This window comes from Acartia tonsa, chromosome 2 (genome assembly GCF_053477335.1).
Source record: "Acartia tonsa isolate MP-2025a chromosome 2, ASM5347733v1, whole genome shotgun sequence".
Taxonomy (NCBI): Eukaryota; Metazoa; Arthropoda; class Copepoda; order Calanoida; family Acartiidae; genus Acartia; species Acartia tonsa.
In genome coordinates this window covers 40,391,326-40,513,221 of record NC_137261.1, presented here as the reverse complement: position 1 = coordinate 40,513,221, position 121,896 = coordinate 40,391,326, and the positions used below count along the sequence as shown (strand labels likewise).

At 32.6% G+C, this 121,896-nt stretch overlaps 8 protein-coding genes and 1 long non-coding RNA gene across 9 annotated transcripts; 6 read left to right on the top strand and 3 right to left on the bottom strand.

Moving 5' to 3' along the window:
- The first annotated feature begins 4,170 nt into the window (after nucleotides 1-4,170).
- Nucleotides 4,171-14,325, top strand: LOC145312555 (uncharacterized). Its single transcript, XM_080151810.1, has 7 exons — nucleotides 4,171-4,182; nucleotides 4,986-5,044; nucleotides 6,393-6,471; nucleotides 6,867-6,904; nucleotides 7,156-7,212; nucleotides 12,904-12,949; nucleotides 14,248-14,325. Exons 1-7 carry the CDS (start codon nucleotides 4,171-4,173, stop codon nucleotides 14,323-14,325), a joined length of 369 nt encoding a protein of 122 aa, XP_080007936.1.
- A 196-nt stretch (nucleotides 14,326-14,521) lies between these two features.
- On the top strand, nucleotides 14,522-23,208 carry LOC145312554 (uncharacterized). Its single transcript, XM_080151809.1, has 8 exons — nucleotides 14,522-14,552; nucleotides 14,652-14,929; nucleotides 15,293-15,350; nucleotides 16,769-16,814; nucleotides 17,403-17,436; nucleotides 18,028-18,132; nucleotides 20,795-20,894; nucleotides 23,156-23,208. The coding sequence occupies exons 1-8, from the start codon at nucleotides 14,522-14,524 to the stop codon at nucleotides 23,206-23,208; spliced, it is 705 nt and encodes a 234-aa protein (XP_080007935.1).
- A 784-nt stretch (nucleotides 23,209-23,992) lies between these two features.
- Nucleotides 23,993-25,416, top strand: LOC145312801 (uncharacterized). The gene is made up of 3 exons (XR_013877127.1): nucleotides 23,993-24,120; nucleotides 24,722-24,893; nucleotides 25,363-25,416. It is a non-coding gene; the product is annotated as an uncharacterized LOC145312801 (long non-coding RNA).
- Nucleotides 25,417-27,046: 1,630 nt separating this feature from the next.
- LOC145311848 (uncharacterized) lies at nucleotides 27,047-33,687 on the top strand. Its single transcript, XM_080150849.1, has 6 exons — nucleotides 27,047-27,134; nucleotides 28,530-28,568; nucleotides 30,491-30,533; nucleotides 30,820-31,002; nucleotides 31,877-32,232; nucleotides 32,982-33,687. The coding sequence occupies exons 1-6, from the start codon at nucleotides 27,052-27,054 to the stop codon at nucleotides 33,154-33,156; spliced, it is 879 nt and encodes a 292-aa protein (XP_080006975.1). The 5' UTR covers nucleotides 27,047-27,051; the 3' UTR covers nucleotides 33,157-33,687.
- A 2,130-nt stretch (nucleotides 33,688-35,817) lies between these two features.
- On the bottom strand, nucleotides 35,818-42,493 carry LOC145312800 (uncharacterized). The gene is made up of 5 exons (XM_080152036.1): nucleotides 42,395-42,493; nucleotides 38,870-38,972; nucleotides 37,781-37,862; nucleotides 36,718-36,805; nucleotides 35,818-36,059 (listed from the first exon to the last, which is right to left on the bottom strand). Exons 1-5 carry the CDS (start codon nucleotides 42,475-42,477, stop codon nucleotides 36,053-36,055), a joined length of 363 nt encoding a protein of 120 aa, XP_080008162.1. The 5' UTR covers nucleotides 42,478-42,493; the 3' UTR covers nucleotides 35,818-36,052.
- A 7,234-nt stretch (nucleotides 42,494-49,727) lies between these two features.
- On the top strand, nucleotides 49,728-55,397 carry LOC145311847 (UPF0462 protein C4orf33 homolog). The gene is made up of 8 exons (XM_080150848.1): nucleotides 49,728-49,957; nucleotides 50,610-50,680; nucleotides 51,155-51,257; nucleotides 52,146-52,255; nucleotides 53,207-53,283; nucleotides 53,628-53,697; nucleotides 54,326-54,427; nucleotides 54,912-55,397. The coding sequence occupies exons 1-8, from the start codon at nucleotides 49,832-49,834 to the stop codon at nucleotides 54,973-54,975; spliced, it is 723 nt and encodes a 240-aa protein (XP_080006974.1). The 5' UTR covers nucleotides 49,728-49,831; the 3' UTR covers nucleotides 54,976-55,397.
- On the bottom strand, nucleotides 55,282-63,475 carry LOC145311846 (uncharacterized). Its single transcript, XM_080150847.1, has 12 exons — nucleotides 63,358-63,475; nucleotides 62,815-62,927; nucleotides 62,361-62,445; nucleotides 61,568-61,671; nucleotides 61,104-61,157; nucleotides 58,955-59,042; nucleotides 58,364-58,435; nucleotides 57,860-57,937; nucleotides 57,212-57,285; nucleotides 56,842-56,872; nucleotides 55,993-56,097; nucleotides 55,282-55,663 (listed from the first exon to the last, which is right to left on the bottom strand). Exons 2-12 carry the CDS (start codon nucleotides 62,925-62,927, stop codon nucleotides 55,616-55,618), a joined length of 852 nt encoding a protein of 283 aa, XP_080006973.1. The 5' UTR covers nucleotides 63,358-63,475; the 3' UTR covers nucleotides 55,282-55,615.
- A 1,634-nt stretch (nucleotides 63,476-65,109) lies between these two features.
- Nucleotides 65,110-98,939, bottom strand: LOC145311845 (dimethylglycine dehydrogenase, mitochondrial-like). Its single transcript, XM_080150846.1, has 29 exons — nucleotides 98,811-98,939; nucleotides 98,066-98,190; nucleotides 79,433-79,522; nucleotides 78,369-78,526; nucleotides 77,743-77,815; nucleotides 77,014-77,110; nucleotides 76,567-76,671; nucleotides 76,208-76,290; nucleotides 75,997-76,081; nucleotides 74,991-75,079; nucleotides 74,551-74,608; nucleotides 73,904-73,974; nucleotides 73,265-73,362; nucleotides 72,475-72,608; nucleotides 71,992-72,155; nucleotides 71,641-71,711; nucleotides 70,999-71,084; nucleotides 70,821-70,882; nucleotides 70,301-70,423; nucleotides 69,755-69,812; nucleotides 69,382-69,498; nucleotides 68,905-68,986; nucleotides 68,443-68,577; nucleotides 67,878-67,963; nucleotides 67,372-67,431; nucleotides 67,028-67,112; nucleotides 66,781-66,872; nucleotides 65,789-65,837; nucleotides 65,110-65,503 (listed from the first exon to the last, which is right to left on the bottom strand). Exons 2-29 carry the CDS (start codon nucleotides 98,176-98,178, stop codon nucleotides 65,430-65,432), a joined length of 2,598 nt encoding a protein of 865 aa, XP_080006972.1. The 5' UTR covers nucleotides 98,179-98,190; nucleotides 98,811-98,939; the 3' UTR covers nucleotides 65,110-65,429.
- Nucleotides 98,940-100,326: 1,387 nt separating this feature from the next.
- Nucleotides 100,327-108,995, top strand: LOC145311844 (betaine--homocysteine S-methyltransferase 1-like). Its single transcript, XM_080150845.1, has 14 exons — nucleotides 100,327-100,462; nucleotides 101,058-101,141; nucleotides 103,085-103,146; nucleotides 103,260-103,379; nucleotides 103,515-103,689; nucleotides 104,053-104,112; nucleotides 104,513-104,586; nucleotides 104,886-104,960; nucleotides 106,267-106,349; nucleotides 106,693-106,756; nucleotides 107,133-107,307; nucleotides 107,692-107,789; nucleotides 108,072-108,240; nucleotides 108,689-108,995. The coding sequence occupies exons 1-13, from the start codon at nucleotides 100,448-100,450 to the stop codon at nucleotides 108,175-108,177; spliced, it is 1,191 nt and encodes a 396-aa protein (XP_080006971.1). The 5' UTR covers nucleotides 100,327-100,447; the 3' UTR covers nucleotides 108,178-108,240; nucleotides 108,689-108,995.
- Nucleotides 108,996-121,896: the final 12,901 nt, after the last annotated feature.

Here is a 121,896-nt window from a genome sequence, read left to right as displayed (position 1 = left end):
ATAATTGTAAAACTTTAAGGACTAGTGTAATAAACATTGGTATCTCTCACTCTGGGAACAGCTAGTCACTTGAAGCTACTCTTTAATTTGAAATGTCCGTTTCAAAACATGATTTTCTCATAGAATACAAATTTTTAAAGGAGCATTTAGTATGTTATCCAATAAGACCTTGGTTTATCAGTAATGCTCTGATGAGAATTTCCATAAGAAAATTTATTTTAATTAGCTGCTATACTTTTTTTTACATCTATTTTAATGTCAGAGGTAAAGACTGAATAGTCTGTATTACTTTTTAGCACTTTTAAAAAATAATTTTTTAATAGTTTTTTATCAAATGCTTTTTTTATGTCAACACTGAAAAAATAGATTCTATTTTTGGTTTTTTCCCCTGTTAAATGAAAAGATGGATGCAAAAAGTCCTTATAAACTGCTATTTATTTTCGATGAACAACATTTTAGAGCTTTGAAATTTTGATTTTAACCCTTTGGAGATGGTAATATTTTTATTTTACCCATATTGAACAAAATAAAAAATCGGCTATTATGGGTTAGTTTTTAAATTTTTTTTGTTGATAAGATTAAGTAACAACAATGATTCTGTATATACACAAAAGGATTTTTTCTTCAGTTGAAAATAGAAGTAGAAATTAACTAAAAACTGTTGAATTTTCCTCTAAAATTTTCACAGAAAATGGTACCTCCTGCAAAAACGGCTGCATTTTAGATTTTATTGAAAAGTGAAATGAAGTTACCTAACCTAGGGTAATGAAATGCACTATGTCCCAATTCAGGTTCTGGCACAAAAGTCAAATCACCTTCGATGGCATTGTGATACGTTTCAAAGCTTAGCTTTTAACTAAGGATGTTGTCATCCTTGTTTACTTTTGATTCAATAATTTTTAGCAAACTTTTTGAATTAGTGAGAAGTTACTCTATAAATAATCAATTTAGATCGTGAATTGATAGGGTTTATATGAAATTAAATTTCGGAGAATTCCCTCAAAGTACGTATTCGAGCATAGAACCCCCCCCCCCCCCCCACACACACACACTTTTAATTTTTAAATAAAATGGAATTAACGAAGGGGGTTGGAGATTTTCGTGTGTTAGTGTTTTACCTTATATTAGGGCGACACAGGTATAGAACACACCGCACGGGTTACAAGAAAATTAACCCTTCCCCTTTATTTTTAATTTCTTTAAAACATGGTTTAGTGCTTGGTAGGCTATTTGAGGGAAATTATTTAAATTTGATAATTTACAGATATACATTAGTGAAATATATGGGGAAAAAATGTTGTAAAAATAAAAAAATGTAGCTGGAAAAAATTAATGGATAACTCAAATAATGCATCCAAGGACCTACGCACTTTATCTGGTAAGTTTTTTTTTTCAAGGAGTCAGTTAGATAAACAGGTAAATATGTTTCTAAATAAAATGTTCAAACTCCTAATTTATTTTTAAATGATACTGATCTTTGATAAATTAAGACTTTTATTTTCTTGTACTGACCAGTGACCAGTAAAGTTGACAAAGATACGTCATTAATAGATTTTGTTTTACTAATTAAAAAATATTGTTTTCTCTATTAAAACCGACTTAATTAAAACACCTGACAAAAATACTCAACAGCGTGAAAAATTATATTTTTATTGATGTAATTAACAATATAAATCATGTCAAAAAGTATAATTATACAATATATATACTTAATAAAAATTATATGTATGACTAAATTCACATATAGAAAACCACAAGAAAAAATGATGCAAATATTTGTTTCTTTGAATTGTATTATTTAAAGTATTAATAACAAAATTAAATTTAATATATTTTCATTTGATAAATCAAGCATGTACTACAAATGACTAAAAAGTAACTATTCTGTTTCTTTATTTTATTGTATACTAGCGGCTACGCCCCTAGAGGCCTCTAGGGGCACTTGAGAAGAGGAGATTGGAATTTAATAACCCAATTTCTTATTTTAGATTTTAAAAGAAAAAGTTTTAAAAAAAATAGTTATAAACCTTCCTGGGACCTATGAGAAGCTACCCTGTTAAGGAGAACCCGATCGGTTAAGTGGTTAGCGAGATCCTTCGGTACAAACACACAGACATACATCTTGTTACTTTATTATAAGGATTTACAAAATTACAATTTATGTAAAATTTATCTGAGGAATCAAGCCAACAGAAGTCTTTAGTTTTAAATAAACTTTAAAATAATAAAATTAGTAAATAGGATTTTTTACCTCCTAAAAAATTGTTGCATCTTTTTTTAAGGATGAAAATACGTAGAGGGGAGTTGTATCTTTACATAGATTTTATAATTGCATGGCAAGGAGTAAGCTAATGATTTGGATTAAGTAGGATGACAACATTTTAATACGCGCCATTTGTTTATCCCTAAAATTCTAAGAGATTTTAGCTCCATTGTGTTATCCCTATATCCGTGAGTAAAAACTCAGAGACACGAAATATCAATTTATTATAACAAGAGAGAATGTTTTATCATAAATGTAATACACTCAGCTCAAAGGATTTTAAAAGATTATTTTTCTCAGAATTCTAACTAATAGTGATGAAACAAGGATAAATATATTTGATAGTAGCACAGATACAACAATCTAACAACCTATAAAGGCCAACAAAAGTAAAAATAACAAAATTTAAAGGCCAAATTAAATCTTTGAAAGAAGGTTTTTAAATATAAGAAAAATGATAATAAACAAGTTACTTTTTTATGATTTACTTTTCAGTAAACACATACCATGGTTAAGGAAAAGTTGCGCTTCTTACAAAAATATCTATATCAAAAATGCAAGATTAATTAAGTAGGCTAATATTTTTTGGAAAGAAATATCTGAAAGGTATTTAACTAAGAATTAATTTTAGAAACTCCTGTCCTAAATTTTAAATCCTGTCATAGACAAGAGACTTACTATAACAACGATGGCGTATGGATATTTTTATATAGAGAAGCTGCGCTTCTAAAAGAATTTTAATTTTTTTTTTAACAACAAGAGGCTGCATTTCTAGCATCTAGAGGCTATTTACTAAAATGTGTAATTTGGGCAAAAAAAATAGCCTTAAACCATCCCAAGGCCTAATCGGTACAATCATTTACGAGATCTCTCGAAAACGGGAAGAAAGTAGCTAAAAAATCAGCATGTGACGTCATAAAAAATGAGGGAGATGAGAGGAGAAGTGGGAAAGAAAACGCCTAAAAAAGAGATGGATAATCCCTCATTTTTATGACGTCAAATGCTGATTTTTTTAGCGACTTTCTCCGCGGACATCCTTCGGTTTATATAAACTAACACACACTTTGTAGGATTGCAAATTTTGATATGTTTCACTATTTAAACACACTATATAATTAACACTTTAACAAACCTTAAAACTATTAATTTTATTAATATGACATTTTAAGGTGAACTGTAATGTATTTTCTAACATATTAAAACAAAATAGGCGTTGAGGATTTATGTATTTTATAAGCTTTTTTTCATAAATAATTCAGGTACGTTTTAGAAAAAAAAAGAACGATAACGTCCATTAGTATAGCACATAGAGAAATAGACAGACAGACACACTTTTTGAGAAGATTCGCTATCTAAAATTAGTTTCTTAAAATCTTATAATACAAACACACAAAAATTACATCTATATACCCCGACTTGATCTCTCATGCTTGTTAAAAAATATAGAGTATTATAAATCTTAAAATCTCACGTATTAAATGAATAAAAGAAATAAATCTAATAAACCTTGTAATTGAGTTTAAAATAATGAATGAATCTATAAACCATAGGTTATTAGATACACCAGTTGAAAATTACATTATTGCAATTTATTGTACATTTACAAGGTTAGGGAAATTCCATGGTAACTTGCAAAGGATACAAGAACGAAAACGTCTAAAACATGCAAAGATTTATGAGAAAAGAAAACATGTTCATCGTTATTATTTTTAGATGATTTTTGACTCAGTTACCTAATATAAATAATTGTAAATACTCACAACTAATAATATTCATCCTTGTTATTTTTAGGTGATTTTTGTGACTCAGTTACCTAATATAAATAATTGTAAAATACTCACAACTAATCCAGGAACAAAATCAAATCCATGATAAACAAGAATAATTTGTCCATAAGTAACGCAACAATGGCTGTTACAGTAAAAAAATTGTAATTGAAAAGATAAGAGAGTATTCATTTTAAAGGGACATTAAAGACCAGTGCAGTGATCTGAGGGGTTAAGACAATCACCAATAAATTGATGTACATCCCCAATGATGATACACAAAATTCTGTAGTTTACAATTATTGGTTAAAACGTTTAAATTAATGAGCCCATATATTGTCAACAGGAAGCTTTAATATTGTAGCATATAATAATCTTCATTGAATTATTATTTGTTTTAATACCTTCAAACAGATCATATCTTTTATGAAAAAATAAATTTGATTTTGAAATAACAGAAGAAATAACTGAGAGTTCCAATGCAGTTGAAGATATAGTAGATTTTGACGAGTCAGAAAGCCAGGTAAGATGACCCCCAAAAAATTCTTAATCACATTTAGAACATTCAGACAAAGATCGTTCAATTAAAAGGTTAGTCGTATACTTAAAGGTTTCTACTGTTTCCCAGGCTTCACAATTGTGCATGTTATGTATAAATACTCCGCCATTTTTTTCTATCCCAGGGAGGCCCTAACCCTGTGGGGCCTGCATCTCCCGTACCCTCTGAGGTGCTGTCCAGAAGCCAATATAACCCAGCCTAAACTGAACTAAGCTAATAAACAAGAAAAACGGACCCCCCCCCCTTGTTTTCAATTTGTTTCAAAATAAGTTTTAACTAAAATTGTGCATTATACTGTAATATAAATAATCTTTGAGTGTGATATCATATAAAGTTTAATGTGTTATTCAATTAACTTTTGTACATATGTGTAAATTAAAATAATCATAATTTTCAGACATTTTGGACTGAAGAAAGATCAAAATTATCAGAATCTAAATCAACAAAACTAAATAGGTAGAGTATTTCGTTCCTTTATTTCATTGGCGCTGCCGCTAGTGTCGACTTCTAATATTATTGACATGACAAAATTCTAATGGAATTAATTGATTGTAGAATGTAGATTAATTCTAAATAAATGATAAAAAAAGTTTACTATACTGTATGTGTTGAAAGCTTTATAATGTATTTGTAATTAATTTTGGATTTTCTCGGTCACTCGGCCAGGGATAAGCAGATCTTAAGTATATTGCTACTTCTGTCGTTAGATGAAAAAGTGATTTTTTAGGGGGGGGGTTGCAAATCTTTTAAAGGCTATGTTTCTTTGGAAAATGGATGCATTCTCTTCTCTATCTAGGCTTAAAACTTTTCTCTACGGGAGATCTATGCGAATTGCGAGATATTTCGCTACAAACGCATTTTAAATTTTCAAAAAACATTTCCTTATTTTAATTGATTTTAGTTTAAAAATGTATACTTCTGTAAAAATTTTTATTCTTTACTTACTTTTCTAAAGTCCCGTATAAAATAAATTTTTAGCCAAATAAACTATTCTTTAATCCTTGGGCCATTGCATTCATACAAGAAAACCTTTTTTTGCTGATTGTAAGAAAAATGTATTTTTTAGCCAAATAGGCACCAAAAATGTACACAATTTAGAAATATTGGGAACTAAATAAATATTACTACAATAACAATGCTCATACGACCATTTGACGTATTGAATTTAGGCTATTTATATCCTATTAAGTTTTTTGTTTGTTTTATTACTATTATGAATTCTACAAGCGTAGTATCTCTATAACTGAGTCCTTATATGTGAGTGCGTCTATAATAAGCTTGGTCATACTGCTAGATAACATCCCTTTCTCTTTCTTCAATAATAAAAGCGAAATTATCTTCCATTTAATGTATATTAGTTTATTTTTTTCTTTAATTGATATTGTTATCCTTGTTTATAAAAGTGTGGTGGCTACATATGTAATCCAAAAATACCAAATTTGAAATTTGTATTTTTACATTCTCCGATTCAAAATGTTTATTTTTGAATTAAAAGAAAGGTAATGATAATCAAATAAAAAAAAATTCATTCAAATCATTTTATTATTCTTTTATATAAGTAACAAGATGTCTATTTGTCTGTCTGTAGGTTAAGATCTCGCTAACCATTCTCCTTTACAGTAAAGCTTCTTATAAATTTAAATGAAGGGTTATTTTGGGGGTGGTTCCCTCCATCCTTCCAAGAGGAATCGCCCCTTGAAAACATTTTGCATCAAACTATTTTTTTTACTTTTTATTTCTTATAACTATCGACTTGACTCTCACCTCTCTCTCTTTCTTTGTGTTTAACCGTCTATTACTTTAGGGCAGACTATAATCCTTATGAAGATTACTATTATTACTATGATTACTACCTAGATGATAAAGACAGATTCAAACGAAAGGTAATATAATTTGACAACTAAATAAATAAGTTTTTTTCAAGCGTCGGTCCGTCCATAATTCACTTTGTCTGTCCGTCCGTCAGTCCGTAACGCTATGGAGAAAATGTGATTTTCTCGGGTACTATCTAACATAAACAATAATATACAGTTGATTTTAATACGGATTTTTTTTTGTAGAGATTCGCCTTTTCAAAGAGCATCCAGTATACAATTTACTTGGTCCGTCGATTCATGTTCAATGAAAAAGGCTCATACAAATGAAAATAAATATGATGACTGTCTATCAGACAACTATACTTGACTGATTTTATGTCACTTTAGAAATTCAAAAAAAAGGCCTAAAAGTATTAAACTAAAAATTAATCAATTTTGTAAGAAAAAAAATGTAATTTCAGGATCAAATTAGCGCTGGCCATTTTAACACTTATTCAAGGTAAAATATTTTGATATGCTTATTAGGTTAGTATAACATAATCTTCATTACTTTTGAAGGTAGCAATCCTTGTTTTATCATTAATTTCAAGGACGTCAATTCCTTTATTGATTTTACCAAATCTCAATAGTAGTAGGGGTAATTAAATTTTGAGAGTTAAATGGGTTGGGGGGGGGGGGGGGGGGAATCCTTCGCACTCCCACCAAAAAAAAGTGTATTTCAGTCTTACTTTTGCTTTTTTCTACTTTTAGTGCTCCAAGTGAGAATATTTTTGAGAAAGTAATTTCAACAGTTTCAAATGCTGTCGGGTAAGCTTCTTTTTAGTTCCACAACAATTAGAGAATTTTAACTAAGGTTTAAACCCAGACAGAGAGAGGGATGCAATAGGTTGTCACCTTGGTTAACCCCAAATTTTTATAATAACGTTTTCTTATTCGTTGGCTTAGCAACTTTGGAGACTTTAAAACGACTTAAAACTGTTAAAACGCTCCAACCAATAATTTTATTCTACAGGGTAATTTTGTGTGTCATCATTGGGAATCTAGATCAATTTATCGGCCATTGTTTTAGATCTCTGGTTTAAAACTTTAGCTGTATTATCTAAGCTAAAATGAAGTCTTAAATAACTTTAACTTTCAAGGCATTATGTTATACAACTGAGATATTTTACTTAAGGCACTTTACCATCTTTACTTTACCTAAAACTTAATCTTTTTCATTTTCACAATACAATCCTCAGAGCGAAATTTTTACTTGAAATAAACTATTTTAAATAAATAAATTTAAATTATTTATAAAACAAATGTAATAGATAGATTGAGAGAATCTAAGATGTAAACTTGTAAAGAGCATCTTATTATTTATCAATATTTAACAAGATGAATGAATTCTTGATGCAAATATGATCTTTAAAAAGATTTAAACTGATTAAATTTCATATAAAAAATTAATTAATTTTATTTAATCATATTTTAAATAAATGTTTCAATAAATTTCATGTTTATGAGAATAAGAAAAGAATTAAAAAGCAAAATATTGATTAAGCAAATGGACTTTACACCTCTAACCAAAAAAAAGGAGTAACAGAAACCAAGGAGTTTAAGAATACGTACGCAAGGTGAAAAAAGGGCAGGGGTACAAATTTACTAAAATAATGCTTAAAAAGTTGATTTATCTTTGTTTTGTCCATTTTATTAGATTATTTTTTTTAAAACTCGAGAAAAAAAAGAAATTTTGAATTTACGTATCATAAAAATATTTCTTTTGGTACATTCATTCAAGGTTTTAATCGCCTTAGAAAAAAAACCGCAATCATAAAACATACAACCAACCATTTATATTTTGTGTATCTTTTTTGTCCCTCAATCCGTGTGATTGTAAGAGAAAATACGTTCACAAATTTGTATTTTATATCATTCATGATTTGAAAATTATTTTAACAAGAAATTTTGGTTCAGGATATACTCACGGATCTTAAGGGATAAGATAATGGACGATAAATTGATATCTTTCCACAAAGATTATTGGTTGAAAAGTTTAAAAACTTCTAATTTGGAACCAACCCAAAACAATTCTGTACATTTACCTAAGATTCTCGTCCAGATAAAAATGTCAGAAAACTATGATTACCAAACTAATATATATTCCAATGTCCCCTCCCCTCCCTCCCTGGAATATACTAAAATATCGATTGAGTATAGATTAATTCTATATTGTGTTGGATATGTTGAAACCGGTTTGTGGCCATTTCCCTCTTCCTCTTTATGGCCTGAAAATGGGGAACACTTTCGCTTTCATGAAAAATCTTAAAAATGGTTTCAATAAGTGGGCTCGTATTAACCCCTTAGCTGACGATAACGTGAACAGTCTTAAATAATTTATTTTAAAAATGTTTTTTTTTATTTTCATTTGGGGTTTATGGTTTTTAGTGTCGTTTTTTACGATTGTAATAAGTTTTTTTGTATTCATGTGATATTAATGAAATTTCATACATAGACTACCAACTACTTTAACTAGCTATGTTTAAAATTTCATTGATCTACATTGAAAGGCCAACGAGTTAACGACACTCAAAGACAATCAACATTTTTTATTTATTAGTATAAAAAAAGACTTTTTTAAATGTAGTACCTACGGACAAAGATTGCATAATTAAAGGGATTTAAACGTAAAAATCGATCATGAAGCATGAAAAAACTGCGATTGTCATTTGTCTAAAGAATCTACACAAAAAATTTCAGACTCCTATCTTTATTTTAAGTGTGTTTTTTTTGTACGAAAAAATAACGTTAATTTTGTGAAAGGAAAAAAATAATTGATCCGAAATTTAAACGAAAAACCTACGGACAAAGATTACATAACTATAGGGGTTTTAACGAAAAAATCGGGCACAAAGCATAATAGAACTGCGATTCTTATTTGCCTAAGGAATCTACAAAAAAAAATTCAGACTCCTTTCTTTATTTTTAGTGGGTTTTTTTTGCACGAAAAGTTAATATAAATTTTGTTACAGGAAAAAAGTAATTGATCCGAAATTTAAACCTAGTAAATGAAAGCTAGCATAAATCCTGCCATGTGGGTCTGCCCCCAAACCCTTACCCCTTACCAATAAATAAGGTCCATATTAGCAACCTAACTCTACAACATGTTCTACCTTGTAAATATTTCCATGAATGAGGGATCTTTTATTTTTTCAGTACAGCTTTGCAACCGATAAATATCCGCTAGATTAAAATCAGTTCTCAGCCATACTGAAAAGCATCATATTACAGGCAATTTTCTCTCTATTAATACACCTATAATAAATAAGGCAAACAATATTAAATCAGGACTAATTGGTACCCAAACTTTTATAACCATTAGTAAAAATTGGTTTGTAAATTACATTTGGTACCCAAAGTTTTATAACCATTTGTAAACATTGGACTGTAAATTACACTCTGTACCCAAAGTTTCATAACCTTTAGTAAACATTGGACTGTAAATTACATTTGGTACCCAAAGTTTTATAAACTTATATGGCTATATCCGCTAGATTATAATTGGTTCTCTGCCATACTGAAATGCATCATATTACAGACAATTTGGCACAAATATTGTAAGTAATTTAATGGCTTTAGAAGCGTTTTCACATTGTTTTTATGTTAAAAATCGTCCAATTTATCAATACTTTTCAACAAATATTATTAGTAATTTAATGGCTATAGAATAACGTCTTTTAATCCTTTTTTACATGGTCTTTACGTTAAAACCGTCCAATTTAACGATACTTTTTATAAAAATATTTTTAGTAATTTAATAACTATAGTATAACGGTTTTTTAAAATAGTTTTTTACATCATGTTTACGTTAAAACCGTCTAATTTAACAATACTTTTTAACAAATATTGTTAGCAATATAATGGCTATAGAATAACCATTATTTTATTCAATTTTTTACGTTGTTTTTACGTTACAAACCATCCAATTTAACGATACTTTTTAACAAATATTGTTAGTAATTTAATGGCTATAGAATAACGTTTTTCACTTCGTTTTTAAGTTTTTAACTCTTGCATTTCTATTTTAATATCTGCGGACAACTGTCTATAATACGATTTGATAAATATTCCAGTAAGGCTTCCAAACCGATTTATATCCGCTGGATAAGAAACTGTTCTAAGCCATATTAAAAAAAGTCATTTATAGCATTGTATTACAGACATTTTCCCACAATTACTAAAATAAAAATCCTAAAGAATAATGTCAGTTTTTTTAGCACAGGCCTTCGGCCATTTGGAGCCCACAAAACTGGTTTTAATTGTATAATTTTCCATTTTAATATCCGTGGACAGCTGTCTATAATACAATGCAATAAATAACTATTCCAGTATGACTTCCAAACCAATTTATTTCCGCTGGATAAGAACCAGTTTCTAAGCCATACTGAAATATCATGTTTAGCTTTGTATTAAATTTAAATTTCCACATTTTCCCACGATTACTAAAATAAAAATCATAAATAATAATGTCAGTTTTTTTATCACAGGCCTTTATTACAAAATTGGTTTTAATCTTATAATTTTCCATTTTAATATCCGCAGACAGCTGTCTATAATACAATGCAATAAATAACTATTCCAGTATGGCTTTAAACTGATTTATATCCGATGGATTAGAACTGGCTCTAAGCAATACTGAAAAATCATGTTTAGCTTCGTATTACAGTCAAATTTCCACGATTATTAAAATAAATCATAAAATTAATGTTAATTTTTTTTACCACGGGCCTTAGGCACATCAGGGCCTACAAAACTGGTTTTATTTGTATATTTTTTCATTATAAATAACTGTGGAAAGCTGTCTATAATACAATGCAATAAATATATATTCCAGTATAGCTTTAAACCGATTTATATCAGATGGATTAGAACTGGCTCTAAGCAATACTGAAAAATCATGTTTAGCTTCGTTTTACAGTCAAATTTCCAATTATTAAAATAGAAATCATAAAATAATGTTTAATTTTTTAGCATGGGTCTTAGGCACCTCAGGGCAAACAAAACTGGTTTTATTTGTATATTTTTTTATTCTAAATAACTGCGGAAAGCTGTCTATAATACCTATAAATACCTATTCCAGTATGGCTTCCAAATCGATTTATATCCGCTGGATTAGAACCGGCTCTATGCAAAACTGAAAAATAATGTTTAGCTTGGTATTACAGTCAAATTTCCACAATTATTAAAATAAAAATCATAAAATTAATGTTAAATTTTTTACCATGGGCCTTAGGCACCTCAGGGCCCACAAAACTGGTTTTATTTGTATATTTTTTCATTCTAAATTACCGCGGAAAGCTGTCTATAATACAATGTGATAAATACCTATTCCAGTATGGCTTCCAAACCGATTTATATCCGCTGGATTAGAACCGGCTCTATGCAATACTGAAAAATAATGTTTAGCTTGGTATAACAATCAAATTTCCACAATTATTAAAATAAAAATCATAAAATTAATGCTAATTTTTTTACCATGGGCCTTAGGCACCTCAGGGCCCACAAAACTGGTTTTATTTGTATATGTTTTCATTCTAAATAACCGTGGAAAGCTGTCTATAATATGATGCGATAAATTGATTAATTTAAGCATGTTAGAATTGTCCTATAATTTTCAAACTATGGATTTCCAGCCAAAAAATTGTTGATCAACAGTGCAGTTACTCTTTAATTTATTTGCCTTGTGGCTTTTCTTGGATGTAATTAAATATATAGGTTTACAATTCAAATATTATGCTTATTTTATTCTAAAATCTTTTTATCATTTTTAGTCTTTTAAAATCGCTAGGATTTGTAGTTGCACTTAAAAAAAGAGCGAATAATGAGATTTTCCTTTTATTATTGTTATTATCATAAACCGGTTAGAAGATATATTTTTCATGTCAGATATACTTTATCTACAACCAAAATATCAAGGTTGGGGCATCCGTTGCATAATTATTTCAACGCAAGATTGAAAAGATTGAAACAAAATAGTGTTTTAAAAGTTTTAATTGGTCCCTGTCTTGAGCAAGTTCCATTCATAGTTGCCCGCAAAACTTTCTCCTCCTAAGTTTTACTCCCCCCGCCCCAAATAAAACAGCTTGGACGTCCTTGTTTCGGTTTGTTTTTTTAGCCGTCTAATATTAATTAGTGAAATAATTGTAAATTAAAATATAATGAACGAATGATTAATCTTTTTTCCAATACCTATTATGTATTATTTAAAAATAATGGATGAATGCAAATAACAAACCTATGTTTTTTATTAAATCCAGTAATTATTAGGGATATAACAATGGACATTAAATTGTACTTTCATAATTAACTCGGATCATTTTATTATTTTAGTTCAGTAAAATGTGATTTTGCAAGTTTTTTATAGATTATTTTTTATTAAATTAAAAACTTTACTTTAAAATCTTTACTAGATTAAAGAATAATGAACAAATTCAATATAAACAAATATTTTATTTTTAGTTCTCTAACCTCACTGTTTGGTTTTATTGATACCTCTAGGGTCCAGGTATAAAATATTTTCAATCAAAGCAACTCTATAATTCTATTGTATTTTCATGTAAGGGAAATTGTAGGTACGAAGCCTTTCTACAATTACGTCCGTTTGTCCATGCAACGGTTTGATCTTATTGTTTATTTAGGCATGTTAGAATTATCATATTGATTTTAAATTTTACATAATGATTTCTGTAATAGTTAGTTAGGATCTTTATTTTCGTTACTAGAAATTCCGTACGTTTATTTAAAACATGCTGATTTCTATAACACTTTTGATAAAAAATGTCATGTTATATTTATCTTGTCCGATTTTGGTATTAATGAATCCTAGAACAACAAGGTACAGTATTTTAACCGAAGCATCCCTATAATTAAGTCATAAACAGTATAAAGTATTCAATTAATTTTGAAACTAATTTATTTACAATTTTTTAGACTTCTAATATTCTGCTTATTTTGTTCTGGCACTCTACAGTACATGTTCGTTTGTCCTACCTTGTGAATTTAGAGCTACGCTTTAATGGATGTTGTCATCCTTGTTTAATTAACGGAAATCCATTTTTTTAAATTACATATTATTGGACATAATCGTTCTCTAATCATAAAAGTGTACAATTATATTTCATTAAAAAGTTATTTTAAGATCGAAAAAAAGTTAAATTAAATACTTGTAAACATCTAAAAGCTATTTTAATAATAATATTTTTTTTAGATTTTACAGAAAAATAATTTAACAAGAAAAATATTTGAAAGATTTTAAAATGTGTAGGTGGATTCAAATCTTGTTAATATAACAATTTATAATATTTAGATTTCAAACTAAAAGTTAAATATGTTATCTAATCTAATGTTTTATAAATGTAATATTTACATCTATTCTGTTATAATCTGTGTTGAGCGTAGGCAATTTAAATCTGTGCTATTTAAAAACAATATTTAATATTTAAAATATTAGCTAAGATATTTATAAAGCGTTTTTATTAAATGATTAAAATAGATTTGGCTTTAAAATAACTTGAGAGTCGTTTGTATTAAAATCTGATTATAAAAAATGATTTCATCAAAGTTAAAAATATTTTACAAAGAATTAAGGACTTTTTGGCAACGATTATAGTTGCTACACTTTCTAAATTGTATCTAACATCTACAGGAATTACCATGCAAAGTTTAAAATTGATATTTATTGAAAAGCTTCGCTTTTAAAAACAGTACTAATCTCATTTAAAGGCGTTTAGGAAAAGAGATTTTTGAGTTATGAAAAAAAGGCATGATGCCAAGTTACATTGCATTAAATTGTTTTTGTTTCAGATTGGTCCGTTTGTCCTTGGGCCTCTTGTTGATGAAGAACCTTCAGGAAACTTTTATGTTTATTATATTGAGTATTAAAGTACAACCTTATGCTGTAATTGATATCAACAAAAATATAAATAGGATTTACAAAAGGTCTAATTCTTCTTATTTTTCGCCTTAAAAAAAGTAAATATTCTGTAAATTGTGCTATGCATCCCTATTTTACATATCTTTACACTCCCTGTTTGAGTGTGTTGCCAAAATGTTTAACTTTTGCCCCCTTTTTAACAAAATGTCAAAAAAATACCAAAAGCACAAAAAAGGCAATACAAATCGTTCTAGCAAGTTTCAAAATCTGTTGCTTCAGACATAAAACTGACAACTTTAGATAAAAATGCAAACATAAATTTTGATATGTTCAGGAGGATCAGAATACCAATCTCCAGGTCCAAGTTACTCTGCTCCCTCTGGTGCCAGCTACAGCCCACCGGCAGCTTCCAGACCTTCATACAGCGCTCCTGCTAGACCTTCATACGGCGCCCCTGCAAGGCCTTCATATAGCGCTCCTGCAAAGCCTACATACAATTCACCTACTAAACCAACCTACAATTCCCCTAAAAGACCTAATAACGATGTCCCCAGTCCGTCTGATTTTTATAATGGATTATACAGCCAGACTGCTTCCACTTCAAATGTCCCAGTAAGTTTTCTTATTTTAAGAAAACAGTGATCTTAAAAGGGATAAAAGCAACTGGACGATGACACCCCCTGACTAGATTAAAATAGATTGCTTTGTATAACCCAATCAGAATCTAAAAACACCACCAAAGGATTTAAACTAATAAATAAGATAACGTTTTTAGTACACTTTGGGGTTCAGTATCATTTACAGTCCAATGTCCCTCCTATTTCTAATATAAACCGATATTCTAAACCTTATTTAGAAGGTTATTATTATCAACCGGAAGTTTTTGGGATGATACAACTACTTACAAAACTAAACAGAGGGATTTGTCTCTATTTAAATCCCCCCTCTCGTTTATAATTATATAATTTTGTTAAGGTATACGTACCTGAAGCCTACGCTGAACTTAGAGAAAAACATCAAAGATTCAAAAAACGTAAGTTCTTTGTAACTAATATCAAAACTATTCAATGATGTTATAAAGTAAGTTTTCCCTTAATCAATTAAGTATGCTGCTTAAAAAGGCCTTTCAACTTACAGGAAATACACCTCTCATAAAAAAAAAACATAAGTACTCGTTCCAAGTTTTGTCTTCTAGGGTAATAAGTTTTATGAGAGATACAAAAATGATTCTTAAGTATTTAATTTGTGTTTCGGCGAATTTCTTTCATTTGAACTAAAGGGGACGAACCAGAGCAAGTGATTCTAAGCATCTTCCAGCATTGACCCATAGTATTTTTTTAGTGAATATACTAGGTTTATGTTTAATATTTGCTTTATCGACTAAAAAGTTAGGTTTCACCATGGTTTTATATGGTAAAAACTTTTAAATGTAAAGCAATTTTTAAAGCAATAATTAAATGCTTTGTTTAGTTCAAAGGACAAAATAAAATAACACTGCAGAAAAGCATCAAATGATGTAAATTGCATAAGTACATTAATTAAACTGTTGACAAGTAACCAACCCTTTTTCTAAATATACATTTTTAATCACAATGATATAATTTTGTGTCAAAGCTTTTAAACAACAGTTTGAACTAATCAAAGCATTCAATGATATTGCACCAAACAATGCTTAACATTTCAAAGTTTTTTTCATATAAAACCATGGTGAAACCTAACTTTTTTGTCATTAAAGCAAATATTAAACATAAACCTAGTAGGTATATTTACCAAAAAAATACTATGAGTCAATGCTGGAAGATGCTTAGAATCACTTGCTCTTGTTCGTGGATACCTAAGTTTTAATAAATGACCATTCTTTAACTTTGACCTTTCAAACAAAGACCTAATTATCTAAAAATAATTACTATAATTTATTTATTCATATATTTAATAACGCTAATCCTTTTAAAAACTTTTTTTCCAGTTGATTAATTTTATAAAAAACTGACGTTAACTTGAAGTCTCCTAATTTGTTAAGAGCATTAATCATAGATAAAAATATACATTATATAAAAGTAATTTGATAAAGGCTGTCTCAGATGTATTTCGTTTGTAAAAAGGTTATATCAAACATATTTGGTTATTAAAATACAGATATTTGTATGCTTTATTCCACTGTTTTGGAATAAAAAAGCATGTCTCAAAGCATCAGAGTTGTCCCTAATCTCTATTGAATTTGCCTAATTAAAAAGAGGTGTTTATAAAATAGCATGGATTCATCCCAAGGCCTATATGAAGCTTCCCTTAAAAAGTTATTCCTAACAGACCAGTCATTTTCAATTTTTTTGCTTTAAATCAACAAATATCCTGCCTCTCTTGAAACACTTAATATTTTTGTAGATATTATAATTATTTGGACACCTTGTATTTTCTCTGTATTTCTCAAGTGTAAAAGTTTTTAATTTACAGAGATGAGAGAGAAATCAAAAAAGAAGACACAATCAGAGAGACCGAGGTTAAATTAGTTTTTAAATCAAAGCTCCTCTATAATGTTTAGCAGTCTATCCGTTTTGTACTTTCCATTGGCTGTGCTTCTATCTAGCATCAAAGTATTCGAGGGGATATAACAGAAAATTATCCTAAATGTTTCCCAAATCTTTAATTAAATGATAAAGTAGCCTAAAACCTAAGTGAAGCTCCCAAACTTTATATAACTCAACCAGTTAGCAATATCTTAACTGACAAACAAAGAAACTGAAAAAAGGGTGTTTTTAAATATCAATAGGAATTGGATAAATTTAAGTCTTTTTTTAGTAATTTTAAAATAGTCTTGCTCTAGCGCAGGTTACATTGGGTACTGGGAAGCCTCTGCCTGGTTAGGTAGGGCCAAATAGGGTTAGAGTCCCCGGCAGTGGTTAAGAATGGAAAAGAAACTACACACAACGTCTCTTAAAAAAAAAAATAGGCAGGGAGTTTCTACTTAAAATTTGAACACCCTAGCGTTACAAATGGTCAGTCAGACAGATACCAAACTTTTAGAGTAGCTATGATTAAAAGTATGATACATATATTATCTTAATGTAACATTATGTTCATTGTTTAGAACTGGAAGCGAACTAGAACGTAATTCTAACAAGGTAATGTTTCATTTAGCGATACATGATTCAAGTATCTGGTACAATTACAAATATAAATCTTTTTTAGAGAGAGCAAAAATATTTTTGAAATATTTGTGGATTAAGTTATTTTTTGAAAAAGTGACTTTAATTGCAGCTAGATTAACTATTGCACTTTTTAATGACAGCGGTTTTGCAGCTAGCTGCAATCAAAGTTGTTTTGCGTATACATAGTAATTTGAACTAAAATTAAACATTTTTCAAAATTTATCAAATCGTAATTTTTTACTAAAAATTCAGTTAACTTCTGATACTTTAAAATATGATCAAAAAAGTTGAGATAAAAACTTTCAAACCCCTGACTTAAAATAACACATACATATATGTTACCATAAAATTCCATGAAAATAAATAATTGTAGAAACATGATATTTTGTTCATAGACAAGAACAGTTTAATTGAGTATTTATAATTTTTTCCTTAAATAAAGTTAATTATTAAAAAAGATTTACCGTTTCTTAAGGAATTTTTTTAATTGTTATGCCTTTTTGTTTGGATGTTTGAGTGTCTGGCTATTTAAAATTATTTCGTTGAAATATACTTGACGTTTAGGGGTCGTTTGATGATTTGTCAAGTGACTTCTGGGAAGATAAAGTTGTAACGACCAAACGGCCGTATGATTACAGGGATAGATGGAATAAACTAAACTATTCACAGGTGATAACATTATTAGCAGCGCAAGCTACACTAGAACAAGGGTTAGTCCGTCGGTCCAAATGACAGAGTAAGTCCATAAAAATAGATTTTCTCAGAGGTTATAAAAGATAGAGGTCTAAGAACAAGTTTGACCATTTAATAAAATTGACAGTAGGACTACTCGTTATTCTTAACGAATTTTTCCATATTTTGTGTTTTTTTTTAATTTCTAAGATAGCTACCAAATCTTTTTGGTCTATTACTCTAAGTAACAGGCATATTTTACCACAAAATGACGTCAGCTTCTTTTTTGGCTGCTTTGTGCTTTTATCTCTACGTTATGTCATTATGTAGTATTTTTTAGCTTTTTATATAAATTAAACTGCTAAGATACTAAGATAGACTTTGTTTTCCTTTACAAAATGGGAAGTAGCTATTGAAATAAACAGATTAATAAACTGTAAGATATACACGCGAGCATGAAACTTTTTCAATAGAGGAAAATAAACTTTTTATCTTCTTTTTCTTTGATTCTATAGAAAGGATAACTTAAATAATTGATATATTTCTAAAACTTTATTAGACACTAGCGGTTGCGCCCATAGCATTAAGTCAGAGAGAGAAGGTGGTAAAATAATCTTACTTAACCCCTTACAGTCGGGCCCCTTGCCGCACCTTAATCGGTCGGGGGGGGGGGGGGGGGGGGGGGGCGTTCAACGCCCCCCCTTATTATCTTAGTTCCTATTAGAGCTAGAGGGCTAAATTTTTTTGTGCGAGTCCATGGTTTGAAAATGAATTTCCAACCTTTTATAAGTCTAAGTCAATTTTCGCTTCCTTCACACTTTTATTTAACAACCTTTGTTTTTAGGTCTTTTTTTACTTAAAAATTTCAAACGGCTGTAACTTTCTTATTTTTGAAGCTAGAAGAAAATTTTTTTTCCAGAAAATGTTTATTTTTATGTAAATTTTACATTATAAATATCAAATATAAGTTTCAGCGGCCGCAGCTGTACTTGGCAGCTGCCAGCCGCCGCAGTCGGCGGTCGGCGGGAAAACGGCGGCGGATCTTCATGAAATTTTAATACGCTATGTAGGCATGTAAGAAAAGCTTAAGTTTAAAATTTGAAGTCTTTAAGTCAAAAATTACGGCCACAGGAGCCTTTTAAAGATTTCAGGAGACCTGGAGGATCAGGACCTGCAGGATCATACCTGGAACCTGAAAGTGACTTGAACACCTGTATTTTATATAAGGATGTACTACTAGAGGACTTTTAGTATTTTGGTATGATAAAATGCTTTGTTTTAGTCAAAAAAATATTTTTGCTCTTTACCTGGATGACCCTGCCAGGTTTGCTGGCATCCTGTGCCCGCCAGGATGGAGATATTCAAAAAAATTCCAACTCTCAGTTATGTGTCATACCCATACTTAAAAAGTCAAGCAGTTTGGGCTCTTTATCTTTCACACACAGAAAATGAGATAGAAAAAACCGGATGGGGGGGCGTTCAACGCCCCCCCCCCCCCGACCGTTAAGGGTTAAATATTCACAAGATTTATTTTTTAAATAGAATATCCAACAATAGAAATATAAGAATAGAAGCATATTCTGAACCCTTTTTTCGTCAAATCTAAGAAGGAACATTTATAGAAGACAAAAGTATTGTTTACTTTTGACTCAAGCTGATGTGGATTCTTAAAAAATGATAGACTCGCTACTCGTTAGTGAGGCAAAATTATTTTTTGTGAAAAATCATCCAAAAGCACATTAAAAATCTTCAAAAATTAAACAAAATCATATGTTGATAACCCTTTTAAAGTTTCATTTAATTTTTGTATATTTTTTTATTCGTTTTTGGAGGATTTTTCACAAAAATAATTTTGCCTCATCAGCGAGTAGCCAGCCTAATTTTTTTTTAAAGAATCCACCTCTGTTTGAAGCTTTCAAATTTAAGACAAAATTTTTGGGCAATTAATTCTGATTCCGCAAAGCTTTCTACTAGGAAAATATACTGTTTACAGCTGACTTTTATCTATGTATGAAATGAAAAAAAACTTGCGTTCGTAACAAAATGTGTACACAATTTCAACCAATGAAATTAAATGTATGTACCGATGCGATTCTCCTATTGGCTCAATCAGACATAACCTCTCTTTCTTAGTACCTTTATATATTTATCCAACATCCATCTAAGGACTTGAGAAGCTGCCCTAACATAGAGAACTAATTGGGTCTAGTGGATAGCAAGATTCCACGGTCAAACAAACAAAAACCTTACCACTTTATATTCTTTACTTGCGGTTACGCCCCTAGAGGCCTCTAGTAGCACTTTAATTTTTTTTTTTTTTTTTATTTCAATTATTTAATTTGAGAAATAATTGTCTATGTTTCGTTCAAGTCTCTATGCAAAAAAAATTGTGATTTCTCTTGGGAGGGTGGTGGTACCCTCACTCAAAATAGTTATAAACCTTCCCGGAACCTATGGGAAGCTACCTTGTTAAGGAGAACTCGATCAGTTCAGTGGTTAGCGAGATCCTTTGGTACAGACATACAAACACACAGACACACAGAAAGTTTTTTGGAAACCGATATTGCTTCAGCCGTTTGTGAGCTATTAAGTGACACAAATACAAATAGACAGATATTTTTTTTGTTTACTAATCAGAACAAAAAATTATCTTTTTCAGGAATTTCAAGACAGAAATTTTGACTATGAAGAAGAGTTTGGGACTAAAACAAGTTCAAGATATCACAAAGCATTCCCATTACATAGAAAGCGTCCAAGAGGTTGGTATTTTTAGTTGCGATACTACTCTATAGGTATTGCGTGAGTTGGTCTATTTGTAGATCTATCAGTATTACACTTGTCATAAGGAGAAAGCCGATCTTTTATATGAAGATTATCTAAAGTTGGTTCAACCATTATAAGAGCCTCACATGGCAGGTACCCCTTAGGTATAGAGAATCCCAGCTAGGCTGAGGTTAGAAATGTATTTCTAAAAAATAATAAATAACGTGGGGAGGGGGCGGTGGTCCAATAACTTATTTTAGTATAAGCACCAGTAAAGCCATCAAAAAAAGAAAAAGGAATACATTGGGTTTGTAATTGCTTTTGACTAATATGTCCTTGTTTGTAGTCCACACATTAACAGACGGAAAAAAAACAGATAATTTGGCATTTTCGTGGAAAACTGACCTTTAATTGTGTAAATTGTAAGTACAAAAAAAGGTTTTACATAAAAATCTAGATTCTGTTGTTTTTCATTTTTATTTTCATTTTTATGTGCATTTTCGTTTTGGTGTAATTGTTGATTAGTTGAAATTTAGGGCATTGTAATGTAAAATATCTAAAAATATTATCTCTATTTATAAGATGTAAACAGTTTTCTAATAATCGGGGCTCAGCAATCGCACGTCAGCCGCGTGTAAGCCTTATTGAAATCGTCATATTATAATTTTAAAATACAGGGGGATGTCTAAACTAAACCTGTTCATAAACAGACAATCCTTCTTTTTGGAAATTTCATTTTTTTAAACCCAAGCTGATTTAAATTTGAGGCTTATGCGTGGCTGAGGCGCGACTGCTGAACCCTAATACTAATCTTTGAAGCAGACCTAGTGATGAATTATAATAACATTCATTTATAGTTTTCCTCATTAATTATAAAAAATAATTGCAATTAATTATTAAATGTCAAATACGAAATAATTATTTCACGTAAACAAACTTTCATTTCTGACGCTTTTATCATCATGAATAAATTCATTAATCGTGAAAAGAATTAAAGAAACAAGAATAGTTATTTTTCGCATCGTTTATAGAAAACTTTCAGCAGATATTAACATGAAAAAATATAAGATTAAAACCAGTTTTGTTAGCACCGAGTGGCCGAAAGCACTTGCTAACAAAACTGTTATTATTTATTTTATTTTTTTTAATATTCGTGGTAAATTGTCTTTGATACGATGCTACACATGGTATTTCTAAAAATAACACAGTAACAATGAGGTAGAGGAAGAAAAAAAATACAGAAATAATAATGAGATCTTATAAATTTTTAACCAATAGTACTTTATTGGCCGTCCATAGAAAAAAATACCATAATAAAAAAAAAGATTTTGTAAATGAAAAAAAAAATAATTATATTATATTAACTATACATGGTTCATGGAAATACCTTAATAAATCTTAAGGAAAAACAGTTTCATAAGAATAGGATTATTATTGTGATAATTTATTGCTTTCCATTCAAAAGAAATATTATATTTTTTATATCAAAATTAAATCTAAAAGAAAAAAAGTGCTTATCTTTTTATTCTACTGTTCGATTTTATCACTCCTTATATAATACTAGCGGCTTTGCTCCTAGCCTCTAGGGGCTTTGCCCCAAGAGGTTTGATCAAACCAATTTTTCGTATTTTAGGTTTAAAGGAAAATTTTTTAAAAAAATTTTGGGGGGGGGAAGAATTTTTTTTTTTTTGGGGGGGGAGGGGAGTAGTCGTCCCCACTATTTTAATTTTAGTTTGTTTTTTTCTTGGGGGGGGGGTATTTTTCATTTTTTTTTTGGGGGGGGGTATTTTTCATTTATTGGGGGGTTGGGGGTGTCCCACCCCCCAAGAAAATAGTTATAAACCTTCCCGGGACCTATGAGAAGCTACCCTGTAAAGGAGAACCTGATCGGTTCAGCGGTTAGCGAGATCCTTCGCTACAAACAAACGGACAAACAGACAAACAAACAGACAGACAAACAGACAGACATCGTTTTACTTTGTATTATAGAAAGAACTTGCTTAGTTCCCATATGAACCTTCCACTCAAGGGGAACCCAAATGTGTGTATTGATTAGCTAGATCTTATAATAGCGTCGTTGTCCCTAGAGGCATCTGGACCTATAAGATGCTTCAATGTAAAGAAAAACCATATCTGTGCAATAGTTTTCGAGATTCTTTGCTACAACTAGACAAATAAACATCATGTTACTTTTACATAAAAATGTGAGTTACTAAAAGTTAAAACCTATGTTAAGGTAAATATTATTATAATCCAGATGAAAATTGGCAAAAGAGGAACAGAGACAGATGGTTTCAAGATCAGGAATAACAATTTTCTCGTATTCATTCGAATCCGGTGGCTAGGAACCGGTTCTCATCAATACGAAAAAACTATGTCTAGCATCGTATTATATACAGCTTTCTACGAATATAGAAATGTACAATCATAAGATTAAAACCAGTTTTTTTAGCCCGTGCCTTCGGCACCTCGGGGCTAGGAAAACTGATTTTAATCTTATAATTGTACATTCTATATCCACGGAAAGCCGTTTATAATACGATGAAAGAAATAATTATTATAAACTTTAATGTGTATGTATAAAGCCCTGATTCTCTGAAGTTAGGATTCAGATGCACACGGAGATTGGACGTGAAAATCCTTTGGAAAATCTTAGATTGGTAAGCTTCGCGCACAGCTGAGTGTATTCTATGCTACATAACAAGTTGACCCCCAGTTTTCTATCAACTTATTAAACTTTAATGCAATGGTCTCAAAGCGAGGCACAATAAATCATGGATGATAATACGGACAAATGATTTAAAGAGCAGGTGTTAAGCGGTCAAACTTCAAGAAGATATTTTTTCCTTGGCGTTACGGACGGACAGAGAGGTAAAGTGAATCATAGAGTAGCTTCGATTCTAAAATAAAACAGCAAATCAAGCCCAATTAACATGACAAATAAAATCTAGTTTATAAGTGGATACAACAACTAAAAAGACAGATCGAAATATATAAAGAAAGATATCCTTCAGTGTCAATAAAACTAACATATCAATAGATTATAAGAATCATCACTCCCCCCCCCCCCTCTAAATTTTAAATTTAAATTGTTATAAAAGCAGGATAAAAAGGAGCGAATCAGATATGAACTTGATCAGATTCAAAAGTTGAAGGATGAAACATCAAACCAGAATTCTATCAGATTTATTGATGAATTGACTGCACCTAATGAAAATTCAGGTAGTTTTAAGATACCCTTTTTGTTTGTTTAGGGACATTTTTATAGGATAGGATTTGCTTCACGCTCAAAAAATGAGATGCAACTCGTTAACCTTAGTTTTTTTTATCATTCTCTACAGCTCTTACCATATATGTTCTTTTTATAATTGACACAAAATGTATTCATTAATAGCTCAATGACATAAACATATAAAAATAATTAGAAATATACCGCATTTCGGATCTAGTGCAGTTCACGGTAAAATGTTCCTAGCAACGATTATCTTAAAAAAATATGAACTACATTTGTCATGACCGAACACCGTTTAAGGCCTATAAATTTTCTGGAATAGACAAGATCCAATGAAACACAGGGAAATCTCTGAAGAAAACTAAAAATAAGTCTTTTTAGCGCATTTATGTGGATTGTGAGATTATCATGCTTTATTGAGAAATGACTACTCTAGATTACTTGAAGGCATTCTTTTGTCGATTAAAATTTTTTGGCCCTTATCGGCCTTTTTAGTTAATAGATTACTGAAGGAACATTTCACCGTAAACTGCAGCAGATCCAATACCTAGCTAACCTGTATGTGGTTCAACTTAATATTATTCAATTAAGGTCCAATTCACACAACAACAATCAGATCTACAACAACTTCAATTACCACAACAACAACAACGACAACTACTACTACTACTACTACAACCACATATGCAACAACAACCAGAAAACAAAGACGTAGACAACCACCCCCTAGACCCACAAATTTACCTAGACTAAATAATCAAAGGTAAATTATTGTGTAACAATAGAGCATCCGCTAGTTGTCGGGGAGGTTTTGGGATCGCGCCTCGGCTCATCACCACGTCAAAACTAAAGACGTTAAACTCATTACCATGCACAGTTAGGATATCACGACAAAGTTCGTGCGATCAAAGAGCGGTTTGTTTGTTAAGTTTTATCTTACTAATACCCTGGGAGTTTAAGCGCGTTACACAACATTTCACACGCAATTCAAGGTGGCGTTGGTAAGACTTGTTCCCGAAGCTTTACTAAGTAATCAGGTCATTGGTATAGGGACGGCTGATATATTAAACTTCTCAGATTACTCTAGTAAAATCCTGCTGTTTGAAGCTGGTAAATGTTTGGGGGATGGAAATTTTGTAGAGTCAATTGGTTATTAAAATAACCAATGTCAAAAGCTTCAGATTTAAGAAATTGGAATAACAAAATCATTGAGAATTTTTACACTGTTTTAGACTACCCTCAAGTACTGCTTGGCAAATAGCAACACCAACCAAACAACCAGGGATAATTTTTTGCATATTTTTTTTGCGTATCAAACAGTACGTGAAATATGTTTTAAAGGGGGGAGGCGAAAGTGACACTTTTTGAAACCAAAACTAAAAGTCAACAAAGGAGCTCAACTAAAAAAAGAGTTACAGGTCTGAGATTTTGCATGGCAGTTGCTTTATAGGGGTACAATATGGAACTGTGAAGAAACGGCGGCGCAACCGCCGAAAACCGCCGTTTCTCGCCGATTTTTTTTGCCTTTTCTCGGCGATTTCCGGCTGTTGCGCCGCCGTTTCTTCACAGTTCCATATTGTACCCCTATAAAGCAACTGCCATGCAAAATCTCAGACCTGTAACTCTTTTTTTAGTTGAGTTCCTTTGACTTTTAGTTTTGGTTTCAAAAAGTGTCACTTTCGCCCCCCCCCCCCCCCCCCCCTTTAAAACCTTAGCTTGGTTATTGCGTTTAGTCGAGCTTTTAATCCGCAACTGAAGTCAAATTTGTTCAGTCTATCAAAACGTTAATTCATACAACCACCAAACTAAATACACGCGATCCCAAGCCCTTTATTTATGTATTGTGGTTCGATGTATAATTTTTATATCAAACCGTAAAACATCAATTATTTTTTTAAAAAGAACTAATTAACCTTTAAATTCTTAAATTTCACGGGAAAATTATATACATGTATTTTGTATCTAATCAACTTTCGTAGACAAATTTTTACCGAATTTATAGTTGATGTCTTACTTGCAAGGCTTCGACAATCTTTACGAACCTTTTGACGTTACCAGAAAGTCCGTACGTCTATTTAAAACATGTTGCTTTTTAACCTTTTTAACAATATTTTTATGTGATATAATTATCCTGTTCATCTGATTTTTGGAATACGGTACAATGTTAAATCTCTATAATCCAGTCCTAAAATGTAAGTATGACCTAAAGATTATCCTGTATTTTGCAGTTTTGCAACTAATTTACTTACAGTTTTGTTTAGACTTGTACATTTATATTATGTCTTTTTTTATTTATGACACTCTCTATGTGGTCGTTTGTCCTATCGTTTCTGAGCTTCGTTTTTATGGATGTTGTCATCCTTGTTTTTTTTTCAAAATTTCATTGATTTATTATTTTTTTATTCATTGTTTTACATAAGATTATATAGGATTAAAAGACTTAGTTTAAACATGAATTATCTCATGTTTGTCAGATTTATTTTATATTGCAACAAGAATGACAACCTCCATCAAAGCGAATCTCTAATTTAAATGATTCGAACACAAAATCTTGTTTAGTGTCAAAGCTTAAAAAGCAGAATATTAATTTAAATGTACACACTTAAATTTTTAGGACTCGATTATAAAGATGCTTCGCTTAAAATATTGTACCTTGTTGTCCTAGAATCATTGTTTCTAAAATCAGATGAAAAGTATAATATACCATATACAAAAACAATTTAACTGTTATAGAGTTGTCACGATTTTGAAATCATACTTAACTGTTACAGGAATCATCAACTAAAGTTTTAAATCGATAGGACAATTGTGAATGCTTAAATTAACGAAAAGAACCAACTGTTACATATGGACATACATGCCCTAATAAATTTATATAAAAGCTTTGCTTATGAAAATATGTTAAATTATGTTGAACAGGGATGCGGAGCTACTCTGTAACTCCCGCCAGTGGTGGTTTTGTTTCAACTACAATGCGATCTGTAATGCTTCCACCTCCTGAAAGGTAATTACGTAATTTTGGCAGGTATTGCTTAATTAATAAATATTCTCTATAATATATTTTTGTGTATGTCTGTGTACCCATTGTGAAATCTTAAATACAGTTAAAGATTAAAGCTTCATATAGGTCCTAGTCATATTCTTTGCTATTTTCCATAAGACTTTGTTTTGTAGTAAATTTGGGGATAGCTCTTTGAGACAAAAAATTAGAGGATATTTCCTATACTTACGTTATAAAACTCAGCTACTCTACAATAAGGATATGTCAGAACAACCGTCCAATTGAAAAAGCTTTGTAAAGTTACATCAACAAAAATTTAATTTCTTTTAGACATACTAGCGGCTTCGCCCCTAGCCTCTAGGGGCTTTGCCCAAAGAAATAATAAAAAAATAAAAATAAAGTACTACTAGTGCTGCTCATAGTCTAATGTGTTCTCAAGAAAATTACTACTGGTGCTGATCATAGTCTAATGTGTTCTCAAGAAAATTACTACTGGTGCTGATCATAGTCTAATGTGTTCTCAAGAAAAAAATTTTATTTGGGGGGGGGGGAATTTTCATTTTTTGGGGGGTGGGAGTGTCCCACCCCCCAAGAAAATAGCTTAAAACCCCCACAGGACCAATAGGTATATACCCTGAAGAGTAGAATCCGATCGGTTCAGTGGTTACTGAGATCTTAAGCTTCAGACGGACGGACGGACGGACAGATAGACATCAAGCTACTTTGTATTACTGATTTAGGGTTCAATTAAATGTTGTTAGCTTGTTATTGCTGCGCAATTTATAAATATAATTGTACTAAAATAGAATTATATAACCTCAAGGTTATTAAGAAATTTAATATACACTCAACAATTATTAAATCTAATTAATTCAACTTAACAAATGCATAAATTCTAATATTGCTTTTCGTTTGCAAATTTTCTCTCAATATTTAAGAGACAAAAATCTTTTTGAATAACACATTTTGTGTAAAAAGTTTTGTTTTGTTTCATTATTTTTTCAAGAGGTTAGCAACGAGTCTTTCTAATATTTAGGGATAGGGTAAACGGCAATTAACCTCCCCCCCCCCCCCCAATAGTAACCTGCAGTTTGTATATTTTAGACGGAAAAGAATTTCCAGTATGGCTTAAAACAGAATAATATCCGCTAGATCAGAACCATACTGAAAAATCATGTAAAGCATCAGATTACAGACAATTTTCCGCGAATTTAAAAAAAAATAATAAAGTAATACCAGTTGTTTCGCCCGGGCTTTTGGTCCCTCAGGGCATTCAAAACTTTTTTAGAATTTTAATATCCGCGGAAAGCTGACTATAATGCGATCCCTGTTACCTAGTATTTTCTTTGTATTGTTTTGTTAAATATTTTACTCAAGTCAAGAGTGCTTTTATTTTAGAGAATATTTCGATGGATTTCAACCTTCTCCCAAGGAAAGGTAATAATTTTTTTATTTATATCTTTTTAATTTGAAAAAGATTAACTATACATTTTTATAATACTTGCTATGGAAAATAAAAAAAGCATTTTAAAAATAATAATCCTTAATTAAAAGTTCTAAATCTAAATTGTATAATGATCATGTATAAATGGGGTGCTGCCACTTTTACCACTAGCAAAAGTACAGCCACTGTGTTTTTGACAAATATTGGGTGTGTTTTTGTCAATTTCGTTTTTAGCTGTATTTTTGGCAATATTTTTTTATCCACTGTCAAAATTACACCTTTCCGCTGTCATAAACACAGTTTTACTGTCAAGTTCACATCCATGAAATTCAAGTATGCTGTCAAAATCACAGTTTTGATGACAAAAATACACCTACTTTTAAATTAATATTAATTATAAATATTTTGACCAAGTTGTTAAAACTTATAACTATTAATAATAGTTAAATCAATCTACTAATTGTTTAGAACAAAGCCATGTTTAAATGAAAGATTAAATAGGTGAACAACACAATCTATAATACTTGGCATAATTTCTTTTAAAAGTTTATTAAAAATATTGTCAGGTCCACAACTTAGTTTAGGTTTTAGTTAATTGAGAGTAGAAAAAATTATTTGAGGGGTGATTTTTTGAAAGACAAAATTTTCATTGACTGGAACCCCAAGGTAGTCATTAAAATCATTTTTGCAAAATGGAATTTCATCTGCTAGACTGGGACCAACATTAATAAAAAAATTGTTAAAATCTTCACAAATATCTTGAAAGTTTTCATAAGATCTGTTATCATCAGTAAAAAGATTTGGGATAAAATGCGTTGTTTTATTCTTGTTTGATTAATTGTAGACCAAGTTTTTTTCATGTTAGACGAAAATTCATTGAATTTAGAAAAATAGTACTCTTTTTTGGCTTTCCTAACTGCAGATTTATAGATATTATTTGCAATGACAAATTTTCTATTGCTATCAACGGTTTTATCTTTAAATTTTTGTCTTAATAACATTTCTTTTTTCTTTCTTAGGTTTAGTAAAGCTGGTGACATCCAGGGATTTTGGGGGATAACTCTTTTGTTGGGTTTTAAAGTTTTAAAAGAGAAAATTTTTCAAAGATTTCATTGATAACATTAGAAAAGTTTTCAAACGCACTCTCTGGATTACTTGAAATTAATTCTATATCATCATCAAAGCCCTAAAATAACAGATAAGTTTAAAACAATTTTATAAGTTATACTACTTAACCTTAAAATAGTAAACTTGTTTTAATCTTTAAATTTAGATTCTATTTAATTCTTTTTTTTTTACATATTTTTAAAATATAAGATTCCACTTTCTCTTCTCTTGGTGAAGATATCTTCAACGCTAATACGATTTTTGAAATTTAAGATTCCACTTTTGCCTCTCTTGGTGAAGATATCTTCAACAAGAGAGACAAAAGTGGAATCTTATATTTCAAAAATCGTATCGGCGTTGAAGATATCTTCACCAAGAGAGGGGAAAGTGGAAGGGTAGATTACAGTTTTAAAGGGTCCAAACCATAATCATAGATTATATTTCTGCTTCTATAAAAATGGATTCAACTCCCTAACTGTTTAATATTATGGATAAATAAGTAGGTATAAATTTAATAGATGTATATTTGTCAATATGTAGGTGTATAATTGACAAATTATAAATTTAATAGATGTATTTTTGTCAATATGTAGGTGTATAATTGACAGCAAAACTGTGAATATGCCAGTGCAATAACTGTATTTTTGTCATACCCCTTAAAAACGCAGGTGTGAATTTGACAGTAAAACTGTGTTTATGACAGCAAATCACTGTGTTTATGACAGTTATATCACTGTATTTTTGCTAGTGGTAAATCTGCCATGTACCCGTATAAATATTACTATTTAAATGAAAATAACAATTTTAGAGTATCATTTGATGACCATCCACCATATTCCAGTTTTAGTCAGGTGATTTTTTATCTTAATTATAATTTCATTCAGTCAAAATGGAAATTTAGTGTCCGATTTTAAACTATACATATTTTGTACACTTGTAGCACTCAGGTTGGGTCGCACCATTCGCTCATAGCCTGAAACCTTTAAAAGACCAACTATCTGAAAATTCGGAACGATCGGTCCATCCGTTTACGATATCATTCTAGAAAAAAACACAATTTTAATTATTGTCTAATTTTAATATTTTTTTCCAGAAGCCTATTTATTATAATTTTTAATGGACCAAAATCTGTTTCAGGCATCCAAGGGCTATAACCAGGTCTACTCTGAAAGTTCACCGAACCATCAATACAGCCAAAATACTGCCAACAGACTAGTGTATAACCAGCAAAATTATTATAACCCAGCAACTGTAAATAATGAAGTATCTCCCTATGGATCTGCAGATCAGTACCAGGACATGTATTCCTCACAAAGCCAGGTAAATAAAATATTCTAGCCGTTAATGATGTTTTAGAGGGCAGACTTATTTAGAAAAATAGATATTATTTTACTTTATAAACAAAGAATTAGCGGCTGGTCACATAGTGGCCCCAAGGCTATTGGGCCATTTTAAAAAAAGGGGGAGGGTGGAGTTTGATTAACAACCTTTGATTTTAGTCTCAAAATGAAAAACTCATGATCTATAAAAAGCTTTACCACGATTGATAGCCATACTGCTCAGAGGTCAAGATGATCTTTTGGCAGAATCAAAATACTCAGACAGACAGGCAATCGTTGCATATCTGTTATGTATGATTTATATCTTAAGGAAATTCAGCCTAACAATCTCTTTATGACAAGTCTTGATCTTCTTTTTGTTGCTACGCTCCTTTCTCATATTATTTTACTTGTTTAGCACAAACAAATGAATGAATAGAAATATAAAATGAAAATGAATAAAGAGTAAAGAAACTAAGAAGAATAAAGATTTTCCAATTACGTGTGTTGAATTAAACTCTCATCTTACCAAATTAATTTTCTTTGTTTTTAACAAGGTTTTATGTGTCTTATAATTATTTTCTTTAACAGCAAGGCTAATCTTAAACTATGTCTCGATGTCTGACCACTAACACAGCTTTTCTTTACTAAAAATCAAAAGGAATCCTTGTGGAAGTTCTCGACGTCTCAGATTTATATTTTTTATATTAAACATATGTTCAGCGTGCATAAAGAATAAAATCAAACTTTATTTTTACAACGAAAGGTACTCTAATTTTGTTATGTTTTCATCTTCTGACAAAACATTAAAAATAATTTGATTATTTTCTTTTCCAAGATATAAGTAATCTTTGATAAATTTATTATTTGTCAAGGTTCAGAAATCTCAGTATGACAGCAAGATGATCATTGGAGTTGACAAGTTCGAATCTCAGTACAGCATACCACATTTAGACGTTCAGCACGTACCGGCGTTTGATGCATATAACCCCGCCTACCAAGCGCCTAATCCTGTGTACCAAGCGCCCAATCCCGTGTACAAAGCGCCTAATCCTGTGTACCAAACGCCAAATCCAGTTTATCAAGCGTCTAGCCAAATTTACCAAGCGCCTAATCCCATTTACCAAGCGCCTAATCCTGTGTACCAAGCGCCAAGCCCTGTAAATGAAGCACAACTAAATTCTATATATAATAGCGAGGCCCATCGGAAAATTCCAGCAACTTGGAATAAGTAAGTATCTATACTATTTATCATTTTTATTTGCTGGTCGTTTTGATTTTTTCGTTCTAAATTTGCTTCACCGGAAAGCTTTGAATTGTTTTTTTTTGTTCAATTGTTCTTTCAATAAGAAAAAATGCTTCAAAAATTGTAAATATTCCCTGCATGACTTTAGGCTTTTATACACATTTTGACGTTGATTAGCTCTGACCAATAAAAAAATGGATTTAGCCAATAAAGAACTAGAGTTATATAGTTATGCACCTATCAAGCTTGTATATCTTAAACTTTTTAACCACTCGCTTTGGCTATTAGCTTTGAAATGTATGTAATTTAAACTTTAAGACATTTTTTAAAAATTGGAATTGAAAAAAAATATTTAATGTATACTTTCCTTTTATCTATTTCATGAATAATTGAATTCTGTTTGAAAATATAGTTTTCTAAATGTCATTAAAATTCATATTTTGTCAGCCATTCACAAATATTTGAAAACAATTTTTAAATATTTTATCTCGAAAAGTTTAAAATAATTCTAGTACGAACTAGATAATAATACGTTTAGAAAAGGCTCCCTATTTTTCACAAAGCGGGTATTGGTCTGTCGACCTTCCGTATTTTCCATATAAGATCATAAAAACACAAAGAACTAAACGATTTCGTCACCTAATCCATTGATTGCACGAACGCTATCCTAAATTCTGATCGTTTTAGAAATATAGTATGCAAAATAAAATTCAAGTATTTATAAAAATGTTAAGGCCCCCCTATGCGCGTCCAGAATTCTACCTGGGAGCTGCTGGCAGTGAGCAGGAATATGGAGAATCCCAGCTGTCCAACCATATAGCAGCAGTTACTGTGACTCCCTATGATCAGATGATGTATAAACCTCAATCCCCTTTTAAAACATTGCAGGAGTTGACTTTTAAAGTGTAGCATAAATGTGTTTAAAATAAACATATAACGTAATCAACGATGGAGGGGATATTAGACTATAAAATAAACTGGTTAGGTAAAGATTATGCTACAGCCTCGTAGGCTTAAAACTGTGTATATTACTTGTTATTTTTGTTTTGTTATAATGTGAACTTTTTGATTTTATTTTGTTAACAGCGCAGCTGCTTTATCAATAGGAAATGCACGTCCGTCACTTTGTCTGTATGTAAAAAAAAATATTTCATATTATGTTTTGTTCATCAAACCCCATTATTATTCTATTTTATTAACTTTGAAGTGAAACATACCAATTACTTTCTATAAGTTCTTAAATATTTTTTTTTATAGAATTTTTACTTTTGTAAATATCAATATAATGTTTTATTTCACATTAGTTTTTGCTGCACTTTTTCCTTGTTAACACACACTTAAGAAGTGTTTTTGTTATTGTTGTGAATAATCATGTTACCGTAATTTTGTACCTTTTATAAAGTATTTGTAAAATTCACTAAATAAAGTTTAGAAAAGATATTTTATTTATTAACGCTGTTAAGGGTGCAAAATAAGCCATTCCCCTGATATTCTATAACCTCTATTGTCTGTTCGTCTATATTTTTTACTTGGCTGCTATTAAAGAAAGATGGTTGATTTGTTTGTATGTGCATCTGAGTTTTTTCTATTATAACATTAATAACCTTAGTTTATATTTTAATTAACAGTTTCTTCTTTTAAATTTTTATTGTAATAAAAATACAATATCTATAAACATAATACATAGTACATGAATACTTGAGGACCCACGAAATTTGCTATGTGTTGATGGCAATATGTTAGATCATTATTTTATATTCTATCCAATCTATAAACTTTTAAGGATACTTAATGAAATAATGTCTTAGAAATTAGATCAAAATATTTTAGGTTTTTATAATCCGCAACGAGAAAAGCCGTGGGTCCTCTAATAAATTTCAGCGCCAAATATAAATCTATTCAAATATTTAAATAAGTTTGTACCAACAACATTTGAATAAAATTTGGTTCAGAAGAAATATTTAACTTTACATGTAAATTTTTATTTGAATAGATTTAATTTCTAAAAAGGTCATTAGCCTTTATTGGAAAAAAATCAATAATAACCTTACAGTTTTTATATGTTCAAATAAGTTTTTTGGTAAACTTTGGCTTAATCAAATTTCAAAATGAATAGAATTATCTGGAAGTTCTAAATAGAATTTTTAATTGTAGATATTTATTAATGTAAAATAAGCCTAAGTTAATAATCAGGCGAATAAGCATATTTAGGTTAAATTACAAAATCACGTTTAAAACAGAATGCAATGATTTTACTATTATGCTTTTAAGTAGGAAAAAAAACGATAATGTACAATAGTTGAAAATCTATAAGTAATGGAAAGTAGTCATCGTCAAACTCAAAGGAAATACAAATCAACAAGTTACCAAGTCATAAATAAAAGAATATTTTATCATTAAGAAATATATTTTACTTCTCTATAAAGACAATAAAAATTGGAATGTTTTGCTCCAATGAAATATAAATAAAATAAAATATAAATTTTATTTATTGTGTATTCTAAAATAAAAAATGCATAAATTTCATTTGATGGTAAAAAGGGACTCCCTAGCTTCAGTTGCATTCAGCCGCTAGGCTGCATTTAGTCGCGCGGCTTATATAAAAAGTCTTATCCGCGCAACAAGCGTGGCTGCCGAGAGCAAATTGAAAATATGAGAGAAAAATTTTATTTTATATTGCATATTCATATTTTTATGCTAAACAAATTATGATCTGATTTTAAAAGAATACTTTTTAGATTTATTGTTTCATACAATTCTTATATATAAATCCTTATAAATTTCTTAGATTAGACAGGGAGTTAGGGTTTCCTAAGACTTACATATTATTATTTCTTTATTTCTATGTAAGGCTCTGGGAACCCTAACTCCTGGACCAGGAAATTTTATAGTGTTTGTCCCATAGATAATGAGATCTTGAAAAGGTCCTATGACAAACGCAGGAGTCCCAAACGCAGGAGTGGACACTTAACCTAACCTAACCTATTTTAGACCTTCTTATATGTTTTTGTAATGCCTAACCCCTACGGAGGGCTTATTTGTACCTTGATATCTTAACCTAACCTAATCTGTAAAGAAATACTTAATTAAATTAATATTTTAACACTCCTGCGTTTGTCCTGGAACCCTTAAAAATAAATTGAACTTATCCACTGTTTTAAGTATATTCCGCACTTTAAATGTTTAAATTGCATTAATATTTAATTAAGTACTTTGGTAAAAAAGATTATTGTAAATTTTGAAGAAGAAAAATTAAAAAAGAACCAACAGGAAATTTCATCCTTAAGCCCTTGAAGACATTCCCTGCTTTGGGTCGACCAAGTTGACCCCACCTAAATTTTGGTTTGTGGAAAACGTTAATTTGGGGTTGCAATTTTGTAAGTTTACAAGAAAAATATAGGTAGACTTATTTACATTATATGTACACTAGCGGCTTCGCCCCTAGCCTCTAAGGGCTTTGCCTCAAGAGGTATAATTACATCTTCTATTACCTACCCAGCTAAAAAAATGCGAATGGATCGCAAAATTGATAAAAATTTATAAAAATTCGTAAAAAAAATTGGGGGTGGGATTTTTTTTGTTTTTGGGGATTTTGGGGGGTGTCCCCTTACCCCTCCCCAGAAAATAGCCTAAAACCACCACACGACCAGTAGGTATATTTCCTGAAGAGTAGAATCCGATCTGTTCAGTGACAGACGGACGGACGGACAGACATCATTTTACTTTGTATTATAGATATTTTATTTTACAAATATATTGGCACATGAAGAGATCACTCATTAGGCTCCAGTTCTTGATTTTATTTTCAACGCCTAAAATAAGGATACGTCTTTAAAACTGCATAACTTCGATGCAACACTTTTAATAAATACTAAAGGATTTGCATCATATTAGACCATAGAGTTATCTTCAAACAAAGAAATGGGGGGGATTTTTCTTTTTAGAGAGTGTGGGTGTATCTGCAGGACCGGTATCTATCTATAATACAAAGTATTTTCTAAAGAGGCTAATCGGTTCAGCCGTTATCATAATCTTAAACTTCAAACTGGGAGGCCTGTAAAATACAATGGTCCCCATATTTAAAAAACACGTTCACGGCTATAATAAAACTTTGGAAACTTGCATTAATTAAATCTTGATTTGTTGTTACAAACTAGCAGTGCTCAAACTTCCCCACCGATAATCTTTATCTACTAATGATTTAATTTCGTTTGATTTTTTGGAATTTATAGTCCATTCCTTTTTGTACAAAATAATTTATTAGTTTCTTTTGTTTAATATAAAAACTAAAACAAACAAGGATGGCAACATCCATTAGTAGCGAAGCCATAAAAAATTATCGGGAATAAGTATTGTTGAGGATTAGAAATAATATATTTTCCTCAAAGCGTTACGGAATCACTAACTGACGGACGGACTAAAAGACAAAGTGAATTATAGAGTAGATTGTCTACTAATAAAATGGCTTACCCATTACACCAAGCAAATATTAGACCATAAACTCTAAACACAACATTTCTAGCTCTCTTCTTCCATCTCACTTGTGCAGGCTCTTGTCCTTGTTATTTATAGATAGATAGATAGATAGATAGATAGATAGATAGATAGATAGACAGATAGATAGATAGATAGATAGATAGATAGATAGATAGATAGATAGATAGATAGATAGATAGATAGATAGATAGATAGATAGATAGATAGATAGATAGATAGATAGATAGATAGATAGATAGATAGATAGATAGATAGATAGATAGATAGATAGATAGATAGATAGATAGATAGATAGATAGATAGATAGATAGATAGATAGATAGATAGATAGATAGATAGATAGATAGATAGATAGATAGATAGATAGATAGATAGATAGATAGATAGATAGATAGATAGATAGATAGATAGATAGATAGATAGATAGATAGATAGATAGATAGATAGATAGATAGATAGATAGATAGATAGATAGATAGATAGATAGATAGATAGATAGATAGATAGATAGATAGATAGATAGATAGATAGATAGATAGATAGATAGATAGATAGATAGATAGATAGATAGATAGATAGATATATAGATAGATAGATAGATAGATAGATAGATAGATGGATAGATAGATAGATAGATAGATAGATAGATAGATTGATAGATAGATAGATTGATAGATAGATAGATATATAGATAGATAGATTTGTTAACGTGAATGTGCTCATCCGCTTGTAGTCGGGAAGGTGATAGTTTCCAATCTCGGTTAAAAGACGTTAAAAATAGTTCCTAATGTTGCTATATCAGGTGCGCGGCATAAATAGATACAGAAGGAAGAGTGTCTTGTCCCAAAATAGGCAAAATTCTCTGGTAGTACTTTCAGACAAAGATCAAGCAATCAAAGGTTTAGTTGTCTGAATGGTGTTTGATCGTATAATCAAGCACATCATCAAGCAAGATTTGGATTAGAGATACTCCAAAATAAGATTTCGATGTGATTAGTTTGTTTTAATCAGATTACTATTTAAAATTTTTACTTACTTTTTTCTTTGAGCGTAACAAGGTTGATATTTTCTTTATCCATTCTTCTAGCGGCTTCTACTTTTGCTTTCTCTATGATTTCCTAAAATATAAATGTTGTTTTTTATCAAGCTATAATGTACAAATAGAGGCGTGCAAAGGGTTTTGTTAGGTGGCGGTATCATTTGAGGAGGGTGAAAAAAGACAATCCTCCTAATTTCAGTTTGAATTGGGATTGAACTGTTGACATTGACACCCCCCTTGCACAGGTTTATGTTTTCAATATTTACCTTAAGAGCATTATAGAGCACAGAAACTAAACTTCTTGTTTTTGAAATAAATTTGAAATAAATTGAAAATATGCGAGGGGTAATTTTTCGTTTATTATTTAGGTCATGTTAGATTAGGTTCTATTAAGTGTTGGGTAGCCCCGCAAATTAGGGAACAACAGGCATAGGCGTCCAAGGGGGGGGGTAATGGGGCGATTACCCCCCCCCAAACGAATTTGGGGGTGCCGTAGGCACCCCCAAAATTTTTTTCATTTTACTCCCCCCATTTAAAATTTACCCCTACCCTGGGGGTGCCGTAGGCACCCCCAACCATTTAGGAGGGGGTATTTACCCCCCCCAAACAATTTTGGGGGGGTAAATACCCCCCCCAAAATAGAAAATCTCTAACAAAAAAAATTTTTGCGCGCTTTGCGCGCATTTTTAATACTAAATTTTTGATAAAATTTAAATTACCACCCCCAAAAATTTTACCCCGGGGGTAAATTTTGGGGGGGTAAACAAATTTTACCCCTGCCAACAGATTTCAGGGGGGGTAATTACCCCCCCCCAAGCAAATTTTACCCCCGGGGTAAAAATTTTGGGGGGGGTAAAAAAAATTTGCGGCGCGCTTCGCGCGCCATTTTACCCCCCCCCAAAAACGAATTACCCCCCCCTTAAAAAAATTTTACCCCCCCCAAAATAAAAAGCTTGGACGCCCCTGACAACAGGTATAGGCACAGAGCGAAAAAATATTAACTGCCTAATTTCAATTTATTCAAAACTAAAAAGTTCCAGTGCTCTACAGGCTTTTTGAAGGAAAGCAACCAGTATTAATTTCTACCTGTACAAATTTAGAAGCATTTTCCACGACTTCTTGGTCGACCTCGTTCTTGTTGTTATTCTGTTTTACTTTCATGAGATGCACACTGCTGGAACTGGGACGTCTAAAATATAACAATGACATTTTTTTTTATATCAGTTTGTTTTTGTATCACGACTAAGGTGATAGGTTTGAATCTCGACTCGACACTGGATAATAACTTTTGACATTGAATATAGTTCCGACTGTCAGGCGCAAGACATAAATAGTTAGAACAGGGGATATGCCTTTGCCCAAAACAGGCGTATTTCATTACCTTAAAGGACTTAAAGATAAAGTTCGTGCAATCAAATGTTTGGTTGTCTGAAGGACGTTTGACCACATAACCATACACACCACTAAGCAAGGTTAACTATACAAATAATAAAAATTAATTAAACGCTATAAAAGATGTATAAGTACTAGCTGTCAATTAAGCTATAAAAATTGGAAAGAATTTTAATGAATATAATAGATTTGAAATCTGCATAAAATTTTAAGGATTTTTTTTATAAAATTCGTTTTTTATATAATTCATTATTTAAAAGCGCAAATCCAATTTAAGTTAATAAATTTTGACCAATAGGATAGGTGGATTGGAAACTACCTGCGCTCTAATTGGTTGAATGATGTACGTCACTTGAGCTTCTCCAATCAGGGCGAAGATAGTTTTCAATCCACCAACCACAAATGTCAAAATTATTTAACTTAATTTGTATTTGCGCTTATAGATAAAGAATTATACAAAAAACGAATTTTATAAAAATTCCTTAAAATTTTATGCAGATTTCAAATCTATTATATTCATTAAAATTCTTTCCAATTTTTATAGCTTACTGTCAATACATTCAACATGTAATATAAAAATTACAAAAATATTTATAATTGAAATATATTTTTCTTAGAAGCAATACTGCAAAACACAACACATGAGTCTTGAATTGAATTTAAAAATTGTGATATAAGTATAGCACTTGACTTTTGGCCATTAGCTTTTCCCTACGTATCTGTTTGTCTAAGGTTTCCAGTAAAAAATTATCAATCCAAACTGTGTATAAAAGACCCAGTAAAGAATTTATAAATTTTGTCCTTATGGTGTGTTAGTCCTCATCGGGCCCCCTTCTTTTTGTTTTGATTCAATTCAAGACTGATGTTACAAGTTTTCCTTATTTGTTTGTTTTCAATTTTAAATTTAATTTAAGTTGTATTTTTAACTGTAGTTAATAACAGTACATTAAATACATTTAAAATTAAGAAAACATAATAAAAATGTATAACTTTAAGATTTCATTTGTCTGTCAGTACGGAAGGAAATATTATTATCTCGAGTGCTTTCTAGGATGAAATGCGCCAGTTTTTAGAGAAGATACACTTTCCCATTGAGCATCTGTTCTATAACTTACTTGGTCCGTCGGTCTATAAGTCATTTTTCTTTCTCTTTCTTCCTCACTTTTTATACCATCTAAACACTGCTCTATAATAACAAATTCATTTTTTGGTGATTCTTTACTTATGGATTTTTTTTATAAATTTCATTCAGTGCATATCTTTTGATGGTTAAATATCATTAAAACATCAATAAATATCCATTGAAATATAAAATTTAAATTTATGCAAAAAGTTAAAAATAGATATTGAATAAATATTCATAGAAATGTTTATTTAATATTAAGAGTAAACAATATTTGAATACGTAGTGTTTATTTTTACTTTTTTAAAGGCGACGCTTTTTATAATTAGGGTCGGTCCGTACGTCCGTCCTGAACGGACAGCTGTTATTTTTTTATTTGATTTGATTATCCGATTGATCTGATTTTTGGAATACTGATTCCTAGGGGAAAAAAGTACAATATCATAAGCGAAACATCTCTATAATTAAGTCCTAAAAATGTAAGTATGTCCAAAAACATTATCTTGTATTTAAAAATTGTTCAACAAATTTGCTAACAATTTTGTTTCGACTTTTATACATTTATATTCTGATTATTCAGTTCTAACACTCTACATGTATTAATGTTCGCTTGTCCTTCTGTTTCAGAACTTCGCCCTTATAAATGTTGTCATCCTTGTTCAATATCGTTTGGCGAACTCCATTAATCTAAGTTAAATCTAAGAAAAAAGTTTTATAGAAGTTTTTTACAAATTTACTTTTTATTGATGAATTGACATGGTGGTATCGCAAATGGTAGCGTGCCTCCTTTCTAAGTCATAATAGAGATATTAAAAAATGAACCTACTGTTGCTATGTCTGTTATGTGACACTAAAAAAAGAACAGTAAATGCCTTAATAAAGAAAAATGGCTCTCCCTCAGTCAAAGGAAGTGCAGTGAAACGGTTGGTTTTCTGTTGGATGTCACCAGGTATTACTCTTTTGAAATCAAGTAGCATTATCAAAAAAAATCTTCAAAGGATTCTTCTTTGTATAAAATGAATTTTTAGAGGCAGCAAGCCGTTTCGAAGATTTCAACGAAAAAAAGTTTTAATCAATCATTTGCTAAATTATATATTTAAATGAAGATATCTTATTTTCTAAAATTTTTAAAATATAGGAAAATAAAACATGAAAGGAAATAAATTTGATTTTGTTTGTTTGTTTATGCTAATCCTCTAGATTTATTTCACCAAAAAAAAAAGAAATTTATTTTGCGGGATAAAAACTCTTTTACCATTTTAATAAAACTGTCTTTCTGTTACTTTCTTATGTTTGATTATTAAACCCACGTCATTAGAGTGTATAATATATGACAATCTAAGTGGTGTCGAGTTCTAGTCTTGACTATACTGCCTTATACTAAAGATGTAAAAAAAGGTTGATTGTTTGAAACATGACATTAATAATAAGTGTGGTTGGATGCCTTTCCCAATAAACAGAAGCAACTCAAAACCGTGCACAGTTCCCACTTACTGACAAAGGGCATGCAATCAAAGTATAAGTTAATTGTTTTACTTTCTCCTATTATGTCCGATATTTAACATAGGTATTTTAATAATATCTGAGAAAGCTTCGCTGCTATTGGAAGTAATTATTCTATTTTAACTACAAAGTAACAGGCTGTGTGTGTGTTGTGTAGTTGAATTCTCAGCCGATATGATTCTCCTTTAGAGCGAAGCTTCAAAACTATTTATGGAGAGGATTCTTTACCCTTCCAAGAGAAATCGCCCTCCACAAAATTTCACCTCCCCCTCCAAAAAAATGTACTTCTTCTTTTTAAGGATTAAATCAAAATAAAGGGTCAACAATATCACATACCTCCAGCCCCTCTTTAGAGAAGTAATAGGAGTAATAAAAGGATCCAGGATACCTTTATTTTGGGCAAAGTAGATAGATCCTTAGTGATCTATTCATGGTTACCTGGGCAGAACTGATTAGGATTTAGGTTGTTTATTGTTATAGTAATTTGAATTGTGTTTTTATATTTTTTTTGATTTTATGACTTTGTTTAATTTTTATGCCCAAATAAATATGTTTTACTAGCTAGTGAACGAATAAACTAATAATAATCCTACCTAGAGTCTGTATATGTTCTTAGTTTGTCAAGAGCTTCCATAGATCTTTGTTTTACTATTTTCTCAACATTATTTGAACTCATTATTTTTACAAGCCTGAAAAAAAAGTATACTGTTAAATAAAACTATGTATGACAGTCGTAAGGTTAATATAGGTGCACCTATAGGGAGTTAGGTATATCTTCATATCAATCTTGAATTGAACAATATTGGAAAACTTTTAAATCTTAAAAGACATTAATTTAATCTTAATACTATAGCGACTTCAAAATCTTAACCTACACAACGACAGACAAACACACAAACAAACTGATTTACATAACCGTTTTTAAATTGAAGGCGACTTTTAAAAACTAAATTTAACTAGCTTATTGTTTACCTAATAGAAAATAAATAAGTATAAGCACGTCATCATAATTTTTTTATAGAAAACTAAAAATATTTTGATTTGATCATCAATTCGTAATTTATATTAAGGATGAATTATACATAGGATTCAATTCACTTTAATATTAGATGACATAACAATTTTCAATAATCGTAAAATTAGAGTATCCATTTCATCATATGATTTAATTTTCTTTTCTCGTATTCATTCGAATCCGGTGGATAGGAACCGGTTCTCATCCATACGAAAAAACTATGTCTAGCATCGTATTATATCCAGCTTTCTACGAATATAGAAATGTACAATCATAAGATTAAAACCAGTTTTTTTAGCCGGTGCCTACGGCACCTCGGGGCTAAAAAAACTAGTTTTAATCTCATAATTGTACTTTCTATATCCGCTGAAAGCCGTTTATAATACGATGCGAGAAATAACTATTTCATAATAATTTAGCTTACAAGTAACCAAGGGCAGGGAAAGGGCACCAGAAGAAAATTTTCTATGATTAATTGTAATCTTTTCTTCAATAATAGATATAAAAGAAAGCTCGAGTGCAAGAGTTTTTTTTATAACAGTGATGATAGTTTTCTCAAATTGTCCTGTAGATCACAGAGCTCCCCCCTCACACCCTTATCTTTAAACAAATTGAAAATAAAGAGGTGGGTATTTTGTTGTTGTTTTTTAGGTTAAGTCAAGGTTAGGTTTGGTTATATTAAGTACTGAGTAGCCCATCATAGAAAGGGAACGCAGCAACCTCCCTTATCTTAAATGTATTCTAAATACAGGCACTTACATGAAAAGAACCAAATGATTATTAAAAGTAGATTTTACATTTCAGTCACTATAAATAGTTTTCAATAAGCAAGACGTCTTTGTAAAAATGAGTTTAATCTATGGCCGTACAATTATTCAAATCCACCTCCCCCCCCCCCCCCCCCATCCCAATTACCAGAACTATAACCTGCCCCCATGAATGTCCAAGATTTTTAGTTAATGAGATATGAAAATAGTTTTTTCTTCATATTTAATATCCCTTTCCTCGGTTGATCTAAAGAATCAATAATTATGTAATCCATGACAGATATTCAGAATCATATATGGGAAACATATCTTTATTGAAAACAAGGATTATTATTTCCAAAAGCAGCACAGCACTTACAACAAATTTACACAACAACACACAATTAAACAAAAATTTAAAAATCTGTTTTTGACAATTCACTTTTTAGAATGCTTAAATAGATTAATAGTGTTATAATATTTAAGCGAATTTTATGCCAATTCTAAACAATATGCCATTATAAATCTTTGTTTTAACTTTTTAACTTCTAAAATCCGTCCAAAAACAAAGATTATTTTCTTAATATCCTTTACTTTAAAACAAGACAATAAATACAATATATTAAACCTAGCGTTGTATATCAAATTTGTGCAAAGAGCTTTGCTCCCCTTGTATTGAATATTTCTTGTTCTTATTTGATATTTCTGTTTATACTTTCATAATACATAAAATATAATAAAACCATGATAAGATTTATTACAATATTTTGTACGCTACACTGTAAAGACAAGGATGACAAGCGAAGCTTAACAAATCAGAAAGCTGGATAAACGAATATTAAACAAGGATGACAACATCCATAAAAGGAAAGCTCTAAAATCAGCCGGAAAGACAAATGAACAATAACTCTTGTTGATTGTGAGAACTATAAAGCAGAACATTTGTTTGTAAGTCTAAATAATATCATACATAAATATGTCAAAAAATTGCGTAAATATAGAATAATGTATATTGACATACTTTATGCTTTTTGCTTTGCTTATAATATTGAACCTTGCTGTCCGAAAATCAGGTGATTACTATAATTCTATCATACAAAAAAATGTTGTCAAAAAGTTTAAAATCTGCATGTTTTACGTTTGGACTTTCTGGTAACAGTTCTAGAGCTGCTTTGCTTCCTAAATCGTACCTAACTGTTATAGGAATCATCATGCAAAGTCTGAAATCGATAAGATAATTATAACATATAATATTTGAAGTACCCAAATGATGTACATAAAATGTAATATATATTTAGCTTAAAATAAATGAAATAAGAAAAATAATTAATAAAATACCATAGAAAACTAATCAAATTTATGATTAAAATTTTAAAAATTCTTAACAATATTTCATATTAATTGTTCATTCACTGTAATGAAAATTATAATGTACTTCGCAGGCAAGTGAAGAAGCCTCAGTAGGTAAATATTTTAAAAACTTTTAAAAAAATTAAATCGAATCTGTGGGTTTCAGAGTATATGATCATTTTTCAAAAGATTCAAAAAGAACATTACATGGGGATGAAGGTAAGTTATAAAATATTCATATATGCTCTTTTATTGGGACAGTCTTCTTTTTAACATGACTCATATTTTCTCATAGGTCATACAGCCGGACTGACGGACAGACAAAAGAGTGAAAAATAGCCTCGCTACAAGTAATAAATTAATAATAACATAGTACACATAAATACTTTTACAACAGATGTTTATACCTTATTATGGATAATGTTTACAATGTAGTGGTAATATTGTAAAAATAACAAGGATCATTACATCCAGTAGTAGCATAGTTGTTTCAAATACAAAGTAAGAAAAAAAGAGTAAGTGAAAGAAAAAAATAGAGAACCTGTAAAGTAGTAATTATGTCCGATAATATATCGCTAACCATTGAATTAATTAAATACTTCTTTACAGAATTTTTTAAAGTTGTAAGTTAAATAGTCAGAAATGTATTATGAATACAAACATAAGTTATTGAAGAAAAATATAAAAAACAATGATGACTATATCCATAAGTAGCGAAACACAAAAATAACCATTGATGAACTAACAGAAATATTGAGTTCATGAAAGAGAAAGAGAGAATATGCAACAAATACTAAAAAGATATAGCGATATTGACTAACATTCTGACAGACTCAGATGATTGAGTAACTTCGCAACAAATAATCTAAATAAAAGTTTTGATAAAGTGTGTAATGAAATTATGTTAATGCTTTGATAGGAAAATACATTATATGCATCTTAAATAATAATAAATCTAAGTAAACTTTCACTGATAACTAAAGGATAATATTATCAAACTCTGTGATGTACCGACTGTTTAGATGAGTCTTTGAGATGCATACAACTGTATAATCGACTCTTTAACAACCAACTTTTTAGTTGACTCTGAGAGGTGCAACCAACTCTTTAGTCGACTCTGAGAGGTAAATCAACGGTTTTGTTGTCTCTGAGAGATACAACCAACTAATTAATTGACTCTGAGAGGTGAAACAAACCAACTTTTTAGTTGACTCTGAGAGATGTAACCAACTGTTTAATTGACTCTGAGAGGTACAACCAACTGTTGAAAGGTGACTTCTCCGACAATATAACACCTGCCTCTTAAATCCTTCTCTCTTGCCTTCACTTTCTCAATTCTCCTACACTCTCACCTGCTATCTCCCATTTATCCTACTCCCTCCTCTGCCAACCCCCCTTCCTGCTCTATCCCATTTCCCTTTTTGTTCCTTATACCTGTACGATCTCACTTACCCTTCCCTTTTTCAGACTCTCTTTCCATCCAGTTGAAACCCCTCTACCCTTTTTATTACCATCCCTCCCTTGGGAGTTTAGTGTGTGAGATTTGTGTCCCATGTAATTATGTATCTATCTATCCTTCTCTCAATTCAAATTTTCACATATCTAAATCTCGCCATCTTTATCAATCTACAAGTTTATCTCACTACCACTTGCTTTTTCTCTTTTTCTATTTTCGTATCTATCTCTCTAATACCAACCCTCTTTTCAATACATATTAATCTCACCCCCCCCCCCTCTTTCTCTGCTCTTTGGTAAATCTTCAATTCCGCTATATTTCCGTTTAGCTGTTTAGTAGCCAGGGATCGAAAAAGACAATGACCGATAAATTAATGTACATCCCCAACGATAATACACAAAATTTCCCCTTATATAGATTACAATATTAGTTGTTAAAACGTTTAAACACTTAAGTTAAAAAACCAACCAATCAAAATTCACTATAGTCTCCAAAATTGTTAATAACGAATAAGAAAATGGTATCATAAAACTTTGGAGACTAGTGTAATAAACAGCCCATTGTCCCTTCTACCATTGGGTCACTGGCACATCATCAATAAACATCTTTTTGGTGAAATTTCAAATTGCTTACACCTCCTATGCTGCCTCGTATGCCATTGTGATGTTTGTATGATGCGTCTGTTTTGGGCCAAAGCATTCTCCTTTATGTCGTGTACCTGACATAAAAGCAGTAGGAACCATTTTAACGTCTTTAGTTATGACGCGGCGTTGGACCGACATTCGAACCTTCCTGACAATGAGCGCATGCACTAGTCCCCAAAGTTTTATAATAACGTTTTCTTATTCGTTGGCGTAACAACTTTGGGGACTTTTATTGAAATTAAGTTGAGTGTAAAAACGTTTCAACCACTAATTGTAATTTATAGAAGTTGGAATTTTGTATATATATTGGAGATACAAATAAATTTATGGGCCATTGTCTTGTCACTTAAAAACCCTGATACAATGCGGCAGTGAATACTACCTCTCTCTCCTCTGTCTTCATGCTGTGTCAAATATATTTCTCTCTGAAGAAAAATAATAAAACTAAAAAGCTACAAAACAAAACTCTCTTGATTTACTGAAACTCAATAAGGTTTCTCAAAACTTCTTTATTATTTTCTAGAGCTTAGCTCTCATATAGATTATTTCAAATGATTGTCTGTACGTCCATTTCATTGATATTTTTTAAAACTAATGATATTCATTTTTAGATTTATGCTTTTCATGCAAAGAAAAACAATAAAAATATTAAATAATGTTGAATTATTTAAGCTCTTGTTAGAATTGAGATTTAGGCCAGAGGACAAAAGCAAACCTAGCAGGGCCAGGCACAGATAAATATTTTTGACTTTAACAAAGCATTCTAAGTCTATGATACTGAAAAATTCACTTCTAGTAAATAGTAAAGCGTTCAATCAAGCCAACTCCAGGTTACAGGTATGATCCTGCAGTCGTGATTCTATCTTCTCCAGGAAACTGAGAATGGTCTCTTTTTTTGAAAAGCATTTCCTAATTTAAATTTATTGACACCTACACTATATGATGTAAAGGATTAATTTTTATGAAACAAAATTTAAGATATTTCAGTGAGAGCAAAATTATATAATGTTGCTTAATAATGCCGTCATAAATAAATCTTATATTTTAGTGGATTATCATTGACACAAGTTTGTCAACATTCATGTTAAAATGTCCCTGTGTATTTTAAGTCTTCGCTGTTTTATTGGAGCGCTTTTACCGGTTCAACTGCTATGCGAATTTAAGCTGTGCAACCAGCCTTTTGTCAGTGAACAAACTTTAGATTTATACCTTCCTTCTATTTTCTGTCTTGATAAATAAAACCTAAATATCTATACTTCATAATGAGTTTCCTAATTTCTTATTTTATATAAAAAAAAATAAAATTTTTATAAAAAAAATGCAAAGGTTTAAACAATGAATATTTAAATGATAAATAAAGATTTTTTTAAAGAAAAAAATCCTTCAACTTGATATAACAAGGATGACAACATCCATAAAAGCGAAGCACTGAAACGGGAGGACAAACGGACATTAACACTTGTATAGTGTTAGAACTTAATTATCATAATATAAATTTATAAGAGTCAAAGCAAAATTGTAAGTAAATTTGTTGTAAAACTACTTGATACAGGACAATTTTTATGGACATACTTACATTTTTAGGGCTTGATTATAGAGTTGCTTCGCTTATTTCATTATACTTTGTTGTCCCAGGAATCAATATACCAAAAATCAGATCAATCCGATGATTTGATCACATAAAAATTTGTTGTTAAAAAAGTAAAAAAATCAACATGTTTAAAATGGACGTACGGACATTTTGGTAATGATTATAGAGTTGCTACGCTTTCTAAATCGTACCTAACTACTAAAGGAATCACCATGCAAAATTTGAAATCGATAGGACAATTCTAACATGCCTAAATTAACGGAAAAAGCTATCCGTTACGGACGTACGGACGGACGGACGGACGGACGTACGGACGTACGGACGGACCGACCCTAATTATAGAAAAGCTTCGCTTTTAAAAAGGCCGAGTGAACCCCCCTATAAAGAAACCAGAATTACGAGAATTTTAAGAAAGTTTTTGCATCAGTATTTATCCAAGAAAGCTAAAAAATTCTAAATAGAATAATGTAATGTTTAATGCTCATGATCGTTTCAGAGATCTTAAGGGATAAGATAATATACGATAATTCCAAAATTACAATTTCAATAAACAAAATTACTCCTATTGTAGATCAAAATTATTTGTGGGAAAGTTTGTACACGTCTTAGGACAAACTAAGTACTAGAACTAAATACAAATGTATAAGTCAAAACAAAGATTAACATAAATTTGTTACAAAATTGCGTAAATAAAGGATACTGTTTAAGGTCATACTTTCATTTTAGGACTTGATTATAGAGATGCTTCAAAAAATCAGAACAATAGGATAATTATATCACATAAAAATATGTTGCAAAGAAAGTTAACAATAAACATGTTTTAAATGGACATGACAATTTAATTGCAAAGTTCTAATCAAAGAAAAGCTTCGCTTATAACAATCTTGACGTTTTGGAAGGGTTACTTAATGACCAATATAATTACATTTTAGTAATTTGATTAAGAAAAGAAAGTTTACGTTTTAAATTTTGGTGGTTTAGATGACCACCAAATTATTTATAGTCTACCAAAAATCAGGGAGGGAGGAGACATTTGGGGACTTTTATTACATTTTGATTTTAATAAGTTGAGTGTTCAAATACTCCAACCTCTCATTGTAATCTACAAAAGGGGTAATATTGTGTATCATCATTGAGGACACACATCAACTTATCGGCCATTGTCTTATCCCTTTAGATCCCTGACCAAAAATGGTTCAGTTAAAAAGTTGCTTGACCTAACAGTCTTATGTTAGCTAGCAAGTGTGTTGTGTATGATATGGGAGTAAATATGTTTTCCAAACAGCTGATTATAATATATACTTTACTAGTATATAGTTCTCTCTCTCAAGCTATGGATATCAAAACTAAGCAGGTTAAATAATAGTTATTTATCGCATCGTATTATAGGCAGATTTCAGTGGACATTGTTATGAAAAATTATAAAATTAAAACCAGTTTTTTTGTGAAAAATTTTCTGTACCAAGATGGATTTTCAGTGTAAATGAGAACCGGTTCAAATCCAGCGGATATTAAACGGTTTCGAACCATACTGGAAAGTTATTTATATTTACTTGGTTAGAAAGGAAAGCTCTATTATATCCATTATTTGTGAATCATGTTTTGAACATTATATTTAGTTGCTTTGTTTTATCTTTTAGATAAATGTAGGTAAATAGTTTATTTTTATGTTGAAACAAGAATTTTTAGGGCTTGGCAGCCGCGCTTCTGCCACCTGTAAGCCTCATTGAAATTAACCCTTTACAAGGTCTAAACCTGGTCCAAATATGGCAATTCCTCTTTTCAAAAAGCATCCAAACAGGTTTGAATTTGAGGCTTAGTCGCGGCTGGCGCGCGGCTGCCGAGCCCTGAGAATTATACTATCAAAAAAGCGAAGGTCAAAAAACCAGACATAGTCCAATGTGAAAAATGACACTTATAGAATTTTTTTTTCTTACAGACTTGCTTTAAATGTAAAAAGCTTTAATTAAAAAATTAACTTATGGTTATAATATTTATTGTTTTAGTTTACTGTCGGCCTTTCATGGGATGGTAAAGAAAAAGTAGAAAATCCTGCCATCATAACATTGAAAGCTAGGTAAAATACTCTAATCTATTACAGTTATTTATCTCATATATTATAGACAGCTTTCCGTAGATATGAAAATGAAAAATTATAAGATTAAAACTAGTTATGGTAGCCTCGAGGGGTCGAAATCCAAGGCTAACTAAACTTTATTTTAGCTAGTCTTGATTTTATGATTTTTATTTTAATATTCGTGGAAAATTGTCTGTAATACGATGCAAAGCATGATTCTTCAGTATGACTAAGAACCGGTTCTGATCCAGCTGATATTAATCGGTTTCGAAGTTAAACTGGGAAAAAATATTATTTCTTTAAAGATCTCCAGCACTGGATTGTGTTCTTATAAGAAACTTTATATATGTATGTCTAGTGTTTGTTTTAGGCTATTTTCCACTAGCTTAGATGCTAGAGTTATGGCTAATTATAAACATTATAGATCCAATTGAAATTAGCCTGTAGCAATTTAACAAATTTTCTAATTTCTAGTGAAACAGACTTGGAAATTGAAGTATCGGCTCCTTTTTATGATGATCCTGCTCCACCGAATTGGGAACCTGGTGTGGCTTACTTTAAACTCTGGGATTATGAGGTAATTTTGTATGTCTTTATTTGAGAAGCTGCTTTATATTTATCTTTGCCTGTACCTCCGTCAGTCTTTCCGTAGAACTATGGTCAAAATGTGAGTTTTTTAAAAGCGAAGCTTTTCTATAATTAGGGCCGGTCCGTCCGTCCGTCACGGATAGCTTTTTTCGTTAATTTAGGCATGTTAGAATTGTCCTATCGATTTCAAACTTTGCATGATGATTCCTGTAGAAGTTAGGTACGAGTTAGAAAGCGTATCAACTCTATTATCATTAACAGAATGTCCGTACGTTCATTTTAAACATGTTGATTTTTTTACACTTTTAACAACAAATTTGTATGTGACCTAATTATCCGATTGATCTAATTTTTGGTATACTGATTCCTGGAACAACAAAGTACAATATTATAAGCGAAGCAACTCTATAATCAAGTCCTAAAAATGTAAGTATGTCCATAAACATTATCCTGTATCAAGCAGTTTTTCAACAAATTTACTTACAATTTTGCTTTGACTCTTATACATTTACATTCTTATTTTTCAGTTCTGACATTATACAAGTGTTAATGTCCGTTTGTCCTACCGTTTCAGAGCTTCGCTTTTATGGATGTTGTCATCCTTGTGTATATATATGTAGACTGCGAATATTTTTATTAATGAAGATATTTTTTACCAAAGACTGAGAATCTATACAACTTACTAGTATTTTGGTCTGTCGGTCGGCTACAGTTTTTTTTTATATTTTTAAGATTCCCCGATTTTCTATGCTTTAACATTTCCTTTTTTCGTTTTTCCTATATATTTAATCTATTAAAATCTTTGTACGTTTATCCATTCACGATTTTATTTGTTCTTCAGATACTTACTTGTCATCCTTGTTCTTATTTTAATTAGGTGGTTGAAGCTTTCTTTCTAAACGATGCTGATGATTATTTGGAGCTCGAGTTTGGTCCCCATGGTCAACATCTTATGCTAATTCTCAATGGAAATAGAAATGCTATCAAGTATATTTTTTACGTGGAGATACTCTATAAACATTAGACTATAAAAGTTGGAAAGATTTTTAATCAATATAATAGATTTGAAATCTGCATAAAAGTTTAAGGATTTTTTATACAATTCGTTTTTTATATAATTCTTTATTTAAAGGCGCAAATACGATTTAAGTTAATAAATTTTTACCAATAGGATAGCTGGATTGGAAACTACCTACGCTCTAATTGGTTGAATGATGTACGTCACTTAAGCTTCTCCAATCAGAGCGCAGATAGTTTTCAATCCACCAATCACAGATCTCAAAATTATTTAACTTAATTTGTATTTGCGCCTTTAAATAAAGAATTATATAAAAAACTAATTTTATAAAAAATCCTTAAAATTTTATGCAGATTTCAAATCTATTATATTGATTAGAAATCTTTCCAACTTTTATAGTCTAATAAACATAGCATGTCTGTATTTTTGGTCAACGTTCATAATATTTTGCTTTGAAAGGCTGTCACATATTTTTGTATCGATTTTGTTTACAATAATCTCATTTTAGTAGCAAAGCTACTCTATAAACCACTTTTTTGTCCACTAGTCAGTTCGAAACAAAGGAAATGTTATTTTCTCAGATGCTATTTAATTAAGATAGACTGCTAATTATCCTAGTAAAGTAACCTCTCGGTCCGTCAATCTGTCGGTCATACTACAAAAAGCACATGAATATGAATGTATTTAAAGGGTTCTGTGATCTTTAGATTTTCTTTATAAAATAATATTACCGTCGTTTTATATTTTCATTTCAAAATTATATATAGATATTTTTTTACATTATTACAATTTGTTTTCATATCTATGTAAAAGCATAAACCTTTTGGCCATCTACTTTGTATTGTTTCGATATGTATATTAGCTATAATAAGATTATCTTTTAATAAAGGCCCATAGATCCAAAATTTATTATTATTTAGACACAGCCTACCAATGGACTACTCCAGTACAATAGACAGAGAAACTATGACATGGACTGGAAAAGCTGTGGTCCCAGGTATAGCATATTGTATACAGTAGTAAGGTTTTTATTGGCTGTTGCTTAAGATAGCAATAACAACTGTACTTACTGATTGAGTAATTAAAATTTGCTACCAAAAATCACCCTTTCAATCACTATTGTCATCGGCATAATTTTTATTGAGAGGGGCGGGGGAGAATTTTGTTAATGGGTGCTGCACTACCCTAAAAAAACAGCCTAAAACTATGTTATGTCCAGTACATTCCAGGCACAGGCCCAGTGGATAGCCAGATATGATGCGTCATCTGGACGAATAGACAGGCCAATAAATTGTATCCATTATACTTGAGACGATTCTATTATACGTTTTTTTTCTTTAGGATCCTATTTTCCACCAAATGTGACAAAGTTCAATGGTTACGCTATTCATGGTACTGAAGATAACAGAGTGTAAGTACATCAGTTTTATTTAAAGTTCAATGGTTACGCCATTTATGGTACTGAGGATAATAGAGTGTGAGTGCATCAGTTTTAATTTATGATAAAAAATAACAAGGATGACAACATCCATTAGTAGCTAAGCATAAAAAATCCTGGAATAAATAAACGGACTAAGTGAGTTATATTAGCAAATATTATGTTGTCAGAAGAGATAGAGAGAGAATATGCAAAACAAGCAAAAAATCACGAAACCTTGAAAAAATAATGTTTATATATTTAGAAGCATGCCCGACAGACACACGGACAAAATAATATAAAGACTTGATACGCATATGTCATACGAATCTTATCTGAAAGTTTCAGCTCTCTATCTTCAATATATGTATATGAATTTGGAAGCCAGGAAAATCACATTTCCATATAGCATTACAGACTGACTGACAGACTGTTCTTTATGGGTATTAATTGTTATGTTTTTATTAAAAATTTAGAATACAGCAGAAAAAAAATAATACTCTAGACGTAGGTAGTTCATTATTTTTAGTGCTATAGTGATATAGTTTTGTGTCTTCAATAATAAAAAAAAAAAACATATATTTTATGCAATCAAAGCATGCATTTCAATTGAATTGTTTAGGTATGAGGCTGTGTTTGAGGTATCAGGGGAGCAACCAGACTTTCATAGAATCAACAAATTTGGTGATTTTGATCTCTCTTCCATCTTTCCAGCAAATGCCAGGTTAATATTTTTACCTATTAATTACCTTATATAGGAGAGTCTGCTGTCCAACGACAGGTCAAACAGCCCAGGATAGCTAAGGGGAGCCATATCTAGCCTTTTCTGTCCAAACACCCGTGATATTAGATTATATAACACCCATTAGACAACTCTTTGATTACACGACGCCCGGACGACGTCTGGAAGTCCTTATTGTGCATGGTAATGCGTTACGACTGTTTTGGGCCAAGGCATTCCCCTTTCTCTAACTATTGATGATGTGCACCTGAAGCAACAGCAGTAGGAAACATTTTAACGTCTTTAGTAATGACGCAGTGTTCAGCCGAGATTCCAACCTAACACCATTTTCACTCATTTCTTGGTTTAATCTTTAAATTCATAAGACGATTTCAATCGACAAAAACTCAAAAATTTTTAAATCACAGCGAATATATTAAATTCTCTAAAAGTAACCATCTAAAAATTGTGCATATCTTTTTTTCAGAGATGAACATTCTGACCTTTGGACACAAGCTTTGATTGAACAAGAAAACAATAAAAAAGAATAGCTTAGGGAAACCTTGATTCAAATTTAATGTCTTTGGTTTTAACTGAACTTGGTTTTAGTTGAAACTTCTATAAAATGTAAAAGTTACTTACATTTTTTAAGCATGGCTAGGCAGTCTTTCATAAGTTACCACCAAGCCGCTTGGAAAGAGATGTTTGCAACTTTTAAGATCAGCTGAATGTCTAAACCTTTTACGCGCAGCTGCCGAGCCTTGTTAAAATTGTCAGTTCTTACTCATTTCTAGTATCTTTTTTTACTTTTTATAAATTTACAACTATTTTCCATACTTTTTTGTAATTAAATTTAGTTTTCTGTTTAATTAATTTTTATTTCAACAAAAAATAATATACATAACATAAGTAATAAAAATTCTACATTTATATATGATACAAATATGAATTCAATAAATTGTTTTATAAATAATTTGCCTGTTTTTATGCTTTGTTAATTACAAAAATGAAGATTAATTAATATAATTTTTTTAAAGTGCTTTATAAAAGATTTATAAATATTTAGCTTTGTTTTAAAGACATAGAATAACCCTTACAAACTTAGAATCATATTAAGATTTATTAATTATGATGACAGTAGTTTTGCGTTGATATGATAACAGCACAAGTTTGTAAGGGTACATTTTTTATTTAGTGTAGCATAGATTCGAACACGTTGTCCAGGTTGTCGCTGATACTCTGAAAATTAAATGTTGATATAACAAGATTAGTAATTGTGAAAACTTTTAAGCCTTTTTTAAATTAATAAAAAGATTATTGTCCTTTCGATAAAAATAAATTTCGATGCATTTGCAACCTGAGAAACTTGGAGGCGGAATCAGGGAAAAGGGTCATCTCCTGATTTATAGGGGGGAGGGAGGGTGGTGAAGCCATGGTTACAAACCGTCTAAGAGGTGCGATTTTCTTCATTGTGAGGGGTAAAATTATAGGAAAAATATCTTTTATAGGACAAAAACCTGACCATAATTGGAAAAACTAATATACCTATAGATAATATTTTTTTTTACCTTGATTTTAAGTTTTTCGCTGAGTAAATCCTCTTCGGTTTGATCAATTCTAACATTTAATCTTTGGATGTTCATTGTTGCATTTTCCTCTCTTAGTTCAGCAGCCTTAATAGTAAGATCTCGTAAACAGCTGGAATTAACAAATATCCCAAAAGCTTAGTATCGACTCTCTGCAGGTTTTAGGGTATTTGAAGATCAAGAATCACCCTATATGGGATATTGTCCCCCTCCAAAAACAAATAGGTATTTAAATTTTCTTTTCCTTTAAGCAAAAGAAATAATGGGTGGGGTATGATTAATTAAAATAGAATAGTTATTGCTCGCATCGTATTATAAACAGCTTTCCGCGGAAATAGAATGTACAATTATAAGAATAAAACCAGTTTTTTAAGCCCCGAGGTGCCAAAGGCACGGGCTAAAAAAACTTATTTTAATCTTATGATTGTACATTTTTATATTCGTAGAAAGCTGGATATAATACGATGCTAGACATAGTTTTTTCGTATGGATGAGAACCGGCTCCTATCCACCGGATTCGAATGAATACGAGAATAGTTATTTCTCGCATCGTATTATAATATAAACGGCTTTCCGCGAGGCACCGGCTAAAAAAACTGGTTTTAATCTTTTGATTGTACATTCTTATATTCGTAGAAAGCTAGATATAATACGATGCTAGACATAGTTTTTTCGTATGGATGAGAACCGGTTCCTATCCACCGGAAAAGTTTATAAATGTTATTGTGATATTCTTAAGTTCTTAACATTCTTTTAAAATCAAATTCTTATGAGTGAATCTTAACTATTTTTTTAAAAAAGTAAAATAAAAAATTAAGATAAAAGTCTTACCTTAAGTCTATCGATCAAGTCAAGAATTTGCCTATAATAAAAAGAAACATCATCAATTAGGATAATATTTTTTTTGGTAGGGGATTAAAGGGATAAAAATATGAAGGGGGGGGGGGGGCAATAATGGATTGGGATAAAAAATCTAAATTCATAAATTATTCTGATTTGTATAAAAATAAGACTTTTTTATGTGTCTTTGATTTTAGGAGGAAGGAGGGGTTAACCTGTTCTTATCCTTAAAAAAATACAAATATCGCATAATCGTATGTTTTGTGTATATTGTCCCATCCAATATTATTTTTATTTTCTTATCTACGGACCCATGTCTATAATTGTCTTAAATTGCAATTGACATACAATATATTTGAACCTTTGATAGTTATCCTCTCTCTGCAGGGCCTTCTCTTCGCTTACTTCCAAAGTTTGCAGATTTTGACCAACAACCTAAATATTATATCCTCCTATTATATAAAGTAGTAAGCGTTTTTTGTCTGTCCTGAAGGATCTCGCTAACCACTGAACCGATATTGTTCTCCTTTACAAAGAAGCTTTTAATAGGTCCTGGGAAGGTTTTAAACTATTGTTGGGAAGGGTGTCAAATATTCTTTTGCTCTTTTTAAACTCAAATTTAAAATGGGATGAGGTCGACCTTTCCTCTTCCTACCGTAAGTGCCCCTAGAGGGAGTAATACATTCTCCAACTCCTACATAATCAATATACTCAAAAGTCAAACTAGTGCAACTTGACGTGCGAAAATCTTAGATTTTATTCACATCCTCATCAAATTTTCGATTGATGTGACTTTTAAATTTTTAGTTTGAGAGCCTGGTGTTTTTAGGTGCTTTCCTTTAAAGTGCCTATCGAGCACCAAAACCTATAGTAATTAACAAATAAACAAAAAAAAACTAACCTTCAACACATCCCCCTTCTTTTTTCATTTTATTCAAAATAATAAGGGTTTATTTGCGCTCAATAATGGACTTTGAAGGATAACGCCGGTTTTTGAGATCTTAATTACCTTTAATTCTTCTTCCAGATTGATAATTTTCTTTTCTCCATTTTGGCAGCGCTCGTTACTTCTCTCCATCTCATCTTCCTGGAACAATAGAACGATAACCCTAGATGACCATTCAGACACAATCCATCCAATTTGAAAAGAAATTTGTAGCAGACAAAGATTTGTTAATGTAGCGGCGATTAACCCAAGCTTTTAAAGAAAATAAATTACTTGTATCTGACTGATAATATGGATGAAATGAAAAAAATATTTTTTTTTAAATGATGGGTTCTTGCTGATTGATGACTTAGGCCTCTGTGTTTAATTTTCTAAAGTTTAATTGGGTAATGCAACCGCGTGTAAGCCAACTGTAAGCAACAGGAAAATCAATGTTGTATAACAATTTATTATCATAATATAAAATAGAATAAATAGGGGAGAACTAACGTCACCCTCTAGAGGCTAGGGGCGAACCGTTATTCCGTCCATTCCATTGATTTAATTGATGGCTTATGCTTTTTTTACCTTTGTGGCTAGTTTTCTAGCAATATCTTCATACTTTCTCTCTGATTCAGCCAGTGTAAATTTATCATCCTTTAATAATCAATTTAATATAAAATTCAATATTATTGCTTCAAATAAAAAAATTAAAAAGTCATAATTCTAAAAATAATTTTATAATGCATAACTCAGAATGTAACTTTATAAGGTCAAATAGATTCCAGAGACTAAATGATCGATGTTCATTTTATGGACCCCTTTGGAAGCAGCATATAATACAAAGGACCAATGACAGGACAGCATATATTTTACAATTGTTCAATATAAATGTATTCTGGCCTATTATTTGTCATTTGTATTGTATGATTTCATTTTTTATTTTGCACTATTTGCTGCTTCACCCCTTTGGTTATATGGAATTAAAGTGTAAAATTTAGTTTGAACTTTCCAATCTTAACAAGACCAATGTCATCTAGCCAAATAAGATGCGTATATTTCATTTCAGAAAATCCAAAACAAGGTTTTGATAAGTAAATTTATGGTCATTTTTATCAATAGATTTGCTACACTTGTAACATTGTGATCATAACCATCTAATATCAAATTAATTTCCTTGAGCTGTGTCTCTAGTTTATCATTTTCTTCTTCCTTTCTGCTATTGTCATTTTCCAACTTAATACGAGTCTTCACAGCTGAATCAGCTCTAAAATAATGGATGTAGGATATACGTGGATTATATAACAGGCGAAAAATAGTCGTCAATTTAGGTTGCGATTTCCTTCATTCAGTAGGATGAAGTAAAGGGAGGATGGGGGAGATCGTTGTTTTAGCCCGCTACAGAGTTCACTTTTCTATAGAACATGAAAATCTGGTGTAAGATCCAAGTAATAATACATCCATTTCTAAAATAATTATCACTAGTTATAGAGTAACTGCAATCGTTTTACTCACGTCATTTTAACTTTAAGTATGTCTTGACGGAATAATCAGCTATAAAAAAAATATTCTCAGCAATTTACCTGGACTAGATCTGTCGAGCACAGAAACTTTCTTATCAAAATTAAATTTAAATATAGAGATGGATACTTTTTATTTATTACTTTAGGTCAGGTTAGGTTAGGTTATATTAGGTACTGGGTAGCCCCAGAGTAAACATGTATTTAAACCTTTATTTTCGACCGTCTATTGAATGTTTTTTAGCCTCTGCTGGGGGCTCTAACCTTTCGGAGCCCTTTTCTTTCAGGGCTCTTTTGAGTGGGATAGTACCCACAAACAAACAAATATAGTGCCTAAATCTTTAAAAATAAATGTTAAAAGCTTTTAAGTGTCTTAATGGAAAATGTTATAAAATAACATGATTAAAAACTGCGCTGTCAGCACAAATTGACGGTCATATTTTACTACATAATGCTCCTTGTCGGTTAGAGTATACAAACTTTACAAATTGTACAACTTGTTTAGAATGTATGCCTATTATTCTATTATATAAAGTAGTACGGTTTTTTGTCTATGGTTTAAGATTTCTATAACTACTGATCCGATTGAGTTCTCCATTTTAGGGAAGCTTCACATGTATGCCTATTATTCTATTATATAAAGTAGTACGGTTTTTTGTCTATGGTTTAAGATTTCTATAACTACTGATCCGATTGAGTTCTCCATTTTAGGGAAGCTTCACATGTATGCCTATTATTCTATTATATAAAGTAGTACGGTTTTTTGTCTATGGTTTAAGATTTCTATAACTACTGATCCGATTGAGTTCTCCATTTTAGGGAAGCTTCACATGTATGCCTATTATTCTATTATATAAAGTAGTACGGTTTTTTGTCTATGGTTTAAGATTTCTATAACTACTGATCCGATTGAGTTCTCCATTTTAGGGAAGCTTCACATGGGATGGTTTTAAGTTATTAACTTTTAGATTTAAGCCTTTGGATAGTTTTAGGCTACTTTTCTACCCCCTTCTTACCCATTTGAAGACATAGTCCCTAAATGCTAGAGGCGCAGTCGCTCGTATACATATAATCAACTGAGATACCAGAAGGACCCTATGACCGTCTAACAAGCAAGGCGTTTATATCTCTATCTATATGACTAAAACCTCCATGTAAGTCAAGTTAAAATTGAGATAGCTATCAACATTTTCATTTACATTTCTAAGGTTATAAAAATCTATTTATCTGGTTCTATCAACCTATTAGTCTAAGGTTATTTATTTTTCCTAATTTTCTTTAAAGACTTTTTGTTTGAGCATCTATCCAGCAGATTCCATTTATCTATATTTCCAGTATATTACATTCTAGTATTCATAAAGAAACTGTAAAACCGAAAACAAAGTTATTTAACTGAGGTTATCTTTCTGTTTTTTATCGCTAAATTTGTATATTTATAAATAGCTATTAATATATCAATCAATCCATCCAATTTGATATAAATATTGTGTACAAATTCTTAAAATTCTCGTGTGACCACTGAATTGATGCTTTAATATGAAAAGAATGTGGGTAACTGAATATGTTGTTAAATGTAATCAATATCAATGCTGAAATTATTCAAAAAAAAAAACAAGCCAAATTAATATTTTCCTTTAATTATCCTCATCAGTAGTATTAATATCTAAAAATGAAAACAGTGCTTCCTATAATAAGCAAAATAGGTTTTTACTTATTATTTTCATTTTCTTTTCGCGGAAAATTGTCTATTTATCACTAGATCCAGATGAAAGGAATTTGATCCAAAGCCCTACTAGAAAGTTTTTTACCTACTGGATTGTTTAGCAAGCTCAGAAACAGCTTTGGCCAGACGTTCTTCAGATCTAAATACAGCATTTGTAAGTATTAACGACAACATCTAAAATTAAAGAAGAAAAAAATAAATTTATCTCCATTATCAGCTCCGGTAACATTAATGTCCAAAAAAAATGTAAAACCGCATCCAATTGAAATTCATCTGGACAAAAACCAGTTGGATGAACAATAAAATTTACTTAACATCATATTTTACAAATTTAATTTCCTAAACAAAAGTAATTCGAAATCACCTTAATAAAACAACTCCTTCCCACCGTAAAAAGCCCATCAAAACCTCGGGAATGGCAAAAATCATCAATAACCGGCGATGATAATGGGTTATAATTTTTTTTGAGGAATCATTTTTTCAACTTTTTAGAAAATTTTCAAGGCTCAACACTTTGTGCAAAGTATAATGTATTGAATAAAATAATACCTTTCAACATCTTCTTCTAGGAGAAGAGCTCGTCTTGCCAAGCCACCAACATCTCCCTCAGTATTGTTGTAGGCCTTCTCTTTCTCTTCCAGCTTTATGGTTACCTAGATAGATAGATAGATAATTAGATATCCAAGCCAACAACATCTCCCTCAGTATTGTTGTAGGCCTTCTCTTTCTCTTCCAGCTTTATGGTTACCTACATAGATAGATAGATAATTAGATATCCAAGCCACCAACTTCTCTCCCTCAGTATTGTTGTATGCCTTCTCTTTCTCTTCTAGCTTTATGGTTACCAAGATAGATAGATAGATAATTAGACATCCAAGCCACCAAAATCTCCCTCAGTATTGTTGTATGCCTTCTCTTTCTCTTCCAGCTTTATGGTTACCTAGATAGATAGATAGTTAATTAGATATCCAAGCCACTTCTCTCTCCGTTTTGTGAAACGCCTTTTTATGTGACCATTATGAGTTTAGCTACGCTAACAATAATTTATTTTTAAAAATACATGAATTATTGTTCATTGATTAATTACATCTTATGTGAATGGGTGCTTTCATAAATAGTGCCTTTTGAGCATTGGCAACCTTTAACCCCCCCCCCCCCCCTCTACCAAGTACCCGATATAACCTAACCTACCCCGAAGTATAAACAAACAGGCGAAAAACTTCATTCCCCCATTTTTTCAAAAATAAGAAGGGGGTATCAGTTCTTAACAGGGTACTTTATGATAAATCGTCTATTAATGCTTTTCAGTTTACCTATGGGCGTGTTGGCTGAATGTTTTTACCTCAAAAAGAGTTTCTGTACATGAATCAAACTGTCCCTCCATACTTTGCATCTTTTTCTGGATATTTCGCACTTGTTCTTCATATCTAAACAAGGACAACAACAATCATAAAATGACAAAATGATTTAAAGAGTGGATGTTCAGTATTCATATATCAAAAATATAGATGAAAAAATCCCGAAACCATTTACAAATGTGTTTTGTGTTTTATTGTACATACTTTTAGTAGCGTGACTGACAGCCCATCCAACTTATTAAATTTTAAAGATTTTATCTTTCTGTCAATCTATCTATCCAACTATCTATCCATCTATCTATCTATTCATCTATAATCTATCCATCTATCTACCAATCTATCTATTAATCTATCTATTTACCTATCTATCAATCAATCCATCCATCTATCTATCCAACCATCTATCAATCCATCTATCTATCAATTTATCTATCTTACTTGTCTGCAATCTCAGAGATCCTCCTGGTCTCCTCCTCAAATTTCTCCGCCCTGTTGTTGGCATCCTCCGTGGCGGAGGACAGGGTAATCATCTTCTTCTTGATCGAGTCCATCTAAACAACAAATTTGTTTTTTCATTTTTTGGGACTTGAACGAAAAGAGTCTTTTAAATAAGCCGCAATTATAAGTTGCAATGAGGGTTTTTTCGATCAAATGTTTCTTCTTTTTATTCTATGATTTGGATAAAAATTTATAAAGACTTGTCATGTCATAGAATGAATATTATACAAAATATCCTTATGTAAGTAATAGGATGTCTATCTGTACCAAAGGATCTCTCTAACCACTCTACCGATATGGTTCTGCTTTAACCATAGTATAGGTACTGAAAAGGTTTATAAATATTTTGGGGGATAGTGCCACCACTTCCCTCCAAAAAAATAGAACTAGAGTTGAAATTGGTTGGAGAAAACAGTACTCTCATAAAAAAAACTTTTTTAGTAAAATTTATTTCATATGTACTAAAATATACTATAAACCCACCTTAGTTGCTAGAGAGGAAGAGTGTACAGGACACGACTGACCGACACCGAGGCCTAGCTAGGCACAGATACGCGCGTGCTTGTGTGCACACAGGCAGCCCGAGTCACACCGTGCGACTGATCATCCAGCAGACCCATTGAGATCATTAACAATTTCTATGCTTAAGCTTCACATATAAATTTTAAATTAGAATGAATTTTAAGAGATAGGGATAGGAAAATAGATTATAAATTTATCTTTTCCACATTTTCATATGGGAAAATCTGCCTAAAATTTGGATGATTGTTAAGGCGCCATGGGTATGATTTATGATATAGATTTTGTGAAATAGATAATGGGTTTGGAGCATGGATGTAGAAAATTCATGAGTATCTTTCTCTTAATTGTTATCCATATATCAGCAACAGGATGTCTATGTGTACTGAAAAAGCTCGCTAACCGCTGAACCGATGTGTTCTCCTTTACGATGTAGTTTCTCATAGGTCTTGGCAAGAATAGTTTTATAAATATTAAATCATGTTTTCATGTATATTACTAATAAAATTTAACAAAATCGTACTAGTTGTGGAAAGCTTAAGCAAAGATTATGTAACTCTTCCCTAGTCAGCATTTTATCCTTATGATCTTCAATTTCTAAGGATAGATTTTGACATAAAACTAAATTAAAGTGTTAATAACAGCTAGGGAATGATCTATAAAAAGTCTTTGAAAATGAAAATAGAATTTCAGCTTTCATTTTTCCTATTATATAAAGTAGTAAGCCATTTTTTGTGTGTAGCGAAGGATCTCGCCAACCATTGAACCGATATTGTTCTCCTTTACAGTGAAGCTTCGTATATGTCCTGAGATAGTCTGGGTATGATTTAAGGCTATTTTTCTGCCCTTCCCTTTTGTTTCGAATATAGAGCCCCTAGATGCTAGGGACGCATCCGCTAGTTCTAATATATAAAGTGGGAAGGTTCTTTTGTCCGTTAATATCACGCTAATCAATCGCTGAGTTCACTGTCATGAAAAAGCATCACATATTTCAGAAAATGGTTTTATGCTACTTTTAATTCTTAGCCCCCTCTTTCCCACTTCTAAAACCAAGTCTTAGTTTCTTGTTACTTGGAAAACACACTTACTCTTAATTGTTATACTGACGTCCTCATAATATCTATAGAGGTTATATGATATGATATGATTTATTAGCAGTAAATTACTGATTAATTTTACGAATAATTTAATACATTTTAAATTACATAAATTTTTATAGATATATTTATTTACATTGACATAATTAGGGTAACTACTGTACTACAGGGCCTTTAAAGTCAATCTTGACTGTCCTTCGGCCCAATTTCTCAACCTGCATTGAAATGTTTTGTACTTTGATATACACTTATTTTTTACAAATTTTTTAACAGCTGTGGATGAATTTAATGATCTCAGCTCACCTGCCCAACTATTCCAAATTTTCGGGATTTTTACTGAAGGGAAAGTTTCATAGATTTTATAATTTGGCTTCTCTACTCTAAGACATTTTGATCTAGTATTTGCAATGGTGTTAGAAAATTAAGCATACATTTGGGAAGTTTGTTTTCTAAATATTTAGAGACAAATTCAACTACATCCCTTAGGTCAAAAATGTTAAGAATATGGGATTTCAAATTATACCTATTTGTTGCAAAAATCCTCAAAAGTAGTACATTTATAGTTAAATTATTATATTCGTTGTAATTTGATTAAAGTATATTGTATTTCTCTGTTAAATTATATTATATTTAAATTTTTTGCACATATATAAGAATCAATGTTATATTAAAAGTTTATAAAAATTAAAATTATTAATACAAATAATACATGATTTTAGATAAATAATCACAGTATATAAATGTTAATCCATGAAAAGGTAGAGGCTATTTAAGCTCGAAATTACATAAATAATCTTTTTTAACTTTACATAAATTATGTGTTTTAAATACATGAAATTTAACAAACAAAAAATATCTAAAAACAGATATTTTTGAAAAGTCCTAAAATCACGTTGAATATTTTAAGAAAAATTTAGTTTGAAAAACTTAAAATTATGATTAATTAGCAAGACTTGATTTCAATCTGTTTTTGTTCTGAATTTGTATGGCTGAGTAGGTTTGAGCTGGGGCACCTACAATTATTTCAATGAAGTTATCAGAAATTATATTTTAGTAGAAATCTTCCATTATGGCTTCAATCGATTCTGAGCTACACTAAACAAACGTGTATCGTATAGTATTATAAACAATTCACAACCCCTTTCATTCTGAGTCTGAGTCTAACTTTTTAAAATTGAATATATCAAGAAGGTGTAGACTTAGAGATAGACCCTTGTCAAGGGAGTTGTATCATTCTAGTTGTATCTATTTAAAAAAAAGCTTGTCTGTTTTACACATTGTTTGTGTCATAATTTTACCTGCAAGAACAACAGCATCTCTGGGTATACCACCAAGCATCACTTGCAGCTAAATAATACAAAATCATTATATGACGAGCAAATTTTCATTGGTCTACAAAAGTAGAGGAAGAAAAAGAGAAAGACGGACATATGAATAAAAGGGACAAGGATAAAGAAAACCACAAAACCATTATAAAAAGAATGTCATTTGTTGTATGACGAACAAAGTAACTTGAACACTGGTTGCTAGTAAGGATAGAACTCTAGTACCTGGAGGTGATATTACTCATACTAACCTTAGTACCAGGAGTAGAGAAGAGACAAGGTACAGATACCATGGCAAGGCTGCTACTAAGGATAGAACTCTAGTACCTGGAGGTGATATTACTCATACTAACCTTAGTACCAGGAGTAGAGAAGAGACAAGGTACAGATACCATGGCAAGGCTGCTACTTAGTATAGAACTCTAGTACATGGAGGTGATATTACTCATACTAACCTTAGTACCAGGAGTAGAGCAGAGACAAGGTACAGATACCATGGCAAGGCTGCTACTTAGGATAGAACTCTAGTTCCTGGAGGTGATATTACTCATACTAACCTTAGTTCCAGGAGTAGAGAAGAGACAAGGTACAGATACCATGGCAAGGCTGCTACTTAGTATAGAACTCTAGTACCTGGAGGTGATATTACTCATACTAACCTTAGTACCAGGAGTAGAGAAGAAACAAGGTACATATACCATGGCAAGGCTGCTACTTAGGATAGAACTCTAATACCTGGAGGTGATATTACTCATACTAACCTTAGTACCAGGAGTAGAGAAGAAACAAGGTACAGATACCATGGCAAAGCTGCTACTAAGGATAAAACTCTAGTACCTGGAGGTGATATTACTCATACTAACCTTAGTACCAGGAGTAGAGAAGAGACAAGGTACAGATACCATGGCAAGGCTGCTACTAAGGATAGAACTCTAATACCTGGAGGTGATATTACTCATACTAACCTTAGTACCAGGAGTAGAGAAGAGACAAGGTACAGATACCATGGCTAGGCCACTATTCAGAATAGGACTCCAGCAACCAGAAGTTGTGCAACCTAAATTGAAATTAAAAAATGCTACATTATTTTATAATTTGAATGTTAAATGTAGTGCCACTAATTTAAGCTTTTTTACTTGTCTCAATCTAAGTATTAAATAATAATCAACAATTTTTGCTAGGGTAAAATTTAGGTTTTAATAATATTCTTACCAACAGCTTTTCCTTCACAAAATACAGTCTCATCTCCTTCAGGCTCATAATCTGTAACAGCTTTGTCTATCTTCACATGGACAACCTTAATATATTATCTTGATACAAGTATAATTTATAACCTGTTACAGATGTATATATCTTCACATGGACAACCTTAATATATTATCTTGATACAAGTTTATATTTATAATATGTTACTGATGTATATGTCTTTACATGGACAACCTTAATACAATTATATGGATAACTCTAAAATTCCAAGCTAAAAGTGCTTTTAAATTAGTAAAAAATCCACCAAAAAAATAGGAAAAAACGTTCAATAATTTTTAGTCTAAATTTACCTTTCTTTCGGGAACCTTTTTCATATAATTAAGTAAACCAGCTTTACCACGGAAATCAGACTAAAAATTAATTCATATCAAAATAAGCCAAATCCTTTATAATTTCTTAGGCTAGCCTATGAGTTAGGGTTTCTAGCCTAGAGAATTTTTTGGATTTGACCAAATCACTACATAAAATTATCAATATAATTTGAAAACTTCATTGATTAAATAATCGAAAGAAATGTTAATATACATTTTACTATTAATAGTGTATTTATGTGTATTACTTTCCATTGAAATAAATGGAATTTTAAAAATATAGTATCTACAATTTTTAAGGAAGATTTACATGTTTCAGTTTCCCCCAACTCCCATCAAAATATTTTCTTCATTATTCTAAAAAGAATTTTCTATGCTTGCCCAATATCTTATTTTCATTTTTAATCAAATTATATTTCCATTTATCACATTTTATATGAGGAGCGAGCTAGGAAAATCTTTCATTGGGAACGTTAATTAAATACCTTTTTGTTAAATTTGACAAAAGGTAGAAGACCAGATTCCACTGGGGTTACATCTTTGTTCATTTCTCTGCCCCACGCTCTAAATCCTAAAAAATTGCGGGCGGTCAGTCTTTAGTGCATCAGTATTAGAGGTGGGTAAGAGAGAAAAAGTCATTAATAAGTGGAATGTTGACACTACTTTTATACCCACTCTATCAACCCATAAATGGAAAGTTATATCGAAAGATGGTACTTTTTACTCTTTATATTGTGGTGTGTAAGTCATACATTACAGACCAACAAAATACACATAAATATCCTGTAAGTTGACTGACTACCACCCCAACCAACCCTTATCTTTTTCAACAAGTTTCTTGCTCTTGTTTGACATAAACCATGTGGGGCCCATGGGTTGCCATCCCGGCAGGGATCTCCTAACCCTTACTAGAGTTAACCTGACCCAAAAAAAAGCATAAAAAAAACTTTTTCAAATAGTTTTTGTGATCAATAAGCGTTATGAAGGAACTGCCACAAAATCAAAGAATAAAAATAACAAAGCCAAAAGAAGGAATATTTTTGCTCATACCTTTTTCAATTCTAAGTGTATTAATGACTCTATTTCCAACATGTTCCAGACCAAACTGTTGTCCATTAGCCAGGAGGTTGTCGTACAGGGCAGGCAGGTCTCCAAGGTTAACATACAGCTCCCATCCAAGTTCGCCTGGATTCAAATATTGATGTTTTCTTTTTAATCTTAAATTCAATCAATATTAACTGACCATTTCCTTAATATGTCTGAGATCAATAAGTTTTTCAAATTATTTAAATTGGACTGGAAATTATACAGTTACCCCAATTTTTTTTAACACGTTCCTCATTCATTTGTTTTAATAACTTTTTATAAATATATTCTTTTATCTAAATTTGATTGGTAAGTATAAACTAGTAGAGTGCAAACTTTGAAGTCAATAATTTCATTCTGCGGAAAATAATGTTTGTCTTTCATTATTTAAATGTATTGTATATTAATTATAAACAATAAATTTACCTGTGTATGAAATTTGAATGGCTAGACAATCAACACCTCCAACTTTAGCACTGCGGGCCTCCAGGAATTTCCAGCTATCGACCTTAAATTTTGTTCAGGCTATCCAATATGTAAACTACTAGCCGGCCATAAAGCCCCAGCGGCAACTAGGGGCACTTAAGATAGGGGGGAGGGGGAGGGGGGAGGCACTCACTTGCTCTAATTCTAGATTTAAAAGAAAGGTAAAGAACAATTTTTTAAAACGGTAATTTTTTTCAAGGGGCGAATTTTCTTGGGAATATTTATAAACCTTGTCCGGACCTATTACAAGCTTCATTATAAAGGAGAAACTCTTCAGTTAGAAAATTACAGACAGACATCCTGTTTCTGTTATATAAGGATTATAAAATAACATCAATGATTTTTTGTTAAATGAAATTTAAAGTTAAATTGATAAATAAAGATTTATAAAAATAAAATATCAAAATTAAATTCTACCTCAGAGTCAGTAACTGTTGCCAGAAGGTCTTTAGACTTTGGTCCAGCAATAGTTAATACTCCAATATCATCAGTAACATTTGTTATTTGGACATCACCATTCATATCTCTCAATATCTTAATAGTTGCAATGCTGTTTAATTTATCTTGCAACCTAGAACTTTGTAAAGATAATAACAACCATCCTATTGATTATATGGTTGATACCTTCCTTTAATATCTCTAAATATACTAACAATTGCATTATATTCTTGTTACCTCAATTTTCAATTTCGAAATTTTAATTTTAAATATTTTCCATTTATTTTAATATCTAAACGTTGCATGTGCAATAATGTTGTTTCAATCTTTATTGAAATCATGTAAAACTTACATTTCTAAGCTCTCTAAAATCATGTAATTCGCTTCCAGCACCCGTCACAACAAGGAAACTAAAAATTATCAGTGTGTAATAAGTAATTTAAATCAAACTGTACATATTTCTGTACAAAAATAATTTAAAATTAGTAAGATTAAGTGCTTTAATGAATTTATACTGCAACCTAAAAGTGATGGATCTTCACGTTCCCCCCCCCCCCCCAAAAAAAAAAATATAACTTTCTCCACCAAAGGGTAAGGCCCTTAAAGGCCACTAGCAAACATGCTATTAGTCAGGCCTATTCTAACAATCAATTCTACAAAAAATCACATAATGTTTGGAAGTTGGGTGGGGGTATATCTTGATTTTTATGTAACTAAAGAGGGGTGGTAAGAAGGGGAGGAAAAGGGGAAGGGGGTTGTGGGGAATTTTTCCTTTAGAATTGTTTGTCAGAATATCATTCCCTTTTCCCTGGCTATTGGTAAATAGGGTATTTTGAAATTATTGAGGGAGGGGGGATTTGTCTTGTTTTACATTTAATTGAAGAAATGAGAATTTTACCTTTGATCATTTCTACAGGTGATTGTGAGTTCAGCATAAACCTTTCCCCTGGGTGTCAACATATGCACCAGAGAGGTTTTACCAGGTTTAGGAACAGTGCCTGCCACTGCGTAGTCAAGGAATCTAAATAACAAGCATAATAATGTATATAACAATCGAAAACATATTCAATTTCGAAGTATCTCAGGGCAGGATAACTTTTCAATTGTCTTAATTTCTATTATTAATAAACTGTTGCTTTGCCTTGTAACGGTCAGTCCAGTCGTTTTTAAGATCTTACTTTACAATGAAGGTTCTTATAGGTGTAGTATTGATGTTTAATGTTTAAAGAGAATAATCCTAAAATGAATTAACCCAACCCCCTCCAAAATTTAAAAAAATATTTATCTTACTTATCTAATTAAAACTAAAATTGAAGGTGTAGGGTCAACCCATACTCCCAACCTTCCCTCAAGTGCCCCTAGAGGCCTCTAGGGGGCGTAAACGCAATTATCATATACACCATGATTTTTATTGATACCTTCTGCTATCAGGGCCTGTAACATTAAACTTGGCAAAAGGAGTCAAATCAGCCAGTCCAACCTAAATATTTTAATATAGTATATCACAAAATTGAAACTAATTTATTTCAATATCATTCTTACATAATTATGTTTGTTATCAAATAATTTAATCTTAAGAATGAACATTAAGTATACCTTAGTTTTGAGGACATTATATTCTCTGTCCTGATTTAATTGCCAGTTGGTTCGCTGGAAGGAGGGAATATACTCTGGCTTTTTGCCTAAATAATATAATTAAAAGCAGGGCTCGGCAGACACGAGTCAGCCGCGACAATGCCTCAAATGTAAACCCTTTTTGATACTTTGATATTTGAGTCAGGATTAGATTTCCAGCTGGTTGTTAAAATTGTAAACGGTTAACTTTCTTTCAGGCGGCTGACGCACAGCTGCTGAGCCCTAAATTAAAGGGTTTAAAGTGAAAATAGCAACTGCTGACCCTGCATCTAGGGGCTCTATTACCATCCCGGGGACTTATTTTATAAAATAAAACCAATTCCTTTACTGGAAAGAAGAAGTATATTCTTGTTTTTAACAGTAAAACTAGTTAAATTTTCTTTAAAATCTTCCACATTTATACAGTTCATTTTTTACAATTTATACGAGTTAAAATTTATTAACTAATCTAGAAACGAAGTTTGGAACATAATTATTCACTTTTAGTCTAGACCTAAAGCTACATACCCCATATACGAGTTATCCAATTTTTATCCTTAGGCAAATTATAGATATAAATGACAATTTGAGGAAGGGATGGAACAATAGAATATAAATGTAAACCTGGAGCTGTAAACCAGTAAGGAGTTTCCCATCCGTGGGCAAATCCCATTTGAGCCCCTGCTGCTACCAATCTTAAACAAATGGATTCTTAATAATTTTTTGATATTCCTTTTTTTTAATAACAATACAACTTGCTGAAAATACTAATAACGATTTTGAAAATGTATGGTTATATTTGAAATATAGATGTGACTCATTAAAACAGCTTTGTTTCTTCACCTTTCAAATTTATCACTAATTTGTCAGGGATTTTTTTGTTGTATGATTATGAAAACTTTAAAAAAGCTCCATCCAAATAAAGCACAAACACATACGATGTTTTTTTTAACACTTTTCGACATTTCATTATACCTGTCTTGAATAGGATTAACCCTATTAGTTGGACGTCCAGCTCTGCGTTCTTCAAAAGGATAACTGTAGGCTGTATTGTATCCATAGGATTCTCTAGTCTTGGCCAGAGCAAAGTCCATGGTGGTCCAGTTTCCATATCTTGCTGGGTCAAATTCAATCAGCTCCTAACAATTCATACAATGCATAAACTCATTTTAAATTACTAAAAAATATGTATATATTAAACTAAAATCAGTAGCTTCTTACGCTTCAACCCTTCGCCCCCCCTATCCCCCTCCCTAATTTATTTCCTAACAACATTATGGAGTTCTAACCCTTCAAAGTCCCAAATCTGCACGATACGAACCCTGCGGGTCCCTCCCAAACCCTATTTAACCTAACCTCAATAATACATCACAACCATGTTCCTTTGATTTAAAATTAAGGTTAGGTTTCATAGAACCCTTTATGATTTTAAATAAAAGTCAATAAATTGCTGTTTACCTGTGGGGCCTCTCCATCAATGATCCAGCTAGCCAAATATTTAGCAATACCACCTCCATGTGCTATACCATATCCAAATCCAAGAGCTAACCACATGTTGGGCAGCATTGATGGTCCAACAAGAGGCAGAATGTCTTGAAAGATATATGGTGGTTTACCCTAAAGTGTCTAGTCGTGCACAGAACTCCCTCCCCTTTATTTTGAAATAAAAAGAAAATAAGGGGAAAATATATTTTGTTATGTTAATTATTTTACTTCAGCTTTAGTTATATTGGTTACGGGAAAAACCCGTAGGTTTAGGGCATCGCTTTTTTTTGGTCCTGCAGGGGTTAGGCATAGAAATACTACCCAATAGCATAATTTTCTTTTTCTTTTCAAAACAATGGGGGTGGGACTTTGAGGGAAAGCATCAAATAAAAACCTAAATTGATTGCCTTGGCTTATACAGGGCCACACTTTATTTTAGTATTAATTTCCAAACTTCCAAACAAAGTTCGAACAGTAAAAAAAGTCATGCTGTAATGTGTATACCCAAGGACATTCAGGCTTTTCATTTTTTGGGTTGAAGATAATCTAGTAAATTTCATTTTTTTCGGGGGGGGGGGGTTGTATATAAAATTCAGGTCGGTTAATTCCCCCCACCCTCCTCAAGTTTTTTTTTATGGGGGTGTGGAAGTGAGGTTGGTTTGAAATGTATTTCAAAATCTAATGTATTTCCAAATTTGTTTGAACGGTGGGGTAAACACCCCTTTATTTCTCACCCCTCCCCAGGACGTCCCCCTGTGTGTACCTGGCGTGTAGGTGATGGGTCCATTAACCACAGTCGTTATTTCAGCATTCTGAAAACAAGGGAAAGCTTCCATACAAACTTCCAAATGAGGTCCAAGCCTATAATTTTAACATTTTTTTTAAATATAAAAACAAGGATGACAACATCCATAAGTAGCGAAGAACAAATGAAGGAACACAGTAATAGTGTCTGACTGATTATGACGTAATAAAAAAAATTAGCCAATGAGAGACCGTTATTGACCAATGGTAAAATTTATAGTGGCCTCTCATTGGCTAATTTTTTTGTTACGTCATAATCAGTCAGACACTATTACTGTGTTCAAATGAAGTTTGAATGTAAATATGGGCAAAGCGATTTAAAGATCAGACGTAAAGTGGTCTGTAGTAAAGAATAGATTTATTTGGAGAAAAACACGAAATCTTTCACTTGCATTTATATTTATATTTTAAAACATCACTGACAGCCGCCGGAACGAGTAAATTCTATACAGGATGTTCATTGGTATAGGGAAACAAAGTAACGGAAAAGAAATCGTAGCAGTTCTATTTTAAGTATTTGATTATGTATATGTATATTTTTTCATATATATCTGTATATTTCACAAGGACAAATTTGACAACTGTTCAATACTAATACCTGTCCAAATCTCCAGGATAAAGTTCCTTTCCAAATCCTGGTGTTACACCCTTCTCTGCCCATTCGCTCATCTATACCAAATAGATCCTTATATAAAAGTAACAGGATGCCTGTTGTCGGTCTGTCTGTCGGTAGCTTAAGATCATGCTAAATGCCGGATCGATATGATTCTCCTTTAAAGTTAAGCTTCTTAGGGAACTTTTAAAATATTTTTGGAGAGGATACCTCCAAAATGAATCACATCAGAAAATATTAATATAATGTAACAAAATGGTGTAATTTTTTTCAAAGGAGTTCTCTAAATGTAACAAAATGATGTAATTTCAATGAAAGAAGTTTTTATAACGTAACAAAATGGTGTAATTTTTATAATTTAACAAAATGGTGTAATTTCACACAAAGGAGTTTTTGAAATGTAACAAAATGTGTAATTTAACTTAAAAGCGTTTTTATAATGTAACAAAATAGTGTAATTTTACACAAAGAAGTTTTTGTAATATAGCAAAATGGTGTAATTTCACTCAAAAGATTTTTTATAATTTTACAAAATTGTGGAATTTCCCTCGAAGGAGTTCATATAATGTAACAAAATAGTGTAATTTCACCCAAAAGAGTTTTTATGATGTAACAAAAAAATGTCATATTACCTGAACCATACTCTGTTCACTTTCATAAGGACCAACCAATAATCCATCTCTCTCCATCCTTTTATTTTCAATTAACATTAATTTCAGTTTTATGATAAATTGAATAGTAGCTTACGCAATAATCCGTAAAATTGTGAGCAATCTTCCAGTTAAAAGCGCTTATTAAGTCTAACTACTCTTAATGTTGACCAAGCGCATAGTAAACCACATATTTAAAAACATTTTGACCTAATAAGCGCATTTGACTGGAAGCTTGCTCACAATTTTAATTTTATGGATTATTGCGTAAGCTACTATTCCCTTTTTAAAAAATGCAAAAAAAAAGTCTAAACAATAGTTTACAACATCCTTTATTCCTAATAGGCCCTAACATAAAAAATGTATTTTTCATTTGTTTTAACACAAAAAAATAAAATTAGCACTTTTATAAATATGCATACCTAAGGTAGAAAGAACCATCCAAATGTCTCAAAACGGGTATTTCTTCTTTTAAAGCTTGAACTTCGGGTACTGATTTTGTTACAAGATACTAATTTAAAAATTTCGAATTTTATGCATCATTATTGAAATATAACAGGAAGTCAGTCTGCCTGCTAAAATTGTCTGTCTGTTTGTCCGTACCAAAAGATCTCGCTTACTGGCTCTCATATAAAATAAATCTGGTTTTAAAAACTTTTGAATAAGAAATCTAAAATTGAATTAATTGCCCTGTTCCATCCTGTTTACTACTGCTATCCAGCAGAACACTTTCTATCTAATGTCTTCTATCTATCTATATGTCTGATGTTGAAAATGAACTAGAGGTAGGTCATGACCTGCAAGATGTCCATCTAGTTATCTATCTATTTATGTACCTGGTGTTGAATAGGAACTAGAGGTAGGTCATGACCAACAAGATGTCCATCTAGTTATCTATCTATCTATGTACCTGGTGTTGAATAGGAACTAGAGGTAGGTCATAACCAGCAAGATGTCCATCTAGTTATTTATCTATTTATGTACCTGGTGTTGAATAGGAACTAAAGGTAGGTCATAACCAGCAAGATGTCCATCTAGTTATCTATCTATTTATGTACCTTGTGTTGAATAGGAACTAGAGGTAGGTTATGACCAGCAAGATGTCCATCTAGTTATCTATCTATCTAAGTACCTGGTGTTGAATAGGAACTAGAGGTAGGCCATAACCAGCAAGATGTCCATCTAGTTATCTATCTATTTATGTACCTGGTGTTGAATAGGAACTAGAGGTAGGTCATAACCAGCAAGATGTCCATCTAGTTATCTATCTATCTATGTACCTGGTGTTGAATAGGAACTATAGGTAGGTCATAACCAGCAAGATGTCCATCTAGTTATCTATCTATCTATGTACCTGATATTGAATAGGAACTAGAGGTAGGTCATGACCTGCAAGATGTCCATCTAGTTATCTATCTATCTATGTACCTGGTGTTGAATAGGAACTAGAGGTAGGTCATGACCAGCAAGATGTCCAACCTCACGGCCCCAAAATCCAGAACAATTTACAACTCTATAAAAAAAAGTTTTTTTCCATAAATCATTAGCATATGTACTTTACTTAAAATTATACTTAAAAATTAGAAGATATTTAAATTTTTTGATCTATTTAAAAGGTCTGAAAAACGTGTGGACATACTTGTTGGCTTTAATATTTCCATGAGGGGTAACAACATTCCAGGCTCCATCACTGAGCGGCTGCATCCCGGTCACCTCAGTACCCTGCAATCAAACAACTTTGTTGACAATAATTTTTATTATATCAAAGCAAATTTGTAGCTAAAAAATAACCATAATACTCAATACCATAATAAATCAAATGAATACTTTTAAGACACGCAATTTAAATGGTGTAACACATAAAATTTGCCTAAGCAGGGTAGCAAGGACTGCTAAATAGAAGATAAATTTATCATTTTCTCATTATTAAAAGATTACACAAAAAGAGGAATTATTTTTTCTCTTCCATTAACCTTGTCATTTCTGATAATATTTTACCTGTAAAATTTTAGCTCCCCATTTTCTAGCTCCAATAGCAATGGCTTGTGTCAGACTGTAGGGGTCAATATGACCCTCCCCAGGGGTAAATAAACCTCCATAAATCTTAATAATAAATTGAACATGTATTTCTTATTACTCGGATAGAAATGGATTTAACACTTAAAGTTTTGCCTTTCTCATTTATTACTTTCCTCATATAAGCATCAATTGAGGTTCGGTTAAGTAAGGTTTAAAAGAGCCCCACGTGAATAGTAACTCGTAGGTATAGGGCTTCTCAGAATCAAGTATCGTGGTGTCTATTTCTATTATAAAAATTGAAAATAACAGGGGGTTCGATTAACAATTTTGCCAGGACAAATTTATTTATCACAACAAAAATTTATTTACATTGAAGTTTTTTTCTGATTTCTGTCTTTTTTTGTGACATAAAAAAACTTTACTTACATTATCCATATTTAGAATAGGTACTTTTGCTGCAACTTCATCAGGATTTAGATATCTCATTGGAGCATCCTTATGTCCTTGTCTACTCAAAGCATACCTGAAATTTATTTTTGGCATATATTAAAGATATAAAGCTTCACTATACCAACAACGATATATATTAGGGGGGGGGGGAATCACAAAACCTATTCGTAATTTCAGCTGTCGTTGGAGGTCAATTCATCATAGAATTAACGACCTCAACATAACCCCCCAAATGATATTTTAGATTTATTTCGCTTGTTGGTAATACCTTATTCCTGTTCACTATAGCTTTAACCAGGTACATGGCCATTTTACAACAAGTAAAAATAGAGTCACAGTAGTTCTGATAATAAGTAGGTGTGCTTTTGACAAAAAATGGATGTTTTTTTTATTTTCAACTTCATTATTAAAATGAATGTGATTTTTGCTTCCCGAAATAGGTATACAATTTATATTTTCGTTATTCAGTGGGAAAGTCAAATAATATACCATTGACCAAACTCTGTATCTTTGCCTTAAACTAACTAAAGTTTGCTGTAAATATGTAAAATTCATATTTTTCTGTGAGTTAACCTTTTATATATATATATATATATATATGTATTATATATGTATAAATCTAAGCATCATACTTTAGTTTATAAATAACAAAATTATAAATATGTTTTTATTATAATGAAAGTTTCTTTTTTATATTTTACTTACATAGCCTCTTGAACTCTAAGAGGTGAAGTAGCAAGCCTTAATGAACCAGGAGTATGAAACCCAACTTCTTGCCCTGAAAAAAAAATTTAAAAATCTGCCTATCAATCCATGCAAGAATAATATATAATATGGCTTTGAACCTGATTAACATCCGCTGGAATAGAACCGGTTTTTGAGCCATAATAAATATGGTCTAAACACAATTTTCTATGAATAATAAAATCTATACCTACCGGTTTTGTTGGGTAAGGCCTTTGGCCCATCGGGGCCAACAAAATTGTATTTAATCCCATATTTTTTTATTTTTTATACACGAAAATGATAATTATGACATTGCATTGTATAGGAAAGTTTTATTCAGTTATTTGATTAGCAATGGATATAGGGTATATAATTATATATATATATATTGACAGGAGAAACTTTTTCGTCAATTTATCTTGTTAATATGGACCTCATTTATTGGTCAGTTTGTTCATCTAATTGAGGGGTAAATTGGGTGGATGAGGAATCGTTAATTCAACCAGCTGCGAGCATCACTTTAATAGAGTACATGAAAAACTGGTGCAACATCCAAATATTAATACATCGAATGGTTTATCCTAAATGTGTACTTCCAACTGTACCTGTTTCCGCCGTTATTTGAGCGTACAAATTCATAGAATCATAATGTATTTTCTTCACATTGGGTGTAGGATGATACAGGGTAACTAGACCAGCAGCGTGCCAGGTAGAACCAGCGGTCAGTTCGGTCTTCTCCAGAAGTAATACATCCTGTCCCCGCCTTGTAAAAGATTCATATATAACAATAATCCAATAGATTGTCGGAATATTTTCAGTATAGAGCCGAATCTAGTACATTTAATTCCTTGATACTTTTTACAGTGTCCATAAAGAAATGACGTAATACTGGCCTACCATTGGTCAATTAAATGTAAACTGGCCTGCCATTGGTAATTTAGCCAGTGTATTTTATTACATTATTATTACATTTTTGCTCTAAGGCCATGTCGTACAAAATATAATGATCGTTAAAATCTGCCAATTAATTTATTCTGTCTTCATTTGAAATTGCTAGCTTTTTAAAACAATACTGCCATTTTATTATTACAAACTTCTTAATCTTTTCATATGTAAGTTAAATAAATATAATTTGTGTCATTTAGACTGAGGAGGGTGTTGTGTTCACCAAAATATATTTAAAATAAACAATTATGAGTGAAAAGGCCTTATCAAAAAACATAACAGGTTGCAATGTACTTAATCAATCTAAAAAGTATTATCTGATTGAGTCATAACAAATGGTCTAAATATTTTTATTACAAAAATCTTCTATAAACCTGAATTTTCTGAAGTCATATGTCCATATAATATGAACGGTGTGATTGTTATCAAAGAAAAGAGGATAAGGTAAAAACAGGAAACTATTAAAATCTATAAATTCTAAACCTATCAGGGTCAATTTTTCATCTTCATGAACAAATTTTTTTTGAGAAAAAATAGTTTTAACATTTAATTGTTTATGTAAATGTGGCCTTCGAACTTATTAAAGCCCTTTTTAATAGCATTACATATTATGTTTTGAAGTTTCATATTAGCGGGTTTTAATTTGAGGTTTACTGACCGCTGACGCGCAGCTGCCAGGCCCCGACTAAAACTATAAAACGAACAAATCCAATATTGTGTTTACCTGGCCAGATAATAAGCAATGCTGACACCAGCAATACCACCTCCAACAATAACAGTATCATGCACATCATTCACACCAGCTACGTTTATACTAAAATAAATTATAATTAGTATTATACTTATAAAAAAGTACGAGTATGGATGTCTTTAAAATAAATCATAATTAGTATTAAACTTATAAAAAAAAGTAAAAGGATATCTGTCTGTAGCTTAAGATATTGCCAATCACTAAACTATATTAATGCTAAAAAAATCATAATTAGTATCATATTTATAAAAAATAAAAGGATGGATGTCTGTAAAAGAAATCATAATGAGCAATAATCCTTATACTAAAGTAACAGGATGTTTGTTTGTCTGTGTGTTTGTGTGTTTGTACCAAAGGATCTCGCTAACCGCTGAACCGATCGGGTTCTCCTTAACAGGGTAGCTTCTCACAGGTCCCGGGAAGGTTTATAACTATTTTGGAGGAGGGTACCACCACCCTCCCAAGAGAAATCGCCCCTAGAAAAAAATTACCCTTTCCAAAAAAGAGACTTCAACGAAACATAAACCAATTATTTCTCTAATTAGATATTTGAAATAAAAAAAAGCATTTAAAGTACCACTAGAGGCCTCTAGGGGGCGTAGCCGCTAGTATTATAAAAAAGTAAAAGGATGACTATTTGTAGCTTAAGATATTGCTAACCACTTGACCTCTCCTTTACAATAAAGCTTCCCATATGTCCAAGAAGGTTTATAACCTTTGGGTTTCCTTACCCTTATAAGAGTAACAGGATGCCTTTCTTTTTTTATGGTTTCCTCCGCCCCAATTTTTTTTCAATTTTACTTTCTAGATCATTCGTCGACCCTTCCATCCTTTGCCTATAGAAATCTAGAGGTGTAACTGCTAATTACAATACAATATAAATCAGGAGGATTAACCCATCCCCAACCAAATGGCCTTAAGCTGGCCTCCTAGGATAACAAAAAGCTTTTTAAAATATTTAATTTCAAAATTAAACATAATAAAAAAGAGTATTTAATTTAAGTTATTTTTTGACAAATACAATAGATTACCCCTTAAACCCTCATTTTACTAACAGAACCCCCCCCCCCCCAAAAAAAAAAAGCATTGACGTCCTTGATATAAAAATTATTCTTATTCCAAAGAAATCTAAGCCCATATTTTTTTAAGAGACCCTAATGGCCCAAACGATGAAAATAACTTTAGTTTTTGTATATTTATATATATTTACATATATGCATATATGTTTGTAAAAACTATTTAGAACAAAAAATGTCACTAAGTAATCTTGAAATGTAAAAGTTATAATACAGGTTTTTTCTACGCATTAAACGCAGGGCTATGATAAAAATAGATAGATAGATATATTGATATTATCCTAAGGGGACACTGTACGGATAATAGGGTACATATATATTTATATATACACGCGCACTCTTACTCACGTTTGAGGCACGTTTTAGTAGATGAGCTACTCTAAAGATTACATTTAGTAGTCCCTTAATTTTTTCATATAATGATATAATTGTTTCTCAAGTCCGTTTTCCTCTCTGTTTCTTCAAAGAACAGATAATAGGTTACAAGTGTCTGGTTAAGCATTGATAACCCCTCCATCTCCCCTTATTTTTTAACTAATTTGAAAATAAGAGAGGGGGGGGGAGAGAGATATTTTTTCCTATGTCTCACTGCTGCTAGGGACCCTAACCCCGAGGGACCTATGCCTTCAGTGCCTAATATAACCTAACCTGACCTATAGTAATGAACAAACAAACGAAAAACTACCACCCCCCCCCTCTCTCCTCTTAATTTCAATTTATTTAATAATGTTTTAAGTGTTGGTACCTCTACCTTCCAAAAGATATCACCCATTAAAAATAAATCTATACATCTTTAAAAATTTATAGAAGAGGGTCGACTTTCAACCCCGCCCCTACATTTGAATGACTCTAGAGGCCTCTGGGGCCGTAGCCGCTAGTAATATGATGAAATAGTGGTTAAACAGTTAAAATTTACAATAGCCTACAGAGATGTTAAAACTGTACAGTTACAAGGACAGTTAATTATAAAATTAGCAAAATGGCGAAATAAAAATAAAACGTTTTCTCATTTTGTCTAACAAGTTTCTTTTACTTAATTTAGAATGCTTACACCAAAGCCTATTATTAATACCTAATTTTTATTCCTGTGAGGCTTTTCTATTCTTTACTTGACTTAACCTAAAGAAATATAGATATTTTATTCATGGATCTTATACAAAACACGAGAAACCACCGAATTGCAGACGTTTGTACTTAATGTACGACACAAGTGTGATTTATTGTATGAATCACGCACCAATCATTACTGATAGACAGACCAACTTAGACAGTTTCAAAATTCTGATATTGCACAACTTATGTGGTATCCGCCGAGGATAAATGGCAGACACCGGAGTTCAATTAGATTACGGCAGTGTGACAGACGTGGACACCTTACTATAGAGAAGCTACGCTTCTCTAGCTCTCACTAGATAATGATCAACATCTAATTTCAGTTGTCACTTTATTGAAGGTTTAAAAGATACTGAAGCTATATACAACAAACAATAATAACATGGATAGGAATAAATAATCATAACATAAAAGCATAAATAATACATATACAATGGTCAGTTTGGGCAATAATGATCCCCCATCCCTGAAAAGGGTGGGGGAGAATTAAGAATACAGTTAACCATAATAAACATGACAGATTCAATCATTAATTCTAAGCGTAGGGAGGGGGTCACTAGACCCCTTCCCCAGGACTCGGGGGAGGGCCGTTGACCCTCCACCGAACCCCAGATCAGGGGTGCCATAGGCATGGCTCACGGTTGCCGAATACCACAACTCTCCCCTCGGAAGGCTGGGAGGGGGTTTCCCTACCAGACTTCCGACAGTGGTTGAGGCCTTCGGCCCGCTCCTTAGGGCTAAAATATATACAAACGATAATGATTCAATGGAATCCTAGTGGTGAGTATCTTCTTAGGGTTGATGGGCTCCCAATGTGGGATAGAAGGCAGAGGCTGGCTTGGGTTGGACACGTTGGTCAGCGCCGACAGGTATCAGGTTTGCTGGTGGCACGGTTGTTGCTGGAACAGTCAGCAGTGGGGCCTGCTGGTTGTTGTTGGCAGCGGCTGGGGCACTGGCTGTCAGGTTGATCGTCTGAGCAGCGGCCTGTCCTCCTGAGGGGCCGCGGGGTCTGCCAGAGGGCGGTCCTGGCCTACCTGGGCGGTCATGCCCGCTGTCAGTGGATTTCATAGACACCATTTCCTCTGCTGCTTCCCTGCCGATGGGAATGGCATCCCAGTCCACTGAAAAGTCCCGGGACTTGGCATGGTTGAGCCTGGCTCTAGCCAGCGCTTTCCTATATAAAGCTGGATGGTACAGGAACACTTGTGATATCGCATTCAGGGCTGCTCGGACTCCTCCTTGTGCTGCTGCCAGGGAGATGATGGTTAGGTCCCCCAGCAGTTTGAGGATCAACAACAGCAAACACAGTATGGCTGCGCCATCTCCCCACTCGTGGATGGCTTGTCTAAATCCAGCCCAGACATCCAGGGCTGCCTCTCCTTCCTCCGCCAGTCGGTCAATGTTGTAGGACACTATCCCATGGTCTCCTGTGGCCGAACAGCTGCCTTGCTGAACGCAGGAGCCATAGGATAGGCCGGTCAGCATGGCACTCTTGTATGCTGGGAACGCCAGCAGTTGTTGCCAGTCGTTCAACTCAGCCTGCGAATACAAGCCACCTGAACTGAAGTCATCTAAGGGTTCTGTCAACAACTGCTTAGGCGTATCCAGCGGGGGTGGCCTCTTCTTGGGAGCGGGGGTTAACTCTATCCAGCCTTCCTCCGCGTGCACAGTCAGGGGGTAGGTGGAGGAGCAGGGAATCTTGGTGGCGTGTTCACTGTATACCCGTGTCACAGCGTCTACAAAACCTGTGGGCTCTACTGGCACTTTGTCCCAACACTCCTTGTGTTCGCGGACAACGTACTTGTGACGTTGGCAGGTCAGCTGCAGCAGGATGTCTCCCCTCAGTACCGAGAACGTGCTCCCCTGGACACGCACCGGGTGGGCCGGGTCTAGTTGCTGGAGCTTCCAGCAGTTGGCCGCCACTTCTTCTGCTGCGGTGCTTTTCATGCGCGTTTCCAGGGTAAACCCAATATAACCTGCATGTATCTGTGCTTGAAGGGGAACGTCAACATCCCTGGCCGACACTCTGGGCAGCGCAGCCGCGGCTGGGTCAGCTGCCACGAACAGCGCTGGATGGTTTGTGGCATGGGCCTCGAAGTCGCAGTTCACAATCGAGGTGGGGTTGGTCATGTTGATGAAAAACTGGGCCTGATGGTCAACCAGATATGCATCCATCACCAGGCTGGGCTGGAGGCTGCGGATCAGCCTCAAGGGGCAATCTCTCCCCAGGTGGTCCCACACGTAGGTTGCTTCTCCAGTGATGCAGGACAGCTCAGAATGGGGACACTCTAGGGTCAAGTGGTCAGACTGGGACTCCACCCGTCCATCCTCCACCACATAGATCTCCTCCTTGACCAGCAGCCGTCGCTCCTGGAGCACTAATTCGTTGCGGTATAGCTGGCCCTCAAAGTGGACGTCCTCCCCCTCGCAACCCACCCCCTCGGGGCTGTTGACGAGGGCGCCCACCATGTCGATGGTGAAGAACAGGGGGTGGTTCAGCTGGAACGTCAGTGGCTGGGTCTTGCCTGGCAACGTGTAGACTCGGTTCCTGGCCAGGTCTCGGCACGCTTCTGGGTCTATCTTGGTTGGCCTCATGAGGGTGGGGACCGAGGTCACCTTGAGGTGACCCCATACCCCACACCTGAATGTCCACTGGGACACGGTGAGCTGACAACTGTACCCAGTGGTTTCCCTCACCTTGACTTGCTGCAGGACGTGTACTTCATGGCCCAGGGGCACCTCTTGGTGTAGGGGCTCCATGTTACACATCTTTTCTTTATTGTAAGACGTGACATGGGTGGGGTTGGCACAGTCCCACCCCACCAGGACGTAGCTGGTTGTAGGCCACACGGCTGCCAGCAGGAGGCCCCACAGGACCATCCACCAATGGGAGAGGCTTCCAGGCAACCATCTTCCTCGTACACGCGGCTGGGGATCTTCAGCTCTGGTCACGGCTGCTTCTTGGGACTGGACACGGCTGGGCTGCTCCTGGCTAGATACAAGTTTCCATTGAGCGTTATCTGTATGCAGCCGAGGCACCCCGATACCCTCCCCAATGACAGACTGGCAAGCGACTGGCACTTGCCTGGGTGTCGGCTCCCCTAGCCCTAAGTGCTCCCTTCCCTTGTCCAAAGCATGCCCAGTGGCATGGGGCTGAAGTGCATGTGGCACAGGCTCGCCCTTACTCACTGCCCTCCCCTGCCCTAGGAACTCAGGTGCATGTGGCACAGGCAAGTCCTTATTTTCCCAAATTTCAATCTCCCCAGCCTCAAGTGCAGGGGGCACAGGCAAGGCTGGGTGTTTACAATATTTTGGATACAACACATTTAACAAATTCAACTTATCCTGATGTTGAGCAGCTGGGTTCCCTTGGCTGGCAGGGGGCTCTGGATGGCATGTAGCTGGGCTCTCCCTGCAGGCTGGTGGCGCTGGCTGGCATGTAGCTGGGCTCTCCCTGCAGGCTGGTGGCGCTGGCTGACTGGGGGTGACGGGTGTCACCCCTTCCTCTGGGACCGCTGGCTCGTTCCAGGACTCAGGTCTCTCGGTGGCGGCGACGGTTGTCGCCCCAGACATCAGGTTGGAGGCTGGCTCGTTCCAGGATCCAGGTATCTCGGTGGCGGCGACGGTTGTCGCCCCAGGCACCAGGTGGGAGGCGCTGGATAGCACCCCCCCATCATCCCAGGTGGCGACGCCGGGTGGCGTCCCATACATCGATGCAGAGGTGCTGGCTAGCACCTCCTGCCTCTCTCGTTCGGCGGCTGCCAGGGCCTCCCCATACACCGTCTCAGGGACGCTGGGCAGCGCCCCTCCACTCTTGCTGGGTAGGCTCAGTCGGGCAGGTTCCATCATGTTGAGGCTAAAAGGCTGGGGCCTCAGCACCTCTGGCTCGGCTATGTTGTTGGGCTGTATCAGCTCTGGCCCCAGATGGTTAAGACTGAAGCCTAGGCCAACCCGGTTGGGTTCAGCCGCGCCGCCCAGTACGTTGATCCTAGCTGGGACAGTCCCGAACTGCGGCATCCCATCGGCTCGGTCCGCAGCTCTGGGGGCGGCTGCTTGCTGTGGTGGTGCTGGGGGCGCGCTCCCTTCCATATGGGCCACTCTGCTGGGCTTCCCTGGAGGGGCACCCTTGTCGGCGGTGCGCCTGCGGCTGGCTACCTGGGCCCAGTCAGCTCTACAATCGGCCGCCGTGTGACCGTCATAGTGGCAACGCTCACACTTGGCAGAACGGTCACGGCGTGGCTGGGTGCGTCTCTCCTCTAGGCTAACTTCCACAGGCGTTGGGCAGTCTCGAGCTCGGTGGCCTCTCCCCTGGCAGCGGTAGCAGCGGCCTGGAACCTTGTCATCTGGAGCGACCTTCCCCATCTGGTGGAGACCCGGAGCCAAGGAGCCAATCTCCATTGGCTCCGACTCGTCATATTGGGGCAACTGGATGCAGGCAGATCCAGTCAGCCCGTCGGTCGAGTCCACTAAGCACACACCTTCCTTCAGCTGCTTAGTAACCATGGTCACGGTGAACATGGCCTTACGAGTGTACTCATGTACACTCGTAATTTCATGGTTCATCATGAGGCGTTTTACATTGGCGTTACGAATTCCACGATTTAATTCGTCCACCAACAACTCAAGATCCTCATGGTTGTAGGCGTCCCTATACAAGGCGCACTTAGTTGATATGTACGCTTGTATAGGTTCTGTCGAGTGTTGCTTGTAATCCCTAAACGCTTGTTTAAGCGTTTGGGATTCAAAAGCAGGGCGAAATAGCAATTCACACTCGGTCTTGACCTGTTCGTAGGTCAAGGCTTGGCCTGCCTCGCCAAACAGATGGGACGCCATTTCCGCCGCTTGCCCTACCAATGACAGTAGTAGGGCGTTGCGGCGGTTGAGGGAATCATGAGGTGGCACGCGGTAAGCCGCCCATGACATCTCAAGTCTGCGGATATGTGCCGACCAGGATTGCTTGGGCGGCCCTCTAAACTCCGGCAGATTGCTCAGCATCAGCTTGCGGTACTCGGCTGGGGCCGGCTGAGGGTCATCCTGGAGCCATCCTGGGGCTTGGTCACCTCCTGGGGCTTGATGCTGGTCCATTGGGTCAACGGTGAAACGGCGGGCACAAAGTTATACAGTACTAAAATGAATGGTTTGTCACTTGAGGCTTCCTAGCCTAACAGCCAACACTGTTTGTATCACTAGGTTGGGAGTTTAGTTGCAAAGATATAACTTAGCTGTACTTATCACTAGTTAGGTGTTGAGGTTGTAGGGTAGGCTGGTAGAGGTAGATAGATGTTGAGGGTCTGAACTGCTGTCAGGAACTGATTGGGTTTTCCTTTATCACACTAGAGCTAGAAGGAAAGAAACTTGCAATTCTTTATTTGCTAAAATACCCCTGTTAAATGCTATGGAGTAGCTCCGCTCCGGTGTGAGTGTGTGTGTGTGTGTGTGTGTGTGTGGAATCTCCTGTCCTTGTAACGCGCGTCCGCGCCGTCAAATCCGCGCACACGGGGAAAACGCGCTCTCACCCCTCAACTCGCTCTCTCATTGGTCCGCTTCGTCCGTTGGATTTATGATATTTTCTGCACTCTGTTGCGCTACCCGTGAATGGCGCTCTGTGTGTCCGATCGCTAGCCCCACACTACAGACGGACTTAGTCTAGTGTGGGTAGGAAGGGGGAAGCGCGTGAGGGGACGGGGGTAACTCCGTCCGTTCCCCCTGTGAGGGAGGGGGGTAACTGTGTGCTGATGTAATAGGGCCTTTCTTCTTAATCCTAGGCTTATCTATTATATCACCCTGATTGTATTTGCCTTCAATGGAGAGGGGCCCCTCCCCTTCCCTTGGAATAAGGGGTGTATTGTTGTTGTGCTGTGGGCTTGAGATTGTTTTGATTGTATATCAGGGTCTTTATTATATTACAGCTAGCTTCTATTTTTGTCCTTATCACAATTGCATAACAGATTTGTTTACCAACTCTGTTCTATTTTTAGCTGTTATCACAATACACAATAATCCAAGCCTGTTCTATTCTTAGATTTATCACAACACAACAATTTGTTTGCCAAGCTTTGCTCATAAATCTATTGTTTGGCCATCACACTAGGGTGGTAATCCCTGCAAATGTGATATAATATCTGTTTTCTAGATGGGTGGCTGCGTTGTAGCTTCTCAGGATACTCGGAGTTGACGTAGTTTTTCTCTGTTCTGGTGCACTACACTCGTATGTTAGCTCGCAGCTCGCAGCTATGTGGCATGTTTCAGCCTATCGGCGGCAGGGAATGTCCCGTCCTGCTAGCGCCGCTGATCCAAATCCGGCTGATGGCGGCAGGGAATGTCCCGTCCTGCTAGCGCCACTGGTTCGGATCCTGCTATTTCTTGCAGTAAAGTTGGCCTATTTCCAGCCGTTTACACTTATTTGGCTTGTTTCAGCCGGTCCGCAGGCCTGTTTCAGCCCTTTTGGCGCTCAATTCTCCGTTAGATATCAGCGCTGCTCGCGGTTATTCGTCGAATTTTGCTGTCTCGCTTCCACAACTGCCGGATGCAGAGTTAAACTTTGCTGTCCAGGGTGGGTAATTCAGGTTGCTTGCGTCAGTTTTGCCAGATTCACTGCTGGGAGTACCTTAGCCTCAGATGCGCGTCTGCTCTACACTTGTGGTTCGCCGTAATCTCACACAGCTGTCACCAAAGTTGTGGTATCCGCCGAGGATAAATGGCAGACACCGGAGTTCAATTAGATTACGGCAGTGTGACAGACGTGGACACCTTACTATAGAGAAGCTACGCTTCTCTAGCTCTCACTAGATAATGATCAACATCTAATTTCAGTTGTCACTTTATTGAAGGTTTAAAAGATACTGAAGCTATATACAACAAACAATAATAACATGGATAGGAATAAATAATCATAACATAAAAGCATAAATAATACATATACAATGGTCAGTTTGGGCAATAATGATCCCCCATCCCTGAAAAGGGTGGGGGAGAATTAAGAATACAGTTAACCATAATAAACATGACAGATTCAATCATTAATTCTAAGCGTAGGGAGGGGGTCACTAGACCCCTTCCCCAGGACTCGGGGGAGGGCCGTTGACCCTCCACCGAACCCCAGATCAGGGGTGCCATAGGCATGGCTCACGGTTGCCGAATACCACACTTACACAGACTGCAGACAATTTTATTGCATATTTTTTTAGCATGTAATAATTTTTTAGTTCAATAGTACAACATTTTGTTAGTACTTTGGTAAAAAAAAATACTTTTTTTGCATTAATACTAGTGACTTTCCCCTAGCATTTTAATTTGAAATAAGCTGGCCTAAAACCATAATGGGTCTTATGTAAAGCTTCCTTGAAATGGAATTGGTTTAGTGGTTAGCCTTTTAATTTTAAAATTATGGAATGTGTTAACAGCCCCCCCCCGGGCCCCCCCCCCCTCACACCTAGGTCTGGAGGCTATGGGCTGGTTTTAAGATAAAGCAACTACAAATTATTGGTTGTTTGTTTACCCCTTAAGACTATTCGTTATTTGCTTTTTAAGCGGTTTAAACCAATTTCTATTTATGAATAACATATGAAAATATTTACTTTATACAGAGTTAGCAAACAATTTGAAGTTATTGTTGAGTTTAACAGTTAGGGAGTTGAATCCATTTTTATAGAAGCAGAAATATAATCTATGATTATGGTTTGGACCCTCTAAAACTGTAATCTACCTTTCCACTTTCCCCTCTCTTGGTGAAGATATCTTCAACGCCGATACGATTTTTGAAATGTAAGATTCTACTTTCCCCTCTCTTGGTGAAGATATCTTCAACGCCGATACGATTTTTGAAATGTAAGATTCCACTTTCCCCTCTCTTGGTGAAGATATCTTCAACACCGATACGATTTTTGAAATTTAAGATTCCACTTTTGCCTCTCATGGTGAAGATATCTTCAACAAGAGAGACAAAAGTGGAATCTTATATTTCAAAAATCGTATCGGCGTTGAAGATATCTTCACCAAGAGAGGGGAAAGTGGAAGGGTAGATTACAGTTTTAGAGGGTCCAAACCATAATCATAGATTATATTTCTGCTTCTATAAAAATGGATTCAACTCCCTAACTGTTTAATATTTGTGCTATACAAATAAATTTAGCAAATAGATACATACTATCACATATGAAATAAGTTGTTATTACATATTAGTTGGTTATCAGGGAGGGAGGGAACATTACCTTGTTTAATACTCTAGTCTCCAAAATTTTTATAATAACGTATCTTATTCGTTGGATCAACAACTTTGGGGATTTTTATTGAATTATGATTGGTTCATTAAGTTGGGTGTCCAAATGTTTCAACCCCTAATTGTAATGTACAGATAATTTTGTGTACAATCTTTAGGGGTGTATGTCAATTTATCGGCCTTTCTCTTATCTCTTTATATCCATGGTTGGTTATTCTATCATAATTTGTGTAGCTAGTATATCAATTTAGTAAGTAGTCAATTATGAAATAAGAATACATATTTTGTCGATAATATGTTAGTCGTCTTCCTTTCTAAAATTTAAAAAGTAATATATGGCTAATAATCAACCTTATTAGACAATTACTCAAAGCCCAAAAATAATGGACTTAAAAGTGTATTAAACTGTATATAAGACATTTGCGGATATATTGATACCATTAATTTGACTATTAGATAAAAAAAAGTATGTTTTTTTAATATTTTTCTCTTGCTACAAATCAAATTTCAAATTTGAGTCACCAAAAATGCTTAACTAATTTTTGCTCTAGAAGAATCATTTTTTGGAGTTAGAAAATGCTTAATACCTCATTTTAATCGCCTGACATTGCTTTATAATATACAGGTAATGACTTGGTTGTTTATAGAACAGCTGACTAAAAAACCGAGGTTTTGTGATAATCCCACTTTTGTTGTTGCTCCATAAATGATATTTTTTTTCTTAATTTTTTTGGCTGTAAAGAAGCTTTATATATTCATATAACATCCACCTAAATATGACTTTTGATATATTATTTATATCATCACCAGAAGGAATTGAATTTTGGAAAAAAATATAAATTTATATTTTACACTGTTATGCATTGTTCTTGTTCTTGTTTCTAAAAAATATTTATATTATTGAAAAGAGAATTATTTAACGCTTCTATAGGTATGTTTATCATTTTTCTAGGCTAAATATAACTATAATTACACCATTTTAAAGTTAAACATCATAACATATAAACTCACGTATTGAATCGGTCTGTATTATTAAGCTGCCAATCCTTAAAACAGCTGCATTTCATTATTCTATTATATAAAGTAGTAAGCTTTTTTGTCTGTAGCTTAAGATTTTGATAACTAATGTACCTATTGACTTCTCTGTTTTATGGAAGCTTCTTATAGGTCCCGGATAGTTTTAGAATTTTGAAAAAAAATATCAATTTATATTTTACACTGCTATGCATTGTTCTTGTTCTTGTTTCTAAAAGATATTTTTATAATTAAAAAGAGAATTATTTAACGCTTCTATAGGTATGTTTATCATTTTTCTAGTCTAAATATAACTATAATTTCAGCATTTTTTAAACATCATCATATTCAAGTTATTGTAATTTTTTTAAAAAATATCAATATCAAGAACTATTCGAACAATTTTTACCATGCAAAACAAGGTGTTAGAAAGAGTAGGATCCCTCACAATATCTATATGTCTGTCTATAATGCATTACACATGTAATGCTAATAGAGATCATAGACATACAAGCTTTTTTTTTGGGGGGGGGGGGGTAAAATTTTTGCAAGGGGGGGGGTAATTCGGTTTGGGGGGGGGGGGGTAAAGTGGCGCGCGAAGCATGTTGCAAATTTCCCCCCCCCAAAAAAAAAATTTTTCCCTGGGGGTAAAATTTGCTTTTGGGGGGTAATTCCCCCTCCAGAAATCTGTTGGCAGGAGAAATTTTGTTTACCCCACCCAAAATTTACCCTTGGGGTAAAATTTTTGAGGGGGAGAAATTTAAATTTAATTAAATAATTAGTAAATGTGCGAAGCGCGCAAAAATTTTTTTATTTTGGGGGAGGTATTTACCCCCCCTAAATTGTTTGGGGGGGGGGGTAAATACCCCTCTTAAATGGTTGGGGGTACGGGTAAATATTAAATGAGGGGGGGGGGGTAAATGAAAAATTCGTTTGGGGGTAATCGCCACTTTACCCTCCCCCCTTGGACGTCTATGATAGAGTGGATGCTATAAGAGTGCTCTTATAATGTGAACTTCTTATAACTGAATGGGCTTCCAGAGACCATAAAGTTGGCCTAGTCACTACAAGGGAGAGTGCAGAGATATCCAGGGGGGGGGTTCCTGTAAAAGTGTAATTTTTTGGGGGGATAGGGGTAATCACCCCCATTAATATATTATGGGTGGTATAAACCCAGCCTCTTTAAATTTTTTGAATAGGAGTAAAGAAAATCAGGAAAACAATCTAGGAATCAAACTAGCACCCCAACCAATAATCGGTTCCATGCCAAATGTAGGAGTCCCAAACGTCCCAAAACATTGGAGTGGACAAACGCATGAGTCCCCAACTATAGTGGAACAAATGTAGGAGTGGGACAAACATTGGAGTTCACATTATAAGAGCACTCTTATAGCATCCACTCTATCATAGACGTCCAAGGGGGGAGGGTAAAGTGGCGATTACCCCCAAACGAATTTTTCATTTACCCCCCCCCCTCATTTAATATTTACCTGTACCCCCAACCATTTAAGAGGGGGTATTTACCCCCCCCCAAACAATTTGGGGGGGTAAATACCTCCCCTAAAATTAAAAAATTTTTGCGTGCTTCGCGCATTTACTATTTATTTAATTAAATTTAAATTTCTCCCCCTCAAAAATTTTACCCCAAGGGTAAATTTTGGGTGGGGTAAACAAAATTTCTCCTGCCAACATATTTCTGGAGGGGGAATTACCCCCCAAAAGCAAATTTTACCCCCAGGGTAAAAATTTTTTTTGGGGGGGGAAATTTGCAACATGCTTCGCGCGCCATTATACCCCCCCCAAACCGAATTACCCCCCCCTTGCAAAAATTTTACCACCCCCCCAAAAAAAAGCTTGTATGTCTATGATCTCTATTAGCATTACATGAGTAATGCATTATAGACAGACATATAGATATTGTGAGGGATCCTACACTTTCTAACACCTTGTTTTGCATGGTAAAAATTGTTCCAATAGTTCTTGATATTGATATTTTTTAAAAAAATTACAATAACTTGAATATGATGATGTTTAAAAAATGCTGAAATTATAGTTATATTTAGACTAGAAAAATGATAAACATACCTATAGAAGCGTTAAATAATTCTCTTTTTAATTATAAAAATATCTTTTAGAAACAAGAACAAGAACAATGCATAGCAGTGTAAAATATAAATTGATATTTTTTTCAATATTCTAAAACTATCCGGGACCTATAAGAAGCTTCCATAAAACAGAGAAGTCAATAGGTACATTAGTTATCAAAATCTTAAGCTACAGACAAAAAAAGCTTACTACTTTATATAATAGAATAATGAAATGCAGCTGTTTTAAGGATTGGCAGCTTAATAATACAGACCGATTCAATAAGTGAGTTTATATGTTATGATGTTTAACTTTAAAATGGTGTAATTATAGTTATATTTAGCCTAGAAAAATGATAAACATACCTATAGAAGCGTTAAATAATTCTCTTTTCAATAATATAAATATTTTTTAGAAACAAGAACAAGAACAATGCATAACAGTGTAAAATATAAATTGATATTTTTTTCCAAAATTCAATTCCTTCTGGTGATGTTATAAATAATATATCAAAAGTCAAATTTAGGTGGATGTTATATGAATATATAAAGCTTCTTTACAGCCAAAAAAATTAAGAAAAAAAATATCATTTATGGAGCAACAACAAAAGTGGGATTATCACAAAACCTCGGTTTTTTAGTCAGCTGTTCTATAAACAACCAAGTCATTACCTGTATATTATAAAGCAATGTCAGGCAATTAAAATGAGGTATTAAGCACTTTCTAACTCCAAAAAATGATTCTTCTAGAGCAAAAATTAGTTAAGCATTTTTGGTGACTCAAATTTGAAATTTGATTTGTAGCAAGAGAAAAATATTAAAAAAACATACTTTTTTTTATCTAATAGGCAAATTAATGGTATCAATATATCCGCAAATGTCTTATATACAGTTTAATACACTTTTAAGTCCATTATTTTTGGGCTTTGAGTAATTGTCTAATAAGGTTGATTTCTAGCCATATGTAGAAAACTTCGTTTGAAAATAGATATAAGCAATAAACATGTTTTATTTAATGCGTACATAAAAGCATTGCTGTATGTATACAAATGAATTAGTACGTGTGGCTGGATTAAAATGCGTGACGGGCCCCCAAAATGTGTTAACTTTCTATTGTGACTAGCTAGGTTGTGGTTCATAGAATACAGACTGGTAGAATTATAGGGGATTGGCAATTCTTGTTTTAAATCTTTTCTTTGTAAAACATATCCTTAAATAACACATAGGTCTAGCCAGAGACGTCCAAAGGGGGGGGGGGTAAGGTGTGTTTAATTTTTAACTTTAAATAACTTTTGATTTTTACCCCCTGCCCCCGCCCCTTAATAACAAAAAATCTTGGACGTCCTTCTTACCTATATGATATAAATATTCTCCCCCCCCCCCTTCCTCAAATGTTTTTTTTTAAATTTTAAACTTTACACCCCATTTAATCCTTCCCCCCCCCCCCAAAAAAAAAAAATAAAGTTTGGAGGTCCTTGAGTCTAGCCCCTATAATCAAAGTGCCTTCATGATGGTTCATAGCAAATCTATAAAAAAAAAATCTAAGAAAATAAATTTAAGGAATTTTAAAAATTTAAATAAAGTTTTTTTTAGATATTAGAATCATAGAATAAGGAGGAATAGAAGTGAAAACCCTAAAAATTTCTGGGAAATTAGAAGGAATCTTTGACTTGCACAGTAAAGACAATAATGCTAAAGTACAAATCACAATGACTAGTTGGACAAAATTAGAAAAATCATGTATAAATCAGCTGTTTAAAAACATACATAAGAGCGCAACCTAGTTTTATAATATAAATACTGAGAACAATATTTTTTGTAAATTTTTTACATAATTAAATTTTTCAAGGCTTAAAATGCACATAAATTCATTTTTAATCCATTGTGAATAGGGAAGAGAAAGCTTGAAGCTTGGCTACATGGCTTTTAGTAAATTATTGCAAAAGGAATTTATTTTGAATATTCTTTCTGAATAATTACTGAAATCATGTTATTTACTAACAGCCTTATAGCCGTTTTGGTCTTTCAAATGTTCCAATTTTACTTCAGGCTAGCTAGGCAGAATCTTCTACCTGGATTCTATTCTATACTTTATCTTCTTTGATTAGAATATTTCTTATTCTTATGTACTCTAAAGGTTTTTAAATAGAGTGTTTATAATATGTCTCTCATGACCTTTACGTTTAATTGCCTTATAAAAAACATTCAAATTAATGGATTTAAATATAATGTTTTATAGCAAGGATGGTAAAAAGTAAACTATAGCATAAAAAAACTTCTATTTTAATGTAAATAGCAGCTACGCCTCTAGTAATCTTTTTTTTGTGGGGGTTGAGTTTGACTATCACATTCAATTTTTAGTTCTAGGAAGTTTAAGGATAACAAATCTAAGAAAGGAGGAGTTGCCCTCCACAAAAACAAAACATGTTAAACTTCAACTTTAGGGAAAGCTATATTGGTTTGGCGGTTATCGAGATCTTTTGATACAAACATACAAAAAGGTTGACCTGCTAGATGTCTATTAGCCCAATATTCTATGAGTGAACAATCGAATAGTTACATATGTATACAAAAATACTTGATTTTCCACTAAAGATGCATTGCTCTTCTATGCATTATAGGGACAGGGGACTGCCAGCAACGCACATGGGTGGGAGTGAGGCAGTAGGGGGAGGGGGGGGGCAAAGTTGAATTTAGGTCCAACGACCGTCTTCAATTCTAAACTTGTGATAGGATCCAGTATAATCTAGTATATACTGGCTTCAATCCAGATTTCTCTGTTTTCAAATTCTAAAATTCCTGTTCCTCTTGACAACTAAAAAAAATATGTTTATAGATGCTAGTGTGGACGCTTTTATTTATAGGACGATAATCTTCTATACATATTGTACGTCTGTACGTTCTTATGTCAGTCAAATTAAATCGGATGCTATATGAGATAGACGTCTGCAACTTATCGTGAAGAGATCCATGAACAATGAGCATTTACTCTTTAGAAAACATTTTAGCTGTTTTTATTTGTCAATTTTCTTCGTTGCAATATGAGATAGTCTTCTGGTATTTCATAGTGAAGATTCTCTTTTGTAAAAGCTTATTTAACAGTTCTATCCTCCTCTCAATTTGTATTTGCCTTTTTAACAACGTCTAGGCTTTGCTTGTATTGATGCTGTCATCCTTGTTATATTAAAACGTAGAAAATGTATCATAGAAACCTGAATATGGATACAATAAAAAATCTAAATTGGGGACACTACGTTATTAATGAGATTTAAAAGATATTTAGTACCCTGGCCCCTTTTAACAGCATTAATTATTATCAAAACATTTTAATGAAAATTGTTTTGTTCAAATATGATATCAATAGTGGCATGTAGGGGTTTGTATTAAAAGGGGGTAAAGAAGGGGTTGAAAAATAACCCAGAAACATTATCCCAAGGCTTAAATCTAAAACTAAAATAGCCTTAAACCTTCCCGGAACAAATTTGAAGCTTCTCTGAAAAGTATTTCTTTATAAGTTCAATAATTATTGAGATCTTAAGCTTCAGACAAAAAAAAACATAGGATAGATTTAAATATGATAAAATACATGACATCTAAGTTATGGAGGTTTTTCTGAAAGAAATACTTTATTTCTAAAATCCAATCTTGATTTAAAATATAAGTATTTTTTTATTTTCACATTATTGTTTTGTATTATTAAAATCTAATAAAATTATTGGATAATAAAGGCAAAAAGAAGTCGAAAGTTGCAGGCTTCTCGATTCGAATCAAAGCCAAAAGGTAATACACATTCCTAATTCTAATGTACAATCAAATGCTTTTTTTGGGTCAAATATTAAACATTTTATAATAACAGTACAATTAATTAATATTTATTTTGCTATCAAAGTTCAATAATTATTTTTAAAAACAAATCAAGGAATAAACGATTTAATGCATACTTTGATTTTTTTCATAATAAATGTGCACTAAGGGTTAGGCATAAAAAAATTCCTTCTCCCGTATTTCAAATTTCAGCTTGTTTTAAAATTAGAGGAACAGTTATTCTGTCCTAGCACAGAACTTTGAGAAAAAGCACCTAATTACCCATTAAAAAGACTAGCCTCTAGGGACTTACTTATTGGTTAAACGGAGTATCTAACCAGACAAAAAAAAATAATATAATTTATATAGGTATTTAGAAGATATTGTTATTTTTTAACTTTAACTTTAAAAATGTACTGTCAATTATGAAACCTAACATTTTATTTATTCATAATAATTAATTTTATTTTATTGCATAATTGTCATGTGCTTCTTGCAACAAAAATAAATGTAAAAAATTTGCATAAAATATAGAGCTCAAAATACACTACAGTTGCGTCATTAAGTATCAATAAAAAAAATAATTAACAAGTTTTAAACTTAAGGAAAAAAATATTGTTATGAACAGAAAGATAGATTGGTTATGAAACAATTAAAAGTAGATAAATTATTAAGTTGTGTTTATATATCCATTAAGATTTCGTAAAAAATTTAAAATCCTTAAAAATAATTCTATACGATTGCCCTCATACCCAAAGACCAAGGAGTCCAAGGTTTTTATTTTTGGGGGGGATAGGTGGAAGGGTGCCAAATTTCAATAATTTTACTTTGGAAATTTACATGGTTGGGGTAATTCTAATTACCCTTAATCCAAGGACGTACTTGGTACAAATCAAGTAAATTTTTGACAATTCATACCAAAAATGTTGGTTTACACTACCCTAATCACCCCCTCAATCCACCAACCTCCCAAAAAATTATATTAGGGGGGATACAAACTTTTCCCATCCACGCCATAAATCAAATATCCCCCCTCCCTCGCTTAAAAACAAAAGCTTAGTCGTTCATGGGATGATTCACACCTCTTTACCCACCCCCTTGGACGTCCTTGCCTGAAACTAATTTAGATACTGGAAGGAAGCAGCCTAATAAAAATGACGTTATAAAATACAAATGACCTATGATAGGCCAGTATTTTTACAATTGGTCAATTAAAATGTATATTGGCCTATCTTTTGTCATTTGTAATGTATAACGTCATTTTTTAGGAACTGTAAGCTGCTTCACTGGAATATACCTGGAAGAATATCTTTTGGAAGTGTTAACTCCTGTGGTTGAGGTTGCCAGAGCTGACCGAGCTGAACGGCCAGATGTGAGCACTCGTCTTGATACAGCATATTTGGATAACATCTTTCATTCAATCTTAACAAAAAAATTTTTAAACGACATTAAATTAACTTGATAAAATGTAAAATTGTTTGCGATGAAAAGCATAATAGGTTTAGCCGTCTGCGAGATCTTACGGAAGCAGTTATCCTTTCTTTTTATAATATATATTTCTATAATGCGATGTTTCTTGGGGGTGGGGGGTTGGAGGAGAATCATTAAAAAAGAACCATATCGGTTCAGAGATCCTTTACTACAAACACACACATAAACAGATATATTCATTCTGTTACTTTTTGTAAGGATTTTATAAAAATCCAATAGAAACTTTATGTAATAAAATGAAAAGGATTTCTTTATATTTTTTAAAGTCAAAGAATAAATTTTCAACATTTGAAAATTTTAATTTAAAAAGTTTGTTGTCTGAATTCTCCTTTCTCTGTATAAATTTGACCGCCAAATTGTTACTAACCAAGCCCCCTTTTAGATTTATTAATACAAGGATAATAAACAAAAAAAATAGAAATTTTAAGATAAATTTAGTAACATAATAAGAATCCATGAAATGCTTTGACTTTTTGCGTTAAAGACAGTCGGACAAAACAATATTCTGATAAAAATAAGATAGAAAATAATAAAATAAATGAGAAATCTACCTTTTTGAAGGATTAATGAAGAAATAAATCCTTGTTTAATTTGTCCGTATATTCTCTTACTTCCCCTGTTGTGTTGAAACTGGAAGTGTTTGTTTTCGTCCGCCTTACTTCCAACAAACTTGGCTAAATATATTCTCTTTAAATTATCTAACTACGTTCTTGCTTTTATTGCGTAGAACGTATATTTAGGATCGTTTACTTTTTGTAAACTTCGAAATTTGTGACAATAATCATATTTTATAACATTGTACAATATTTTTGTTTAAAGCTTAATATCTCAATATCTACTGAACCGCTTGAATTATCGCTTTAGGTAAGCTTTACATAGGTCTTGTGATTATTTAGGCAATTATGTTTTAATATTAAAGTCGTAAGATGGTTTTAAGCTATTTTTTTGCCATTCTTTGCCCCTTCAATTAAAAAGCTCCTGTTTTATAGGTGCTCATCAATAATATTTAAAATAGTATGATTAAATGACAAATTTATAACAAGGTTAATAACTTTTGGGAGAGATTTAAATTGGTCCGTAGTAGGCTATAGGCTAATTTTTATATTCAAGGAAACCCTCCCCCCCCCCCCCCTACCAAATATCAAGATACAGGGATGGTAAAGCAAAAATTTGGAAATATATTAGAACCATCCAATCCTCCTCCCCTCCCCCCTTCATAAATATTTACCCCCCAGTACATTCGCACTTTAATGATTGTTAGGGGAGTATTTACCCCCTTCACACTATGACAAATTTACCATGATAACCAGGAAAATTACCTCCACCCCCCCCCCCCCCCCCCAAAAAAAAATATGTTTGGGCATTACAATATCTTGTTGAGCACACAGTAAAAAATGGCTGGGAGGTTATAACCTCCTAGGTCAAATTTAACCCCAATGAATAAGTTGCCAATGATACAAGTAATATCAACTGTAACCAATTAATCTGCCCATAAATTTGGTTATTTTTTTTTTTGGGGGGGGGGGGAGGGGGTCTTAAAAGTAATGATAACCTTTTTATCTACCTTGCAATTTTTTATATTTTATTCATTTTGCTTGTTTGTCATGCCTTCTTGCTGACATATAATACAAAAATATTGTGATAAATGTATTTGTAGCTAGTATAGATAAAAAATATCATATTTTGTCAATGAACAATAGACCTAATTACAAAGAAAACAAGTGTTACGTGTGCAATGCATTACATACATACAGCGTTAGTGATCCTAAGCTTTATAAAACATGCTTTGCGTTGTTAAAAACAGAAAAGGTTCGTTACCTAATGCAAGTTAACATGTTAATGTTAGTAAATTAATAATTTAACAAAATAGAACTTGGTAAGGAACCAGCCCCATGTGCACGCCCTAAATAAAATTTTTAACAAGATTTTCATACATCGCTTAATTAAAATACTTTAATGTGATATTAAACAGCTAAAAATAAAGATTTTTGAATTTTTAAAAATTTTATTAAAAAATTTTGTGCGGAATATTTATAACTTGTATAAATTTCTGCGGTTATTTGTTGAGTCCCGGGCACTTTACTCCTGGATGGACAGGGTATAAAAGATAGGACAGGCGGTGAAATCTTTCACTCACATTTGTGATCATTACGGTTAACAGTCTTCTACCAACTATACATCAGTTATCATGGCTGCTAAGAAGGTTAGATTTACTAAACTTTAGTAATATTGTATATTAATATTTTATTATGATTTCAATAAATTACAACATTAAGTTCTTGAATATTATTCAAATTAATAATTATGATGAATATTTTTCTTCTGAAGCTTTATATTATTTAAGTTTTTCTTTTTAAATAATATATTCATTTTTGATTCGTCTACAATTCCTGCTTTTATTTACTACAAAATAAAGTTTTACTTAATTTTATACAGTATTGGCAATTTTAGTATTAGGGTAAAGGGTATAATTATCGAGATCCAGGAATAAGGTATAACCAACAAGCAAAATAAATCTAAAATAATATTTGGGGGGCAAATGGAGAGGTCGTCAATTTTACGATGTGTTGCCCCCCAACGACAGCTGAAAAACATATATAGGTTTCGTGATTTTTTCCCGAATTAATTTCGTTATTGGTAGAAGCTGATTATCGAGTTATATTTGGTTTTCACCTTTATTACTTTATGTCTAATAAAAGGATAATTTTAAATAGACGTACTATTTCAGTATATTGATAATTTAAGTATTTAATAGAAATATTGTGTTTTATTACATATGATTTTATATTAAATTTTAGGGACTTTTGGAGAGATTGGCTGTTAGTCCAGTCATTGGAGATGGTGGCTTCGTCTTTGCTCTGGAGAAGAGAGGATATGTTAAGGTGAATAATTGTAGAGTTGCTTCGCTGATTATTCATTTTTTTTATTTAGATCTAAAAATATCTTTATTTATATTCGTTCTTCTGAATAAAAAATGCGTAAATGTTTATTTTTGCACCTAGTAACATAAATATGGCGCTACAAAAATATAAAAAAAAATAGTTTTGTTTTATCAAAGATTTTTTTCTTCAAAATATTTATATTCTTTTTATCCTTTTATGTTTAGTTAATAAAAAATTTATCTGTTATTTTTTTGTCCTATTATAATTTATCTTTTTGTATCACTTTTTTAAATGCAGCGCATAGTATGTTACATTATAAACAAGAACAATTCATTAGTAAATGTCTTTGTGTAGCGAAGCCATAAAAAAATTTCGTTAATGTGGAGAAAATCTTCGTTTTTACAAATAAAATTTTATATTTGTCGTTTCTAAATTGTTTCTAAATTTTTTACCTTTAATACTAACATAATGGTTAAAAACCAGATTTAGAATTCAAGTAATTCTTAAAGATTATAAAGATTTTAAATTAGATAACATACAGAGTATCTCCTCTATGTTGTATATATGAGCTACGCTACTAAAAACCTGAAATGCAACTGTTAGTTGTGTTGTTTAGTGACAAGCCCCCATTTTTTAGATACGTAGCATCTCTATATATTTAAACTAACATGTTTAAAATTTATTAACAATTTTTCATTGTCTCAGAAGAGGGAGTATAACAAAAATTAAACAAATTGTTGATTTTTATGTTCTCTAATAAAGTATAACTCGCAGCAGGCTAAAATAACTAAATCCCTCATCCAACCTCTTTACCTCATTCCCTCCCCTATATTGGATGAACGAACTAACCAATAAATGAATTTCACGTTAGCAACCTAAGACAATTTTTAACCTGTTATAATATCTACATCTATTCAATATCAAATACTATACACATCTATTACTGTTTTCGGCCTTGTTATATTTTCACTCCACAAATTTTTGAGTACATACTATTGCACTTACGCTTCTTTAAGAAACACGCTTAACCACCCCCCCCCCCCCTCCTCTCCACATATAATAAAAAACAAGTTAGTTTTTTCTATAACCTTGTTAAAAGAAACCTTATTTTTTTATAATTCCCTATAATGATTCTGGTTTTTAAACATTCATTTCACAGCTTTTAAAAATATTTTAAATCTAAAAATTTTAGCTTTTAACGTTTAATATTTCTTTTAAAACCAAATGTATGTCATTTGAGGAAGCATGTTGGAGTACGGGGCAGTAAAAACTAAAAAAAATTTAGTCTAAATGACGTGTACTTCTTTTCTGTAAACTAAAATATAGGCATGTATTTTTTAAATAATAAAAAGATTTTATTTATAAATCTAAAATACTCTGCTTTTTTAGTGTTGACACTATACAAGTATCAAAGCTTGTTTGTTCTAGCGTCTTATTTTAGAACTTAGCTTTTCTTGGTGTTGCCATCCTTGTGTTGTAATATTAACTATTTATCACTAGCGGCAGCGCCCCTAACTACTAGTGCACTGTATTTGGAATGGTAGAGAAGGACATAGGACAATATAGCCTAAAAGCATGCTAATACTTAGATATAAAAATAAATAGCCTAAAACCATCTCAAGATATAAGTGAAGATTCTATAAAGTGGAGAAGTTAATCAATAGTTATAGAAATCTACAGCTTCAGACAAAAAAACTTACTACTGTATATAATATTAGCGGTTGCGACTATATTCTAAGGAATATTGAAGGGTAAAAATGTAGTTAACTATCCCAAGACTTTAGTCTAAATATAAAATAGCCTAAAACCATCAAAGACCCTATTAGAAGGTTCACTTCAAAGAATCATCATATCGATTCTGCGGTTAACGAAATCCTATTTCGGACAAACAACCTTATTATATATATTAGGATGATTATTGACTACATTATTTATGAATCTAGGCTGGACCCTGGACTCCCGAGGCTGCTGTTGAAGATCCTGAGGCCGTACGTCAGCTCCACAGGTGATATTATAAAGTAGCGCAGCTAAATACTTTCCAATATATCCTTATTTGATATTCTTGTTTGTTTCTTGAGGTTTGCATTTTTCAACATTGTCATCCTAGTTTTATTGTAGGGAATTTCTGCGTGCAGGATCTGACGTGATGCAGGCCTTCACCTTCTACGCCAGCGAGGACAAGCTGGTGAACCGTGGCAACCATGCTGGTCAGAAGATCGGTGTTGAGGCTATTAACAGGTAGAGGTTAATTAAAATTCAACAAACGTTAAAGTTGGTACACCTTAAATTTAGGATAATTTGGCAAATTCTGTGAAAACTTTCAGCCTTTCTACATATATTTTGATGATAGTTTATCAACATAATTTATTTTAGAGCTGCTGCTAAGTTGTCCAAAGAAGTCGCAGCTGAAGGCGGTGCCTTGTGTCTTGGCGGCCTCTCCCAGTGTCCCTCCTATCTGACCGGCCTTGGCGAGCAGAAAGTCAAGGAGGAGTTCAGAAAACAAGTTAAAGTCTTCGTTGAAGAAGATCTAGATTTCTTGTTGTGCGAGGTGATTTTTCATGGTTTAGTTTTACTTCCAGTCTCCGTGTGCATTTGAGTCCTAACTTTAGAGAATCAGGGCTATAACAACAACATGGTTTAGTTTCCTTGTGTTTGAACTTGTTTATACTACTTACTTGAACCCATTGATTAATTATTGATTTTGGTATCTATAATAGTGGAGGACTCTAAAAACTCACATGAAATTTATTTTTCTTGCCATATATTTTGATATAACTTGTTTTGACAACTCTAGAGGAGGGGGCATTCAGTTTTAAACTTTGTGCAACAGTTTTGGATCTGGCTTTTGGTTAGACACAGGCTGACAAACTTCCTACCTTTTTTATTTTGATATATTAGAAATTTTTTTTAGTATTTCGAGCATGTAGAAGAAATGGAATGGGCTATCCAAGTATGCAAAGAGACAAATAAGGTAAATTAGAAGATATTTTAGTTTCTAGTTAATTAGATGCAAATAGTCTTGTTATAAATATGTCAATATTTTCTTTGCCTTTCTTTATTTAAGAGTATGTTTAGTTTTGAGGAAAATTATATAAAATTAAAAACAATTTTGATATATTGTGGATTGGAAATTTTTATTTAGCCTAGCACAGAAACATTATTAGCTGCATACATTTTTGTTCTTAAGGGATGTTGATTAGTTACCCTTTTCTTTAATAATAATTTAAGACTAAGGTTTGCCTAAAGAAATTATATATTCCAAGAGTTTCGTGCTTTTTCGGATTAAAACCTTTGCGAATATATAGCAACAAAAGTAAAAGATCTATTAGATAAACTCTAGAAATTTTTTATTGATCTGTGTTTGTTTGTAGGCTGTGGCAGCTAATATGTGTATTGGTCCTGATGGAGATATGCACGGAGTCTCTGCGGCTGAGTGTGCTATCAGGTAATGCAAAATTTATCAATCATGCTCGTCTAAAGAAAAAGATATTAGTCTCAATAAGTAGCGTAATATTTTGAGGTATCAATATGTTGCATTGATTTCTTGTAAAAAAAATTTCTACTTTTTTAAAAATTTTGTTGTTCTATTACAGTAAATTGTTAAAGCAAGGTTTCGTGATGTTATTTTATTGTACTGTGAGAAACTTATATCTTTTCCTATATTAAAAAAATATCAATGTTTTAGTCAAGAGGCTTTTAAGACGACTGTCTCCTAAAAGTCTGTAATTTAATTTTGTTTTTTAGAATGGCCAGAGCCGGTGCTGACGTTGTTGGAGTTAACTGCCATTTCGACCCATTTGTTTCTTTGGAAACTATCAAGTATGTATATCAAATACAATATATATAGGTAGTCTATTAGAAACAGTAATATGTCTATTTTAAAACTTGCAGATTATTTTATTCTAGCGGTTATACCCCTAGCGACCTTTATGATTATATGATAATCATCTATACTTTCTATATTCTGTTTAGTAGCGAAGCTACTCTATAATTCACTTTGTTCGTCCGTCAGTCAGTCAGTCCGTCCGTAACGCTATGGGGGGAATGGGATTTACTCAGCTCCTATAAAAGATAGAATGCTGAAATTTTTGACAACATTCCCATCATTAAGGAGCACAATTGACTATAAAACATTATTGGCGTTCGGACCGATTTTTAGCAGGTTTTACGCTATTTTTATATTTTTCACATTTTTCTCCATATCTTCAGTGTTTATGGTCCGATTTTCAAAAATTTTTCAGTTACAGATATCGAAATTAAATTTCCCGTCGTTTAAAGGAACAACCATGAAGGCCAGACTGCCTTTTCAGCAGGTTTTAGGCTATTTTTATATTTTTCTCCACATCTTCAGTGTTTATGGTCCGATTTTCAAAATTTTTTCAGTTATAAATATCAAAATTAAATTTTCCGTCTTATAAAGAAAACAACCATGACGGCCAGACTGCCTTTTTAGCAGGTTTTAGGCTGTTTTTTTATATATTTAACATTTTTCTCCATATCTTCAGTGTTTATAGTCCGATTTTCAAAATTTTTCAGTTATATATATCAAAATTAAATTTCCCGTCTTTTAAACAAAGTAACCATGGCGGCCAGACTGCCTTTTATCAGGTTTTAGGCTATTTTTATATATTTAACACTTTTTTCCATATTTTCAGTGTATATGGTCCGATTTTCCATTTTTTTTAAGTTAAGGATTTAAAAATTAAATTTTTTGTCGTTTTAATAAAACAACCATGACGGCCAGACTGCCTTTTATCAGGTTTTTGGCTATTTTTATATGTTTTACATATTTCCCCATATCTTTGTATATTTTGATGCAATTTTCAAACTTTTATGGGATATCTGTATCAAAATAATTTTTCCCATTGTTATGAGCATCTTTAATATAATTTACTTTGACCATCGTCATCATGCAAAAAAAAACAAGGTTTCATGTTTATTTTATCCAATAAATCTATTCTTGATTTTAGTAAAAACCTTTTAAATCTACGTATTCCAATCGACGATTTTTTGTGCTTCGCTACTTATGGATGTTGTCATCCTTGTTTATTTACTTTTATAAATTAGCTTGTATTATTTTGAATTTTTGCCTATAATTGTGTGATAATTATGCAAAACAATTAAGGAAAATGAAGGCTGGTCTGGATGCCGCTGGATTGAGTCCCTACCTCATGGTTCAACCCCTTGCTTACCATACACCAGATGCGGGTAAGATTTGTAAAATACAACTGATGCTTTATCTAACAATTTATTTGAGCTTTGAAATAATAATTCTCAGGACAATTAAGCTTTAAGCCAAGCTTATCTTTGATCAAGTTTTGTCAGGCATCGTATTTAAGTAATTTTAGGGTAGATTCGTACAGAATTTTTTTATGTTTTGTTAATGTTCGTTTGTCTTTCCAACAAATTTTAAGATTTGTTTATGTACGTTATGATTTTTTATCCTTAATATAATATTTTTTGCTTCTTATTTTGTAATTTATTTTTAAAATTTAAATTTCTAAAATTTATTGAAATATTACTAATTTTTATAAATTTTGTACTAATTTAGGTCGTCAGGGATTTATTGATCTCCCCGAGTTTCCCTTTGCTTTGGAGGGCAGAATTTGCACCAGGTATTATCAGGGAAACAGTGTTAGGTCAATAGACAATCAATCCTCCCCACATACACAATTTTATAAAATGAATTTGTCTTTAAATATAAAGTAAGTGGTTAAAAAGGTTAGACACTGTTTTTCAGTACCATAAAATCATTTTAATGAACGAACTAGAAGGGCAGATAGAGTCCATTGATTTAACTCTACATCTCGGTTTATTCCAGTCAATTTATTATCTTCCATGTTAATATAAAAAAAGTAAAATAATTAACCTAATGTAAGTATTTGTTTGTATTTGCATTACTACCTCATTTTTATAAAAGATTTGACTAAAGTTTAATAATGATTATATTGAGATTAATCTAAATCTTTTTTAAATATAAAATCAATTTAGATGGGATATGCATCGTTATGCCCGTGAAGCTTATGAAATCGGAGTAAGATATATCGGCGGTTGCTGTGGCTTCGAACCTTACCACATCAGAGCTGTAGCCGAGGAGCTGTCTGCTGAACGCGGCTGTCTGCCCGCTGGCTCTGAGAAACATGACATGTGGGGAGCCGGTCTTAAGGTGAGTCCTAGGATATTTCTTATTTGGTTTTTCTTATGGAAAATGATTTGTTGTTTCAAAAAGCGTACGTCCATTTAAAAGATGTTTATTTTTAACCTTAAACAAAACTTTACTGTGATTTAATTATCCTATTTGTCTAATTTTGTAATTTAGATTCTTTATCACAAGGTACAAAACCATAAGCGAAGTATCCGTATGATTAAGTCTTAAAAATGATGGCATCCTGTTCTGCAACAAACTAACTTAAAATTTTGTTTCGAATAATACATTTATATCCTGCTTATTAAGTGTTAATGTTCACTTGTCCTACCTTTATAGAGCTTCGCTCTTATAGACGTTGCCAACTTTACAGCCTATCGTTTTAATTAAATCTTATGTTAATAGATGCATACTAAGCCGTGGGTGCGTGCCCGTGCCAACAGAGAATACTGGGAGAAGTGTCAGCCAGCCAGCGGCCGTCCTTTCTGTCCTTCTATGTCAAAGTAAGCAATTTTATATGTAGTTTTGAAAAGTGGTAAAAAATTTGTTGATAAGACAAATAAATTGCAAAAATAGATAATTATATTTTTTACCAAGGTGGGAGGGGTATAAAACTGTAAAGTTACCTAAAGTTTTATAACCACGTTATCATGTTTGTAGGCTCAAAACTTTGGATGCTTTAATTGAATTTCCATTAAATTTCAAACTTTTATACTAACAATTTTAATCTACAGATCCTATAATTTTGTTTTTTGTTCTAATATTGATAATGCAATGTTGTACAGGCCTGACAACTGGGAAATCACAGCTGGCCACGAGGACCTGAAGCAGCACGACACCGAGACCACTGCCGACGAGATGAAGAGGGTGTTGGAGTTCAAGAAACAGTGAGACTTGAACCTGCCCACCCTGCCACTTTGTACCTGGACCCTGGATATCATTGGATAACGGAAAGTAAGTATTTTATAATCTAACTTATACATATCTGAAAATCCTCTTTTGTAATTCAAAACACATAGGGTCCCTTTTCGTACCTTTACTTTATATTCCATAATTTCCGACTTTTTGTATTGATTTGTATAATATAACAGTCCAGATATTTTAACCAATACTTTAAAACTTTTATATCTACAAATCTTTCAACTTAAATGCCTGGTGAATACTCAAATGGTTGTACTTTACAGTGCTTTCCTTATAGGTCTAAAAAAATAATTAAGTATTTTAGGAAGAGGTGCCCTAGAATAAAATCTCCAAATAAAATCTATTAACATTTCCTCCCACCCCCTCCCCTCCCTCTCCTTCTAATGCCCTTATGTTTCTTTAAAAGGGGGGGGGGTGTCTCTAGTCATCATATAATTGTAAAGATGAAAAAACTAATAACTACATTTTCTTGCTTTTATAGTAAACTTAGTGTGCACAAGATCCATGGACCAAGCCTGCTCTTTTCCTTAATTCTGCACCACAAAGCTTCTTTAAATTTTAACCGAAGAAGCTGTGCCCGTGTGATCTTGTTTTATTCTTGTTTTGACCTTTTCATATTACATATGACGGCTGAGACATTTTCTATAAATCTGTTGTGTTATTTTTTTCTTGAAGCATACAGATTTTTATTTAGTTTTCAATGAAAGCGATTTTGCATGATAATTCTTCACAAGATATAAAAAAATATTATAAAAATGATATTGTAATAATAATAAAGTAGAGTTCAATATGTATTAATATAAATTCCGAGAGCCGGCTCATTGGGACAATTTTTGAGAGCCATTGTTGAATCTTATATGTAAAAGATTTTAGCTAAGATAAGCACCAAGTCATAAATACCTTGATCTAGAGATAAGCATTGGAATCTAATATGTGGTGGCTCTAAATATTTTTTTTAGAGACAGTTTAAGAGTTTTTACATATCAAGACCCAAATATATATTGTTTAAATCACACAACCTTTCCAAAGTTTTGATAAAATTGATTAAAAGGATGAAATTATTAAAAATTAGCACAGCAGGATAAGTAATAATAATATTTTTATTTTATTTTTCAGTATTCAGAATGAAATGAAACAATATGAAATAATTTTCATTTTAGTATTTTTTTTTACAAAACCGAAGTTTTTCTACATATAAGTTAAGTCCGTCCGCCTGTCCGTACGAGACAGTTATGTCCTTATTGACGAACATTGTCAAATATAGAGTGGCTCATCTATCTATCTATCTATCTATCTATCTATCTATCTATCTATCTATCTATCTATCTATCTATCTATCTATCTATCTATCTATCTATCTATCTATCTATCTATCTATCTATCTATCTATCTATCTATCTATCTATCTATCTATCTATCTATCTATCTATCTATCTATCTATCTATCTATCTATCTATCTATCTATCTATCTATCTATCTATCTATCTATCTATCTATCTATCTATCTATCTATCTATCTATCTATCTATCTATCTATCTATCTATCTATCTATCTATCTATCTATCTATCTATCTATCTATCTATCTATCTATCTATCTATCTATCTATCTATCTATCTATCTATCTATCTATCTATCTATCTATCTATCTATCTATCTATCTATCTATCTATCTATCTATCTATCTATCTATCTATCTATCTATCTATCTATCTATCTATCTATCTATCTATCTATCTATCTATCTATCTATCTATCTATCTATCTATCTATCTATCTATCTATCTATCTATCTATCTATCTATCTATCTATCTATCTATCTATCTATCTATCTATCTATCTATCTATCTATCTATCTATCTATCTATCTATCTATCTATCTATCTATCTATCTATCTATCTATCTATCTATCTATCTATCTATCTATCTATCTATCTATCTATCTAGCATAATTCCTATCTATCTATCTATCTATCTGTATATCTATCTATCTTTCTATATCTAGCCTAATTCCTATCTATCTATCTATCTGTATATCTATCTATCTTTCTACCTAGCATAATTCCTATCTATCTATCTGTATATCTATCTATCTGTATATCTAGCATAATTCCTATCTATCTATCTATCTATCTGTATATCTATCTTTCTTTCTATCTAGCATAATTCCTAAATAGCCTAACAATGACATTTGTAAAATTTGCTTGGAAATTTGTATTGATCCTACTTAGTTGACATACATACACACATACATACATACAGAACAATAAATTAATAAATAGGACAGGTTGTCTAATTAGAAAAAAAATATGTTAGCTAGTGTCGCATTCCCCCCATTAAAATAACATAAAACCTATGATTTACCTTTAAAACCGCTCGGAAAATTTTGCAATAATCGTTAACAAATAAAGTTATACAATAAAAATATTAAAACAAGGATGATAATATCTGTAAGTAGCGAAGCTCTTAAAAAACAAATTAACCTTTTATCTTAATTAGCAAAAGTGGAAAAACGCATTTCCCTATAAAAATTTATTTCCTCTAGAGCATCCTCATATAATGGATGCTCAATTGTATAGGACCTATTAAAAGTTACATTGTAAAGGAGAATCACATTGATTTTGCGTTTAGTACAGAAAGACAGACACAGATCCTGATACTTTATTTTAGGTATTAGCGGCTAGGCTTTTATTTTTATTAGAAGAAAAAGGCACATATCAGACGAATATTGATTTAATCTTACAACCAATCATTATTACAAACTTTTGTGGTTCAGAGAAACAACAGAACAATTCTTTTATAATACATAAACTCTATATTCGTCACTAAAAAGTACGTACGTCCATTTAAAGCATGAAAGGACAACAAGTTAAATATTATAAGCTAGGCATCTCTATGGTAAAATCCTAAAAATGAAAGTTTGTCCTGTATTTAATTTATTTTGCAACAAATTTATGTTGTCTGATTTTGTCATCCTTGTTTTGGTAAATTTATTTGCTGTATAAAATAATTTTTCATTTTTTTAAAATTATCCAAAATAATCCTTATATTAAAGAAACAGGATGTGTGTGTGTGTTTGTCTGTCTTTGTGTATCGAAGGATCTTGCTAACCACCGAACGGAGATGGTTCTCCTTTACAATGTAGCTGTTTATAGGTCCTGGTAAGGTTCATAACTATTTCGGGGGAGGGTTCCACCACCCTCTGTTACAATACTTATAACCTTTTGATATTAATTCTATGTAAAATCGTACATGAAAACTTTTTACATATTTAAGGAGTTAGGAAACATAGAATAATCTTATAAGTTAACCCTTACAGATCGGGGGGGGGGGGGCTCCAGGACCCCCCCCCCCTCTAGTTTTTTCAATCTCATTTTTTTGTAGGTAAGATGGAGAGCTGTGACTTTTTAAGTTTAGTAATTGTACGTCGGCAAGAGTTGATTTTATTAGGATATCTGTTCTGTGTCGGTCGTGGTGTCCGGTCAAAGTCGGTTGGGTAGCACCAAAATTAGAAAAAAACCTAAATAAATCTTAAAATAAATAAATTCTACATTATGACTTTTGTGTATAAGGTACAAACCTAAATTTTTTTGATGAATACTTAGATATCAATGACCTTCTGAGAAAAGTGGTGTTATGACCGTTTGACCGCTCCCTGGCCGACTTTATGACCGATTTTTGTCCGGCTTTTACTACAGATATATATCATGAATATCGTTGCTTCTATTACAGCTAGAGACCTATATTTTTTTTGGTAAATCCTTGAGCAACAATAAACAGATAAAAATGTTAATTGGCGCCGCCAACCGCTGTTTTACCGCCGTAACCGCCGAAAATGGCGGTTTCCGTTATTTGCCGTTTTTCGGCGCTGATCAGAAAAAGAAATTTTTTTTTGTTATGAAAAATAAAACTTCGTCCTAAAATTTGCCATCCTAGCTACAAAATTGGCCGCGCTACAGCTGTTTTAAAATTTAGCGGCTGGCCGCTAAAAAGTGGTTAAGGAGCGGTCTGACCGCTATGACTAGAAAAAGTAATTTTCTCTAAAAATACACATGAACCACCAGAAAAAAATTTTACGTGTTAAAATAGTCCTATAATGACGTCATTAGATCCATCTCTTTTTAAGGGGTTTCCTTTCCCACTTCTCCTCTCACCTCTCCCTGACGTCATGTCATAAGGAAAATTTTCTAGGACACTATCAACATGTTCTTAAATAATAAAGTTCAATTAATTCAATTTCTTTAATAGCAGCGAAGCTTCTCTTAATTTACTTTGTCTATTCATCAGTCCGCCAGTCTGTAACGCTATGGGGACATGCAATTTTCTCGGCTGCCACCGAAGATAGACAGCGAATATTCCATATCAGTGAGCATTAAGTGTTTTCTTCTACTGTAAAAGAAAACAAGGATGATAACATCCACAAAAGCGAAGCTCTATAAACAAAGAACAAAAGAACATTAACCCTTGTAGAGTGTCAAAACTGGATAATCAGAATTTAAATGTACATAATTCGAAACAAAATTGTAGGTAAATTTGACTGACAGACAGACAGATTGAGTTATACAGTAGCTTCGCTATTAAAATCTATCTATTCATTTTTATTAGTGGATGACAATGGATATATAGTGGATACTTGGCTATTATGGCAGTTCGTTAATCCAGTAGAGGGGTAGTCGATTGGGTAAAGGGGGTGGATGAGGGGGATCGTTATTTTAGTCAGCTACAAGTCTTTAATAGAGAAAATTTTTGATGTTGTATTGAGTTAAGTTTTTTTTTTATAAAATGAAAAAGGGACATTTAAAAATAAGACTTAATTTAAAATGTTAATATATATTTGTCCATCCTTTACAGACAAACAAATCAACAAACTAAAAAAGAAGTATAAGATAGAGAAAGATAGTATGGTGCGTTTTAGAAGAGGGATTTAAAGGGGTAAGACAATGGCCGATAAATTCATGTACATCCCCAAAGTTAATTCACAAAATTACCCCTTCTGTAGATTACAATAAGTGGTTAAAACATTTGGATACTTAACTTAATAAACCAACCATTAAAAATTTGGAAAAGCCAAAAAACAAGAAAACGTTATTATAAAACTTTGGGGACTAGAGTAAGTAACAGCCCATTTTACCCTCAATGTCGGGGTTTAGAAATAGTTTTAAAATAAACAATGTATACTGCCTAACCATTGAATTCAAAATTATAGCGAGTATTAGTATGGATATACCCACCTAAGAAATGTAAGTTAGATATACTAACCTATCCTGTGTATAAGAGAGTTCACTGTAATGGTTTGGTATCAAGGGCGTGCAGGAGGAAAACCCCATTTTCAACTTCCTAAATCTCAAGTTTTCTATCCTCTGAAACCCTAAGAGGGAGAGGCTTAACAACTTTGTTGACTTTTATAGGACTTTGATTGGTTGGTTTAGCAAGTGTCCAAACGTTTCAACCACTATTTACAATCTAAAAAAGGGATAATTTTAAAGAAGGGATCATTAACCGTTACTAAGATATAACCAACCGTTGTCTACTTATAAGCCTTCTATACTACGATAAAGGAGCTCTATCTACCAGCTTATACCAATAATGAAATTAATTCGGGAAAAAATCACGAAACTTATACGTCTTTTTCAGCTGTCGTTGGGGGGCAACACATCGTAAAATTGACGACCTCTCCATTTGCCCCCCAAATATTATTTTAGATTATTTTCGCTTGTTGGTTATACCTTATTCCTGTCTATCTACCCTTTAAAGGGCACATTTACCACGTAGACTAGCTTAGTAGGCACTTTTGTGTTGCCATTTGACACTAAAACCTCCACCAAGTCCATATAGGGTCATAGTGGACTTTCGGAGATAGACGCACATCATAGTTCCCCTAAAAAATGCACTATACTTTGAAATTTCACTTTTAAATATTTAAAAACATTAAATACCAAATTGATAAAATCCATGTTTCTTCGATAACTAGCGAACGGATTGAGCTAGAATCGATGTTAGGGTGTCTAGATGACCGTCTCAACCCCAGGAACTTACACAAAAAATTTGAAGACTCTGGAACAATTTTAAGATAGGCGGACCAAACGATTTGTGTTTTTGACTTACAGATTTTGGCTCAAATTTAAGCTCAAAAATTGAAAAAAACTGTTTCTCCTAGGAAAACTTTTTTGTCTTTTGAGCTACAGTCGATGTTAATACGGCAAAATATTCGTCTCAACAAGCCACATTTAAGTTTTAAATATGGGGTCAAGATTCCAACTCCTTCCCTGTCGGACCACGACTTGAAAGTTTGATTTTTTACTCCTCGACTTGTATCGATGGACACAAATCATGTGGTCCGCCTACCTAAAAGTTGTCCCAGAGTCTTCAAATTTTTTGTATGTGTTCTACTCATTGAGACGGTCATTTTGCTGTGTTTAGATCTTCTGTAGCTTAATCCGTTATTCGCTAGTTATCTAAGAAACTTGATTTTTGCTGAAAGGCCGAAATTTTTAAGCCTCGACTCGTATCGATGGAACATAAATCGTTTGGTCCGCCTATTTTAAAATTGTCCTAGCTCCTTTAATTTTTTTTGTGTGAATCCAGCATAGTGAGACGCTCATTTTGCCGTGTTTAGATCCACTCTAACCCAATCCGTTCGCTAGTTATCCAAGAAACTTGATTTTTGCCGCGGGTAAATCTTATTTTCTCTCTCAGAGTTGCTATGCTTTTAAAATTTTACTTAATTATTATTGGAATCATCATGCAAAGTTTGAAAACAATAGGACAATTCTAACACGTCCAAATTACAAACTGATGACCGTGCAGACAGACCCTAATTAAAGTTTTGTTTAAAAAAGGTTTTCTAGTAAAAAAAAATCAAACTGTATAATGTCAGGGATCTAAAGGTATAAGACAAAAGGTGATAAATTTATTAACATCCAAATAATTTTACACGAAATTACCCCACTTGTAGATGAAAAAATGGGGTTGAAACGTTTTGACACTCAACTTATTGAACCAACCAAAGTCTCCAAAGTTGTAAGACTAACAAAAAAGAAAATGTTATCATAAAACTTTGGGGACTAGTGTAATAAACAGCCCAATGTCATCTCCCTCCCTGGTATAATGTAATTATTGGAAGATGTATAGCCAGGATGTGCATGGGTCTTACAAGTTTTCAACAAAAATTTCAGCTTTCTACCTTAAATAGAAGTCAAGAAATACACGTTTCCCATTAGTTATAAAGATGGACGCATGGACAGACGCACCAAGTTATTTATAGAGTAGCTTTGCTGCTAAAAAAGATAACATAAGAAGCAATTTAAAGATAAAGATAAATAAGATATTGTTATAATATAACAAGGGATCTAAAGGGATAAGACAATGGCCGATATATTGATGCACAACCCCAAAGATGATACACAAAATAACCTCTTCTGTAGATTACAATTAGTGGTTGAAACGTTTAGTCACTCAACTTTATGGACCAACTAATCAAAAGTCAAGAAAAATCCCCAAAGTTGTTAAGCCAACAATTAGTAAACTTTATTTTAAAATTTGGGGACTAGTGTGATAAACAATCCATTGTCCCCTCTCTTTCTTAGGTTAACACTAAAAATTTCAGCTTTCTACGAAATTGATATTTCCCCCTAGCCGTACAGATGGACGGACAAATAGACACACAAAGTTATTTACAGGGTGCGCCACATAAATCCGGACTTTTTTAAAACGACCATAGCGCCAAAACTACTTTACCAATCAGGACGTTTGACCCCACTATAAAAAGCTTAGGTAATGACCTTTTTGCCCATGAAAATCTTTGGACGATGGAGGACGTGTACGCCGAGCTGGCCGCGCATATGTTCAACAAGGCAGATTCGAATTGCGCAGATAGTTTACCGTATATTTATGACTTGAGCCTACTTAATCTGATCTCAGCCCATCTGTAGGTGAGATGGACGAATGAAACTTGCCGGAGATACTATCAGATACCTAGTGAAAACACCAGAAAAGACTAGAGCTCTCTATCCCAGCTGACTTGGCTATAGTACTCCGACAAAGTGGATCGTGGTAGATTTTAAGATGTCAAAAACGTCAAAAATCTTGAAAATTTCTCGGTTCTTGACTTCAGGGGCCCATATGGAACCTTGAAACTCGTTTTAGACTATGTATTGCGCTGATAACCCTATCTTAATCTGCATGCCATTTTTAAAAAGGTATAAAACGTTGTTCTAGCTTAACTGTGGCCCAAATGAGAGCCACCGTGTCAAAGGGTAGCTTTAAAGATGGGTTAATTTGGATCCTGCGGTTACTCACGTCCTTAAGGAGATGTGGCCTCCCAGCAGCCCCGATCTAATCCAATAGACTTTTGGGCCGGGAGCGCCATTAAAGCATGAACCAATAGACATGCCCATACCAAAAAGACCTCTCTCATTGCTCCTATCATGGAGAACTTCGCCTGCTTGAACAGGTACATGGTGACCAGGGTCGGTGGGCGGTTCAGGGGGCGGGTAGAGGCGGTGATTGAGGCTGGCGGCGATTTTATTAAATAATCTAATAGTCATATACCTAGGTTGCTTCCCAGTTTTTAAAATTCAATAAAATCTTTATAATTGACGATTTTATGTCTATTTGTTTAAAAATAAGAAAAAGTCCGGATTTATGTGGTGCACCCTGTATATAGTAGCTTTGCTACTAAAAAGAATATAACATAAAAAGACATTTAAAGATTTTTTAATAACAAATTGTTATAATATAACCAGATATCTAAAGGGATTAGACAAAGGCCGATAAATTGATAAACATCCCAAATTATACACAAATTACCTTATCTGAAGATTAGTGAGTGAGACGTTTGAACACACAACTCAATAAACCAAGCAATCAAAATTCCCTATAGGCCATAAAATTATTAAATCAACGAATAAGAAAACTTTGGGGACTATTGTCCCCTCTCTCTCTGCAGTTATTTCCTATATAAGATTATAATATATTTGTGCGAGGGAGGTAATGAAAATTGCTTAAATCCACCCAGTAAGATATGTATAAAGCTGCCCTTAAAAGAACAACTAATTGAGTTTACCAATTTTCATGATTTTTAACTCTAGACAAAAAAAACTCTTAAAATACTTCAAATTATTGAATATGTTTTAACTGTATCTATCTATCCATATATCCATCTATCAATCTATCCATCTATCCATCCATCTATCTATCTATCTATCTGTCTCTTTATCTATCTCTATCTATCTATTAATCTTTTTGTCTGTCTATCTGACTATCTATCTATTTATCTAAGGAAGTGATAATCTGTGTCTGTCTCTACCAAAACAAGGATGACAACATCCATAAAAGCGAAGCGCTGAAACGGTAGGACAAACGGACATTAACACTTGTATAGTGTCAGAACTGAATAATCAGAATATAAATGTATAATAGTCGATGCAAAATTGTAAGTAAATTTGTTGAAAAAATGCTAACAGAATTATGTTTATGGACATACTGACATTTTTAGGACTTAATTATAGAGTTGCTTCGCTTATAATATTGTATTTTGATGTCCCAGGAATCAGTATCCAAAAAATGAGATCAATCGGATGATTAGATTACATCAAAATTTGTTATTAAAAAAGTAAAAAAATCAACATGTTTTAAACGGACATTTTGGTAATGATTATAGAGTTGCTACGCTTTCTAACCGACCTAACTACTACAGGAATGACCATGCAAAGTTTGAAATCGATAGGACAATTCTAACATGCCCAAATTAACGAAAAAAGCTATCCGTTACGGACGGACGGATGGACTTGGACAGACGGACGGACGGACCGACCCTAATTATAGAAAAGCTTCGCTTTTAAAAATTACCCCTCACCCTCACAATTTTTCGTTTAAAAATTGAAATGAAAATGGGGGTAATCAACTCCCCCCCCCCCAAAAAAAAAAACCATCATTTTACTCTTTCTTTTAGAATTTAACTCCCACCCCCACCTCAAATGCCCTAAGAAAGCCTCTAGGGGCGTAGCTGCTAGTATTAAGATAAAAAGCTGAGAAAAGCGGTTATTAAGCATAAATATTTCATTGCAGAGCTACTATTTAGCTTTTTTATCATTCTAAATATATTTCTTTATAGCTGGTCTATATATCTGTCTATATTTAGTAAAAGTTTTAGATTTAATTTTAATGAAACTGATAACCATGCGCTTTTAGCACTTTCAGACAAATGTCTTGCAATCATAAGAAAAGTTATCTGTATTGCTACAAGTAAAGTTAATTCACGAGTCAAAGCTAAACAAACAAAGACAATTATGTCCATAGCTTAAACAACATTGCATCTTAATTAAAATAAGGCTACATGGGACAATATAAAAGAATATAAAGTAAAGGATATTGAAAAAACTGTACAAATATTATTTTATTCAAACCCTCTGTACCTTTAATTCATGTGTATTAGGTTTAGTATATTTGAAATTACTAGTGTGATCTTTTATAAACCTATTCATTTCTTTCCACCCACTTTAGCTGTACAGGGATATAGGGACATTACAAAGGATAATATTTAAGAAAAACCATAGGAATGAGGTTGCATTGGAATTAATTACATTGGTATTCAAAGTTTTATAACCACATTATTTTATTCATTGGTTGAAATACTATTGTACTTTAGTTTATAACTAGTCCAAACTTTTCACCAATAACCAATATTCTACAGGAGGAATAATCAGTTTATCTTCATTGGAAATATTTATTAATTTATTGCCCGTTGTCTGATCCCTTAAAAGTCCTAGAAATACCTAACTTTAAGCATCCAAAATAAGCTATAAAAATTGGAAAGAATTTTAATAAATATAATAGGTTTGAAATCTGCATAAAATTTTAAGGATTTTTTTATAAAATTCGTTTTTTATATAATTCATTATTTAAAAGCGCAAAATACAATTTAATAAATTTTGACCAAAAGGATAGGTGGATTGGAAACTACCTGCGCTCTAATTGGTTGAATGAAGTACGTCACTTAAGCTTCTCCAATCAGGGCGCAGATAGTTTTCAATCCACCAATCACAGATGTCAAAATTATTTAACTTAATTTGTATTTGCGCTTATAGATAAAGAATTATACAAAAAACGAATTTTATAAAAAATTCCTTAAAATTTTATGCAGATTTCAAATCTATTATATTCATAAAAAAATCTTTCCAATTTTTATAGCTTAATCCAAAAGTCAATGCTTTTCAGGGCTCGGCAGCAGCTCGTCAGCCGCCTGTAAGCCACATGAAAATCAATATTTTACATTTTAAAAATCAGCTGAAAGTCTAAACCTGACCCAAATAGGGCAATAACTCTTTTCAAAAAAATTTCAAGAGCATAAACAGGTTTTAATTTGAGGCTTAGTCGCGGCTGCCGAACCCTGTTGCTTTCTCTTAGCGGAAAAATCATTTAGAAAAGTTATTGACATGGTTTACTGATTAAATGTTTATAAATTAACATTGGAACATTAATTGCTTGGTCAAATGATTTTAATTTCTTTGTTTCTTTTTTAATTTCCATACTTCTTTTTTCTAGTTAATTTTTTAATAATTAAATAGATAATGAACTAAAACAAATATTTGGTCACATGGACATACCTACCTCAAAATAGCCTAAAACCAAACCCAACATATACAACTACATATAACCAGCTATAATATGAATATATGACATTAAATTTAAGGTTTGATGCCCGTCTGTGTTTATGATCTTAAAAATAATATAGCAATCAGTTTAAATTTTTTCCCAATGGATTTAGGCTATTTCACTGGGCACAGTACCCTAAAAATTGAGGAAAATTTATATCTGTATACAAATTATTTCTTATAAATTACTTTTGAACCGAATTAATGATTTAAATCGTCGTGCAATAAAATGTACATATTACTAAAGAAATCGTGATCATATGATAAAAAGATGGGAAAAAATTCTGTTAGCAATTGCCACCCTTAAATATCATAATTCATATAACTGTCAAAACATTTAGGTTTTGAAGCCTTTATTAAGCTTTGGAATTGTGTTATATCAACAAGAATTTGATTATGTTGGTTATTAAGTCGATGTAAAATTTGGGGATTTATTAATATTTCCATGACAATTGAGAATTTGCTCTATAACTTCCCTTTTGTCTGTCAGGCAGAAAGTGTCATGTGTGACATCATAAAAATAGGTCTAAATCCATCGCCCTTTCCCACGTATTTTTATTACGTCACATATGACACTTTCCGTATCTCCGTATTTTTAGTACACTATGAGCTTTACTTCTTCTGGATGTTGTCATCCTTGTAGAGATATTACTAGCGACTGCGCCCCTAGAGACGAGGGTCAGTAATATAGCATCAAATTATCCAGCGACCTATATTTAGCTTTCCTAATCAGTGCAGTGGTTACTAAGATCTTAACGAACAAAGAACTGTAATACTTTATAAGGAAAAGTTTTCCACGCGACAGACAAGTAAATACCAAATTTAATTATAATAGCACCAAAATAAGTTTATTGTTATTTTTTTAAAGACTTTTAAAAATTTGGGTTTGGCGAATCATCAACGACAACTGGGAATTTTATTACAGAAATATAATCTTTACCTTTTCAAGTAATAGTTCACGAATTCTAAAGGATAAATCGATAAAAAAAAATATAAGTTATTTCAAAAATGTATAAGTTATTTCAAATATATCCTATCGTATAAAGTAGTAAGTTAATTTGTGTGTAGCTTCAGATTTCGATAACCACTTAACCGATTGAGTTCTCCTTTATCATTTTATAATTTATACCTATATAATTTAAGATTTAAAAAAATACCTCTTATTACTGAAGCAGATTAGATCAGGGAGGAAGGGATGGGAACACTGGATTGTAAATTCTATTTGTCCCCAAAGTTTTACAATCATATCATCTCATCCATTGACTTTTTTGTTAAATTAAAAATTAAAGCAACTGTTCTATCATAATAAGTTTAATTATGTGTTTATATCAAACTTTTGTCCAATGTTTAAGCCCTGAAAATCCCAGGGCTACACCTATTTTTGTCTCAAGTTAAGATAACAATTTTAGTATGCCTTTAATTACACTGCTATATAGTTTTGTCTGTGGTTTTAACAAGGATGGCATTTTGCAAGTTTCGTGCATTTTTAGAGTATGAATAACACTCCAATGTTTAATATATAAAAGAATAGTAAAATATAATACAGACCGACAGACAAACGGACAGACAGACGGACGGAGAAACATTATTCTACTTTGTATTATAGATTGTTAGATTTTGACTTATGTTTGAATTTCAAATATAATATTAAATATTTATTATTGCTAAATTTGGGTTTATTAAATAACTCATTTCATTAAAGTATTTATAACAGAAAAATTTTCAGCCAATGAAATTAAATTTCTAGTATATTGTTGAAATAATAGCAAGTTATAAGTTTAACATTAAAAGCTACACATTTTGCTAAATTGAAAGAATCCTTAAATTGGCTTTGATACAATAACTTTAAAACTTATGAATATAATATGATAAATTTAGAATTTACATAATATATAATCACTTATGGGATAGCAATATATGTTTCCCCCCAAACCAAGAGCGCTTATATGCCTCTAGGGGCGTAGCCGCTTCTAGTACAGTGTTCCATACTATAAAGTAGTAAGGTTTTTTTTGTCTGAAGCTAAAAATTACA

Bases quoted from the DNA above. Each gene is read 5' to 3' on its own strand.
- LOC145311847 (XM_080150848.1), top strand. From the start codon at position 49,832: ATGTTAGCTAGCAAGTGTGTTGTGTATGATATGGGAGTAAATATGTTT. The intron at 49,958-50,609 runs GTTAAATAATAG...TTATTGTTTTAG, and splicing joins TGGATATCAAAACTAAGCAG to TTTACTGTCGGCCTTTCATG. The intron at 53,698-54,325 runs GTAAGTACATCA...TGAATTGTTTAG, and splicing joins GGTACTGAAGATAACAGAGT to GTATGAGGCTGTGTTTGAGG.
- LOC145312800 (XM_080152036.1), bottom strand. From the start codon at position 42,477: ATGAGTTCAAATAATGTTGAGAAAATAGTAAAACAAAGATCTATGGAA. The intron at 37,863-38,869 runs GTAGAAATTAAT...TTTATATTTTAG, and splicing joins ATGCTTCTAAATTTGTACAG to GAAATCATAGAGAAAGCAAA. The intron at 36,806-37,780 runs GTAAGTAAAAAT...ATAAATAACAAG, and splicing joins TGTTACGCTCAAAGAAAAAA to GACAAGAGCCTGCACAAGTG.
- LOC145312555 (XM_080151810.1), top strand. The intron at 6,472-6,866 runs GTAATATAATTT...ATGTAATTTCAG, and splicing joins AAGACAGATTCAAACGAAAG to GATCAAATTAGCGCTGGCCA. The intron at 6,905-7,155 runs GTAAAATATTTT...TTCTACTTTTAG, and splicing joins CATTTTAACACTTATTCAAG to TGCTCCAAGTGAGAATATTT.
- LOC145312554 (XM_080151809.1), top strand. From the start codon at position 14,522: ATGTCAAAAAAATACCAAAAGCACAAAAAAG. The intron at 14,553-14,651 runs GCAATACAAATC...TGATATGTTCAG, and splicing joins ATACCAAAAGCACAAAAAAG to GAGGATCAGAATACCAATCT. The intron at 18,133-20,794 runs GTGATAACATTA...TATCTTTTTCAG, and splicing joins ATAAACTAAACTATTCACAG to GAATTTCAAGACAGAAATTT.
- LOC145311846 (XM_080150847.1), bottom strand. From the start codon at position 62,927: ATGGACTCGATCAAGAAGAAGATGATTACCCTGTCCTCCGCCACGGAG. The intron at 57,938-58,363 runs GTAAAAAAAGCA...CTATTGTTCCAG, and splicing joins CTAGAAAACTAGCCACAAAG to GAAGATGAGATGGAGAGAAG. The intron at 57,286-57,859 runs GTAATTAAGATC...TATAATATTTAG, and splicing joins ATCTGGAAGAAGAATTAAAG to GTTGTTGGTCAAAATCTGCA.
- LOC145311845 (XM_080150846.1), bottom strand. From the start codon at position 98,178: ATGTTATCCAAATATGCTGTATCAAGACGAGTGCTCACATCTGGCCGT. The intron at 79,523-98,065 runs GTATATTCCAGT...AATTTATTTTAG, and splicing joins TCCAAAAGATATTCTTCCAG to TATAAACGTAGCTGGTGTGA. The intron at 71,085-71,640 runs GTTTACATTTAT...TATATTATTTAG, and splicing joins TTACTGGTTTACAGCTCCAG to GCAAAAAGCCAGAGTATATT.
- LOC145311844 (XM_080150845.1), top strand. The intron at 106,350-106,692 runs GTAAGATTTGTA...GTACTAATTTAG, and splicing joins TTACCATACACCAGATGCGG to GTCGTCAGGGATTTATTGAT. The intron at 107,308-107,691 runs GTGAGTCCTAGG...TTATGTTAATAG, and splicing joins TGTGGGGAGCCGGTCTTAAG to ATGCATACTAAGCCGTGGGT.
- LOC145311848 (XM_080150849.1), top strand. From the start codon at position 27,052: ATGCGGAGCTACTCTGTAACTCCCGCCAGTGGTGGTTTTGTTTCAACT. The intron at 27,135-28,529 runs GTAATTACGTAA...CTTTTATTTTAG, and splicing joins ATGCTTCCACCTCCTGAAAG to AGAATATTTCGATGGATTTC. The intron at 28,569-30,490 runs GTAATAATTTTT...TAACAATTTTAG, and splicing joins CAACCTTCTCCCAAGGAAAG to AGTATCATTTGATGACCATC.